At 46.1% G+C, this 141,224-nt stretch overlaps 6 protein-coding genes, 1 long non-coding RNA gene, 1 other non-coding gene and 1 pseudogene across 11 annotated transcripts in view; 2 read left to right on the forward strand and 7 right to left on the reverse strand.

Annotated features, from left to right (window-relative positions):
* The window catches only part of CDSN (corneodesmosin), a 4,237-nt gene extending 980 nt beyond the window's left edge, over positions 1-3,257 (reverse strand). The window contains exons 1-2 of the mRNA XM_090282054.1: positions 3,090-3,257; positions 1-1,218 (exon numbers count right to left, since the gene is read on the reverse strand). The exon at positions 1-1,218 is cut by the window's left edge and continues 980 nt beyond it. Of these exons, the coding sequence (XP_090138180.1) occupies positions 1-1,218; positions 3,090-3,186 (1,315 nt within the window). The 5' untranslated portion in view covers positions 3,187-3,257. The remainder of the gene's footprint in view (positions 1,219-3,089) is intronic.
* Positions 3,258-5,568: 2,311 nt separating this feature from the next.
* On the forward strand, positions 5,569-41,872 carry LOC150006711 (uncharacterized). 2 transcript variants are annotated; one of them, XR_016511993.1, is made up of 4 exons: positions 5,569-5,938; positions 38,091-38,231; positions 38,821-38,926; positions 39,242-41,872. It is a non-coding gene; the product is annotated as an uncharacterized LOC150006711 (long non-coding RNA). The 2 variants fall into 2 exon arrangements; XR_016511992.1 differs by having other exon boundaries at positions 38,821-41,872.
* Positions 34,163-35,566, reverse strand: PSORS1C2 (psoriasis susceptibility 1 candidate 2). The gene is made up of 2 exons (XM_090280383.1): positions 35,485-35,566; positions 34,163-34,877 (listed from the first exon to the last, which is right to left on the reverse strand). The coding sequence occupies exons 1-2, from the start codon at positions 35,534-35,536 to the stop codon at positions 34,534-34,536; spliced, it is 396 nt and encodes a 131-aa protein (XP_090136509.1). The 5' UTR covers positions 35,537-35,566; the 3' UTR covers positions 34,163-34,533.
* On the reverse strand, positions 37,577-47,006 carry CCHCR1 (coiled-coil alpha-helical rod protein 1). Of its 2 annotated transcripts, XM_090282056.1 has the most exons (17): positions 46,940-47,006; positions 46,648-46,861; positions 45,923-46,226; positions 43,983-44,146; positions 43,744-43,879; positions 43,494-43,604; positions 43,068-43,217; positions 42,506-42,616; positions 42,283-42,389; positions 40,264-40,376; positions 40,046-40,091; positions 39,764-39,900; positions 39,447-39,635; positions 39,263-39,364; positions 38,345-38,496; positions 38,073-38,241; positions 37,577-37,837 (listed from the first exon to the last, which is right to left on the reverse strand). In XM_090282056.1, exons 1-17 carry the CDS (start codon positions 46,953-46,955, stop codon positions 37,725-37,727), a joined length of 2,334 nt encoding a protein of 777 aa, XP_090138182.1. In that variant the 5' UTR covers positions 46,956-47,006; the 3' UTR covers positions 37,577-37,724. The 2 variants fall into 2 exon arrangements, with proteins under 2 accessions (XP_090138182.1, XP_090138181.1); XM_090282055.1 differs by lacking the exons at positions 46,648-46,861; positions 46,940-47,006 and having other exon boundaries at positions 38,073-38,199; positions 45,923-46,307.
* A 1,415-nt stretch (positions 47,007-48,421) lies between these two features.
* Positions 48,422-52,182, forward strand: TCF19 (transcription factor 19). The gene is given in 7 exon segments (XM_090282058.1): positions 48,422-48,586; positions 49,514-50,202; positions 51,043-51,564; positions 51,567-51,597; positions 51,855-51,956; positions 51,958-51,997; positions 51,999-52,182. Coding segments are annotated over 6 exon segments (1,029 nt in total). The 5' UTR covers positions 48,422-48,586; positions 49,514-49,964; the 3' UTR covers positions 52,095-52,182.
* Positions 52,183-53,806: 1,624 nt separating this feature from the next.
* On the reverse strand, positions 53,807-58,565 carry POU5F1 (POU class 5 homeobox 1). Of its 2 annotated transcripts, none has more exons than XM_090280385.1 (5): positions 58,158-58,565; positions 55,383-55,497; positions 54,950-55,080; positions 54,456-54,614; positions 53,807-54,278 (listed from the first exon to the last, which is right to left on the reverse strand). In XM_090280385.1, the coding sequence occupies exons 1-5, from the start codon at positions 58,563-58,565 to the stop codon at positions 54,012-54,014; spliced, it is 1,080 nt and encodes a 359-aa protein (XP_090136511.1). In that variant the 3' UTR covers positions 53,807-54,011. The 2 variants fall into 2 exon arrangements, with proteins under 2 accessions (XP_090136511.1, XP_090136510.1); XM_090280384.1 differs by having other exon boundaries at positions 58,149-58,565.
* A 29,500-nt stretch (positions 58,566-88,065) lies between these two features.
* Positions 88,066-88,229, reverse strand: LOC150006716 (U1 spliceosomal RNA). Its single transcript, XR_016512151.1, has one exon. It is a non-coding gene; the product is annotated as a U1 spliceosomal RNA (small nuclear RNA).
* A 32,063-nt stretch (positions 88,230-120,292) lies between these two features.
* On the reverse strand, positions 120,293-123,643 carry LOC150006717 (patr class I histocompatibility antigen, A-126 alpha chain-like). Its single transcript, XM_090282059.1, has 8 exons — positions 123,536-123,643; positions 122,985-123,269; positions 122,475-122,750; positions 121,597-121,872; positions 121,366-121,476; positions 120,896-120,946; positions 120,712-120,759; positions 120,293-120,564 (listed from the first exon to the last, which is right to left on the reverse strand). The coding sequence occupies exons 1-8, from the start codon at positions 123,606-123,608 to the stop codon at positions 120,560-120,562; spliced, it is 1,125 nt and encodes a 374-aa protein (XP_090138185.1). The 5' UTR covers positions 123,609-123,643; the 3' UTR covers positions 120,293-120,559.
* Positions 123,644-130,021: 6,378 nt separating this feature from the next.
* Positions 130,022-130,460, reverse strand: LOC150006718 (TIM double twin CX3C motif protein pseudogene; annotated as a pseudogene).
* Between the last annotated feature and the right edge of the window lie 10,764 nt (positions 130,461-141,224).

Consider the following 141,224-nt stretch of genomic DNA (forward strand, 5'->3'; position numbering starts at 1 on the left):
TGCCGCAGGGGTGGGGGTGTGACCCAGAACCGCCAGAGACACTGGCGCTGCTCTGGACCCCAGAACCAGAGAGGGAGCAGGGCCCCCTCGAGCCTGAGGAGCCAGCTGCACAGGGCTGGACCCCACCCGAGCCCACTGGCTGGAACACAATGGCCGAGGAAGCGATGTTGGCACTGGAGGAGCTGTGGCTGGAGATGATGGGGTTGCTGGAGAAGTATTTGCCCTCAGAGATGGGGGGCCCAGCTGCAAAGGAGGGCACCCCAGGAGAGCCTCTGACAGGGTTCTCTTTGGTGAAGTATCCCACTGGGTAGATTTTGCCCCCACTGTAAGTCATGCCAGGGGCCAGATAACTGTTAGAGGAGCCACCTACCACCTCATAGCTGCCATAGGATCCACCTACAGAGGTAATGGGGGGACAGGGCTTGCTTGGAAGGCCACCATTGCTACATGGGGCACCCTGAACCACTCTGGGGCCACCAGAACCATGCTGCTCCACCACCACCACCACTGGCCTTTGACCCCCTGACACAGAGTGGGAGCTGGAGATGTAGGAGCCAGAGTGGGAAATGACAGGGCCCCCACTGCAGGGAGAGTCCGGGACATCCGAACTACAGGGGCGTAAGTTAGAGTTGACCCTTTGGCCACCACTGCTGGGCATCCAGGAAGTTTGGGAAACAGAGGAGCTTGAGCCTCCTCCAGACTGGGAAGAGCTTATCACGAAGTGAGAAGAACCACCATTGGTTGATAGAGCTTGGCCAGACCCCGACTGGAAGCTGCTGCTTGGCTGGAAGGAGCTAGAGGCACTGTGTAGACTAGAGCCAGATCCAGAGGAGTAGCTGCTCTGGAGATACCCCGTTCCTGGCTTAAACAACAAAGATCCTGAAGAACCACCCTGGGAGACACTGGAGCCACTGGAGCCACCGCTGGAGCCACTGGAACCACTGGAGCCACTGCTGGAGCCACTGGAACCACTGGAGCCACTGCTGGAGCCACTGCTGGAGCCACTGGAGAGACTAGAGTCACCACTGGAGCCACCACTAAAGCCACTGCTGGAGCCGCTGGAGCCAATGGAACCACTGGAGCCACTGGAGCTACCAGAGCTGGAAACGAAGCTGCTGGAGCCATCCTTCCCAATGAGACAGGGATCATTGGGGGAGGTGATACGTGTGGGGTCCGTACAGGGGTCTGAGGAGGTTCCAATGCTCTTAGCTGAGATCCCTGTGAAGGAGAGTCCTGGTGAGTAAGGGCCTGAGAGGCTTGGCTTTCTCCCTCACCTTTCCAGCCCACCTTTGTCACCTGCCACTTTGATTTCTCCTTAGAGGGGCCCAGGGAGAGTCCGGGGCAGAAAAGGGAGGGAGAGGATTTTGTTTCTAAAAGAAAGTGAAATAATAGAATAAGGACTGTTCCATTATTCTAGAAGGGGACAGGGAGGGGCTGAACACCTGCCAGAACAGAGAAGCAGACTGCAAAGTGGAAGGCCTGGAAGGAAGACACAGGGGGAGTGCAGTAGGACAAATGACCTACAGAACCAACCATAGAGATAGCAGGGCAGGGAGGCTGAGACCTGAGGTGGGCATAGATCCCCAGGAAGAAACCCCAGGCAAGACCATGGGACAAGATGGGAGGGGAAGACACAGACAAAACAATAGAGGGCCAAGAGAGGAAAGACAAACAGTAAAAGAGACACTGAGAAAAGAGAAGCAGGGCACTTAGGACTATGGTCAGCAGCTTCTTTGTGAGAGGCCAGGCTTGGGTGAAGGATGGAAATTCTGCTCCCAACTCAGCGCTGCCCCTGCAGGAAAGCTGGGTGGGGGTCAGGATGTAGGGACACCCACTGTTGCTTCAAAATCTATTGGTACAGTCAGACAGGACACCTCACCCTGAGCCACCCTGCTGTCCAGGTCCAGCCCAGAGACACTGGATGGAACCTCCTGCAAGGCTCCTGACTGGCACCAGCTTCTCTCTCTCAGACCTGCCCCACAACCCACACCCATCCCTGCCCAGCCATCACAGGAGCAACTGTCTCCCCAGCAGGCTGCTCCTGCCTTTGTCTCCCTAGTGATGCAGCGCGACCTCTTTCCTCCACGGACTCACCTACCTTCACCTTCCTCCGCTGTCCCTCAACCCCTTCCAGTCCCAAGCAGTGTGCACAGAGCCATACACTGCAAGTCACCAGACCTCACTGAGCTTCAGTTTGTACATTTGAAGAGGCCAGGTCTGCCCTCCCTCGTGGCATCACTATGAGCACTGAATGTGACCGTGGATGTGGAACGGGCTTGAAAACATAAAGCATGACACATTGTGATGTGTTCCTGCCACTGTTCCTCAAGCCCGCCACCAACAACCAGGTCTCACAATCTGTGACGACCTCGTTCCCTCCTCTAAAAGAAGTTCTCTGCACACCTCCACACACCAAACCCCAGCTCTTCCCATAGCCTGGTCGGCTCTTCTCTGCTCCCCCAATGCTATGCAGCCTGCCCCCACCCAGGGACCATGCAAGGTCACCACCAGCATCCAGCTGACAGCCCTGCCAGGAGTTTGCATAAGGCTTTACTTTGTATTTGTGCTCTTGAGGCAGCTTTCTAACCTCTTCAAGCCTCAGTGTCTTTGAATGCAGAGAGAATAACAAATCTTATTTGGTTCTTCTAAAGGTTGAAAGTGGTAGAACAATGTCTGGCATATAAAAGGGCTCTATAAGTGGTAGTTATTGTGACTATTCAATATCCAGTCTTCATCTTCTAGAACTCAAACAACAAACGACTTTTACACAACCCTCTAGAATTTCCAAAGCACTGCCCCATACCTTATTTGAGACTCACAGAGAGATTGAAGCTAGACCTTATCATTAACTGCATTTTAGAGTTTCAGAAACTAAGGCTCAGAAAGTTTAAGTCACTTGCCTAGGTGACAGGGCAGTGAGCAGCAGCCCCCAGGCCCCAGCGTCAGACTGTGGAGTGCACCTTCCCCCAAGGCACGGTTTCCCCCAGGTGCCCCCAACGCAGTCCCCCCAGCCTTTCCTCACCTGGTGTCCACACTCTCCTCTCCCAACCCTCCTCGCTCGCTCCCAAGCCACCCTCCCGGCCTCCTACCTGGCAGGAGGAGGCCAGCCAGCAGCAGGGCCATCACCCCTTGCCCTCCCACAGGCCCTGTCCAGGGTGCCTGCGAGGAGCCCATCCTGGACTTCATGGCCTTCGGACTGCCAGCAGCCAGTGGACACCCAGGCCTTTATGGCAGGGCTGGACATTCTCTGGGCAGGAGTCACTGTGGGGAGGGGAGGAGAGAGGAGGGCAGTGCCCAGGGGAAGTTGGTGTGGCAGGAGGAGCTGAAGTAATCAGTTGGGGTATCTGCCTACTCAGCAGCAGGGGTGGCTGCAGTGCAGAGTACCGGGTCCCCGTGGCCAAGGCCCTGACAGTTCTGCCCCTGGGTCCTCATTGCCTAACCCAGAACTGGGCGTTCTGCCCTGACAGTGGCCTCCCACTCTAGGGCGGCTACTCTCACCACGGATCCAGTCACCTGGATCCCTCAATCTGCTGCCTTCCTTCCTTGTGTTGGTCTATCCAACTGCTCATCCTTTGCACTAGCATTGCAACTTCCCCTCCACACCAGGTTCCTGCTCTGCACCCACCCCCTACTCCCACAACTACCTGGTCAACCAGGTTCCCATCCACAGCCCCTGGGGATCCACCACTCTCCTCCAGATATAAGGGTCTGAACCCCACCCCTGTGCCACCTGCACTCACTGCCCAGGTACTCTGCCTGCCACACACCTATCAAGTGTTCCATCAGTGAGAGAGCCTTTATCTCTCAGAAATGGGGAATCTGCCTTCCGACTCCCTACTGCTTGACCTCTTCCTTCTGGGGTCTCCAGGGACAGCGTGAGGGGTGTTGGATATCAGGGCCTCATCCTGGGGAGAGGCCTGGGCTGGGTACCCTTGTCATAGCTGGGCCTCAGTCACTCACAAACCACTCACAGCCCCTCCCCCACAGCTGGTGACCATAACCGCCATGGGTGAGCCAGAGCCTAATAAGGCTAATTGGGAAGGTGGTGGCCCTGCCTCCCATTAGCTGGCTCCTGGGTCTGGGTGAGCAAACAGGAAGCCGCCAGCCAGCTCAAGTCTTCAGAGAGTGAAGGAAGACTGACAGAGGCCTGGGAACCTGGAGGATGAGGCAGGACTGAAGAACCCCAGGGATCTGCTGAAAGGGGCGGTTCCTCCCCCACGGCAGCCCCTCCCTCCTGCTTTGGCCAGGTCCCACCCCAGCTACTTAATTGCTCACTGGTATTGCGAGAGTATCAGAGCGCCAGTATCGGAGGGAGGCTCCTGGGATTCAGGTCCAGCTGTTCTCTGCTGCTCCCCCACGCCCACCAGACCTCTCCCTGCTCCCCTCACCCAGACCCTGGTTCCATACTCCCCAGTCTCTTCACAAGGCTCCCCGGAGCTCGCCTAGTCTCCCATCCTCGGTCTCCTGCCTGATTCCCCCTCCAGCCCCGCACTGCCCATGGGAGCTTCTACGATGATGGAAATGCTCTCTGTCTCGATAGAAGCCACTAGCTTCCTGTAGCTACTGAGCACTTGGAATGGAGCTAGCATAACTGAATTTTTTATTTCAGCTAATCTGCATTAATTAGACTGTAAATAGCCACATGCAGCTAGTGGCTTCCATCTATTCTAGCCCCTGACTTTCTGCCAGCACTGAAAAATGGGGGGAAGTGGGGAGCACTAAGGGGGCTATAGCCAGAGGGGTCACAGGACAGCCTCCCCTGAAGAGGATTGAACCGGGGGGGGGGGGGGGTCTCTGACTTTACCATACCTGACTCAAGTCCCAGCTGTGGGCAACTCACCAAACTTTTCTGTCAAAATCCTCATCAGTTAAATGAGAATATTTCAGACCATGCCTGCCTCTCAGGTTTTTTGTGAATATCAAATGGAAAATTATCAGAAGGACTAAATGGAACAAGGGGCACGGGCGTTCAGCAATGGGGTCGCAGTGTCCTGTCTTCACCCTTCCCTGTGGGGAAGCTCACCCCACAGCCCTAGGCTCTGTCCACAATCTCTAGCCCAGCTGAGCCCGCCCAGTCTCCTCTGCCCCCTACACCACATACCGGGATGCTGTTGAAAATGACATTGCTCCTTTCTAATCATCTGCTCTGTGCCCCTCCTGGACACGTCTGGGTGTCAGACCCCACTGGGTTTCTCCAGGCAGAGGAATGTGGGGCATGTGAGTAGGAAGGGGAGTGTGCAAGGGAAAAGACAGGCAAGGAGCCCTGTGGATGGGAAGATAGAGAGGAACAGAGGGTCCTGCAAGGTGTTCCTTTCTAGTGCAAACAGGTGTCAGCGTTCATCTTGTTTTCTTCCTCCCATTCCTCCCAGCATGGTCAGACCTCTTGGCCAGGACAGCCAGCACTGGAGGAGGCAGTCTCTGTGGGCTTCTTGCCAGATCTCCAGTCACCCACAAAACCTGGTGTGCAGCCACATTCCTCCTCCCACGCTGTCCTCCCGTGTTCTCGGCCCACCCCTTTCTCCCCCATCAGCCATCTGCTCTGGGCGCTGTACTCTGCTGTGTCCCTTGTGCTCACCATTAGCCCATCTGGATTTCCAGAGGTGGCAGGACTTTCCACGGGGCCTTGAGGAGTGAAGAGAAGCATAAGGAGCAGGCAGCTGAGACTCAGTCTGACGGTGCAAGGCATGTCTGGAAGGAGTGCTGGTTTGGGTTGGTGTGGGAAGCACGTGCGGAGGAATAGTGGGTGGAGGGTGGAAAATCTGCACCCAGCACTATAGGTGTTCTGTGACACCAGGCTGAAGGGGACTGAGGACTCTGAGCAGTGGGCAGCTTGGTCAGAGAAGAGTGGAAGGAGAGAACCACCATGTCTTCATGTCTTCATTGTGACTGTGGGCCAGATGTCTTCCTAGGGGTTTGACCCTCACAACTGCCCTGCAGGGTAAGTGTTTCTCTCCCCCTTTTCATAAATAAGGAAACTGAGTTTAAATTATTTGCCCACACCAGCTGGTAACAAGCAAAAGAGTTTGGAAATGACTCAAAACTAAGCCTGTGAGACTCCAAAGCCCATGTAGCTCCCATCCTTCTGCACATAGACACTATGCTATAAATCAGGGGCAGTGGTCCACAGAAAAACTTCAGAGATTCTTCAAAACCCTGTGAGAATGTGTGCAAAATTCCTTGCATGTTATGAAAACTTCGAAAATTAAGAAGTAAAAAAATCAACAGCATGTGCAATCCCTCCTCAAGGTTTTCTCCTCTGCATTTCGCCCAGGGCTTGGAAGTCAAGATGAAGTTCTAGAATAAGCATTTCATAAAGCAGTCCTTAGCAGACCTAGGGCTTAGGCCTAACACGGAAGAAAAGGGAGTGACAAAAATAAGAAGAGAATAGGCTGAAAGAGGAGCTTATTTTGTGGTGGGGACAGATGGAGAGGCCACGGGAGCCACTCTGGGCCCTAGCACCTGTGGGTCTATCCCCTATTCTCTCTCCTTATCTCTGCTCTGCACCATCAAGGGCAACTTCCCTCTGCATCCCATGACAATCCCACTAGTTGGGGGGGACTCAGCTCTCCTGCAATCACTGTTTCCTCCATCACACGGAAGCTGATGCTCCTGGCCCACTCCCAGCTGTAGTCGGGATGGGTGGCCTGAGTCATCTGCACTCTCCACCCGGTCCCTCTTGTGACCAAGAGCACAGGAGAGGACACCTTCGTATGCAGGATTTCCTACCAGGTCTGTGCTGTGTGGACCGTCCTCAGCCCAGGCATGCCTACGTGACTTGCTAAATTCACCCACTTTGATCTGTACTTCTCTGCCTGCTCTGTGGTTCTTCCCTGTGTAGATGACCAAGGGCAGAATTCACGTCCCATCTGGCTCAACTCCTTTGTCCTCTCTTCTCAAACAGACTCTGTAGCTCATTATCTGTGCAGCCCCCATGTGGCCTCAAAATGTGACAGAAACCATTGGCCCTGGACTGTGGGGTCCGTAACAGTGGGAAAAGCATGTAGCTGTTCACTGAACTCTAAGTACTTAGCCACGGAGGGTACTTCATGATTTTTTTAAAACAAATGAATGAATGGACATGTCTAGGCCACCCTTCCCCTTTCCATCTTATTTTGGAACACCTCTTCTTCCTCTGGTTTCCTTGCCCTAATCCCTCCAACCTCATCATGCAAATCCCACTGTAAGTGCGGAGTGGGATACACCCTTGGCCAATGCCTCCAGGGACAGTCATCCAGGCAGGCGGGACAGCAGACCCAGGAACTTGGCTCTGACATAGAGTCACTCACCCATGCTCTCTTGTGGGCCCTCTGTCCCACCCTCATTGCTCATGAATGTCATCCCCTGAGCCACTCTTTTCTCCATGGAATGCTCCTATCTCTAAGATGGAACACACATCTATTAACAAGTAGCAGAGTTCACGTGGCTCAGATGAAGAAGTCCTGAATTTCCTGTAGTGTTGGGGGTAGGGAGGACAGTGCTGTGTACTTCCAGGATCCTGGGTGTTGTTGTTAGGGAATCCCACCCCAGCATAACATGTTGCCATAGCTGAGAACCACTGCTCTGGTGTGGTCTCTACTCAGGTCTCCTCTCCTCCTCCTCTACGCTGTACCCGGTCCTCTAGGACTGACCTCCTGGAACTTGGCCTGCTCGGCCTCCATTGTCACTCTTCCTGTGCCCTGCCCTAACCCTCTTACAGCCCCACTGGCACCCTCCAAGGGACCTGCGGCACTGTAACTGGTACATGGGAGTGAGGACTGGGGGCAGAGGACTGGGGGCAGAGCTAGTGGCATCTTCAGGCAGTGAATCCTGAAGAGGAAGAATTGGGAGGTGAAGTGAGGGCTTTACCCACCAGGCCACCTGCTTCCCAACACCTCCCCCCAACACACACTTTCTGTGAACAGCAGGGAATCAGCTGAGTGATTACCATGCGCACTGGGCCCAAGACTTCATTGCTTTGTTTAAGTCACATCTGATGTGGCCACCAGTGCTCCTGTCCTGTGAGTTGGTGGATACACAGGCTGTGATTAGCTCTCAGAGTAACAATATTTTTCCTCTTCCCCATTCCATGGACCTAGGAAACCGGCACTCATCATCTGCTCATTATGCTCACCAATTAGTCATTTTTTCCACTGGGCTATTAATGCTTTTGGTTGTTACTGGCCACTCAGAATTAGGGGCTTGGCTCCCTCCCCAGTGCAGAATACTGAGCCGGAGAGGGGATGCCAAAACAAAGTCTGAATGTGTTTTCAGAAGTTGGAAGGACCTATGCTGGGAGGGCATCCTGGCAGGTGTGGCCCTTGGAGCTTCCAGGGAGGGATGGCATGGGCCCAATCTCTCTCCTTCTCTGTCCTGTATAAATCCTCCAGCTGAGAGCCCCTCAAGGGCAAGGAGCTTCTCATGCCCCTGTGTGTCCTGGCACCTGCACAGATGGGACAAGGACACATGGAACCCTTTTGGCAAGGCTAAGTGCCCAGCTCTGTTCTCGTGGACCCAGGACTGGAACCTGAGATCAAGCAACGCTGACTCCTCACTAGGGTGTCTCAGTCAGCTCATCTCAAACATGTGCACAGGTGGCACTCTTTCTCAGTGGCCAGCAGACAGAAGTTATTATCTGTCCTTTGCAAGGAAGACACCAGTTCAGGGGGTTAAGATGGCACCTACTCCCAGTGTGGGGCTTTCCTGGAGTCAGGTTGGTTTCCTCTTCTCCTGAATGGCTCACTCCCTCATTTGGCTCAATGCTCTCTGCCTGTGATCTCCTCAGAGGCTCTCCCCAACTTTCCCATTTAAAATTGCAGCCTTCTCCCACATGGACCATTATCTCCTCCCTCCGCCAGTTTTTCCTCGCAGCACTCCTCAAGACATGGCATCTGGTTACCTGCTGGCCCTGTTCTCTGTGACTTCAGCGCTGTACTGACAGCTCCAGAGCATGGCCTGGCCCCCGGGAGGAACACAGTAGGCAACAGAAAGAATTATGAATCTGCGCCGGGGTCAAGCAGCCCGAGCCAAACTTTTCCTGAGGGCCCTGGATCCTGCCTCACCTCACCTCTAGTGCCTGACTCACCTTAGAGGGGTCACCTTGGCGACTGAAGGGCTCTGCTGGGGCCTGAGGGAGGTGGGGGCTGGTGAGGTTAAAGGCAAAGGAGGGAAATCCCTTAGGAGTCTCTGGACTTCCCTCTGGTGGTAGACCTTGGAACATACGTGAGGAATTTAGGCCCTCAGCATTACATGGGAATTTAGACACGATGAAAGAAATGCCCTGAAGTCACAGAGAACAGATGGCAGAGTAGGGACAAAGACTTAGGTCCCAGTCTGATGCTCTCACCTCTATGCTATCCTGTCTACCTCCATCACAGGAGTTAAGATTATGCTACAAAAGGCAGAACTAAGGGGTGCTATGCTTTGAGGATACTGGGGGAAGAAACAGATGACGAATTCGGTTTACTTAAAGAAGTTTTTGAGCCAGTACCAAGCACCTGGTAGGCACTTCATTAAAGATTAGAAGGAGAAAATGTATAGTAGAAAAGATTTGGTTTATGGCAAAGCAAGTCTTTGGTCAAATGTATTTGAAACAAAGTTGGCACAGTTAGGACTTCCCTCCTTGGCTCCGGCCTCCAGCTGAGCCTCTAATTCAACTTGTTATCACTTTCATTGCCGTGCTTTACATGTTTGCTTCATCCCTAGACACAGAGCTTCTGGAAGGCAGGGAGGACAGAAACTGCTCCCCCAGTGGTTGCCATCACCTAGCACCCCACACAGTATGTGCTTAATGCATGATTGTCAGGTGGGCAGTTGGATGAACACAGCAGTGGTTTGGGGTTCCCCAGCCAGAGAGCTTCAAAGGGCAGACAACCATGTCTTCTGTCTGGTCGTACTTGCCTGCCCAAAGGCCAAAGACCATGCCTCAAGCTTTCTTAACCTAACTCAGCTTCCACAATTAGAATATACCGTGATACTCTGTCTACGCTCTTTTCTTTCATTGGCCAAGCATTTGACTATATGTTCAAGGTCCTGAGCTATTGTTCTCTAAATCTGTGGTCCTGTTCTATCATTTAATTCCATAACTTCATGTTTACATAAGATGCAACAGTATCCCAGCTGCATTCCACCCACAATGAGGTCAGCCACAGCAGATGGAGGGATGAGCACTGTCTAATCTGAATGAATAAATCATAGTGGGTCCCCAATGTTATTTCTCCATACCATCCAGTCCCACTCAGTCTCCTCCCAGCTAATAAACACAGCACATTTGTGTGCCAATCTGAGACCTATAGATAGGTATTAAAATCTCCAGTTACCTCATGCGTCCCCCTTCCCTCTCCCACTCACCCATCTGTTGTGTGAAACTGGGAAGAAATAGTTTAGAACCAAGAAGTCTGGCCCCCTGTCTTGACATTGGCTCTTTTGCTAAGTCTTGGACAGGTGGTCACCTCCCTCAGCAGTAGCTTCCTCATCTGTGAAATGGGGCTAGTAATTTTCTTTTTTTTAAAAAAGATTTTATTTATTTATTTTTAGAGAGGAAGAGAGGGAGACAGAAAGGGAAACATCGCTGTGCCCTTTCACATGCCCCTAACCCAGGACCTGGCCTGCAACCCTGATGTGCACCCTGACTGGGAATCGAACCAGTGACCCCATTTCACAGGTCAGTGCTCAATCCTCTGAGCCACCAGCCACAGCAGAGCTAGTAATTTTCTTTACTGAACAGCTTCTGGGATAGGTACTGTTACAGAGCGAAAGGAGGTTCTTTCACATGGCACCTTGGTGTAAAACCCAACAACTAGTGTTGAGGAAAACAGGTCTTTATTTATAACATTCCAACCTGGGGAGGGCAGTGAGCACTTCAGCTCAGAGCCCTGTTCTCCCAGGAGACTCAGCACTGCCCTTGTTCCCCAAAAGGCTAGAAGCCAAAAGCATGCCCAGAAGTTCTCTATCCCTTATCTGTCAGCTCTCTCCTTCAGGATCTGGGGTACGATGTCACCGGCCTCCTTATAACAGTCCAGCAAAACATGTGCCATGTTGCACTGGATCACACATGGTTCTCTCCCTGCCCCTTCCAAAGCCTCATGGATCTCCTCTTCTACTTTCTTGCAAACTGTGTGGATCTCTATCTTCCCTTTCTACAAACCATGTGGTTCTCCTTTCCAAAATGGCTGCCGCCATGTTTTTAAATCCCTGACCATGGCCTGTGATGAAGTGGGTGTGGTAACTGGTTCTGACCATTCACAGAAACTTGCACAGGCTCTGTATGCTCTTTCCTTACCACTCCATAGTCAAAACCCCTCCCATCTCTTTGGGGCCTTGGAAGAACCAAAGCCATTTGCATAACTAAGACACTAGCTACCAGCCATAGATATGCAAGGCTATCTTGAAAGCTGTCTCCTTCCCCTATCCCCCAACCACAGGTTCTGGGGATTTGGGGGGACCCTGCTCTATAACAATTCCTACCTCTCAGACTTAAGACCCTTTATAATCTTATAAAGGACAATGAGCAAAAGTCTTATGCATCTCTTGTTGCTTTCTTCTGTACATGGCCATCATCCTACCTACCCTAGTGTCCAAAAATCCCTAATAAGAGTGGGAGTGTGACTTCCGGCCAAGATGGAGGCTTAGACAGACACGCTAGGTCTCCCTCTACAACTAAAGAGGAATACAACTACTTCAAAACAAAGGATAACTAGAAATTCCAGAAAATAAAACTACATGGAAGTCCAACATATGAAGTTATAAACCAGCGGTGCCACTTGGGCAGGTAAGAGTTAAAGAGGGCAGTGCTGTTTGCGTCCCGGCGAGGAATCCCGGCTGCGCAGGCCCCTGGCGGTGCGCGACCCCGACGAGGAGTCCCGGCTACGCAAGCCCCTGGCGGTGCGCGACTCCGGCGCTGGGGAGAGCGGCTGCTGCATCGCCTTGAACAGTGAGGCCCAGGGGGACGGGAGGACGGATCCCGCTCTCCTAGCTGAATAACTGTGTGAATCCATCTTGGACCCCCGCCCCCAAAGAAAGCACCACAGGGCTGTGAAATAGGTCGCGGACAGGCAGGCGCCGGTCTCTGATTTGTGACGCCAAATGGCGCCCGCCGGTCGCTGGGTCATTACGAGTACACAGGCACTGCCCCCGACAGCCGGCCCAAGAAAACAAAACGCATCTGTCAAAATGAGGCAGACAACTATAGAGATTCCGGTGACACAACTCACCAGACAGCAGATAGAGAACCTGACAGATGAACAGATAAGAAACCTGTCAGAGGCTCAGTTCTGGGCCATTGTTAACAGATGGCTTACAGAATTCATAAAAGAGCAGGAAAAAGATATGAAAGAAGCGAAAAACTTTCATAACGAAAGGAACAAAACCGCATACGAGACAGAAGGAAAGGAAATAAAATCCAGAGTTCATTTCAACAAACTGGAATATGGAGAAGGAACAAGCAGTCAACCAATGCAGCGAGAGGAAATGGGAAGCAACAATGAGAGGATCAGAAACCTCTGGGACAGCTATAAAAGGCCCAACATAAGAATCATTGGTTTGCCAGAGAATGAGGAAGATGAACTAGAACTTGAAAAATTGAGTGAAAATATAATAAAGGAGAACTTCCCAGACTTGGGGAAGAGAATAGACTTGCAGGTCCAGGAAGCAAGGAGAGTTCCCAAGAGACTGGACCCAGGGAGAACCACTCCAAGACACATTATAATCAAAATGTCAAAAATTAAAGATAAAGAGAGAATCTTAAAAGCAGCAAGAGAGAAGAAAAGAATTATGTACAAAGGGGTCCCAATTAGACTATCAGCTGACTTCTCAAGGGAGACCGTACAGGCAAGAAGGGACTGGCAAGAAATATTCAAAGTAATGAAAATCCAAAACCTACAACCACGAATACTCTATCCAGCGAAATTGTCATTCAGAATAGAAGGACAGAGAAAGTGTTTCCAGGACAAAATAAAACTGAAAGAGTTCATTAGATCCAAACCACTGTTATATGAGATGTTAAAGGGACTGGTTTAAAAAAACAGAAGCTAGGGAGATGAAACAAAGGCAAACTAAATAGGCAACGAGAGTGGAAAAGGAACTGTGGGTACGGGAAGCATATTGGGGGGAGGTCAACAGGGAGGGGAAATGGGGAAAGGGAGGGAGATGATATAGGAATTGGGGATCAAGGTAGGAGGGAATGGAATAGACGGAGAGAGGTTGGGAGGAACTGTATGCACAACTAATGGACATAATCTAAAAGGGGGGGACAACTGGAGGGAGGGGGGCCACCGGGTGGAGGGGAGCAGAGGGAAGGGAAATTGGCACAAATGTAATATTTTAATCAATAAAACACATTAAATCTGAAAAAAAAAAAAACTGTTGAACACTCAAAAAAAAAAAGAATGTCTATAAAAACAAGATACCACCTTTCATATGTTAAAAGCTTATCACATCTGAGTTTTCTTCTTGTTATCTTCACTTAATTTTTAAACAAACATTATCTTACCTTGATTATTTTCTTTGCAGTTTCTGGACTTTTACAAGTATGTGAAGCTGATGTTATTAATAAAAACCATTTTGTTTTGTTAAAAAAAAAAAAAAAAAAAAAAGAGTGGGGGTGTGGAGAGGAGGGTGGCCTTCCCACATCAGGAAGGATCTTGCAGAGTCCAGGTCAGCTGGGAATAATTAAAACCATAATTATTAAATAACACTAGGCAGGGACTAATTTTTCAATGTCCCACATAGGAAAAAAAAATGGCTTATTTGGAGGAAAGTGTGCAGGGCATGTCACACCTATCCAAAGCCCTTTTGCCCACTAAGTTTGGGCTGAGGGGAATATTTTAGGATTTCCCCCCTCTCAGCCCTCTGGGTCTTTTCTGTCCAAGCCATTAGGACAGAAAAGAGGAACCAATTTTAAAGTGAAGCCCACAGACCACTCCATACTTTACTAACCCAACCACTTAATTCAGCCAAACCACTGAGTCTCAGGAGGCGGTGATGCAGACAGGCTTAAGTGAGGCCTATACGTATAGATAGTCGCTCCAGTAATGAGATCATAGGCTTATGCCCTATGAAAACAGAAGAAAGAACACACATGTTAATTCACACAACACAACTCACAAACCATCTCTAAATCTGCAAGTCTGTCTTATTGGGAAGACATTCAGTTGCAAGGCCTTTGTTGGCATGATATGTAACTATGGTAATTTGACAGATCCTTCTCGCCTGTAAATTAAGCATCTTTGTTGATGTCACAGACCTAGTTTAACTTTCAAATGAAAACAAATCTTAAATGAAAATAAACTTTAAAGACAGTTAGCTGCACTAGTTTATAGTCCACCGCTGAGCATTGTGATTTTCCTTGAATCACAATTTTTCTCAAGATTACCCTCCTTGTCATTAAAGGGACTGCATTAAGTCCAGTTTTAATTTAGTCTGTTCATTTGCATAAACACAAAAAGAGCAGCAATTGATCATATATGATCTTTAAGTCTGCTTTGCTGGAACTTACACAAGAAACTTTAAGGTTGACTTTCATTCTGCCCTTCAGGGCAGAGAAGCTGAGCCACACACCTGCCATTCAGCCTTGCCCGTAAACACCTGCTTTTTCCAAGTCCATCAGGTTTTTCATTGTGCCTTAAGGTTCCTTCAAGCCATCTTTCAGGAAAGCAATCTTCGTTCCTTCCCTGGAAAGATTATCATGAACCACACAGCCAACCAAGGTATCAGTCCTTTTTTTTGCCCCCATGGGCTTTTATTACCTTCGAAAGTCAATCTTAGTTCCTTAGGGTTTTTTGGTAACAACCAGAGCCCAGGTACGTCTCCTTTAGGCATGACATTCCAGTCAAAGTCTTCGTTAACAAAACCACCATTAGAAACTGGTCTTATTAATTTTATGCAAAGAACATTACATCATTAGTTACTTCTTCAGAATGCCAAATTCTGGAGGGATCAGGTAAGGAGAAAAATATACAGTGTGAAAGAAAATCCTTCTTTCTAATATTCACTAAAATTGCATTTCCATGCCTTATACTTTCTTTTGTTCACTTTCCTGAATGTGAAGTTTAACTTTCCCTGAGAAACCTCAATTTTCTTTTCAGAGCATAAACAGAGCAATAATTCAAAACACAGAAAGCTAGGCACTTTCTCACCAGTATATCCACTGACCTCCTAAAGAGATGTGCCCTTTTAGTTCTGGTCTCTTGGCAGAGACATGCTCACTTGCCCAGGCTGAAATGCTCATCAGCCCTGTATGACCCTTCCTGGGTCCCAAGTGGCAAAGGCATTCTCCCTGACCAGTTTACAGACAACCTTTCCTAGGTCTTATTGGCCAAAAACAGATACATGCAGAGAATTCCAGAACAGAACAGAAGCACCCTTTTTGCCTACCAGTTCACTGACTGGTTTCTTGGCAGAGTTTACAGATGGCCTTTCCTAGATCTGATTGGCCAAAACTGATCCGAGAATTCCAGAACAAAACAGAACAATATTTGGTACAGTAAAATTCAAAGCACATTATATTTCCATAAAATCAGACCACAAGCAGCTGAGGTTTCCTCTTAGCCAAGTTTAGAAACTTTCACAACCTTTCCACACATTTACCCATTCAGATCTAACCATAACCCATTTTTAATTCTTGTTCCTTTCCACACTGTGAAGGACTATATTTAAACTTGGCAGCTAAAAGTTCCTAGATTTGCAGAGATATCTTGCAGTTTTCTGAAGCTTAGACCTTGCAAATACCCTGTCATGCAGCAATGACCTGAATGTCTAGACATATACCATTTTACTAACAGAGCACATCATCTGAAGAGCATGCCTAACCCACCATTTTGCCCACTTCAAAGATGACGGCAATGTCACATGTGGCATCTTCAAAGATGGTGGCTCCCTTTGTGTGGTGCCATTTTCAAAGGTGACGGCACCCTTATGTACCACCCACAAGATAGTGGAGGACCTACATGACTCATCCACCATGATGGAGCACTCACGTGGTTTACTCAAAATGGCAATATGCCCATGTGGCTCAGTGTCCAATTGGCAACCCGCATATGGGTTCGGCTCAAGGAACCTAGGGGTTCTCTCACTTTCTGAACCTGTTTCCTTACACCGTTGTAGCATTCCTGGTGACCAGCACCTTGAGCTGGGCTGCAGGGCATTTCCCGGATACTGGGAAATCTCCACAGTCATGCTCCAGGCGTCAGTCTGCTCCATGTATCTGGGACCTGGCTACAGTCCATTAGTCCCATTTGGGCTCGCCAAAACTGTTACAGAGCAAAAGGGGGTTCTTTCACGTGGTGCCTAGCTGTAAAACCCAACAATTAATGTTGAGGAAAACAGATCTTTATTTACAATGTTCCAACCTGGGGAGGGCAGTGAGCACTTCAGCTCAGAGTCCTGTTCTCCCATGAGACCCAGCACTGCCCTTGCTCCCCAAAAGGCTAGAAGCCAAAAACATGCCCAGAGGTACCCTATCCCTTATCTGTCACCTGTCTCCTTCAGGATCTGGGGTACAATGTCATCAGCCTCCATATAACAGTCCAGCAACACATGTGCCATGTTGCACTGGATCACACATAGTTCTCTCTCTGCCCTCTCAAAGTCTCATGGTTCTCTCTTTCCTTCTAAAACTGCACGGTGCTCTTTCTATCTCCTTGCAAATTGCATAGCATTCCCTCTCTGCAAATGGTTGCCACCTTATTTTTAAATCCCTGCCTGTGACCTGTGACGCATTGGGGAGGGTAACTGGTTCTGATCATTCACAGAACCTTGTGTGGGCCCATATGCGCTTTCCTTACTATTCTACAGGCAAAACCCCTCCCCTCTCCTTGGGGCCTTGGAAGAACCAAATCCATTTGCATAACTAAGACACTAGCTACAAGCCATAGATATGCAAAGGCATCTTGAAAGCTGTTCCCTTCCCCCACCCCCCAATCACAGGCTCTGGGGAATTTTGGGGACCCCACTCTGTAACAGTACTAGGAGAGAAGTAAGGCATACAAACACAAACAAGGCTGTCCTACCCTCAAGAAGCTCATACTTTACAAGGGGAGAAAGACATGGAAACCAACATATTATTGTGGAAATCAAGTAAAACATTAAGAGCCCTAAATCCTTTTCCGAGCACATCGGGAACTCAATTCCTTTCTTTTACTTTCTCTCTCCTTAAGAAATTATTTTTTCTCTTTTCATTCTCAATGAACTCCATGTCACTAGCTGGGAGTTTGCTGATGGTCAGTTTAAGGGATCCAGACTTCTTCTTTCCTTAGTGGATGAAAAAGTGGTACTGTAATAACTCATTTCCCCTGGCTGGTTTGGCTCAGTGGATTGAGCATCGGCCTGCGAGCTAAGTGTCGCTGGTTCAATCTTCCAGTCAAGGCACATCAGAGAAGGAAAACTCTGACTCCAAAAAACCTCCGCTGCCTTGCGGCATACCTCTTCAGGGGAAAGGCTAAGGGAGTAAACCCCGACAGAAAATCCAGAGCCGGAGTCCCTAAGGCGGTTTGACGTTGTAGTCAACACCGGCAACTCCTGCGGCGCACCTGAAGCCAAGCTGTATTGACTCCGTCTTTCCCTTGGACCCTTCATCTGCGAAGAGAGGGGGGGTCTGCTGCATGGGCAACAGCAGACCCTCCATATCACCCTGCCCAGGCTCTGTAGCTTCAGCTTCACTGGAGAGGACACTCCAGCGTCATCGCAAGATGTCGATTCAACACGGGAGGAGACAGATACCGTGTCACTCCCGAGTCGGACTGCACAGCCATTTTCGGCGGTGCAGATAGACTCTTAAGAAGCTACACCATCGTCTCTCGAGACGGACGGCTGCCGACGAATAACTCATAGATTCCTAACTGGGAAGGGCATGGTGGGTAGTCATGCCATTCCCTTATTTCTGGAGCATATAGGCTAACACACTTTGAAATGCCAGAAATAATACCCCTCAAAGGAGTAATCATCCTCAAGAGAGCACAATCTTAACTATTCTGTAATCCAACCCCTGCCTTGCTCTCTCTCACCCTCATGTAATTTTCCTATGTTCCCTCCTTAATTCCATAAGAAGCTGCAAAGTGTTATTCTTAGGAGCATTTGAGATCTTGTTCTCTCCATATGTTGCCAGTTTGATTCAAATAAACTCGTATAAATTCATATTTCCTTTTTTTTTTTTAAGCTTACAAAGTTGTCTTTATTGTTTTCGTACTGCCTCACAGAGTCAGGGTCAACCCCTCCCAGAAATAGGACATTTGAGGAAATAAATACTTATTTCCCCCACACACACACACACTCATCAGTAGAGGATGCTAATAAAAATAATAATATAAATATAACAATGACTTGGTCAATAATAAAATATCCCTATGATCCTCTAATACATAGCTGGTTAAAGCTTTGAGAAAAAGAACTCCCCCTTTCTGGAAAAGGTCAAAGTATGTGTGGAGACCCTCCAATGGACCTGTCGGATACCCGTCTCAACTAAGGAGCCTTTATAAATATGCTCTGCATTCCATCCCTGTCTAGGAATTTTCCTCAGGATGGATTAGGTAACAACATCAGTTTGTAACAGTGGGAAATTATAACCTACTCACCATTCTTTTGACATTGTTTCTGTAAATGATGACTCTGACTAATATGCGCTTGTAGATAAACAGCATGTTTGTACAGAATCCTAGGAATTAACTTCAAAAGATAGACTCCAACCTTCAGTCAACCCAGCTCTGGGAGATTTGCTGACCTTCAATAGTAAAACCAGGATGATGTAAAACCAGGATGACAAAAACCAGGATGAGGCACACCAGACCATCACTTGACCATTTGCCAGGTCCTTACTGGAATGAACTGTGCTGACCTGCACATAGAAAACTTTTCAACCCCCTCTCCTTGTTCTCATTGTTCTGTTTTCCCTCTGCCTTCCCTTAAAAACCTTTGCCTGCACTGAGATGTTAATATGGACTTTGAGACATGAGTCCCCCATCTTCTCAGGTGACTGGTACTTGAATAAATTAATTTCCTTTTCACCAGCACCTGTCTCACAAGTTTGGCTTTTGTTGCAGCAGAAGCCAGACCTGCATTCAATTACACGTTGGTTCACAGAGCTCCTCCCTGTTCCCAACCCAACCAAATTCTTCCCCAGAGACTAAGAATCCATGGGTGTCTTCCCCCACAGTTCTGTCTCTTCTGCTCTCTCCTCTTCTTCATCACTCCTCCTCTGAATGGTTTTCCTCTCCTTCCAATCACTGTAACCTCCTCCTTCATTTCTTTTCTTCCCACTTGCCTCTCTCATCTCCTACACCTACATCCTTCTCCTTCTTCTCTAGCTTTCTTTCATCTGAATCAGAGCCTGTCCTTCCCACCCTGGTGCTGAGCAGAGACTGGGCATCACTGGTGGGCTAGACAGTGTGCAGCACAGACCCGAGACTGCTTTTGGGACCCAGCCCTTCTCCATCCCTCATCTCACCTCTTGCTTACAAGCCTCCTGAGGCTTGGCAGCGCAAAAGAGAGTTTTGGAAAAATCATCCCTGGACACCAGAACAGAGGTGCCCCCATGGAAGAAGGGGGGGGTCATTCTGCTCCCAATGGCTAAGAGAAGAGAAAGATGTGATGAAGTCTGGGAGTCAGGCTCCCCATGTCATGGGAACCCAGACCAGCCTCAATATAGGTGTTGCAGGTGGAGACAGAGTCCAGGCTCTTGGTAGTTGCAAACAAAGAATTGGACTGACCACACTTTTCAAGACATGGCAGTGGGCCATCTCTAGCCAGGGAATGGTTCCTTTCTATTGAAGGGTCACAAGATTTATATGGTTTTTACTTGAGCTTCTACACAGGTGACTTCCCACAATCCTCCTTGATTGTTCACTTGGGGAGGAAACCATAATGTTAATTATTATCAGGTGTCACAAGGCAATTTTCAGAAATTAGGATGCTGACTGATGACAGCTGCAGTGTCTCAGGGTTTCCTATTCTATCTCCTGCCTCACAGGCTCCCCCTCCTGCACCAGCCAGAGTATGGCATTCCTCAGGTTCTTTGCTCCCTCACTTGTCTGGGTTCTGGGATTCAGATGGGCCCTTCCAAAGGCTGTCAAAGGCAGAGTTATGATTCAGAGGCTAGGCAGAGCCTCTGGAGCCATTCTGAAAGGTGTATCAGGAAGGCTGAAGGGCTCAGAGGTCCCTGGACGTAAGACACAGACTTGCTGAGCAGAGATGTCCAAAGCTTCCTTTTCATGGGATCTGCAGTACTATCACTGCTGATTGAGGATGGGCACCACCAAGCCTCCAAGAAGCTGTGGGGCTGCTACAGGCAGAGATGCAGTCACCTCAGCCTTAATTTATAGGCCTAAGTGACTAACAAATGTGGAAAACTGTCATTCCAAAATTGTGTAGCTTTAGAATAAAGACTCCTTTCCTTTATCACCAAACCTTTGCCTCCAGAATTTTGCCTAGAGCGTGGTGGTGGGCAGCAGGACCCCACCTGCTGTGTGGTAACACTGCCACAGTACACGATGATGCAAGTGTGTTCCTCCCTCCTCTGGGCACAGCTCTATCAGAGAAGTCCTGAACCTGGCACCCAGACCTTCCCTAATTTCCCCCAAGCCACCTGCCCAGCAGTATCTCCATTGTATTCATATTATAAACCCTTCACACTATTTCAATTCACTCTCTCTTGCCCAAACTCACCATTCATTCATTAAAGAATTCAGCCATTCATGACCCATGTGATAGTTAATTTTCTGTCCACTTGGCTGGGCTGTGGGATAGCCAGAGAGCTGGTAAAACACTGTTTCTGGGAGTGTCTGTGAGGGTGTTTCTGGAAGAGATTAACATTGGTAGATAAAGATGTGTGCTCACTAATGTGGGTGGGTGTCACCCAGTCTGAGGCTTGAATAGAACATAATGGTGGGGAAAGGATGAATTTACTCTCCTTGTGCACTGGGACATCTATCTTTACCTACCTCTGGACTTTGGCACTCTGGCCTTTCCTCACAGACTGGGACCTACACTATCTGCTCTGCTGGTTCAGACTCAGACTGTATCACTCTGCACTGGCTTTGCTCAGTGTCCAGCCAACAGATGGCAGGTTGTGACTCCGGAGTCTTGAGCCAATTCCTATGATGAGTCTCCATTGTTCTAGTCTATTGGTTCTGTTTCTCTGGAGAACTGTGACTAATAAAATGTATTAAGTGCCCATGAAGGCCCAGGCCTTGTATTTTAAGTGAGAGGCACATGGATAAGTAAAGAGATGGGAAAATGTAGTGATTAAAACCAGAGACATTGACATAGGACAGACCTGATTTCAAACTAATAGGGGAACTCAAGAGTTAAATATTTTAGCCTTAGTTGTTAGACTTAGGTGACTAATGCATGTGGAAAGCTGTTATTCCAGGAACTAGAATACATGACCACATGACTCTAGGAGGTCTACAAGCAATTCAACCTTTGTACCCCAGGGACTCTGCAAGCAGATGGTAAGCTATCTATGGAGATGGTATCTGAGCCATTGTGTTCCAGAGAGGGAATGCATGTGATGCAGATAAAGAATTGTTGATCAACAGATAAAGAAGTACTAGGAAAATTACCAGGACTGCAATTCTAATTCAATTAATCTTTTTTTCTAAACCCCTTACCTACCCTTCTGAATAAAGTGCCCATGAAGATTCAATCCTTGTCTCAACTTATTGGTTCTGGTAGTGACAGGCAGCACAGACACCAACCCTTCTGGTTTCAAAACTCCAGTTTTGCCATTTGTCCCCTGTGTGACCTTGCATGACTATACCGCTCCATGGTCTCTGTTTCTCTCTTCTCCAAAAGGGTGATAATGTTGTGGTTATTGTGCAAATTTAGTGAGAGCTGAATCTGTAGGGTATTTGACAACAGTGCCATGCAGCACATGTGCAGTAAAAAGTTGTGCAATAGTGCCCCAGCTGGTGTAGCTCTGTGGATTGAGTGCTGGCCTGCAAACCACAGGGTCACCATTTTGATGCCCAGTCTGGGCGCATGCCTGGGTTGCAGCCAGGTCCCCGTTGGGAGTGTGTGAGAGGCAAGCACACATTGATGTTTCTCTCCTTCTCTTTCTCCCTCCCCTCCCCTTCTCTAAAAATAAAAATAAATTAAATATATATATATTTTTAAGTCGTGTAATGGTTGTAGCAAACTTATACGTTGTGTCTTAGCTTGAGTCACCAGAAGCAGATCCTGGGGAAAAAAATCAAGTAAAAGGGATCATTAAAAAGTGACAAAGGGGAGATCCCATTAAGATGGCAGCATAGGCCCTAGCTGGTATGGCTCAATGGGTTGAATGCCGGCCTATGAACCAAAGGGTCGCTGGTTCAATTCCAAGTCAGAGCACATGCTTGGGTTGTGGGCCAGGTCCCCAGTTGGGAGCTTCAAGAGGCAACCACACATTGATGTTTCTCTCCTTCTCTTTCTCCCTCCTTTCCTATCTCTCTAAAAATAAATAAATAAAATCTTTTTCAGAAAAAGATGGTGGTATAGGCAGATGTGGCTTGCCATTTTGTGCAACCACATAAAAACTACAACTAATATATAGAACAACCATCAGCCAGAACCATCAGAAACCAAATTGAATGGAAGTCTGACAACTATAGAATTAAAGAAACCACATTCATTGAGATGGGTAGGAGAGGCACAGACATGGAACAGGTTGGTCTCTCACCCATGTGTGGTGGATAAGAATTCAGGAGGGATATCTCAGGAGTGAGGAGTCCCAGCCCCACACCCAGCCCCCCATTCCAGGGTTTCAGTGCCAGGAAGACAAGTCCCCACAGCTTCTGGCTCCAAAGCCAGCAGGGATTGAGTCAGTGGAAGAAAATTCTGGAGTCCCAAGCAGCTCATCTTAAAGAACTCACACATGGAATCATCTACTCAAACTCACTCCCTCTGAGCTCCAGCACCAGAATAGCAGGTTGAAAGTCATTAGTGGTATAGAGGGACAAACTGAAGTGTCTGTCAAGGCAAGCTGAGGCCATTGTCTCTTTTCTAAGCCTTCCTCCCACAGTGCCAGCAAGCTGATGCCATATCTGAAACTCCATCAACCTGGCTCACACTGGCCTGCCTTGGAGATCCCCAGAGACTCTGCTCTGCCTAACTGACAAGCCTACCCAAGCTGCTTTTCCATATGAGTGGCTGGTCTTGGCTCGTGTTTCACAACTTCTTAAATCCTATTAAATAAGTAACAGCTGGTCACAGTGAGCTCCAGGCCTGGCAATACCAGCAAACAGCTTAGATTCACAGCTTGGCTTCACCTAGAAATCTCCAAGTTGATCCTCCACAGAAGGTGGAGGTTGGTGGTCAGTGGTCATAGCCAGTCTTTGTGTAACAGAACTCAGGGGCTGCTCTGATTGAAATAGAACCCACGGGCTGTTCAGTTATGAGGGGCTCAATTGCCCACCAACAAAAGCGTAACTCTTAATACCAGAGTTTGGTGAAAAGAAAAGAAATTGTTTATTTAAAGGTTATACAGATTTAGATTAATGGTGGATTTCTGCCGTTAGGTCTTATTTCCTTTAAAGCACCTACAAACATATAGTTTTGCCTCCCCCTGCCAAACCAGGCTAGTTTTAGAATAGGAAGGTCAGAGATACTATTTCCCTACTTCCCAGATGCAGTTCAGTTTTACCAGTAGCTCCCAATCATTCAAGCCTGATTGGAGAGGTTTGGCCTGTGTTGCAGTGCTCTCTGGCTCTTAATTCAGAACCAGGTGAAGTTCCCAACCTCCTTAAAAACTGCATGGAGTTCTCCTTTCCCTTTTAAAGCCATATGAATCTCCTCTCCTGCCTCCTTGCAAACCGCGTGGATCTCTCTACCCCCAAAATGGCTGGTGCCTTATTTTTAAATCCCTGACTGTAGCCTGTGACACTGTGGGCAGGGTAATCAGTTCTGACCATTCACAGAATCTTGCACAGGCCCTGTATGCTCTCTCCTCACCATTCTATGGTCAAAACCCTTCCCATCTCCTTGGGGCCTTGGAAGAACTTAAGGTATTTGCATAACTAAGACACTAGCTACCAGCCATAGATATGCAAAGGCATCTTGAAAGCTGTCCCCTTCCTCCATTCCCCAACTGCAGGCTCTGGGGAATGAGGGGTCTCCAAAGTCCCCACAGCTCATGGTTTTGGGAATGGGCAAAGGAGATAATACAGCTTTGAAGGTACTTTGCATATCTATGGCAAGTTGATAACTCGATAATAGCTATGCTGCAGCCCAGGGCAAAGGCGGATGATAGGCTTAAGATACTAGCCTTTCCTGAAGCTAAACTGCCTTAGATAAAAGAGTAACTGATGGGCTTAAGATGCTTTTATGCTGCCCCCAGGTAAAAGGGCAGATGATAGGCTTAAGATACTTCTCATAGCAATGACATTTGGTGCTCTGGGTCAGCATAAAAAATTAGGGAGAGCCATGAGGATAAAAGAAGAGAAGCCACGAAGTCTGAGAAGGGTGTAGACAGGAGTCAGCTAGGAGGTCTGGTGTGTAGGAGAGAGAGCCATGATGCAACAGCTAGGCAGCTTTGTAGGAGAGCTGGTCTGCCATGGGAGAGGGCCATGCAGGTGGAGTGAGTGCAGAAGAGAAGAGGAGTAGCTATGAGGAAGGAGCCATGAGCCAGAAGGGGATTCATCCATTCTGCCTGTAGTGAAATAGTAGCTGTACAGTTGTAGTCAGGATTTGGCCATGCAGCCTGGGCTAATAAGAAAGCAGGTATACTGCTGCTTTGATCATGCCTGCTCCAGCTGACTCCAAAACCACCAAGGACTCTGTCTTGCAGACCCAGACTCTATCTGGACTGTCTGGACTCTTGGAACTCAGGACATATGGAGAGAACACTCTCTTAGGACTTGTGCTTTTCCTGGACTTCACCATGATCCAGTGTAACATGGCACATGCTTTCCTGGACTGTCATATGGAGGCTGATGACATCGTACCCCAGATCCAGAAGGAGAGAGCTAATAGATAAGGAACAGGGAACTATTGGACTTGGCTTTGGTTTATAGCCTTTTGGGGAGCAAGGGAAGTGCTGGGTCTCATGGGAGAACAGGTCTCCAAGCTGAAGTGCTCCCAGCCCCCCCCCCCCCAAGGTTGGAATATTGTAAATAAAGACCTGTTTTTCTCAACACTAATTGTTGGGTCATACACCAAGGTGCCACATGAATGAGCCCTGCTTTGCTCAGTAAAAACAGGGGTGACTGTGCCACTGGACCCTACAGGACACCTACTATAGTAGGTCATATTGTTACAGGTGAATGTGTAACCAGAGGGGAAATAAAGGCAGGACCCTCACCATTGAAGCAAAGGAAGACATGTTTCACCTGCTGACCCAGTAATCCTGAGACTGGTCTGATAAGGTTGTCAGGCATTCTGAACAACACAAGTAAAACTATGATAGTGCAGGAGTGGGGTATTCCTTGAAAGTCATCTCCACCAACTGGGAAAAGGAAAACCTTGAGACTGTGTATTCATCCCAAGGCCTGGAGAGGGAGAGGGACTACAGTGCCCAAAGAACCGCCTGCCTCCCATCACATATGCAAAATGAAAAAATAGTCTAGAACAAGATAAGGATTTGGGGTAACAGACCCCCACACTATATCTACGTTTGGGTAGTCACGTCTCCCCAGGAAAGCTGGCACCAACTTTACCTGCCAATCAATACGTAGCTCCCTCACTCCCATCTCACCAACTATATAAGTCCTCAGAACAAAGGACTGGCTCTCTTCTCTATTGTCTCTTTTGCCATGTGGGAGGCCCCTGGCTTTCCAGCCTCTGGCCAGTCTCTCTCTTCTCTGGCCACATGGGTGCTGGTCACCCTTTGGCCATCCTTGCTTTTGCTCTCCCATTCACTAATAAACTTTGCATGCATGCTAATAGGCTTGCTGATCTGTAACTCTTTACTGTATTGGCGAGAAGAACCAGGGTTTCTTCAGTAACAATACTACCAAGACATGGAGTCAAAGCAGCTCTACCCAATATGTAGAAACAAGCACAGGGAGGCTGCCAAATTGAGAAGGCAAAGAAACATGGCCCAAATGAAAGAACAGAACAAACCCTCAAAAAAAGAACTAAAAGAAACAGAGATAGTGAACATATCAGATGTAGAGTTCAAAACACTGGTGATCATGATGCTCAGAGAAATGATTAAGTATGGCCACAAAATAAAGAAAGAAGTGAAGGTTATACAAAGTGAAATAAAGAAAAATATACATGGAGCCAATGGTGATAGGAAGGAACATGAAATTCAAATCAATGATTTGGAACAAAAGGAAGAAATAAACTTTTACCCAGAACAGAAAGAAGAAACAAGAATTGAAAAAACAAGGAGGAGATTAGGAACTTCTGGGGCAACTTTAAACGTACCAACATCCAAATCATAGGGGTGCCAGAAGGAGAAGAGGAAGAGAAAGAAATTGAGAACTTATTTGAAAAATAATGAAAGAAAAATTTCCTAATTTGGTGAAGGAAATAGACATACAAGTCATGGAAGCACAGAGAGACCCACACAAGCTAGATCCAAAGAGGACCACACCAAGACATATCATCATTAAAATGCCAGGGGTTCAAGATAAAGAGAGAATCTTAAAAGCAGCAAGAGAAAATCAGAGAGTTACCAGGGGTTCCTATAATTTATCAGCTGAGGACTTCCAGCCAAGATGGAGGCCTAGACACACACGCTGCATCTCTCTTCACAACTAAGAAGGAATACAACTATCTCAAAACTAGAGACAACCAGAAGTTCCAGAAAATCAAGCTGCATGGAAGTCCAACAAAGATATAAAGAAGAAATACTCATCCAGACAGGTAGGAGGGATGGAGCCAGGGCAGAGAGGCTGTGATGTGGTGGTGGTGGCAGCACTGGCAGGCTGGTAGAAAGCACAGTTACACTTTTTAAAAAGTTGGGAGGGACACCTGGGGAGTCTACCAAGCTCCTGACCAGACCCCTCAAATCACGGTCCCAGTGCCAGGGAAAATCAAGCCTCATTGCTTCTGACTATGCAAATCTGTGGTGGTTGGGGTGGAGGAAGAAACTGCCAGTCTCTCAGCAGAGTCCACTTGTTTAAAGGGCTCTCAAGGTCCTAGAACATCTGCAGACCCACCCACTCTGGGAATGACAGGCAGTGCAACAGCTTGAGAGGCACCAGTAAAGTGGGAGAAGTGCCTCAAAAAGGGGCAAATGCTGAGGAAATGGCATTGTTCCCTATCTGACCCCTCCCCACATACAGTGCCACAACGTGGTGAAATGGGTCGCCCTGTACTGACGAATACCTAAAGCTCCACCCCCTAAATGTAAGAGGTGCAACAGCCCTTCCCCAAATCACAGAGACAAACACAGAAAGATGAGGAGACAGAGAAGTACGACCCAGAAGCGGGGGCAGATCAAGGTCTCAGTGACACAACTAAGCAATGAGCAGATAGCACGCCTAATGGATGAAGAGATAGATAACTTAACAGAAGCACAGTTTAAGGCATTGGTGATTAGGATGCTTACAACTCTAACAATAAAGATTAAACAGGACGGGGAAAGAATGAAGGCTATCCTGGCTGAAATGAAGGAAAATCCATATAAAACAAGTGGTGAAGGAAAGGAAACTAGGGTTTAAATCAACAAACTGGAACATAATGAAGAAACAAACAGTCAACCAGTACAGGAGGAAATGAGAATTAGAAAAAATGAGGAGAGGCTTAGAAACCTCTGGGATAGCTATAAACGTTCCAACATCAGAATCATAGGATTGCCAGAAGGTGAAGACAGAGAGCAAGAAATTGAACAGTTATGTGAAAAAATAATGAAGAAAAACTTCCCTAATATGGGGAAGGAAATGGACATACAGGTCCAGGAAGCATAGAGAGTCCCAAACAAACAAGATCCAGGGAGAACCACACCAAGACACATCATAATCAAAATGCCAAAGGTTATGGATAAAGAGAGAATCTTAAAAGCAGCAAGAAAGAAGAGGAGAATTACTTACAAAGGAGTACCTATAAGACTGTCAGCTGATTTCTCAAAAGAAACTTTGCAGGCAAGAAAGGACTGGCAGGAAATATTCAAAGTGATGAAAAGCAAGGACCTAAAACCAAGATTATTCTATTCAGCAGAGATATCATTCAGAATAAAAGGGCAGATAAAGTACTTCCCAGACAAAGTAAAGCTGAAGGAGTTCATCATCACCAAGCCATTATTATATGAAATATTACAGGAACTTATTTAAGAAAAATGATATCAAAACTATGAACATTAAAATGAAAACAGTATCACAACTATCAACAACAGAAGCTAGAGAATGGAACAAAGGTGAACTAAGCAGACAACTAGAGTGGGAACAGTATCATAGGTATGGGGAGCATGTGGGGGGAGGGCAGCTGGTAGGGGAATGGGGAGAGGGAGGAAAATGATGCAGGAATTAAGAAGCAAGATAGGAGGATGGGGAATAGACAGGAGGTTGTTGAGAAGAGCTTTATGCACGACCCATGGACATGGACTAAGGGTAGGGGACACTGGAGGGAGGGGTGTTGCTGGGTGGAAGGGAGCAAAGGGAAAAGAAATTGGGACAACTGTAACAGCATAATCAATAAAACATACAAAAAAAAAGACTGTCAGCTGATTTCTCAAAAGAAACTTTGCAGGCAAGAAGGGACTGGCAAGAAGTATTCAATATGATGAAAAGCAAGGACCTAAAACCAAGATTATTCTATCCAGCAAAGCTATCATTTAGAATAAGTGCTTCCCAGACAAAGTAAAGCTGAAGCAGTTCATCACCACCATGCCCTTATATATGAAATGTTAAAGGAACTTATTTAAGAAAAATAAGAAGACCAAAACTATGAACATTAAAATGACAACAAAATCACAGCTATCGACAATTGAACCTAAAAAATAAAAACAAAAACAAACTAAGCAAACAACCAGAGTAGGAACAGAATCATAGGTATGGGGATCATTTGGAGGGTTATCAGCTGGGAGGAGGAAGAGGAAGAACAAGTGAAAATGTACAGGGTTTAGGAAACATAATTGGTAGGAACAAAATAAGGACGATGTTAAGAATAGTATAGGAAAGGGTGAAAACAAAGAACTTATATGCATGATCCATGGACATGAGCTAAGGGGGAAGGGATTGCTGGAGGGAAGGGTGGTATCAGGCAGAGGGGACCAAAGGGAAAGAAAATTGGGGCTACTGTAACAGTGAAACCAGAAAAGCCAGTGTTAGTGCTGCCTGTCATCTACTAGACCCAATAAACAGAGACAGGGAGTGAGTCTTTGTGGGCGCTTTATTTAGATGGTCTGCGATCTGAGAAGACAGTGGGTTTGTACCCTAACAGACTGTCTTACATTCCATTTTAAATGGACCCTTTTTATAAGAAGAAAAGTGTAGGTAAGGGGTTTGCAATTCAGGAAAAATGTTAATCAGATAAAAGCTGCAGCATTCTTTCATATGTGCCCTGGGTGGTGGTCCTTGTGCCCTGGGCAGTGGTCTTTGTGTCCTGGATGGTGGTCTTTGTGTGTCCTGAGTGGTGGTGGTCATCTCACCCTGGAGCACAATGGCTCAGATACCATCTTGATTGTTTGCAGTCCTCCTGGAGTCAAGGTGGGTCATACCTTCAGTTCTTGAAACAATTGCTCTTTACATAATTACTTAAGCTTATTAGCTGTTACCCGAACCTAACATTTTCCAACATTTGAGTCCCCCATCATTAACATAATCAATAAAATATACTTAAAAAGTGACAAGAACTGGGCATGGAGCAGGTTGCCTTGGGCCAGCCAGCAGTGTGTGTGTAATGAGGTACAGAGCATGGGTCCCCTGATAATAGGGGAACACCCCCACAATCCTACCTACAGGCAGGATTGGGGCAGGGAGGGGTGCCCACCTGTCCCCATGCCTGTGCATCTCAGGGAACTCTTGCCCTGACTAAAGATGGCAGCTGAAACAGGGTCAAAGACACTGGGGAACTGACAAAAATTTTGGACACTGATACACCATAGGAAAGGCCAGATATGAGATCACATAGTAAGTTCCAAGCCAAGCATTTAAAATTAGAGCAGGCCAAGTAATAAGGGTCTGCCACGAGGTCTGTGTGCCTGAAGGTCTGCAGAGAGGGAGTCATGAGGTAAGAGGAGGTCTGCAGAGGAAGCTGCCACAAGATCGGGTGGTGTGCCTGGAAGTCTGCCTGGAGAAGGTGGCAGCAGAACAGGCAGTGCTGTGGGGACCTGCCTGGCCACCCAGACTCATGAGAGTTGCTTGGAGCTGTACTGTGGCTGGGAATGTTGAACTGCAGGCTTCCACTTTTCTGAAAGACAGTACCTCAGAGTAGTGTATTCTGAAACTGGCCTGTTTTGGCAGAGGGAGGGAGGACTATTTGTTTTGAGGTGTTTTAAAAGGGAGAAGGACTTAACAGCAGAAATCTGCCATTATTCTAAATCTATATAACCTTTAATAAACAACCCCTTTTCCTTTTTCACCAGACTCTTGCCTTGGGAGTCACACTTCTTGGCAACAGGCAAGCGAGCCCCATGGCTGTTCCAGAACTCCATTGGTGGGGTTCTGAAACATGTGGGTCTTGACTTCACACAGGAAAGATTTCACAAATGTCCAGGTGATTTTGACAATACATTTATTAAAGCAGGGGACAGTGAAACAAGGAAGGACTTAGGAGAGAATTAACAACAGCAGAGCCTAGGTGGGGCTGCTTTCACTATCTAGACATTATGGGAAAGAAGTGAGCCTAGACAGGGCTGTTGTCAGCTCACTGAGAGAGAAGTCAAAGAAAAAGGGGCCTTGGAGACAGGTTCAAGGTGTTAGCCTGGGATGAGCTACTGTTGACCATTTCTCCCCTGGTTGCAAGTCTCATGGGGGCCCTTAGAGTTTAGGAGATGGATGCCTGAGAGGAAAGAAGAGGGAGAACGGAGAGAGGCAAGGGCTTGCTCCTGGGAAGGAGAGCACTCCTAGATCCTTGATTTTGAGGGTTTTAAAGGCTCAGAGTTTAGGAGAGGACTTAGGAAAAGATCTCATTAGAATATACATCAGCTTTATGTTAATATACAAAAATGAGATTTAGTCCCCTGACTTTATTCATCCTTGGGTATGGTTGGCACAATCGGCACTGATTGGACTTCTGCTATCTCCCTGAGTAGGGTGATTTAAGCTATTTACCCTCTGGTTGGGTAGGACAAGTATAAACCATTTAGTCCTAAGTGTGCTTGGTTAGGGAGGACAAGATTTTACTAGACGGCTATAAACTGCTTGGCCATTTAACTCTCTGTCTCAGTTTCTGTATCCTGCTTATCCTGGCTTACTAGCCTGTCTCAGGGATGTGGATCTGGAAGGGCAGAGGTGACAGTGCACAGGGAGTTAGCGGGCACCCAAATGGTGAGAGGTCAGAGAAGAAATGTGCAGAACGGTCTCTGCCCACCACGAGGCTCACAGGGCGGGTGGCCAGGAAATGAATCACTGTTCCAGGCACAGCTACAGGTGTGAGGGCTGGTGGGTGGATGTTCATCACTGAAGAGAAATCTGGCTGGTAGGTGAGAAGAACACCATTCTAGGCAGCTGGGACAGCACATAGGAGAGCAGACTCTATGAAGGCCCAAGCACCTGTGCACACATGAACTGTGCCATGGGGTGGGTCAGGAGGGGACTGTCCCCCACCCCCACCCCACCCCAGCAGCCTGGGTGCCTGAGCCGTCTGTAAGGCTCACCACTGCCCCCACCCCAAACCCCCTCTACCCCTTCTAGGTGGTCCTCTGGGTCTGGCAGCCTGCCCTTCCACTGCTTCCTCCTCTTGGAAGCCTCGTCCGACTGTTCCAGCTCCCTCTCCTTGACTCTCATCAGAACTCACATGTTGGCTGCCAAGACTATTACTTTGGTGTTCCTTCATGCAATTATTTAATTATATATATCCCTACTGTATGTGACCATGTTATTTAACTTGGTATGTAAATCCGGTCTAACCCAATTTAATTTTAAGCTTCCTGACAGTGGGAACTCTATAATTTTATTCTCTATACTCTCCAGGAGCTCCGGGCATTGATGGGCATATTAAGGGTATAAGATATTATAATAGCTGAATAAATGAACGAATGATGAGCCCAGACCACTTTGGGGCCTATTAAATTCTTATGCATTCCAAGATTACTTCTAAACTCTAAACTTATGGTTTTTTATTTTTTTCTTTCAAAGTGGTCACTTACAGGTTTTGATGGGAGTTACCACATAAACAAACTGGGTCCTAAGGGATGAATTTTAAGGTCCCAAACCCTCAACTTCTTTTAGCACCTCTTCAACCACCCTCCCTTGTCAGTCACTCGGTTTACAGACCATTGGGATCTCCAAGCTTCTGCCCTTTGAACTTTTCTGCTCAAATACACCCTTAAAGAATTTCAAAAACCTATATACCCCTCACACATTCTTAAGTCAATAGCTAACATTTTTCATTATAAGTTTAAATATTGCAAAGGATATACCCTACAGAGAATCAAACCTGGATGTCCCAGGAATCAAACCAATCATCTTTCAGTTTGTGGGAGGACACCCAACCCACTGAGCCACACCAGTCCTGGCAAACACATTGATCTTTTCAATGTAGCAGATAGAACATAACACCACAACACTTTTATGTCATTAACATCTTTTTAACAAGTGAAAGAGCCCTTGAACCAGGAAACTTAGATCATTTCTTTTTCTTTTCTAGTTTTTTCCATTCCACTTTCCCTATAGTTTTATCCTAATGAAATTTTTTCATTGTATCTTTTTTTGTATTTTATTGTATTTTTGGAAAGTTCTTACTGTAAATCTCTGTAACAAAAATACATGTGTAAATTGAAATTTATTTCCTGTGACTGTAAGACTCTAAGTGTTAAAAACAGTTATTCTGCAGTGAGTTTATAATTACAATTATAACAAGACAATTGATCAAAATTACAAATATTGACTATGGTTAAATAAAACAAACTTTTATTTAAAATGCATCTCTCAATGAGATGGTAAGAACTGATTCCTATTTCCCATTGATTTCAGTTTGGTGGCTCGAGGGAGAACTCCCTGGTCAGGTTCTGGGTGGGTAAGAGCTCAGACTTTCTCTTGTCTTGTTGGAGAAAGGCGATCTGTTACTGGAGGTGGGTGCAAGGGAGAACATGTTCTCCAGCAGATTCATTTTTGAAAATGGGAACATATATTTATGAAATCTGATCCTCTTAAAACTTGGTCCTGTGCATGTTTCCATGCCTCACCAGTGGTATGGCAAACACTATGAGTTATTGAACAGAAACAGACAAGTTGGCTTCTTATTCTTCAAAATTGGGGGTTCCAGAATTCTGTAAATGTGGGTCTGAATACCCTTGAAACTCTGACAGTCACATTTCTAATTCCCCTGCTGAAACGGAACCCACAGGCTGTTCAGTTATGAGGGGCTTGATTGCTCACTGCCAAAAAGCATAACTCTAAATACCAGAGTTTGGTGAAAAGGAATTGTTTATTTAAAGGTTATACAGATTTAGGTGAATGACAGATTTCTGCCATTAAATCTTACTTTCTTTAAAACACCCACAAACATAGTTCTGCCTCCCCCTGCCAAACCAGGCTGGTTTTAGAATAGAAAAGTCAGAGGTACAGTTTCTCTCTAGAAAAATAGACATCTGTGGATTTCCCAGACACAGCTCCCAATCTCCCAATCATTAGTGCCTGACTGGGGAGGTTTTGCCTGTGTCACGGTGTTTTTCAGCTCTTAATCCAGAACCACGTGGTTCTCTTTCAACCCACATGGCTCTCCCATTCTATCTCCTTGCAAACCGTGGGGAGTCCCCCTCTTTACAAACCGCATGGCGTTCCCCCATTCCCTTTCAAAACCTCATGGGTCTCCCTGTTAATGGCTGCTGCCTTATTTTAAAATCCCTGACCACGGTCTTTGAGGCCGTGGGTGTGGTAACCAGTTCTGACCCTTAGTAGAACCTTGCGCAGGCCCCATAAGCTCTTAGTCACTACCCTATGGTCAAAACCCCTCCCAACTCCTTGGCGTGTGGAATGGCCATAGCTCCACTGAGTCCCATCTCCCACTGCGCAAACCGCGGGCTCTGGGGAATTTTGGGGACCCCACTCTGTAACACTGCAACTGAGCTCCGTAACCTGATGCATACAGGTAAGCCAGGAACTCAGATTACTTCCAGACTTCTGCAGGTGAGTGACTGTGAGGAGGGACCTAATCATTGGCAAAGAAGCAGCCTAGAAAACATGGTTTTTATTTGTCTGTTTTATGGAAGCGCCATCATTGTTGTCTGATGGTTCCCAGTGGCAGGCCACCAGGTGACAGCAGAGAACACAGAGAGGTCAGCAGAAGAGGGAGGGGCCCAGGAGCTGCAGGCTGGGGAAGAGGAGGAAGGGTCAAGTAGATGAGAGGACTGGACCGAGGTAGGGGTGTATGTTTGTGCTGTCAAAGAAAAAGAGGGAAATGTGCAGACTAAATATGGATCTCAGGAGGGGACAGAAAACATTGAGAGTGCACCTTCAGTGTTCAGAATACAATTGGGGGAATGAGGAAGGGGAGAATTCAGGGGAATCAGAAGTCTTGGGTGGCCTCTGGGACAGCTGGTTATCTGTACTCTTCCTGGGGTGGATCAAGGTCTGGCTCCTCCTGAGGCCTGTCCACCTCAGGGGCAGGTGGCCAGGGGTTTTCTGGAGGCTGCGGTCCTGCTGGCCATGGATCGTCAGGCCGGGGAGTTTGAGGGGGATCAGTTCTAGGAGGCTCAGGTGGCCAGACTCCAGATTCAGGCAGGTCTCTCCTGGGGCCTGGAGGTGGAGGGTCCTCAAAGATAGGGGGTACCCCTGGCCAGGGGTCACCAGGGATTGGGGCACCCTGAGGCAATGTTGGAGAGTTCTCCTCCTGTCCAGCCTCTGTGGGTGGGGGAGAAAGGTGGTCTCCACTACCTGAGATGCCTAAAGAGGAGGAAGGAGAAAGGCAAGAGTGGTAAAGGACAGATCCAACCCCCAGCCAGTTACAGACCAGGGGGCACAGCCTGTCTGGGACAGACCACAGCCTGAGCTGAGCCCACAAACAGACCTCAGAAGTAACTCTCAAAGAACTCTCCACACATTTACTTTCCTTAAAATGACATAAAAACTCTGTCCTGAGCTATTAACTTGACCTTTAAACTGAGAGGACCCCCAAATAAGCTCTATCCAACTCTGGTTGGGTCATCCCACTGGCACAGTTCCTATGCTGATCTGTGGCCCCCAAATGGTCTACACTTTGGTCCTATGTGGCACTTCATGACCGCCCCCCTCCTTCACACAGACCTCAGTTACACACATCTGAATTCTCACCTAAATGGCCACATGGAGCTACCTCCCATCCAGTAAGTCATGTACTCTGAGCTCCTTGCACTTACCACATCCCTTTAACTCTTCCCCTCATGCGAATTCCCAGTCTCCTCCATCCCCATGCACCCAATTCACCCTCCTCCTTCTTAGTGGTCACCCTCTTCTTAACTTGACCATCCCCCCATCCCCCCAAATTGCACCCTGGCCTCTGTTCCCAGCCCACCTCTGGTGTACAGGCAAAGGACCAGGATCCCCAATAGCTTCCTGTTGAGCATGATGGCTCTCTCCTGGACCCAAAGTCAGGGGTGGGCTGAGCCTGGGTGCCTGGGAATCCCAACAGGCTTTATAGGGAGGAGGGAGTGGAGGAGGCCAGTCTCTGGGGAGGGGCCAGCCCAGTGACACAAGGAATCCCATCAGAACCTAACTGGTCAGACCCGTTTGGAAGGCCACAGCTGATGTGTAACCTCTGAGGTTAGCGTCCCTTGTTTTAGTCTCCAGCTCAGCGCCCAGCCAATGCAGCTCTATGGATGACCTAGACTTTGGTTGCCCCACCTGTTCTCATATCCTGCTCATACACACCCTGAAGCAATCAATGCCTGCCTATCAACTCCATAATCACAGGGACTTCCACCTTTCATTCCTCAAAGCCATTGGAAGCCAAGGAATGGGAGCAACCAGGTGTGGGGAAGCACTGTAATTACAGGGCTGGGGCAGGACACCAGGGAGCAGGGGAGGCCTCGTTCAACACCTGGTTTGCAACTAAGAGGGTCTCAGTACAGAGCCTTCCCCCACCCCTATACCTCACTTTGAGCCCTCCCTCTGGGACTAGTTCTTTCCTTGAAACTTCCACCCCCACCCCAGGACCCACTGGAGCCTCTCTCCAGTGAGTGCCTTTTCCAGGCATACAAGGGACCTCCGAGGAATTTCATCCAGGAAACACCTGGGGTGGTGCAGGTGAGGAACAAAAGATGAGGACATCCTGATTCCTTTCCCCCACCTCAGAGGTGTTTCCATCAGTCATGGGCCCAGAGGCTCAGGAAGAGGCTGCTGCTTCCTCTCTCCGTCATCCCAGCCTCTTCCCCTTCTGAACCCTCTGCATCTTCCTATTTCTCCAGCCCTTTCCCCCATCCTTGGGTCTAACTCTGCCTACCTCCCCCTAACCCTCATCCTTTAGGTCTCAGTAAAGTCTGGTCTAAGTCTCTCAGGAAGCCTGCTAGACCTGCAGGTCTAATGAACCTCTCAGAAGTAATGTGTCCAAAACAGAACTCACTTCCTCCCCAAGTTGTTCGCCCTCTGGGCTCTCCCCAGCAGTAAGGGATACCACTGTCCCTCTGTGGCTCACCTAGAAGATGCCAAACCAGCCCACCCCCATGCTGGAGCATCTCTACCAGCCTCCCCCACACCCACATAGCTTTCATTCTGCCCACACCCACACACAATCTGTCCCCCCACAGCCAGTCAACAGGCTCTCAAAAAGGTAAATCAAATTGTGTGGCTGCTTCCATGATTAAGAAATCCTGAGGGCCCCGGCCAGGTGGCTCAGCTGATTAGAACATTATCCCAATACACCAAGACGTGGGTTTGATCCCTGGTCAGGGCACAAACCAATGAGTGCATAAATAAGTGGAACAACAAATCAACATTTCTCTCTCTCCCTTCTCTAAAATCAATATATATATTTTTAAAGTCCTGAGGGCTTTCTCCTGACACAGACTAAGTGCTCCCAGCCTGCCTGGCAGTGAGTGTCCTCCTCCCTCTCCTGGCTGGGCCTGTCCCCTGCAGGAACCCCTCCCACTGGCAACCAAGCCAGTTCCTCTATACAGGTCTCAGCACAATTTCCCCACCTCAGAGGCCTTTCCTGTCCCCTCACCTAATGCAGCCCCAGTCCACAGCCAGCTCCTGTCACATCACTGTACTTTATTTTCTCTTCAAACATTTGTTTGAAATGCTCCACTGCTCATTTAGGCACTTGTCCGTCATCTGCCACTCCCACTGAGTGTCAGCAGCTGGAACAGTGACCTGCCCGTCAAGCCCCCACTGGAGTCCCTGAACTAGGACACTGCCTGGTTGAGATTCCCACTGAATGTTTTATCTTCCTCACTCTGGCACTGATCATCTTTCAGAGGTAGTTTTAAAACTAGAAAATAAAGAAAGCCTGGAGCTTCTCAGAAAACTTCCCAAACAACCTAGGAAAGGGGTTTGAAAAAGGTACCACCTAGAGAAGCTGTGCGTGGGAGCACTTCTCATACTTCCCAGAGAGGCAGCTGCACAGAAAAGTCCCTTGTCTTCCCAGAGACAACATGGCCAGGCAATGCTCCTACTGTAGTCATCTTTATTGAAGTACAGAATTCACAGACACCTGGGTGACTGGTGTCTCTGAGGGCAGTCCCCCAAAATGTCACCCCACTTCTCCATGATCCCACTGACCCTCTGGGCTCCCAGGTGCTCCTAGCACCCAACTGCTCAACGGCGGATGGGAGCAGAAGAGTTCTGGTTGTCTCCTTGAGAAATAGCCTCTTCTTTGGAAATGGCCTCACTCAGGTCCTGCAAGTCATCGAGCAGGACACAGAGGGATCCTGGGAAAGAAGACCCCAAGAGATAGGACAAGAGAAGGCCATCACAGTTATGAGGAGAAGAACAGGGCTGCCACAGGGTTGGTTAGGAGGAAGGAGGTTCTCTGGTTCAAGACAGACATGGATAAAGGAGGCTGAGGGGCTCCAGGGGTCACAAAGAACAAGACTCATGCACTCATGTCTGGGGTAGAGATTCCAAAAGTGCCCTCCATCTGTCCCTTACTACTTAGGCCATTACCTTTTATGGTCTTTCTAGGGGAGAGTGCTGCTGCTGGAGATCCAGGTGCTGAGGATGCTGCCAGCCGGGAGCTGGACTGCACAGACTTCCCCTTATCCAGGGAAGGAAGAGCTGCCAATAACCGCTGCTGCTTGTAACGGGAGAGGAGACCCTCCTGCTGCAAGGTGGCCTGGGAAGGAGAGGGTTAAATGCCACCTAGCCAGGGCAGAACCTCCCCATCCTCTTTCCACACCTCTACTCCCCAACCAGCCCCAGGCCTCAGCCTCCCCTACCAGCAGGAGGTTCTTATCCCTCTCCAGCTCTTGCAGGTGCTGGGTCAGCCGCAGTCCCTCCTCCTTCCGGGCCTCTTCCTGTAGGCGCCTGAGCTCCTGGTTCCGCTCCTTTTCCCTGGTGGCTTTGCGCTGGATTTGGCGCAGGAAAACCACTATGGGGAACCAGGGCACAGAGGGGTCAGGTGTGGGGCAGCCCAGAAGCAGTGAGGCACCGTGAAAACAAGACTGGAATGATGGGCAGGACTGCTGGGTCTTGGCTCTGTGACTCAGTCTCTTCTGCATAGTGGAAAAGGCAGCTGCTGCTCTAAGACCCTATGAGTCTGTGAACCCACAGCTCCTTCCGCAGCCCAACCTTACAGAGTCCCTTAGGGGAAATCTGGATAGGGACTGGATATTAGACTTTGTGTAATTTATGTTCATTTTCTTCAAGGGTGACAATGGTACTGAGGTTATATAGAAAATTTTCCTCTTTGCAGGAGATGAAGGCCAACAGTCATGATGTTTGTAATTTACTTTAAGTAATTCCTCAGAAATGTATATATCAACGTGTGTGTACAGAGAAGAGAACAAGTGCAGCAAAAGGTCAGTAAGTGGCATGGGTGTTCATCACACGACTCTTTTCGCTTGCAAGGTGTTTGAAATTTTTCCTAATAAAGAGTTGGGGGTATCAATGGTGGGAGACATCAGATGGCAGTGGCCTTTGTGGAGGGCAGTTACTGGGAGGTCCTCCAGGGCTGGTCACTTGGTCTGGGTGCTGGCTACCTGGGTGTTTGCCACCTGAGAATTCAGCTGTGCCATTCCCTGATAACTCCATCACCTGCATACTTCACAGAAAGCTGTACAGAAAGTTTCTAAAATAACCTATGTCTCCACACTTCCTTCTTCCTGGAAGCCCAGGTCCACCCTGGCAAACCTCACCAGCCTTGGCATGCTCCCTCCGGGCCTCATTGAGTCGCCTTTCTGTTTCTGAGAGCTGTTCCCGCAGCCGGGATTCCACTTCGGCCACCTTCTCCTGCAGAGCTGGGGTGAAGGTGCACATGGGGTACGTCAGGGAGCCACGGCTCATGGTCCTCCCCTCATGTCCATCTCCCATCCTGCACACCTTGCCCGTAGGTTTCCTGCTGCCGGGTCAGTTCCTGCCGCAGGCTGGCAGCCTCCTCCGTGCTCTCCTGCTGGCCCTGGCGAGCTGCTTCGAGCTGCAGCCCCACACTGGCCAGGGACTCCTGGGTCCGCCGCAGCTCCTGTTCCAGCTGTTGGGCCATTGAACTCAGCTGCTGCCGCTCTGCCTCCCCTGGGAAGGAGTGGGCTCACTCAGGCCTCTCCAAACCCTAGACCCTAGCTCTTCCCTCCTCCTTTCCATCCTCAGTGCACTTGACTCTGGCCCCTGCTGGAGCTCAGGGACCCCTGGACCAGGTGTACCTTGCTCCCGGGCTCGGCCCACCTCCTGCTGGATGATGTGGGCGCTCAGCTGCAGTTCTGCATCCAGGCGGTTTCGTTCTTCCCGCAGCTGCTTCAACTCCAGGCTCACATCCTCAGTCGGTGGGGGTGGTAAGCAGCTGAGACAGAGTGGAGGAAATCACCCAGCTGCCTGACCCTTACACCCCCACCCCTCCTCATTCCTATTGCTTTGGGTCCTAGCAACCAACACCTGAAAGCCCCACCACCATCCCCCAATCCACCTCCAAGTGCCCCAAACTTCACCTCTCCTGGCGCAGCTGAGCAAGAGCCAGTTTTCGAGCCATCAGGCCTAGGGGAGAAGAGGCAGACAGCAACAGAAGTGAGTATGCAGAGGGGCAAAGTGGAGATCGGGAGTAAAGGAAAAAAGAGGGGCGCAGACTGATGAGAAGGCAAGAGGATGGACATGGGCAACAGAGAGCTAGTGGGACAGGGCACAGCTGGTCCAGCAGCCGCCTACCTACCCCAAATGGTGTGGACCTTGCGGGCAGCATAGCTGACTCGGCTGCTGAGGCTGGGCAGCCGGGCTGCAGCCCGCTCCACCTCGGCCATGGTGTTCTGGAGCCAGGTCTGAAAGCTGAACAAGGTACAGGCCACTGACCCTTCAACCCCACATCGCTCCCCAAAGGACTTGACCTGCTTCTATTCTATCCTTTGATGAAGGTGGGGGCAGCAGGGAAGGGATATTGGAGCCAGTAAAAGAAAAGCTGCAGCCAAGTTGTGTCCGGCTCCTCAGCCGATAAAACGGGAGAACCTGAGGCTTACGCCCTTTAGTGCTGTCAGATAAAAATGATCCAGTTACACATAAGAAAAGCACAGCTATTCCTGGTCCCCAAGCCCATGGTAAGCTTTTCCTCTGGGTCCCAGCAGTAGAAAGTCATGAGGTTCATAGGGCACACCTTATCTGGACCCAGATGCCACTACAGAGTCAAGGTGGAATAAACTCAGTTCCGTGGGGCTAAAATGCTGGCTAATCTTAAACTGATTTACACTTTCGCACCCACAGGCCCCTGGATGCCTTTGTGGGTCTGGGGGCTCTCCTGATGTGTGTGCCACACTTGGGTGTGTGAACTTATGTGCATTTTTCTAAGGAACTCAGTCCATGGCTTCCATCAGTTTTCTAAGGGCCCCTTGCCCAAAGACAGCATTAAGTGACTGCGTGTCTACACATAAGAGATCAGTGAAGGCCAGGTGCATCACTCTTTCATCTGGCGAAGCACCAGGTGGAACCAACGTGGCCCCCTGGGGTAGGGGGCATGGCATCCAGGGGCAGGGCTGGAACTCCCCAGGGGAGTCAAGTCTTTGCCAACAGAAAAATAAGCAGACAGCAAAGACTGAAGGTTCCATCCCAACAGCAGAGCAGGGACCACTTTTACCTGAAAACTGTTTGGGTGATTCCAATACCTTCTGTGGTTCTTATTAAAGCCATTTTCTGATAAGGTCTCCAAGCCATCTAAAGACTGTCTAGCAAACCTGGCAACCAGCCAAGCTTGGGGTGTTTTACTTCATAGACCTTTTGGCAATTAGTTATTAGCAAGATCCATCTCAGTGACATCCTGCTTCCAAAAGAAAACCCTGCCCACAGCATGTCTTTCTGTTCTCCTACAGGTAGGAGCACATGCGATGAACTGAACCCAGGTGGTGCTTCATTGTAACTAGCTTCTCTAATTCCATGCGTGTTTGAAAACGTTTCTCATTTTTTAAAGTTCAATTAGCCCCCAAGGTACAAATCCAACAGAAGGGGATGGTGGGCAAGGCCCATGCTGCACCACAATTTTATTACGGGATCCATCAAGAAGAGCCAAAGTAACAGTAAACATTTACGGAGCACAGACAAGCCAGCAGAGTGCTAGAGCTCCACACAGACCAGGTCCTGTACTCCTATGTCCAAAGGGAGGAGGGCTGGTACCCAGCACCAAGGAGCTTGTGTTTCTCCTTAGAGGCCTTTCTAAAGCTTATATAAGGAGTCAGGAAGGAAATGCCCAGGAACTTCATATGAGAGACACAGGCTTACAATTGATTAAGAAGGAAACCATCTTATATTTTAGATGGACTATCTGTGAGCCAATAGTGTACAGCTTTAAAATAAATAGATAAGTTTTTTCCAACTAATCAGGGCATGCCTGTAATATTTTAAAGAGAAAGAAAAGACCAAGTACACACACTCCCCATCCTGGAAAACTGAAAGTGGGATCCTACCAGTGCTCTGTTTAGCTCAAGCTGTTACTGGACCAAATGCAGGAGGAAATGTTGCATCACCTCCAGCCAAACACACTGTGGCAGTCACAAGAGACCCTGGTGTGTATATGGAGAGTTACCCCAGAAAAAACAAAAGCAGGAACTTTTACAGGGCTAAATACCTCCAGCCCTGCATCCTCCAATGGCCAGCTTTCCAGCCATTCTTGCCTGAGGCTCTTAAACTCCAAGGTCCCTGGGAGGCTAGGGAAGCAGAAATCCTACCTCACCCACCCCATCCCAGACACCTGCTGACAGTGTTGGCCACAAGCTTCAGCTGCTCCTCAGCCGCGGCTGTCTGCTGCTGCCCCCGGCGCCAGGCCTCCTGGGCACGGCTCAGCTCCATCTGCAGAGCCTGGGAGGGAGGTGATAAAGAAAAGGGTCCCTTCCCTGCGGCCCTGGCCCATGGACCTGGGGTTTCCCAGGTCTCCCTTAGGTCCCATCTGCTGCAGAAACAAACCAGACACTGACCTTAGTGCCCATCCGCTCCACCTCCACCTGTGCAGCTTTGTCCTCCAGGGAGCGCTGCAGGATAGCCTGCTCCTGACTCTGGGCTGAAGCTCTTTCCTGGAGCTCTGCCATCTGGAGGAGAGGAGGAGGCAGGCAGGGCACTGAGAATGAAGGGGCAGGTGCAAAGGTCTCTGAAAAAACACCATGCAGGAAGACAACAAACTTGGGATCCCAAGCATTGAGACTGAGTCTAGGTTTCCTTCCAAAAGTATGTTCCACATGCCCACACCTTGAGGACCTGCCCATGCCACCTCCTCAGAAAAATAGTTCCTCACCATGCTAAGGCTGACCCCTAGTCTCTGCCACATGATCAGTCACCCTTTTCTTCACAGCACACATAAGTACTTGACAGTACCTAATTTTCTCTTGCCTGCTGTGTCTGCTCCAGAACCTAAGCTCTATCTTTGCTCAGGGCTGTTCCTAGCACATGGCAGCCACTCAGTAATACTGGTTGAATAAACGCCACCCCGTATGTAAAGAGCAAGTTGGGAGGAAGAACATGGGAAGGAAGATGCCAAGTGACCTGTCCCTTTAGCTGCTGCACACACGCTCTGTGCTCCAGCTCCTGGGCCTTCAGCTGTACCATGAGGGCAAACACCTTCTCCCGCCAGCGCTTCAACAGGGACTGGCCCTTCCTGAAGAACTCGGACTCTAGGAAATCTGAAGGCTGAACCTGAGGAGCAGAGGAAGCAGGGACACTGTGGGCTCCTAGGGGAGCAAAGGAAGGAGATCACATCTTGGTTTCTCTGTGCTGTCCAGGCAATAGGAGCCACAGCAAGAAGTGTGTGTGCAGGGAGGGAAGCTCTCAGCAAGGTCACACACACACACACACACACTCTCTCTCACTCACTCTCTCTCTCTCTCTCTCTCTCTCTCTCTCTCTCTCTCTCTCTCTCCCCCCCACCCCCCCACCCCCACCCCACAGGGAGGCATCTGGTAAGGAGCCTACCTTCCTGGCCAGCTCCTCCTCCTGCATGGACAAGATGTGAGTGAGGCTTTGCACACGAACCTGCAGCAGCTCTGCTGTTGTGTGTAGGCCATCCCGATCCTCCTGCAAGTGCTGCCAGCGGGACAGAGTGGAGAGCGGCCCTCTGTACCTTCTCTCCTGGGGGCACGCCTTCCAGGCCCTGAGGCCTCACATTCCACCCCCACCTCACCCCAGTCCCTGATCCCTGCACAAATGCACCCTGCACTCTTACCTGCACAGTCTCTAGGAGGTCCTGTCGCTCTGACTCCCATGTCTGGCTGTGGACCTCAGCGGGGACTTGTTCCCCAACATACCTCCTTAGGTTCTCAACCAAGGTCACCTGAACCGCCAAATCTTCTTGGGTCTTGCTAGGATTAGGGTAGGAAATAGGGTGGCCATCAGTTGGGCACCCTGGAGACCAACCCCACCCACCAGCTGCCGGGCCCCCCTTGGGCCAACCCACCTGCTTACCTGAGCTGCTTCCGCAGCAGCTCGGCCTCCCCCTGGGCCACAGCGAGCTCCTTGGCTTCCACTGCCCTCCTGGTTTCCAGACTGTTCAGAGACTTCTCCAAGCCCTCAGCTTTGTTGGTCAAACTGGAAAGAGCCTCCTGGTGAGCCCGTGTCAAGGAGGACAGCTGCAGAGAGACAGGGCTCAGCAGGGGCGAGCTCACCCCCACATCTGGGTTTTCCAAATCTCCCCAGGCTTTGGCCGTGTCCCCTCTCACTTCCTGTGACCTTAGACAACAGCCCAACACATCGCCCAACAGTGCATAGCAAATGGAGACTGTCCCTGGAGCCTTATTCCCCATCACACCCCAATTCATCAGCTGTTCCTGTTAGGTCTTCTTCCAAATCATATCTTCACTTCTTTATGCCTCCTGCCACCAACCTGAGGTAGACCACCCATATCCTGACCAGTCTTTCAAAACCTCCAGTGGCTCACCATGGTATTCAAGCAAAAATCAGCTTCTTCCTTCAGCCTATGAAGCCCTCCATGCCTTAGCTTCAGCCCACTTCTCTGAGCCCATCTGCTGTAATGTTACTGATTCTATACATCACCTCTTTGGGAAGGCCTCCCAGGACCCTCCAATCCCATCCCACCACTGCTCTGTCCTGCCACCTGTTCCTGTCCTTCCAGCACTTACCATCATCTGAGATAAGCTTGCTGTCTGCCACAGCCCAATCGAAAGGAAGCTCTAGGAAGGCATAAGTCTCGCCCTTTTCTTGCTGCATCTCTCAGTGGTGTCAGGGACACTGAGAGTCATGGACCAGACAGAAGAGGGAACATATCTGCCCTCATCTGCAGTCTGTCACCCTTTCCCCTATTTCTGCACCAGAGAGTGATCTTTTTGAACATAAATCACAAATCTGATCATGCCTTTCCCTGTTTTAAACCTTTTAGTGGTTGCTCATTATTCTTACGATAAAGTCCTGAAGGGTGCCCGAGGCCTTGCAGGCTGCACCACCATCCAGAGCCCCTCGGCTGCTATGCTCAAGCCCCTCTGGCCACCTCCTGTCCCATGCGCTGCCTGGTGTCACATTAGCTCCCATTGCCAACCCACATGCCTCAACAGCCAACTTCTATTCAGCACAAATGTGAACTTCTTATCATTAAGCAACTTTCATGAATCTAAAGGCCATTTACATTTTTCTTTGAACTATCTCCTTTGTCCATTTTCTGACTGGATTGCTATCTTCCCTTATCAATTTCTAGGCACACATTATATAGTTGGGATATTAGCCTCTTCCTGTGATATGAACTATATTCTTCCCTAGTTTGTCATTTATCCTTTTTATCACTCCTAAGTTTAGTATTGTAAAGTCAACAAATCAATCTCTTCTTTAGTGGCTCTGCACTTTGATTCATATGTAAAGACCTTCCCCATTTGAAGTTACAAGTTCACCCAGGTTTTCTTCCAGTATCTTTATGGTTTCATTTCTCAACATGTTGATGGTGACCTTCTAACTCCCCAACCAGTTTAAGGGTTCCTTGTCCATCTTGGCACTTCTCCCAATTGCAGGCAATTATTTAGGATTAAATCACATGTTGAATTTGTGTCCCCCACTAGGCTGTCAGCTGCACTCAGTAGAAGCCTGGTTCCTGCCTCAGGGATGGAAGAGTAAGCTTCCCAAGCCACCTTAGGACTGCTTTCCCCAAGCGTCCCCAGATGAATTAGGTACCCAGAGTGAAGTAGGAAGGCTTCGAGTAGCAAGTCCTGGGAGCAAGAGCAGTATGAGTTAAGACCAAAACACCAAAGTCTTCCTCTTTTCAAGTCATGTTTTTTCACCTTCACCATTTTCTCATCGCTCCACTGCTCTTAGAGACCTTTTCTTCAATATGTGTTATCAGCAGGGAAGCCACTGCCCAGTTCCCCACCGTGAGGCTGAGCCCTTTCCACTGTCACATTCACCTGTTCCTGGTGAAGCCTCTGAACCTCCTCCAGTTCCCGCTGGCTCTCCTCTTCCAGATTCTTCCTGACAACCTCAGCCCCAGCCAAGGCAACACGCAGACCCTCAGCCTCAGCTTGCCCAGCCTTCTCTGCCCGTGCCAGAGCCTCCAGCTCCACAGTCTGGGCCTCCAGCCTCATCTTCTGCTGTAGTGAGGTCTCCCGCAAAACCCGGACCTCCTCCTCAAAACGCCGTAGCTCCTGAAGCTGCCGAGAGATCAGCTCAGCCTGCTGGCTCAAGGCCTGTGACCCCTGTAGCTCCATGGACCTTAAAAGACAGGTAGCACAGGTGAGACCTGTCTCTGGGACTGGGAAGGTGGCCACAGGCATGATAGAGATAGGAGATAAGATCCCTCTACTCCCACCTGGGGAGATGGGGGGATAAAGCTGGGCCATGGAGATCTCTGCATTTCCATCACCATTGTCATTCCTCGAGGCCCTGCTAAGCATATTAGGCCTGGTGTCTGGACTCACAAGATGTAAAGACTAGCTGAGATCATGGAACATGGCTCTCTAGAGAGAGCTACATACAAACCAATTTTTTTTTAAGATTGTTTATTTTTAGAGGAGGGAGAGAGGGAGAGAAACATCAATGTGGGACTAAGGTCTGAAATAGGGTAGGGAATCTGTTTCAGTGAAGAAGGGTCACTGGCAAGCAAGCCTGAGAAAACAATGACAGTGGACCCTACCTGCCTCTCCACCCTGGTTCCTGCCCATTGCCAGAAACATCCTGTTCCCACATGATCACTTGAGGTCTTTGATTGTCTGGCCGTCTCTCTGAGACATCTTGATGGACCGGGGGTTGGACCAGAGGAACATCTAAAACCCAGGTGGGGGGCATTCTTGGCAAGGTTGGAAGGGGCCGAGCTTGGAAGTGGGATGGGGGAATGAGCCCAGTGGAACCTGAGGAATCACAAGGAAAAAGATGGTCACTTTCCCAGTAAGAGACAATCACCAGTCCCCTTGCCAGGTCCCACTGACCTGAAGGTCGAAACATCTCCACATTATTTGAAGTCTCTAGATTCTGTGTCCAGCCATCTATGTTCCCCTGGACAATAGGAGAAACAAGGGCACTGCACTTCAATTTTCAGGCTACCTTCCAAAGAGAAAGCCCCTAAAGTAACAAAGTCATAATCCTCAAATAACATTCAGGTCCACCGATTCTAAATTCCTATTTTCCTACTTCCTGAAAGTAGTAAATACCCAAAGGTGACTTGCTCAACCCAACCTGATTCCTGATAGAACCATGGCAATAACCATGAGGTGGGAGGGAATTTACTGAAGACAGGCTGAGAGGGAGCTCCACAGACTTTTAGGGTCTGGGCAATGCCTCTACCTTCCTCCTCAAGTTCCTACAGTCTCTGCCATTCCTAATTGCAGGTGAGAAAGGTGTGCAGTGCAGGGGCTGTGAGTCCAGTCTCCAGAGTCCCCTCCATGTCTTAGGGAAGCCCATCCACACATGGCCAAGCCAGGACCCCTGAGTCACTCCCTACTAAAGCACTGGCCAAAAGCCCAGCCCCAGATGGAGGTGGCCGCATGTCTGGCAGGATGGCTCCCCCAGAACCCCTGGGAATCAAGGAAGCCTAGATCCCTAGGCAGAAAAGCCAGCTTCCTGACATCTCTTCCAAAACCTTCCAGCAACTTCCTGTTTCTGTCTACTATCCATTCAGATTCCATTCCTGTCGGCCACCCGCCTCTCCAGAGAGCTCTTCAAGGTCTTCCACTCTCCCACCAAAATTCACCTATTTTCCCCCAATCTGGGATCCCTCCTCCGGTACAACCTAATCTGCTTTATTCCCCAAGACATTACTCTGCTCCCTCACTCTCACCCTCACCTCGGCTCAACAGCACCCTCTCACCTCGCCGCACTGTGACGGCTCTCAGCCCTCCACTCCCCAGACACCCGAGTTTTCACCTTGCCTGGACCCTGAGCTCTTAGGCTGTTCGGACCACCTCATCTGTCCCTTCTCTTGGCCTCTGTTCCTCTTTTCCCCTGTGAACCCCGGAACCCACTCCCGACCCCTTCTCAGCCCCTTCCCAGCCTAAACCAAAACCTCCCGTATGCCCCCTTACCAAGCACTAGAACCCCCTTGGCCCTTTGGTCACACCCCTTACACTTCGCTCCGGGAGGGCCTCCGCTCCTGACTGCGCCTGCGCAGAGCGGGCCCGATGGCGCGCAGCTCAAAATTCGCGTTTCACCTTGTTGGGGGGAGGTGGGGGGAGGGCACAGAGGTACACGCAGGCGCAGCACTGTCTAAAGCCAGGCATTGGATATCTCCGCGCCCAGCCTACTCCTCCTAACTCCGGGAACCCGGGAAAACTTGCGAACTAATCAGAAAGGGTGGAAGGCGGGACATGCAGGATCCTGACCAATGGAACGGAAGAGGCCACAGGAACTGGTCAATCAGAAAGGGCATAGGGGGCGGGCTCGCCGGTACGATGTTAGCACCCGGGAATTCCGAAGGCGGCGTTGGCGCTGCCAGCCCGCGGACGCCTTGCTGCTTCCTGGCCGGGATTCCTCGCTGTCAAATAGCGGTGGAGCGCCAGCCGGGGCGGGAGCCCGAGGGTCCCTGTCGCCGCACAGGCCGGCACTGCCTGAAAGAGACCACTCCCAGACTGCACCGCGAGGTAGATCCGACACTGGACTGGGGCGAGCAGGGAGAAGTCTAGGTGTTCCTTGCGTGGCCTCAGGGAGCTGTTTTATCCCATTCGGAGAAGCCAGGCAGCTAGGGTTTAGGTCTAGTTTTTTGGAGAGGGTACGGACCCATTTGCACTTTCTTGGGGGGGAAGGGTAACAGTGTAGTCACTTCCCACTGGGGTTCAAACTAACTAGTTAAGAGTGAGGGGTTGGCCCCAAGAGCGAGGCGCCGGCGAGGGCCGGCTACTCTATTTGCATAAGGAGGTCTGACAGGAAGAAGCTTCTTTTCTCCAAATTACACTGAGGTGAGAAGTTAGTCTTGCACAGAAGTAGGAGCTCCCCTAAAGGCGGACTTAACGGCGGGCGCACCGGGCGCGCGCCCTGGGCCCCGATTTCTGAAGGGCCCCGCAAAACCCCAACTTTACAGTTTTTTCTAATAACACCATGTTTGGTTTCATATGTGCAATTTTAATTACGTATAAGTTTACAATCGGCGGTAAAACCTGATAGTATGTTTATATTCACTTATTTTCATTATTTCATTACTACATTGCATACTATATACATACTACGCTGCATAGGCCCCGCACCGCTGGGCTACCTCTCATCGGAGCAATAGAATCATATTTGCTACTTTGTACTTACAAAGGTTCTCCTGCAGTGCAGACTTAGGATATAAGCAAATATGCAGGGATGTAAATTAGTTTGTGGATATGTACTTGTTTCATTTACGGTTTTAAAAAGTTTTCTGTGCATATAAATAAATATTCAGGTAAGTTGAAATTAGTTCAAAACTTTGTGACTATTATTATGCTATTATTAATTATACATATATTCATATTGGAAATAAAACATTAATAGTACATATTTATTTTAAAATATGGTTAACATGTATTTTTTTCCGTCTCTTTTTTAAGGGGCCAGATATTTTCTTCTGCGCCCGGGGCCTCAGCTGACCTTAATCCGTCTCTGAGCTCCCCCCATATACAACTAGTCTGCCGTTCCCCAGAAGCTGCCTAATGGTATGTTGCCTTACACAGACTGAAGGCTCCCAGAATATTTTGTGGCCTGAGAATCCAGTTCATCCAAGGTGCCATAGGACATGTTCATTTTTGCACTGCCTCGGAACCTTCCCTAAATTTTTCAGCTTTGAAGCTTCTTGACAGCCAGTTTTGCATCACCTACCTAGGATCTTTGAACTCTGAATTTGCACTGCTCGGGGACTGTGCTTCAAAGCTGAAATTGGGCAAAGCAGAGCTCAAGTTTGTATCAGACGTAAAGTGAACCTAGGTCACCATGCATGGCTCAGGAGTGGGAAAGGTGATGGATCCCTGAAGTGGAAGAGGTGGTGTGGAGTGGGCACTGCCCATGCTGCCCTGCTTCCAGCTGCTGCGCATAGGGGGCGGCGGGGGCGGCGACCTCTACACTTTCCACCCTCCAGGCGGGGCTCGCTGTACATATCGCTTGGGCCGCAGGGCCGACCTGTGTGATGTGGCCCTGCAGCCCCAACAGGAGCCCGGCCTTATCTCTGGAGTCCATGCAGAGTTGCACGCTGAGCGCAAGGGTGATGACTGGAGAGTCAGCCTGGAGGACCATAGCAGCCAAGGTGAGCAGTGAGCAGTTTGGTGCCAGCTTCTGGAACTCCCTATCAGGTTTGATGTAGAGGGTAGTGTCCCCACCTCAGTCTTTCCACCAGGAGCATGCAGTGTCAGCTCTCTGCAGCTCTGACTTGCCAGTCTCCATTTAGCTCATACAAGGGCTGGGAGATTGTTCCAGAGCCTGGGGCAGCACATAAGAATGTTCTGTGGCTGCTGGGGGAATCTAAGCTCAGACCTGACTCAGTTTCCATACTTGCTGAGGTACCTTGTTCCTGTTAGGATATGTTGAATTATCTTTTAATGGTATGGATATGTGTCTTATTCCCTGATGCAGAGGTGGTCATGGCCAGCCTCAAGACTGTTACTTCACCTCTCTGGGTCTTGGTTTCCTTTTAGGTAAAATGGAAGACTTTATAGGTCTGTTTGGAGAGTGTAGTTACTAACATTCATTTAGTGCTTAGTTTTGAACCAGGCACTGTTCTAAATGCACTGAATATCCCCACTTTACAAACAAAAATGAGGGGCAAAAAGGTTAACTTGTCAGGGATCAGAGCTGGTGTTAGGATTGGAACCTAGAGGCTGAAGTGTGCTGAGTTGGAGCTGAATGAGAATGTCTGAGAACTGGACCTCAGTACATTGGGGAATGGGTCTGTTTCCTTCATTATGTTCTGTGGGAAGGCATGAGCTTAATATCTGTTGTCACCTGCTGAGGGACTTACAATGTGAGGATTTGATGACAGGTATCATGTTATGTTCCCCAGAAAATCAGACGGCCAAATCTCTCCTTGCCTAACTAGTCACTTGCTTTTCTCATTCCCTGTATCTGTCTGGTGCTTCACCATCAACAGGGACTTTAGTCAACAATGTCCGACTCCCAAAGGGTCACAGGCTGGAATTGAGTGATGGTGACCTTCTGACCTTCGGCCCAGAAGGGCCCCCGGGAACCAGCCCCTCAGAGTTCTACTTCATGTTTCAGCAAGTCCGAGTAAAACCTCAAGATTTTGCCGCCATTACCATTCCACAGTCTATGGGAGAAGAGGGAATTGGGGCTGGTTTCCAGCCCATTCTGCCCCCCGAGGGGGCTCCACAGCGCCCCCTCAGCACCCTGTCTCCTGCACCAAAAGCTACTCTGATCCTCAACTCTATAGGCAGCCTCAGCAAGCTCCAGCCCCAGCCCCTCACCTTCTCCAGGAGGGTGGGTGGGCCACAGAGCCTGCCTGTTCTCACTCCTCCTGTGGAAGGGAGGATCACCCCTTCTGCCCCAAACCCAAGAAATCGGAGGAAATCAGCTCACCGAGTGCTGGCAGAATTGGATGATGAGAGAGAGTCTTCTGAGAGCCCCCCACCACTCCTTAGAGAGCCCAGGAAGAAACTGTAGAGAAGACCCCACTGATACCCAGTGGGTAAGTGGAGATGATGTCTCAATATTTCACTGCTTATTTATTCCTTTTTAGAACCTCAGTTTGGGAGGTGGTCCCCTGCTGGTGATAGAGATGGGCAGTAGACAGAACAGATGTTGGAATGACAAGACTTGAGTTAGCTCTAGTAAGTAGGTTCACCATTAAGTCTAGTGAATCTGTCTGGGATCACTCTTATTATCTAAGTAAAAGTTCTAGGCTCTGACAGGTTTTCAGTGACCCTGAATTTTGTCACTCTTTAGAAATCAATGTTTGCATCCTCAGCAGTACCCAGTAAACACCCACATGACTGCCCTTGCAGTTGTGGGCTGGGAGCCCTGTGCAGCCCCTTGTTGCTGCCTACCCAGAGACCGTTGCCTGGGTCCAGTGTGATAGATGTGACATCTGGTTGGTTCCATGTGGCCTGTGCTGGCTGCAGCATCCAGGCTGCCAGGGAGACTGACTTCCAGTGCCTAGGATGTCACATGGGCATCCAGACCTAAGGCCCACCACCAAGGGGCCAGAAGACAGATCTGGTACCTCCAGGCCATGGGTGGGATGCCAACGGGTCCTAATTAGTGCCTCTTTCTTCCCTTGCCTCTCCAGGAGAGAATGACTACAGGGCAAGGGTCCATTGCTATGGATTCAAGGTCTGGAGCAGGCCCTCATGGCCAAGGTGACAAGAGATAGTTTCCTGCCAAAGAAAATGCTGCCTTCAAGAAGCTGCCAGTGAGCTGGAAATTCCCACTATTCCAAGTCATAGATCCTGTCATGGACCCTAGAAGATCTGTGATCAGAACACTCAGCACTGCAGAGACCATCCATGCCTGGGAAGATGTTAGCCCCAGACCTGAAAAAGTTCTCAATTTGGATGGCAACACCTAAGGTGTTCTGGGCAAACCTAAGACACAGCCCCCAAACTCTAATCCTACCATTTGACCATGTTTGCGGCCTGGCTTTTCAGAGATTTGCTTTCATTTCTGAATAAAGAATGGGTCTGATACTCCCTACTTACAAATTCTTGGGAGAACCGATTTGGAAAGGCCTGCTAATTCTTAGGGGAAGGGGGGCAATGAACAGAAAAGATGGAGAAAATACAAACCTGCTCTCTGAAAAGTGCAAGTATGTGGGGAGTTGGAAAAAACGGAATCGAGGTGATTAAGGGTTCTAGTTTAAAAGAAAGGATCCACTGCCCTTAAAATTTGGTGGTTGGGGCATGGTCAGTTTCATGTAGATGGCATAACTTTTACAAGTTTCACCAGTACAGGCCTACCTCAAAGATACTGCAGGTTCAGTTCCAGATCACCACAAAGTGAGGCATAATCTTTTTACTGGTGGAGGGTCTTGCCTTCAATTAGAAAAGACCCATCTGTTAAGTGCAATAAAACAAGATGTGCCTGTGCTGCCAGGGAAGAAAAAACCTGGTAAACCAACTAAAGCAGATAGTGGCCTGGTCCTGTGTGATCAACCCATGTATGGTACATTGATTTTTCTTCTGTGAGCCTCACACCAAGCCAGCACACCATCGAAGCAGCATTTCCAGTTCTTACTGGGAAACCCTCATCTTGATGTAGTCTTATTGCAACCTGTATGTCCACCCCCTCTTTCCACTCCTACCTATGCTTGCCTACACCAAGGGAACAGTTCCAGAGCAAGGACCCTCCACCCCCCATAGAAGAAGTGGAACAGGGACTAAAGTGTAAGGGGTATGCTGAATCACTCATAGACAAAGTAGGCAAAAAAACCTTGAAGGGAAACTAAAGTGACCCTGGCATCAAGAAAGCACAGGATGGAATTTCTTACTGGGTTCTATGCAGAAGAAATAACTATCTAAAGACTTGATTTCTTAGCATAATGCCACTGAGACCTTCCAAAGTAGAATGGGGAAAGGAAAAAGCCAGATCCTTCCTAGTAGGGAATGAACTACATAGTAATCATATCTCTGGGTAAAAATAAGATGTTCTTAACTCAAATTTCCTGGGACCCTGTGTCACAAGTTTTAAAAAACTAGCTCCTGCCTCTAAGGGCCTCTACAAATAAACTTGGTTCTAGTTCCAGCTCTCCCTGACACTGACTTGAGCAGGTTTGGCACTTCGGCTTCAGGGTCATTTGGATCTGATAGCAGTTACTATCCACTATTGGGTATCCCCACACCCTTTCAGTAACTAGGAGGATAAACCAGAGTATCCACCTACTATGTCCCAGGCTTCTTTATTTAAGATCAAAGTGATGTGAGGTGGGGATTAAAATCAAGAGTATGACTGAACTTCATCTTCCCTCCAACCAGTTCCCTAAACTCCCTGCCCCCACACCCTTTGTGTTCCCAATTCCATAGTGAAGAAAGAACTTAATCCCAAAGCCCTGGAACAATTCTCAGGGTTCTTTCCCTAGCTCTCACCTGTCCTGGGAAGGCAGGCACCTCAGTTTGAATGCATGGGAGAGCCCAGAGTGGTGACAGGCACAGAGGGAAAGGCTTCACCCTCAGGGAAAGGGACTGAGGAGTACAGTGTAGTGAAGTGAGGGCCCACATAGCCTGGGGTACCAAAATGGGGCCCTGGTGCCAGAGGAAAGGATACCGGTCCCCCTGAGAAAGGAGGCCCGGAAGCCTCAAAATCTTCTCGTTGAGAATAGTCACTGCTTGATCGTTTGCCCTTCTGGCGACGGTTGCAAAACCACACTCGGACCACCTGGAAGTGGAGGACACAAGGGAGAGTGACTCACTCATAAATTTAGAAGGTGGGTCATTTGGCCCAAACCCAACAAGATCCAGAGAGCTTGGAGGGCAGGAGCCAGAGCTAGCACAGGGGGGTGTGGCCTGGGGAGGACATGGAGCACTCAGGGACTGGACAGGGTCTGGCACTCACGTCCTTCTCCAGACCAAGCTGCTGGGCGATGTGGCTGATCTGCTGCAGGGTGGGCTTTGGGCACTGCAGGAACATGTTCTCCAGGTTGCCCCTCACTCGGTTCTCAATACTCGTTCTCTTTCTCTTTCGGGCCTGCACAAGGGTCTCTGCTTTGCATATCTGGGCAGGTGGAGAGGGTTGACAAGAGAGGAAGTGGGAGGGCAAGCTTCAAATCTGCTGAGCAACAGCAGCACCTGGAGGTCAGTGGCTCAAGAGCAAATTACTAAGGGGCATTGACTATATGTGTCACTAGAGTCAGATGGTATGATAAAGAAGGATGCTGCAAGCACAGGTTTAGATCAGCAGCTCTGCACCTTGTGCCAGCAACACTGAGGAATCACCCTCCACCCATGGAGGACTACTGTCCCCAAGAAGCAGAGTTGCCAGCAAGGGATGGAAGCAATGGACATGGGGCTGAGTCACGGCAGTTCCATGTGCATCCCATTCACCCTCACCTCCTGCAGATTCTCATTGTTGTCAGCTTCCTCCACCCACTTCTGCAGCAGGGGCCGCAGCTTGCACATGTTCTTCAAACTGAGCTGCAGAGCCTCAAAGCGGCAGATGGTCGTTTGGCTGAACACCTTCCCTGGGAAGGTGGGTTGAAAGAACAAGGTGAGGTAGCAGACACAGCCCTCATGACCCCAAGACCCAGGTGTCACCACCTCTTCTTGCCCTCACAAGGTCCCACTTTTTCCCAGAAAGAGATCAAGGCCCAAGTATCTTTCCCCCTCCCTCTCTACCCTCTTCACGGGCGAGGGTAGAGCCTGCCCCTGGAACAATGTCCCCTCACTCCCTTGGTAGAAAAGGCCCAAGTTCAGGAATACTCCCTTCCAGGGGAAGGTGTGATCCCTGTGTTCTATGGGTCAGAACATGCTGAGGGAGACCCACCAAAGAGAACGCCCAGAGTGAGCCCCACATCGGCCTGGGTATATCCCAGGGTGATCCTCTTCTGCTTCAGGAGCTTGGCAAATTGCTCGAGGTCTTTCTGCAGAGCTCTCATGTCCTGAGACAGCATTGAAAAAGGCAGGGCACATATCAGAACACAAACACATCAACTGTTGACCCCCCTTTCCCATCTTTGCCCCAAGGAGTAGTCTTTGGAAGTATCCTACATCCAGGCTGCCCACCAAACACCTGAAACAACCTATCTACAAACTCCATTCACCCCAGAAAGTAACGCATCCATAGCTGCAGAGCACCATGCACAACAGAAAGAACACCTGTCAGGTATGAAGGGCGCTCTTGCTGATCAGCTCATTTAATACAAAAGCTTTTTGACTGGAGTAACAGCCCTAGAGAAATAAAGAGCACCATGTCTGATTCTTATTTCAATATACTCACTCTCCCAGCTTGCTTGCAGAGTCCCAGACTATGGCACGGCATGCACATACACAAACACACTACAAAAAGTTACAGGTGTCATAAGAGATATGAACAAAGTGCTTTGTATATAGTTGGTGCTCGGTTATTGTCTCTTTTTAATCATCTTTTTTGCAATATGGAAGCAACCTCATTGATTAATTCAACAGATTTGTTCTACACCTTTTATTAGCCAGTGGCTACGCAAAGTAGACTATAAGCCCTGGCCTTGGTGGGTGGAGGTAGGAGAGGGTATGGAGGGAATCAATGGTAATGAAATATACAATAAAAAAATTTTTAAATCCTCAAAACAAGCAAAAAAGCCCTGGCCTCGTGGAGCTTCCATTCTAATATGGAGAAAAGTAATTACTATCCATTATGTCAGAAACACTATGGAAAAGTAAAACAGTAGAGGATTACAGAGCACGGCAGGGTAGGACATTACAGGGATGGTGACAATTTAAATAGGAAGGAGGTGGTGAATTTGAGCAAAGGAAAAGAGCCAAGTGGAAATGTCCCAAGGTAGCAGGTAACATGGGCAGGTGCAAGGCCAGCATGGCTGGAGCTGGGTGAGTGGGCTAAGGAAAGGAAAGGGGAAGGAACTATGAAATCAGAATGGCAAGCAGGGCAGACCCTGCAGATGTTGCAGTGAGTGAAATGATCTGACTCTCAGGTATTCATGGTGACAAGAGACTAAGGAGGAAGTGAGGGTATAATCAGGAAGGGAACAGCAGTTATCTGGACACAGATAGTGGTGGCTGGGGCTAGGGTCGTAAGTATTGATTTGGGGTGTATTTCCAAGGTAAAGATAGTGGTGTTTCCAAAGGCGCAGAGGTAGGGAGATCAAGGAATGAGGGTGCCTGTTTTGGGCCTTGAGCTACTAGGTGATGGATAGGTGAGGTATAGTGGCTCAGGGAGCCATCCCTGCAGATGGAAAATGCAGCAGTTTGAGCCTAGAGGATGAATGAGAGGAAAGAAGGTAGAAAGAACACAGATTGAAGGGCTGAGGCCTTTGTGCTATCCTGGAAGCCTTGAGGGAAGTAATCAAGGGTAATCAATCATATCAAGTTCACATAGGCTAACTTTCATTCCCAACTTCTGCTCAGCCAATGTTTCAAACCCATAAAATGTCCGCAGCTACCCCCATCAGGGCTGTTGTCAATTCCATTTTGGGGATTTGAAATAAGGTAAACCCCAGTTCAAATCCTAGCTTTATCCTTTAGCAGTTAAGACCCGTGAAATAGGCTAATAGTACCTCCCTAGGAGATTTTGTGGCAGTCACTGAGGTAATGATATAGAAACCAAGCACACAGCCAGGCACTGAGGAAATGGACTGCAATTGGCAGCCATTATTATTCACGGCTCAGAAGCTGCCTTCCGCAGAGTCTAGGGCTACTAGGTTGACTGAAACCACTCACACCTCCTCCGTAGGACTAAAGGCTTAGTACTTGATCTCTAATTGCTTACACTTGTCTCTTTAGCGGCCTGCAACATATACATCCTTATTAGTCCCAAGCAGGGCTGGACCAGGTGGGTCTTCAGTCCCTCGGCAAACCCTACATTTGGGAAACAGCCTGGAGATGAATTCTTCCACTTTTCTCCCTGTTCACCACTTAAGGATTTCCGCTGCACTCGTTACTTCCAGCTCTACGAGAGGGTGCTGGCTGTGCACTCTGCACAATAGTGACTCACACCCGAGGCAAAGGCCAAGAGGAGACAAGCCTTGAACTTGGAGGAAAACCCACTCCACACATCCACACACAGCCCAAACAGGAGCTTTGATCAGAAACAAGTCACACCCTCGAATTTGAGGAACAATAACCCCGGGATAAGCACTGTTTTTACCCTCAGGTCACGCTTTACTCCGGAGGCCAAGATCTTGGGTCTGATAAGGGTCAAATTATCAAGAAGGGTTCAATGGGGGAGAAGGGGCTCAAACCCCAACCTGGGTCTGCTGCTGGACTGTAATAAATTGAGTGACCGAACCCTGGTCAGGCCTATGAGGTGGAAGGGACATACTTGACAACGATGGTCGGGTGGGAAGAAAGGCCAGCCTGGGCCAGCTCCCAACTCCCCGAGGCCACCCCCATGACCTCCCTTCCCTCTGCCAGAACTCTGGCCTCAGTTCCTACTTTGCCCCTGTTCTCAGGACGGCTCGCGGTTGCTGCACACACCTCCGTGCCCGAGGCCGACCCTGCAGCCCCCTCTCTGGGGTTCCAGGCCTAGGCAGCTGCAGCCACCGCTTCCCCTCCTGGCCGCCCCTGCCCGCTCAGCCACCTCCCTGCCCCACTGCACCTCACTCACCTCCTCCTCGGGGGTTGGTTCCAGCTTCTCCTTGTCCAGCTTCAGGGCCCCAGGTGGGGCAGCGCAGGGCTCGGGGGAGGCCCCTTCGGAGTTGCTCTCCACCCCGGCTCCCGCTTCGACCTCAGGCTGGGGGGTCTCCAGGCCGCCTTGGGGCGCCAGCCCCGCTCCAGCCTGAGGTCCACAGTAAGCCATCCCCCCGCAGAACTCATACGGCGGGGGACACGAGGGAACCCCCCACATCTCCGCCCCAGGGCCAACCCCCGGCCCGATTCCCGACCCGCCAGGAGGTCCCTGGAAGCTCAGCCAGGTCCGAGGGTCAACCCAGCCTGGCTCCGGCCCTCCTGGCCCATCGCCTCCACCACCTGGTGGGGGTGAGAAGGCAAAGTCGGAAGCCAAGTGTCCCGCCATGGTAAGGACGGCGCCCCAAACCGGGGGCCTGATGAAAGGAGGGCTCTCCAAGGCACTGCTCAACACCTCTCCCCCTCCCCAATCCCACCCACTAGCCTTGACCTCTGGCCCCGCCCCCTGGGTGGGGGGAGGAAAGGGCGGTGGAGGTGGAGAAACTGAGGCGAAGGGTGTTTGCCTGCTGGTGGTGGTGCTGTCGGTGGAAGGGGAGTGCCTGGGAGCCCCAGTTAGGTGCCTCTCCTGGCTCAGCCCCCAAGACCCTTGGTTCAGGTCACCCACGCCCATGTTGTCTTCCGACTCTAACCCCGCTTTGCTCCAGCTCTGCACACCTCAAAGCTCTCTGGGATTCCCTCCACATATTCTCCAGGTTCTTCAGGAGCCCTGGTTGCTTGACCCCTCTCCAAAGACCCTGGCACAGTCTCCTCACTGGGGCCCAGCTCCCCAAACGTTTATTGTGTGTGCCAAGTACTGCTGGGGCTACCCCTCAATTCCTCATCAGCCACCCTGCTACCCTTCCCCCACCCCCAATCCAGGAACCCAGGCATTCATCCAGATTACTGGCCAGATTTCGTTACCCCAAAGCTGTGGTGGCCTGGTGCCCATCTGCCCAGTCTACTAAATTCCATCCCATCTCCAGGGCAGTCTGTCAGACAATGCCTCTCTTCCATACCCCCAGGCTTTGGTTCCACAGCCCCTCCTCACCTCCCGGACTCAGGGATTGATACCGACTTACCCTTTTAGGGGCCAGGCTCTGGACGGACTGGACCTGAGTTCCCCAACCTTTGCCCAGCAAAGGGATTAGACATCCCCTCACGGGGCTCACATTGTGGAACCCAGACACCGGGTTTCTTCACCCTCCTTCAAGGACCCAAATATCTAGTACTTAGCTGGCTGTTCTCCCTCCCCCACTGCCCCAGCCCAAGCCTCCAGCCCTAGGCCCTGGGTGGGGATAGCCAAGGAGGGAGGGGGGAGAAAAATATCTGACTTCAGGTTCAAAGAAGCTTGGGAGGGACTGGGGGAAGGGGGCAAGACAATGGCCTTGGCTGGACAATCCAAGTCCCCAGAGGGGGCAACTCTAACCCTAAACAAGTGCTCAAACCTTGAATGGGCCTGGATGGCTCCCCTGGGGACAGCTTCCTGCTCCCCAACCCCCTAGCCCCAGTCCCCTCACACAGAATCCCCCTCGAAGTGGCTAAAAGAGCTCCAGGAACCCACTCCAAATCCCCCTCAAAGGCTGAGCCTCAGACAGGGCCCCTGCTGGGACCTAGGTATCCTGCCTGCTTCCCTCTGGTGGACTCTGCAGTGAAGCCTGACATCTACCCCACCCCCTAGCCCCGCCAGGCCCTGGGATGTGCTTTGTTTAGGGGGGCTTGGGAGGACAGTTGCAGAGGAGGTGGAGAGCCATCTGGGAAAGAGGTGCAGGAAGCCTGCCCCGAGGGCTCCCTTAGGGTCTGTTTTTCTTGGTTTGTCCTGAGTGTTCCGAGGGTTCACACTGCCAGCCTAGTGTGTGATTCTGTTTACAAGAGAATAGCCCTCAGAGTGCCTGTCTGAGAGGGAGGGATGGAGTTTGCTCCCAAAACTTGCCCTAAATGGAGGCCCTGAGGTGAATTAGTGGGGGAGCCCAATATAGCATGGAAGGCCGTAATACTGAGCCTGATACACTGACTTCTGACTTCATTTTGGCCCTGTCTGGAGTTGTTGGCTGGGGTCATTGGCCAGGGTCTGCCTTCTGAGGGGCTGGGTGTCCCAGGGAGCCGTTCTGACTGGCCAGCTGTCTTCACCTTAGAGGTATCCATGAGGTTTTTGAGCCCATTTTTTTCCTCTGAGTCTGTCTATCTGTATGTACTTTTTGGACAACTAATTGTATTCATGCATTTCAACACTTACCAAAGGTCTGTTCGGAGAGCCACAGGGAAGTGGGGGTGGAGTTGTATTCACCTCTAAGCCACTAACTGCTCAAAAGGATAGATCTAGGGGCCTGTTGGAGCAGGAGAGGCCCTTCCCCAGCCATCTCCCCAAATCCCAAGACAGAGCCCTCATAGCACCTTTGTCATGCCTGTATCTGTGCCAAGGAGATGGCCTCCCTGAGGAGGGGGAGGGGAAGGCTTAGGATACACGGAAACTGTCCACATCCAGGCTCATCTGCTTGCCGATCTCTAGGGTCTCAGAAAACCCTCTCCCCAGGCCAGGCCAGGGAGGTCCTGCTGCCACCATCTTCCCAGTGGCTTCCCAAACACCTTCCCCAGTTCCTCCCCTCAACACCACCCTCTTGTTTTTAGATCACAAACTGTAGCTGCTCTACGTGGTGTGTTTCTGGCCTGGAAAACAGGCCCTTTCCAGAGAGCGAGGGGTGGGTCCCTGGTCCCTGGCTGGTTTGTGGCCCAACATCTTAGCTGGATCAGCCCTGTGCTTGCTTGCTTGCCTGCAGTCTGACCCAGAACTGTAATGGCAAGTTAAGGTTTTCTGGAGTCCTAGCTGTCCCTCCAGGCTGAATAAGCCTAGATGTGCTCTGCTCTCCTTCCCACCCTCCAGTGAGGCCTGCAGGGTAATTGGCTTCACTTCTGCTGGTATCCTGCAGGCCCTGCCCAATGTTGCTGGCCTGGAGGAGACTGGAAGTGGGTTGAGGCATCAGACCTGGCTCTCCTGACTCTCCTGCTCTTAAGAGTCACAAAAAAGCCTCAAATCCCTGAAGGCAATGTGGGACTGGGCTCACAGACTTTCCACCTACGCTTGACTGCAGTGCAGGGTCCAGGTCCTCCACAGAGACAAATGTGAGTACATGTGTGGTTCCAGAGCAGCCAGGGAGGGCAGCTGAGGTCATACTCTCAGGCTGCAGAGGTGTGGGGGTGGCCTTGATGCTGTCAGCCAGCTATCCCTTGCTAGGGCATGGGGATGCTGTTTGGTTGGGAAAACCAGCTGAAAGGGCTCAGATGAAGACGAACAGAAATTTGCTCTATACCAGCGTACCAAACCACTTATTCTGCCTTCTGGACTCTATCAAGCTAAAGGCAAAAGAAAGGGTAAGAATGGAGGGCTAAGGAGAGAAGGGCTCAGGCTGTGGACTTCAAGAAGATTAATTTGACATGAACCCCAAGAAGGAATTTATTTTCTGAGATAGATACCCCATGGTTAATGTAGGGCACAAATTTTATAAGTAACAAGAGCCTAGTGGCCATCTGTTGACAGAGGCTCCTCACATACTAGGAAGAACTTCAGACTGAACTCCATACTATGTCCTGCTTGTTCACAGAATCTGAGTCAAGTTCACAGAGTCAGGGTCAATCACTGCTGGGAAACTCTGGTCATCTTCCTACCAACAGACTGGGACTGACCCATCCAATCAGAACTGCATGAATTATATCCTCATTTGCCTATCAGAACAGTCCAATTTGGAAACCTCATTTACATGAAACGAACCAGAATGGGAACTATTAGTAAGAAAATTCTGTATAAAAGGTGGCCTAGGTGGCCTCCCCTTTGTCTTAGTGGAGTGCAGTATAGGTGGTTATCTGAATCTGTTTTTCAGAACTGCAGTTCTTTTTCTCAAATAAATGACTTGATTCCTTATCACACTCTAAAATTAATTTTGGTCAACAAGGGTTTACCCACTTTGGGTGATTATTTCCCTTTATTTCAATTTACATATATTCCACTGCTTCCTGTAAACCAGAGCCCCTGTTCTCAACAGTTGAGCCATGAGGTCTACACGCTAAGTCTTCTTTTCCCAAACCTAGACACTCTACCCCAAATAGCAGAGGCAGCTCTCTGGTTGCAGTCTCTAGGGGAATACAGGTGAAAGGTATGGTGAGAAAGCCAGGGGAAGGGGAGAAGCAGTCAGGAAAAAATCCAGGATCTGTAGAGCTGGGTTCTAGGCCTGCCTCTGACTCCTCAGCTGATGTACCTGCCCCTTCTGCACCTGTTTCCTCAACTAATCAAGAGGAACTGGACTAAATGAACCCTAAATTTCTTTCCAGCCCACACATAAAATCGCTGCCCACTCCCATGCACTGTCCTGCCGGCCCTCAGCACTTACTTGACATGGTTATATTGATTATCTCTGTACACCTATAAAGAGAATTGGGTTTGGATCGGTAGGAAAGGAGGAACTCAGTGACAGTCTGCAAAGGCCTCCCCACACCCCATCCTACCTCCAAGCAGCTTTTCTAGGAAATCTGGCAGGTTTTCCACTCAAGTTTGGTTAAGATGTGTATGAGGAGCTTGGGAGGCCAGTTTTGACTTGGTTTTGACTTGGGAGCTTACAGGAAACACTTCAGAAGGTAAAACTTGTCATGGAAAACAAAAGGGTATATGCTGGGGAGGAGACCACCCAAGCCAAAGGCTAGAGAGGAACAGGAATGCTAACCTACTCCCTCCTCTTTCACATGCCATCTGTTGCTCTCTACATGCCACTCTGGGGCCTCAGCCTCCCAGACAGAGGGACCCCAGGTGGTCCTTAAGGTTGCTTCCAGCTCTACAATTCTGAGCATACCAGCTGTCCTGCCTTTCTCCCACTTGTTCCAGAGTAAGATGCCTGCCTGCAGCTTCCACAGTGACACTAGAACAGCCGGCTCCCCTTCCCCTGCCTTTCCCTGGGCGCTCTGGCTGCTCACCTGAGGTCCTACACAGACCAAGCATTAGCCTGCTGCTGCACCAGACAAGAGAGCCTCTGCACACATTAAAGGGAATCTCAGTGGACTGCTGGCTCTGAGCAGTCCCACCCTCCTGGAGTCAACTGGCTAAGGTCCCAGGGACTAGGATTCAGGAGCAGCCCATCCCTGAACTAGGTGAACTGGACTATGGAGGACAGAAGTCAAAGGCCTCAGGTGCTGGGATGGCTTCCCTCCAGGGACTTTGTAGACAGTGACATGCACTGAAGCGCTGCCAGGACAGGGAGGAGACCTAAACACTTCCTAGACCAGGGGAAGACTTGCAAACTGCATGATCCCCCACATGCAGCAGCTGCCACCCACGCATCATTCACACTGCCTTCCACAATGACTATTGGTCAGACCAAGTACTCTACAATGCTAAACCCTGGGTTAGAACTTAAACACCAAGTGAGAAAGGACTGACCAAATATGTGTGAGAGAAGGCAGCACAATGGTTGGGCTGGTCAGCAACAGACCGGTGCTCACAGGGGACACAGGAAATGCGATGGAGTTTGTGGGGCTGACTGAGAGGCCTGCTGTCCCATTTGTCCCACGGTGTCCTCAGCCCTTCCTCCTTCCCCACTCCTGTCCCCAAGAGGGTCGATGCAGTTCTTGATCAGGAAGGACTGCTCCTCTCCCTTTTCATCTGCAGTTCCCCTGGCTACTCTGGCTCCCCAGCAACTCTGAGAACACCGTGTTGACTCTGAAACACCAAAGCCAAAGAACTCCAAAGTTACAGGAGAGCAAAACACTGACCTTCTCCAGCTCTACTTCCACCAGTTTCCAAAATGCCTGGAATTCCCTCTCCAGCTGATAAACCCTTACTCATTCTCCAGGACATACCCTCTCTGTCATGCACACCCCCATCAGTCCTGCTGTGCCCCACCCTCTATCCCCAGCTCCAGGTGGCAGCCAGCATGCATCGCTCATGCCACAGTTATAGCACTAAGCTAACCAACCACACTGAACCGTCCTGAAGGCAGGGACCCACGCCCTGTGCCCAGTACAGCATCATGTTTAAATCCTAGATGTAAAGGCCACTACTCGATATATGGCCCATAGCAAATACAGTATTCCTTCACTTATCATGGGTGTTACATTCTAGACCCCACGGCGAAGTAGGAACCTTACATTTATTCTACACTCTTAAACCTATGTAACTTTAACCACATACGTATACAGTACCACAAAATCCTGCAATATAGCAAAAAATCTGCGATAATTAAATATAATATTTTTAAAAATCCCACGATACAGTGAGGCTGTGATAAGTGAATCACAATATAGAGAGGGACTACTGTATAACTGAACCTCTCTAAGCCTCACTTTCCTCACCTGGAGATAAAAGATAATAGTCCTTATTTCACAAGTAAAGATCAAAATGAGATAATGCATGTCAGTATTAATACAAAACCTGCCAATAAGAATTCAAAACTAGTAGCTGCTCTGTAATGTTGATTATCAATAATAGCACAATGAACAGCATATACTATACCCTCAGATGTTTGCAAGAAAAGAAGAAAGTGTAGATTAGACATACTCTGTGCTTGGTACTCTTTGCTAGGGACCCTGACCAGGTTTCCAGGATTCCTATAACTACTGGTGCTTGTGGGGAGGTGACTGTGTCAGAAAAAGGCCAGTGATTTCCCAGACCCTGGACTTGAAAAGGCTGGATGTAATTTTTTTCACCCAAAGAGGCTTCGGAGCCTAGAAACAAGACAACAGGGACTCTCGAGTCCTGTTCCCTGACTGAGGAAAGGGTGAGAGTCTTACACTTATGTCCTAGCCTTTCCAATTTCCAATGCCCAATATCTGGTCCTTTTGGCACCACTGGGTACATAATAGCGTCTGGTGACAGGGATGAAATGCACCAGACAGGAAGAGATAATATCAAAATCTCAGTCAACAGTGCTGTATCTAGAGTGCCCAGCTCCATGCTCAGCACCAAGCTTAGTATCATTCACTGAACAATAATGAGTGCATAACTCCGTATCCTGAGGACTGTGCTGAGCCCCTGCCCCAGCCCCCATCACTGTGGCTCTGGCTGTTCTTTTCCATGATGCTCCCTAGGGTGATGATGAGGCTCTGGCTTTCAGTCCAAGGACAGCTTCTCCCAAGCCCCTGGCTGCCTGGGCGGGGACCAGGGAACAGGATGCCCAGGGCTGGTCATTCAGGTAGCCTAAGAATTCAAAAGGGACTATCTAGGGTTGGGCTAGGAAAGGGCAATGAAGTCACAGCACAGAATGAGATGCTGAGGGGAAAAGAAATGGTGGGAAAGGGTTATTGCAAACAGGTGTCAACACTCAGAGATGGCTCCCTCCACAAGGCTCCTGTGAGGTGAGGCTTTAGGGCACCAAAAGAGTGGGTAAGGGAAATGGGAGGTGGACAATAAGAAAACTCTTGCTTCCCTACAGGATCTCATCCAGGTTCATTGTTTTAAATAATAATGACTCCAAGTCTCTAAATCCCTGCCCTTCACGCTAGTGCATCCAAACAGCTGTGGGCCATCTTGACCTAATGTCCTACATCGCCTCACACCCACCACATCAAACCAAGCATATCCTCGTAGCCCCCACCATGGAACAACCTGGACCTCACCCTATAATCCTGTTAAGTTCTATCACCAATCTACCCACTTACTCAAGTTGGTACTGGGTTGTGGTGAGGAAATTGCCTTGGTGCCACAGTAGGCAGTCTTCTGGTACAGCACCCAATATCCCAGAGGCCACAGAACAAAAAGACTCCCAGACCAAATTAAGATGCTCGAATCACATGGTTTATTCCATAAATGTAAAATGCACAGTGAAGAGCAAGTTGGAAGCAATGGGGGAAGCTAACACATTTAGGATCAGGTGCAAATTCTGGGTTATGTAGTGGGCATCTGTCCAGAGTGCCTCAGAAGTCTCCTGGTATTTAGTACCCGCTTGGTTCTTCCTTCCCTTTCTATCACAAAAATATGTTCTACTTACCAATATCTAACGTGTCACACACACTCACTTATCCACATGGAATGCATGTGAGTTTTACCCATCCCACCTGCTTTCTTTTTCTACAGCAGAATTGGCTATTCCCAAACAGTCAGTGAATGTGGTTCACATGGGTGCTTGTCCTTAATGCTGTTTCCCTCAGCCCCTCCCAGTATCAAACAGCTACTAAGTCCTGCCATTTTTACCTCCAGTTTCTCAAATCTGGACATTCCCCTCTATTAGCATAGCATAGCTTCCAGCTGGTTTCCCTCCCTCCAGTCTTAACCACTGACAATCTGTCCTCAGTGTCAGAGCGATCTACCTGGAAACACATATTTGCTTGCATATACTCTGCTGCTTCTTCAAGGATTCCCTTTTGTCATCAGGATGAGTTCCTAGCTCCTTAGCAGGCTAAACAAGCCTCCTCGAAGGCTGACTTCTCCACCTTCATGTCCCCACTCCCTACCTTCACCTCTCTCAGAACAGGACTGCTTGAACATCTCTGTACTGCTGCATGTCCCAGTGTCTTCCTGAGACTGTCCACCCTCAAGGGAAGACTCCTTCCCCTTTCTGCTCCATCCACCAGCTGCTTTAAACCTTTCCTCAGCCTCACACCACCCACCATGCTGCTGCACCCTTTATTTCAGAGATGACCTCTGACTCCCTCAGAATGGTGGACTGATCCACAGCACACTGTTCTCCCATGTGGGCCATTCTTTTCTTGTTCAAAGTTCATTCCTCAGCTCCCCATGGACCTCTTGGTTATTCCCCTCTACCCAGCAGGAAAATCCTTCCCTGAACACCAGCCCCTGAGAGAGGGAGGAGCACAGTGCCACACTCCCCAAGCTTGCCAGACAGAGCCTAAGAATGACCTCGACCTTTCCTCTCCAGAGCCTGAGGTTTGGGTGGGGCCCAAGAATCTATTTCTAAAAAGCACCTCACTGATAATTCTTATGAGATGTACTATCAAATAAGGAAATATGCCTATCTTAGAGGATTAAAGAAAATACCCCCACCCCAAGCACCTGGTAGGTATTTTAAAACATATTTTTCATCAAACATAGCTGCTGTTATCATTGGCTCCTTTTTTCAGAAATGTCTTCCTTTAGACTAACTCACTACTACTCTTTCCAAACAAACTCCTGAAATAAATTGTCCTCTAACTACCTTAGCCCCCATTCACTTTTTAAAAATGTTTTACTTGATTAATTTTTTTCTGATAAAAAAAGTAACCAACTATCTCAGAACAATATTAGGAAAGGCCCTTCTACACCTTTCTTCCCAGGAAAACCACTGCTGTCAGCTTGGTGAACAATCTTCCCAATTACTTTTCATGAATATAGTAACCGGCTTTTTAAACAAAAAATGAGATTATACTGTTATGTAACTTTTTTTTCCACTTAGTAAATACTGTATGTGTCTCATCAAACCTTGCTTTCGCCTTCACCTCACCAGGACACTGATATGGCTGAGGTCCCCACCCACTTCGTAACTGCTAAATCCACCAACACTTCAGCTCTTATCTGATGTGGTCTCAGCATCAGGTTATTCAAGATTTCTCTTTCTCTTGTCACTCTTGCTTATGAGCTGACTCCTCTCCCCAGCCTCCCTGACTGGCTCCAGGGCAGGAGCAGGGACCATCTATGGGGTTTTCTGAGTAACTTCCTCAGCCCACCGTCTGCTCATTTTGCAGTATTGCTTGGAGAAATCCCACTCGTCTCAGGACTTCTCCCCTTACCCTTCAGCTCCCAATGTCTCTCCTCCATGAAGCTGCTAAAGTGACCTTTCCAAATACAAGTCAGGTAATTTTACTGCCCTGCTCGAGATCCTTCACTGAGGCCCTTCACATTGTCTTCAAAAACACAACTTCTGCCCTGGCTGGTGTAGCTCAGTGGATTGAGCACTGGCCTGGAAACCAAGGGGTGTCTGGGTCTATTCCAGTCAGGGGACATCCCTGGGTTGTGAGCCAGGTCCCCCATTTGGGGTATGTGAGAGGCAACCACATATTGATGTTTCTCTCCCTTATTTTCTCCCTCCCTTCCCCTCTCTCTAAAAATAAATAAATAAAATTATTTTTTTAAAAAAACAAACAACAACAACAACAACAAAAAAAAAACCCACATAACTTCCTGGCCTGGCTCCTGTGGGAAATGAGGACCTGTTCAGGATTTGGAATCAGAAAGACTAAAAAAAGTAACATCCCTCACTCACCAACGTACCAGTTGTGTCAATTGAGGGAATTACAGAATTTCTAAGCCTCCCTCTGTCATCTGTAACCTGGAAAAATAAGACCTACCATGGAGGGATATGGTCAAGGTTTAATAATGTTAGTAAATACCCAGAAAGCAATGGCAGAGATGAGTGCTGGGACAATCCATGTCTGATTCAGCCTGTGCCTTCCCACCCCACTTAGGTTTTCACATAGACCTGTTCCCACAAGCCCACTCTGGCTGTCCAGTGGTTGCGAGTACCCTTTTCCTACTCTGGTTTTTCTAAGATTATCTTCCAACATTGAACGTCAGCCACCTCCCCTCAACTCTTTCTGAACCTCCAGAGGTAGAATTCACCCCTCCTCTGGGAAGCCCCAAGACCATCCCCAACGTGCTGATAGCAACTGCGACATTTTATTGCACTAATCCGCTCTATAGTTTCTTACCAGACTGATCAGATAGATCTTACTCATCTTTGCGTCCCTCACACCAAGCAGGAAGTGGTTAATCAGTGACTGGGGGGCGGGTGTGTGTGTGTGTGTGTGCAAGTCAATTTAATATAAAATATTTTCTGTTTCTCTCCTGCGACGCTGGAGGACTAACTGTCAGAGAGAGGACGGGAGGTAACCTACTCGTGAGAGGCGGCCAGTCTCAGAGGAAACCGAGCTCTACGCTCCGTCTTGTCTTCTTTCAGCCTTGGCAACCCTCATCTCCCTAGCCCTCCATGGCGGGGCTCCGCGAAGTGATCACAAAGGGCTCAAAAAGGCCGCCATTTGGGAGAGCGTGAGGTTGGGGTGAAAGGGAGTGGGCTACACAATTGGGCCCTCCCCAAACGCGGCGCCCTTAGGAAGCACCGTCATAACTCCGGAGGTGGGACTGGAGCTTCGGCCTCAGTTTCCCTGGAGGGCTAACCTCTCTCGGCGCCGCTGGGGGTGGGTGAGCAGACCTGAGGGCGGAGCGGGCCCTGCACACGCGGCCTCCGCGCTCACTGGCTGGGTTTCCGGGAAGAAGCGGCCCCAGCAAGCACAGCAGCAGAACGAGGAGCGGCAGTGGGGGTGGAGGGCTTATCTCACAGGGACGCGGTCCAGGACTGCGGCCCTAGTGACGCATCCGGAGAGCCTCCCATCCATTGGGAGTGGCCGCTTGAGAGGCGGGACTTTCCCCTTTCCTTGAATCTCATTTGATTAAATCTATTTCAGCCGGCAATCTGCCCTTCGCTCGCGGAGACCGATCTTGTGTCCACGCAGACGTTGTGGTTCTAGGTTTAAATTGTGCTTCCTCGGTCACCGTGGGATTGATTATGTGTTTTCATGTTCAGACCCATGCTCATAATAAAATGTCGTTTTGGGTTTTTTTTTTTTAATCTGCTTTCATGTCTGATTTCCATGCCTCTGACGGGCCCCAACTTCCTTTTTCTGTCACAGGATGATTTGAGGATGATGCATCAGAAGATTTTTCTTTTGCTATTTTTGTAAATTACTGTAAAATACATATAACACAGAATTTGCCATTTTAACCATTTTAAGTGTACCACCTAGTGCATTAAGTACATTCACATTGTTGTGCAACTATTACCAAGAAGCTTTTTATGTGTATAAAATTTAAATTACAGAAGTAGTACAGTATATGCTGTTCTTACAGACAGGTGAACAATCCAATTTTTTTTTTAAGAAAATTTAACATATGCAATCTTATTTCCACCACTAGGAATACTTTGCAGTGTACCCCTGCACTCATTTATCTGAGGACTATACCAGCAGATATCCACAGGCCTGAGGCTTTTATTTTATGTTTTCACAAAGGTAGTATACTATTTATAATACTCTGCAACTCATAAACATATAACTAAAAATCCCTTTTCGTAACTGCATAACAGTCCATAGTATGCATGAATCAATCTATCCAGTTTTTTCACTCTTGATGGATATTTGTGTTGTTCCCAGTTCAACAATACAAATGAAACTACAGCAAACATTCTTAAGTATTCCTACCCCAAGTTCTTATTTCTATAGGGAATATTTCCCACTGTGGGCTGCTGGGTCAGGGGATGCTGGGTATTTTCCTCAATATTGTCAGATTACATTCACAAACAGTGGACGCAGTTTCCAGTCTCCACAGTTTTTATTCTCATGAATGCCCCTTTCCCTGTGTCTTTACCAGCTATAGATGTTATAGCTAATCAGTTGAGCGATCTTTCATGGGTTTGCAGGCCATTTAGATTTGTAATTAAACTTTTTTTTTCAAAAAAAAAATTTTTTTGATTTTTCAATTACGGTTGTCCCATTTTCCCCCCATTTCTCTCCCCCACCCAGCCCACCCCCCCTCCCGCAACCATATCCCTCCCCGCTGTCCGTATTCATGAGTCATTTATACACGTTGTGATTAAACTTTTTAGAGGCTGAAGTGCCAAGTTTATCTCTGTCTCAAGGAGATTTCAGCTCCCCTATTAATTTAGCCAGGGTCAGTGTTGCTTCATTTCTCCACAGTCTGACTGTGGCCGTGATGTCCATGGGGAACACCATGGAATGCATACAAGGGCTGTGAGAGGTTTGGAAGAAGGCTGGACCTAGATAGAAGTCTGGATGGGCAGTGGTGACCAGCAGGACCTAAGTGTCCTGAGCCAAAATCCTTGGGGTTGGTCTCTCCGCCCTACCTGTCTTCCTTGTTTTAAAATGAGCTTGCCCATTCCTCCAGAAGATTGAAAGGAATTCAGTCAGCAGGACATTACTTTTCAGTGTCCAGACTTGAATTCCAATAAAGTTCTGGAAGCTGCCACGCCCTGTGTGTCAGCTCTGTCTAGGTCTCCTTCTCTGAATTACTCCTGTCTTCCCTCCAGGGGCCATGATACCTCATTTTAACACAGAAGGAGATTATTACCATCTGTTGCAGTGTCTTTGTTGCCAGCTAGACAGTAAAGTTCCTGAGAGCTGGGGCCATCTTACTCATTTTGTTCTCCCCAATGGCACGCACAGCTTTTGGGACACAATAGGCACTCAATTGTGAAGTGACTGGACTGGTGTGGGGAAAGTTTAATGGTGGAAAGGCAGAGACCCCAGGAGAGCGAGGGCCCAAGGAGGGCAAAGGCGACTTCTTCCTCTCCTATTCTTCTAGTCGTTATGGGGAGAGGGAAAGCAGGGGTGCTGGATGGATCACAGGGGAGGTTCCAATTGTTTGATGAGGACGTGGGGGCAGGAGAGGAGGGAGCCTCCCTAGTGTTTGAGTGCAGATCCACTCTCCCTGGAAAGCACTGTCCCCAGTCTCAAGACCCATTCAAAATTTCCCCCCCAGGAGCTGTCATGAGTAAGGGAGCATCTCTGAGAGGAGTCACTCACACACATTTATGTCTTTCCACAGTGCGAGGTTTATTAGAAAAGATCTCCCCAATAACCCATTAAGGTTACATGCAGGTTACACACAGAAAGGGGGAGCTTACACAACAAAGCCAGGAAGCAAGTGTCCAGCACCAAGTCCTGAGGTGGAGTGAGCAGATGTAAAGGTGGGCATCAGTCTCAAGCCAGGCAGCTACAGTGGCAGCCCACATCTAGGGGAGCGTGAGTCCTGTTGGGCTCTGAACGTGACTCATGGTGTTACCAAATCCAACCAGTAGTAGGGGGTCCTACTGCTCACCACCTACCAGGCAAATCTCCAAAGACAGAAGTTGGTGGAGAAGAAAGGAATCTTTTATTTAATGACAAGTTTCTGTCTAAAATATCTGGGTAACAAAAGTAAGGGGACCCCTGGCTGGTGTGGCTCAGTGGATTAAGCACCGGCCTGTTAACCAAAGGGTTGCCGGTTCGATTCCCAGTCAGGGCACATGCCTCGGTTGCAGGCCAGGTCCCCAGTTGGGGGCACATGAGAGGCAACCACACATTGATGTATCTCTCCCTCTCTCTCTCCTTCACCTCTTTCTAAAAATCAATAAATAAAATCTTTAAAAAAAAAAAAGTAAGGGGAAAGAAAAAGTCAGAGTATGACATCAAAAATAGCTATTTAAATATTTGTCATTATTACTACATAGGTTCAAGAACTGAAAATAACACAAGAACAAAAATCTGGTCACAGGGCTAAATCACCAAGGTCTTTGGAAATAACGGCAGGTTTTTGTCTCAAAGCCTGTCTCCTCTAAAACACCCAAAGAAAAATCATCACGTCACCCTCTACCAGCTCAGTACAAGGTTGCACAAGGAACCTCTTCTTCCACCCAAAAGTATCATAAATGTAGGTGACTTAGCTGGTCTCCAGTTGCTGTCTAGCACCAGGCACCTTTTAGAGTCTGTGCCCCCTTGGCCTCTGCTCACAGACTTGCACTGGCCACTGGTAACCATTAACAAGCCCCTCACTAGGGGAGGGGAAAGACTTTTTCTTTCCACGGACACTCTGTTTCAAAAGTCCTCTCCCAGAATCGCATGCGTGGGAAAAGCCAGTGTGAATGTCCAGCTTTCCAACCAATGAGGGCCAGTGTGGGCCATATTTGCCTTTGCCCCTCTTCCAGCCAGCTTCCATGTTTAGCAAGGGGGCAAAGCCTCCAGTCACACATGTGCAGCTCAAACCGTCCCTCCATTTCCAGGGTGTATGTACCCCATTAGAGTGGTACAACTAAGCTCAACATGGGATGGTTGGAGCTCTGAGTTCTTATAGCCCACAGTGTGTGGTGGTCCCACTCATCCCGGTGTCCAGAGGGAGTCCTTATTCAAGTATCCAGGTTTGTGGTTTTAGGCATTCTGGCTCCTCCCAAGGGCGTTTCTGTTACACCTTATTACCTCAGTCTTGGGCATACTGCCACTTGACATAAATGTCATGCCTGACAGTGACGCCATATTGGATTGTCAAAAGGTGTCCAAAAAGCCGGAACATGGCGGCGGCTGGACTGCTTGCCCAGACTTTTGACATATGCAAAAGAACCGTATGCAAATTAACCTGCCGAAAGTGTTAATGGGTAAACGGAACGAATGTTTGGAAAGGTGTGGAGAGAGAGCCTGCAAACGCACAGGCAGGCGATTCCTACAGGCCTGCGTGGGTGACCAGGAGTCTATACTCCCCCTTCCTTCCCCTCTTTCTCCTTTCCCCTTTCTCCTTTCCCCTTTCTCCTTTCTCCTTTCCCCATGCTCCAACGGGCTCCGCAGGGTGGACCGGGAGTTACCTTTCCTCTGCTTCCCTTGCTCCTACCGGTCCTCGGCCCCCCAGTCGGTCCGGGAGTTTCTTCTTTCCTCCACTCTCCTTCCCCCTTTTTTTATCCTCAATAAACCTGTTGTTTAAACCTAGAGTGGTCTCCGGAAATTTCTCAGAGCAAGGCGACCAGACACCCAGGAGTCCTGAGGTGGGATATGAAAACAGGGCAGACTCAGGGGCAGGAGTCCTGGGAATCAATCCGGCTGTGCTCCTGGGTGATTTTGTAGACTGTTACTTAAATTCTGACTCTCAGTCATAGACCTCTGATATAGAAAGTTTCTCCTCAGGAACATTGTGAAGATTAAAGAAGACACTAATATAAAGTTCCTGGCAAGTAGTATATACTACGAATAAGCAAGCTACCTTCCTCACCAATCCCGCCTCTGTCCCCAAACCCTTCATGCCTTCTCCAGCCACACTGATCTCTCTTTTTTTCTGAAATCATTGGGTGACTAATGCTGGCTTGCTGATAGATATGATCTTAATACTAACCCTATGGTTGTTTGACACTTTATTCTTTTCACTAAACAAAATGTGTAGGTGCTGGATACGAGAGTCTTTGAGCTCTCCTCTTCTCTTCCCTCTGGCCTAGCATGGGTCTCAGCAGGTGTTTCAGTCACCGGTTATGAACCACCTACAAAAGCTGTGTGTGCAGCCTCCCCATTCTATCTTTTGAGGCTTCAGCCCCATACAGTTGGTATGTGATAGATTGAAAGGGAGTGGGATGGGGTCCAAAGAGAGGTTCACACCAAAATTTAAAAAGAAATGATGTATGTGCTTATAGAAGCAATTTTCAACTTTTTAAAAATCTCATGGGACATATAAACGAATTAGAATTCTGAGGCACAACAAAAAATATATTTTGCCGATCTGACAATAAAAGAGCTATTATTTTGATTCATTCATACTGGATGGCTATTGTTGTGTTGGCTGTTGACATTTTTTAATTTGAAAATATAAGGGAAAAAAAGTCAGTGCCCCTGACTAAATAGTCAGGTATCGCATGTTTTATTTATTTATTTATTTATTTTATTTTATGTATTTTTAGGAAGAGGGGAAGGGAGGGTGAAAGAGAGGGAGAGAAACATCTATCAGTGTGTGGCTGCCTCTCAAAGGCCCCTGACTGTGGGCCTGGCCTGCAACCCTGGCATGTGCCCTGACCCGGAATTGAACCAGCGACCTTTGGTTGGCAGGCTGGCGCTCAATCCACTGAGCCACACCAGCCAGGACAGGTATTGCATGTTTTAAAAACAAATACACCGGTTGAAAATTACTGGCTTATAGGAATAACAGAGTAGAATATTTGACTTTCAGACTATTAAAACTTGAGATGGTCCCTAACTTCAAAGAGTTTACAGTAGAAGGGAGATAGATGAATGTGTTTTTTTAATTTATTTATTTAAAAAAATTATTGATTGATTTTAGAAGGACAAGAGAGAGAAACATCAATTCATTGTTCCACTTACCTATGTATTCATTGGTTGCTTCTTGTATGTGCCCTGACTGGGGATTGAACTGCAACCTTAGTGTACTGGAACAACTCTCTAACCAACTGAACTCCCCGGCTAGGGTGAGATAGGTAAATGTTTTTAAAAATACACAACAATCCAAAGTTATATTCTAAAAAAGATAAAGAAGCCACGAAAAAATGAGAATTTCATTGTATTCTTATTTGCATAACCAGCTCCTTATTATGGATTTTTGGTTGTTTTGTTTTTTCTTCACAATGCTGTGGTGGATATCTCATACATCTTGCCTCCAATTATTTTATTTTTATTATTAGCATTAAAAATGTTTTATTATAAACATTTTTTAATTGAGGTATAATTTTCATAGAGTGAAATAAATAGATCTTTAGTAACTCCACAGATGTATTTTAATAAATACATACAGCTGTGTCACCCACACTCCCATCAAGATATATCAAGATATAGTCTTTCCTTCACCCTAGAAAGCTTCCTTTGCTCCCTTTCATTCACTCCCACTCTCCCACCAAACAACCCCTGATCTGATGACTATCACTATAGAGTAGTTTTGTCTGTGTTAAAACTTCATAAGTGCACTCATAAGGCCTTCTTTGTGCCTAGATTTTCATGTGACATAATATCTATGTGATCTACCCCTGCTGTTGCATGTATCAGCAGTTCTCCATTATTATTGCTGAGTAGTATTCCATTGCAGATTGCACCACAGTTTTTGGACATTTGGGGGTATATGCAGTTTTTGGTTATCAGAAATAAAGCAGCTATGAAATTTCTTATATATCTTCATATATAAGTTCTAGGAATGTAAATGCTAGTTATAGAGGACTTGTTTATTAGAAGATACAAAACTAATTTCCAAAGTGGTTGTTTTATATTCCTCTAAGTTGTGGATGAGAGTTGAGGTTGCCCCATACCTTTGCTGGTATTTATATTTATTAATCTTTTTACTTTTAGCCATTCTAATGAATGCACAATGGTTTTTCATTGTGGTTTTACATTGCATTGTCCCCCGATGGTTATTGATGTTGGAAACTTTTTCATATATGTATTGGCCGTTCATGTATCTTCCTCTGTAAAGTGCCTATTTAAGTCTTTCACTCATTTTTGTTGTTATTGTTGCTTGTTTTTTTTTTATTACCAAGTCCTAGGAGTTGTTTACATTTTGTGTAGTCTGGACACAACTCCTCTGTCAGATACATGTGTTGCAAACATTTTAATAAAGACCTTTCTTTAAAAATAATAAAGCCTTCTGAAAAGCAAAATATACTGACTTTTTGCACATTATTATGAATGATAGCCCAGCTTGTGAGGTCTAGCCCCCAGAAACTTCACATTATTGTCTTTGTTTTCAGGGCAAGATACTTAAATTCTCTGAGGGCCCTAGGAGCCGTTGAAGGAATTTATTCTTCAGATTATAAAACCTATTTCAGAAGATCTCTCTGAAGATTGTGGAAAGAGTGAATAAATGTTAGTTGCCTTTCTCTAATCTTTGTAAATAAAGAAGAATGCTCAGAATCCAAGCCTACCTCCCAGTTCTGCCCACTCCACTGTACCCACCCGCAGAATTGGACACTTAAGGCCTGTTTGCCCCTGCTGTCCACACTTCTTTACCCTTCTTTCATCATTCAATCCACTTCATTCTGGCTTCTGCTCATATTCCTCCAGGAATTCTGTTCAGGTTGCTGACAGGAGCAGTCTTGTCAATGCTAATGGAGATGTCTGTGTCCTCATCTTTCTTTACCTCGGCAGCTTTCCCCACACTCAAAAAATGTTTCCTTTTGTTAAAAAAATGTATTTTGCTCAATTCTTTTTGGATTTACTTTACAAATTTTATTACAAAGTAGTTGCAGTTGGAATAAAAGAAGAGAGAATTTTAGAAATCTGTATGGAGTCACCACCTAGGTTAGTCAATTTGTAATATTTTCTAGTACACATAGTAAATATCAGAAATATATGCAGAGTCCTCATTTTGCATGGTTCTAATATCCATGGGTTTCAGTAAACACTGTACAGGCAAGTACTGTCTATGGCATTTGTGAGTACACACGCACTCCTTGAGTTTGGGGTATGCTTTATATTTTTACAAAGAATTTTTTTTAATCCCTTTGCTTGAAATGTTTTTACACTTTGTATAAATTCCTTCTTGCTGAATGTATCATTCTGTAGCTTGTTTATTTCAATTAACATTGTATATGAGATACATCAATATTTCTACGAATAGCTCATTTGTTTCCACTGCTGGATAGTGCCCATGGTATAAATGTGCTACAATTTATCTCTTCTGTTCATTGACCTTTAGATTGTTTCTATCACAGATATCATTGAAATGCAGATTCTGGGAAAACTCTCCTTGGACACTATGTGTTACACTGGAATATATATATGTAGGAGTGGAGTTACTGCACAAACTGATGCCAAATTTTTCTCCAAAGCAATTGTGTATATTTATGTCCCCCACCCTCTGGCTGAGTTTCTGTGACAGATACAGTTCTAGTATTTTTTTGTTTTGTTTTTCCTACCACACTGGCTGCTTCTTCTGTCTCCCTTGTCAGCTCCTTTTGCTCTAAACATCAGAGGGCTGGAGAGCTGTACCTGGGCTGCTTGCTCTGCTCTTGCTGTTTTACTAACTATCCTAGTTTTACCTAATCCCAGTATTTCTAATATCATTTATACACAGATGGCTCACAAATATGTATCTCTGTATTTCCATAGTTCAAAATAACAAGCACCAAAACAGGCACTTAAATAAATTGCAGATAGGGAAAAAAATGGTAATGTTTTTAGAGAGGGAAACATGGTGATATCTGTCCAATATTATCTAGCAGCCCCACTTCAAGAAATGTATCCCCAAAATACTTGTATACCTGCAAAATAACTGTATTCAAAATTATATGTTGCAGCACTTATTATAAAAAGAAAAAGAAAATAATGCAAATGTCTCTCAGTAGAGAACTGGTTAAGAAGCATTGTATATCTATACAGAAGAGTACTATAAAAAATTTTTTAAGTGATGTCAGAGTTATGACATAGTGAGAAGACACCATTATTTCTCCCTTAAAATCTATAATCTGACAACTATAACTCAACAAAGGACCCCCTGCTCAACACACCAACACACCTGAAAGACCCATGCATTTTGCCATCTGAAGGTGGGTGCTTTGGAGTGAATAGGGAAAGCAGGATGGGGCTTGCAGTGGGGAGGGGGTGGAAAGACAGGGATGGTGATGCCCACTATAGCTCCAGTAAGAGTGGTAGCCATGGAGAATTTGGGCTTCAGCCCTCACACTATGGCCTAGAGTGTAAGAGGGGCAAAAGCATTTTCTCTTCTGCAAAAAGCATCTCCCTTCTCCCCTTCCCATAGTGGCAGAACCAAGTTGAAGTGGCTGGGAAGCCTTAAACAAAATAGCAAAGCTGTCAGTGGAAGGGGGGCAGAGCCACAAGATCACAAACTTGTAACCCCTACCACACACCCTAGCAGAGCCCAGTAAAAAAAAAAAAAAAAAAAAAAACCACAAAAAACTGAGATGCCTCAAGCAGCATAGTGAAAAGAAAGTACCCTACCTATCAACCTGCTAAATTATAGAGAGCAATCAGTAATTAAACAAGAAAAGAAGTTACTATCTTAAAAGCATAGGCAGAGAAATAATCTATCAAATACCATGAACAATCAAGGTAACTTGGGTACACAGAAAGAAAGTAAAAAGTCTCAAGGTAAACTTAAAATTATGGAAGACAGGGATTTAAGTGGCATAGAATTCAAGATCGCAGTCATGAATAAACTTAACAATATACAAAAAAACTCAGAAAGACAGTTGAATGAGTTCAGGAAGAAAATTAATGAACAAAAGGAGAAATTTACCAAAAAGACTGAAACTATAAACGAACAAAATCTGGAGCTGAAAACCCAATAAATGGGGTGAGGAATGCATCAGAGAGCACTGGAAATAGAGCAGAACAATGGAAGAGAGAATTAGTGAATTCAAAGATGCAAACCTAGATATAACCTAGGAAGAAAAAGGGAGAATTGAGAGTTAAAAGCAGAAGGAGGAGGAGGAGGAGGAGGGGGAGAGGAAGAAGAAGAAACACCTCTACAAAAACTATCTGACTACTTAGGAAGAACAACCTAAGAATAATAGGTATACCACAAGGAGAAGAGAGGGAAAAGGGAACAAAGGCCCTTCTCAAAAAAATAATTAATCAAAACTCCCCAAGCCCATGGAAAAGCCTGGACATTAGAATAGAGGAAACTAAAAGAACACTTAATTATATCAAAGCAAAAAGGCCTTCTCCAAGACAAATTCTTTTAAAAGATTTTATTTATTTATTTTTAGGGCAAGGGAGGGAGAAAGAAAGGGAGGGAAACATTAATGTGTGGTTGCCTCTTGAGTGCCCCCAAATGGGGACCTGGCCTGCAAGCAATGCATGTGCTCTGACTGGGAATCAAACTGGCAATCTTTGGGTTCACAGGCTGGTGCTCAATCCACTGAGCCGCAACAGCCAGGGCTCCAACGCACATTTTATTCAAACTGTCAAAAATTAATGACAAAGAATTCTTAAGGCGGCCAGGAGGAAAAGACTATAACATACAAAGCAAAACCCCTTAGATTATCATCAGGTTTTTCAGTAGAAACATTACAATCCAGGAGAGAATGAAAAAAAATATTCAAAAATTTGAAAGAGAAACTATCAGCCAAGGATAGTATATCCAGCAAAGTTGACCTTTAGATATAAAGGAAAAATAAAGGCTTTTCCAGACAAACAGAAGCTGAGAGAATTCACCACCCAAGACATGCATTAAAAGAATTGTTGTAAAGAGCTCAAAAAAGACAAAAGTAAACAAAATTTTGAGTAACATGACTAACAGAAGCAGGAACTGCAAATTTACTTCAGATTAGGATATTAAACAATTATAACATAAAGTTTAAAGACAAAAATTATGGAACATCAAGAAATAACTATAACTGTCCTGGCTGGGTGTCTGTTGGTTGGAGTGTTGTCCTGTACACAAAAGGTTGAGGGTTCGATTCCTGGTCAGGGAACATGCCTAGGTTGTGGGTTTGGTTCTCAGTCAGGGCACATATAAGATGCAACCAATCAATGTTTCTCTCTCTCTCTCTCTCTCTCTCTCTCTCTCTCTCTCTCTCTCTCTCTCTCTTTCTCTCCCTCCTTGCCATCTGTCTGAAACCAATAAGCATATCCTCAGGCAAGGATAAAAATAATAATAAGATACCACCTCACATCAGTCAGAATGACCATCATTAACAAATGAACAAACAACAAGCACTGGCGAGGATGTGGAGAGATGGGAACCCTAATGCACTCTTGGTGGGAATGCAGACTGGTGCAGCCACTGTGGAAAACAGTATGGAATTTCCTCAAAAAACTAAAAATGGAACTACCTTTTGATCCAGCAATTCCACTGCTAGGATCATACCTGAAGAATCCCAAAATGCCAACTCAAAAGAACCTATGCACCCCTATGTTCATAGAAGTGTTATTTACAATAGCCAGTTCCTGGAAACAGCCTAAGTGCCCATTAATGGATGAGTGGATCAAAAAAGTGTGGTACATTTACACAATGGAATACTACACAAAAGAAAGAAAGAAGGAACTCCTACCTTTTGCGACAGCATGGATGGAACTGGAGAGTATTATGCTTAGTGAAATAAGTCAGGTGGCAAAAGACAAATACCATATGATCTCACTTAATACAAGAATCTAATGAACAAAACAAACAAGTGAGCAAAATAGAACCAGAGGCATGGAAACAAGGAACAGACTGACAGTGACCAGAGGGGAAGGGGAAGGGAAAGAAGTGGGGAAAGAAGGGGAAGGGTCTAGTCAAGGAACTAGTATAAATGACCATGGACATGAACAACAGCATGGGGACTGACTATGGGAGAGTGGCAGGGGTAGGCGGAGCAAGGGAAAGCAATGGGGGGAAAGTGGGACAATTGTAATAGAACAATAATTTTAAAAATTGGGAAAAAAATCTTCTTGGCATATGGCCAAAAAAAATAATAATAACAATAAAATAAAAGGGGGGGGAGGAAAAGGACTAAATGGGTACAAATGAAGAAAGATAGGAGATAATCAGAAGGACTATATATATATGAGACATTTTATACAAACCTAATGGCAACCACAAATAAAAAATCCAGAGTTAAGACACAAAACATAAAAATAAGGGAAATGGGAAAAAAATCATAGAAAATCACCAAACTAAATAAATTCTCATATACATGAATAATCACCCTAAATGTACTAAACTCATCGATCAAAAGGCACAGAGTAGCAAGATGGGTTAACAGACAAGATCCAACCATGTGTTATCTGCAGGAGACTTATCTGAGATCCAAAGACAAACATAGGCTGAAAGTGAAAGGGAGAAAGATGATACTTAAAGTAAATGACATGTAAGAAAAAGGGGTGGGGGAGAGTATAGTAGTACTTGTATTAGAAAATACAGATTTCAAAATGAAAAAAAGGTAACGAGACAAGAATGATAATGATAAAGGGGACAACTCCTCAAGAAGACATAACACTTACCAACATATATGTATCCTATGTGGAAGCACCCAGTACATAAAGCAATTATTAAGAGGCCTAAAGGAAGAAACTGACAAAAAATATAATTATAATAGGAGACCTGAATAAGCCATTGACAGCAATGGATAGATCATCCAGACAGAAAGTCAATACAGAAATATCAGCCTTAAATGACATACTAGATCAAATGTACTTAATTGATACTTTTAGAACTTTCCATCTCAAAATGACAGAATGCACATTCTCAAGAATTGAGCATACGTTAGGTCACAAAACTAGCCACAATAAATTTGAAAAGGCTGAGATCATACTAATCATATTTTCTAAACAAAAAGACATAAAACTGAAAATTAACTACAAGAAGAAAGCTGGAAAAGCCACAAATCTGTGGAGATTAAACAACATGCTACTGAACAGCTATTGTGTGAAAGAAGAAATAAGAGATCAAAAGATACATAGAGACAAATGAAAACAAAAATATGATATACCAAAATATTGAGGAAGCAGCAAAGGTAGTACTAAGAGGGAAGTTTGTAGCATTATAGGTCTACCTGAAGAAACAAACAAACAAAAATCAAAAAAAAATACAACCTAACACTACACCTTTAAGAAATAGAAAAAGATGAACAAATGAAGCTCAAAGTCAGCAGGAAGAAGGAAACAATAAAATTCAGCAGAAATAAATTAGCACTGGCTGGTGTGGCTCATTGGATCGAGTGCCGGCCTATGAACCGAAAGGTTGCCAGTTTGATTCCCAGTCAGGGCACATGCCCGAATTGTGAGCAAGGTCCCCAGTTGGGACATGCAAGAGGCCGCTGATCGACGTATCTCTCACACATCAATGTTTCTCTCCCTCTCTTCCTCCTTTCTGTCCCCTCTCTCTAAAAATAAATAAATAGTTTTTTAAAAGAAAGAAAGAAAGAACAAAAAGACAATACAAAAATTATTGAAACAAAATACTGGTTCTTTGAAAAGATTTAAAAAATTGACAATTTTTTTGGCTAGATTCACTAAGAAGAAAAGAAAGGAGACTCAAATAAATAAAATCAAATGAAAGGAGAGAAGTTAAAATGAACACCACAGAAATACAAAGGACTATACAAGAATACTAGGAAAAGCTGGCTATATACCACCAAATTCAATAACCTAGAAGAAATGAATAAATTCCTAGACATATGTAGCCTTCCTAGACTGAACCAAGAAGAAATAGAAAACCTAAATAGTCCAGTCACTAGTGAGGAAATTGAAACAGTAATAAAAAACATCCCCCAAAACAAAAGTTCAGGACCAGATGGCTTCGCTGGTTAATTCCAACAAAAATTCAAAGATTAAATACTAATACTTCTAAACCTCTTCCAGAAAACTGAGGAATAGGGAATATTTCCTAACTTATTTTATAAGGCCAACATTACCCTGATACCAAACTCAAGCAAGGACAACACACACAAAAAAGGAAATTACAGATTGATATCTCTGATGAACATAGAATTCAGCAGAAGAAACTGCAGGATTCTCAGGCCTCTCCCTTTAAAGGGCCTCACACTATACACAGACTTATGCAGACTCACTCCCTCTGGGCTCCAGCACTGGGACAGCAGCTTGAAGGACACCAATGGTATACAGGGAGGAACTGAAGTGTCTGGCATCAGGGCAAGAGCTGGAGGACAGCTTCCTCCCAGACAGAACTGTAGACAGAGGCCACTGTACTTTTTCTGAGCCCTCCCCCACACAGAGCCACAGTGCTTCAGCACCATATCTGAATCTCCATCAACCTGACTCACACAGTAAGCCCCACCCTGATCATTACCTAAGGGTGTACTTCCATCCAATTTACAAGCCCATCCAAGCAACCTTCCCACCTTGGTAACAGTGGCTTTTTCCATATGAAGGGCTGGGCTAGGTGAAGGCTTCAGACCTTCCTAAATTTGCTCAAACAAGCAACAACAGAGACCAGTACCTCTCGCTGAGTGGCACCAGGCCTGGCACTAGCACCAGCCATCTGCAGATCACTTTAGAGCTTATGCCAAGGGGCCCCAGACAGAACACAGGTGGAGGCTGAGGCTGACCTTGGCCTGCACCACCCAGGAAACCCCAGAACCTGCACAACCAATGGACAGTTACAGACCACATCAGAGCACCATCCAACCACCTTAACAAGCCGCAGAGGGAGGTGGTTGCTGGCCAGGGGTCACATCTAGTCCTACCAACAGTCTAGGCTGGGTAAATCCCTCCCCTTGACCTGCTGACAGCAAGAAGACTCATCTACAAGAAGAGGAAATACTCAGCCCACACAAAGGGCACACCTCAAGTACACAACTTGGGAGAAAAGGGAGGCTGTGTCACTGGACTCTACAGGACACCTACTACATTAGGCCATACTACCAAGACATGGAATCAAAGCAACTTTACCCAATACATAGAAATAAATGGAGGGAGGCTGCAAAATTGAGGAGACAAAGAAATATGGCACAAATGAAAGAACAGAACAAAACTTCAGAAAAAGAACTAAACAAAATAGAGATAGCACTCTATCAGATGCAAAATTGAAAACACTGGTTATAAGGATGCTCAAGAAACTCAGTGGGTACTTCAAGAGCATAAAAAAGACTCAGGCAGAAATGAAGGATGTAATAACTGAAATAAAGAACAATTTACAGGGAATCAACAATGGAGTGGATGAAGCCAAGAATCAAATCAATGATTTGGAACATAAAGAAGAAAAAGATATCCAATCAGTACAGCAAGAAAAAAAAGGATTAAAAAATATTGAGGATAGTGTAAGGAGCCTCTTGGACAACTTCAAATATTCCAACATTTGCATCATGGAGTGCTAGAAGGGGAAGAGAAAGAGCAAGAAATTGGAAACCTATTTGAAAAAATAATAAAAGAAAACTTGCCTAATTTGTTGAAGGAACTACACATACAAGTCCAGGAAGCACAGAGAGTCCCAAACAAGATGGATGTAAAGAAGATCATACCAGCCCTGGCTGCTGTGGCTCCGTGGATTGAACGTCGACCTGCGAGCCAAGTGTCGCTGGTTCGATTCCCAGTCAGGGCACATGACTAGGTTGCACATCAGGTCCCCAGTTGGGGGCGCAAGTGAGAGGCAACCACACAGTAAAAAAAAAAAAAGAAGATCATACCAAGACACATCATAATTAAAATGTCAAAGGCTAAAGATAGAGAATCTTAAAAGCAGCAAGAGAAAAGAAGACAGTTACCTACCAAGGAGTTTCTATAAAACTGTCAGCTGATTTCTCAAAAGAAACTTTGCAGGCTAGAAGAGATTGGCAAGAAGTATTCAAAGTGATGAAAAGCAAGGACCTACAACCAAGATTACTCTATCCAGCAAAGCTATCATTTAGAATGGAAGGGCAGATAAAGTGCTTTCCAGGCAAGGTAAAGCTAAAGGAGTTTATCATCACCAAACCGTTATTATATGAAATGTTAAAGGGACTTTCTTAAGAAAAAGAAGACCAAACCTATGAACATTAAAATTGCAATAAATACATACCTATCAATGACTGAATAAAAAAAAAAAAACTAAGCAAACAATTAGAACAGGAACAGAATCATAGATATAGAGAACATTGAGATGGTAGCCAATGGGGACGGAGTCTGGTGGAATGGGGGACAAGGTGAAGGGATTAAGAAGTACAAATTGGTAGTTAGAAGATAGGCAGGGGGATGTTAAGCGCAAGCATAGAAAATGAAGTTTTCAAAGAACTTATATGCATGACCCATAAACATGAACAAAGGAGGGGGGGATCACCACATTGCGTGAGGGGTGCTGGGTGGAGCAGGGCAAAGGGGGAAAATTGGGACAACTGTAATAGCACAATTTTAAAAAATTATATGATCATGTCAATTAATACAGCAAGAACATTTGGCAATATACAGCATTCATCCATGGAAAAACTCTAGATAATAAGGGTATAGAAGGAAAGTACCTTAACACAATAAAGGCCATTTATGACAAACCATCAACTAGCATCATACTCAATGGTGAAAACCTGGAAGCTCTTCTTCTGAGATCAGGAACAAGACAATGACGCCCATTCTCACCACTGTTATTCAACCTAGTACTGGAAGTTCTAGCCAGAACCATCAGGCAAGAGAAATAAATAAAAGGCATCCAAGTTGGAAATAAAGAAATAAAACTGTCGCTATTTTCAGAATGAAGAAATAAAACTGTCACTATATACAGGACACCCTAAAAATGCCACAAAAGTCGCTTGGGAAAAAAAAAAAATATATATATATATAGTAAATTTACACGATACAATTTCGACTAAAAGGATTAAGTACCTAGAAATAAAATTAACACAGGTTCTGAAAGATGTGTACACTGAAAACTACAAGATATTGTTAACAGAAATTGAAGAAAACACAAAGCAATGGGAGGATATTCCACATTCATGGATTGGAAGACTAAATAGTATTAAAATGGCCATATTACCTTAAACAATATACTGACTTAATGCAATCTGCATTCAAATCCCAATGGCATTTTTCACAGAAATAGAACCAAAAATAGATCTTCAAATTTGTATGAAACCTCAAAAGACCCCAAATAGCCAGAGCAATCCTGAATAAAAAGAATAAAGCCTGAGGCATCACTGTACCTGACTTCAAACTATGATACAAAACGACAATGATCAAAACAGTATAGTATTAACAAAACAGATACACAGACCAGTGGAATAGAATTGAGAGCCCAGAAATAAACCCACACATACATGGGAAGTTAATTTTTCCATCAAGGAGGCAAAATCATATAAGGGAAAGAAAAGTCGTTTTAATAAATGGTGTTGGGAAAACTAGAAAATCAATGCAAAACAATGTAACTGGACTGCTATTTGTCACCATACACAAAAGTTAACTCAAAATACATTAAAGACCTAAATAGAAGACCTGAAACAATAAGATACAGAGAAGAGCCTTGGTTTGTGTGGTTCAGTGGTTTGAACACCAACTTGCAAACCAAAAGATCACTGGTTTGATTACCGGTCAGGGTATGTGCATGGATTGCAGGCCAGGTCCCCAGTTGGGGGCTTGGGAGTGACAACCAATCAATATATCGCTTGCACACTGGTGTTTCCCTCCCTCTCTTTCTCAGAATAAAGAAATAAAATCTTAAAAAAAAAAAAAGATACAGAGGAAAACACATAAGCACTAAATTTATGGACCTTGATCTCAGATGGGTCTTTGTGAACTTGACCCTAAATGCAAGGGAACTAAAAGGAAAAATAAATGAGTGGGACCAAATCAAACTAAAAAGCTTCTGCACAGCAAAAGAAACCAACAAAACAAAGAAGACAACCAACTAAATGGGAGAAGATGCTTGAACAATGCACCTGATAAGGTGTTAATATTCAATATATATAAAGAACTCATACAACTCAACAGTAACAAAAAACAAATAGCCCAATTAAAAAATGAGCAGAGGATCTCTTTGAATAGATACTTCCCAAGGAAGACACACAGATGGCCAGCAGATATATGAAGAGATGCTCAACATCACAAGTTATAAGCGAAATGCAAATCAAAACTACAATGAGATACCATCTCAAGTCTGTAATAATGGTTATTATCAAAAAGGCAAAAAATGTGTTGGAGCACATGTGGAGAAAGGGAACCCTTGTAAACTGAGACAGCCACTGTGGAAAAGAGTATGGAAGTTCCTACAAAAATTATAAAAACAGAGCTACCAGATGGCCCAGCAATCCCTCTTCTGGGTGTTTACTCCCCAAAATTGAAAATACTTATTTGTAAAGATATATTTACCGCTGTATTTGTTGCAGCATTATTCATGGTAGCCAGGACTTGAAACTAACCTAAGCGTCCTTTGACAAAATGACTAGTAAAGATGATGTGATACATATATGTACTGAAACACTACTCAGCCATAAAAAAAGATGAAATATTGCCATTTGTGGCAACATGGATGGATTTTGAGCACATTATGCTGAAGTTATGCTAAGTTAGATGGAAAAGGAGAAGAACCATATGATTTCACTCATATGTAAGACATAAAACAGAAAGTACAAATGAAAAAACAAAACCAACCAACCAACACACAAAAAACCAAACTTGTTAACAGACAACAGTATGGTGGTTACCTGAGGGGAAGGTGTTGGGGAGCACCAAGAAGATAAAAGGGTCAAATATCTAATGATGGAAGGAGACTAGACTTTGGGTGGTAAGCACACAATAGATTATACTGATGCCTTATTATTTAGATGTACACCTGAAATTTATATAGTGTTATTTCAACCAATATCATCCCAATACATTTAATAAAATAAAATGAATGAACAAGAAGGCTATTGTTATACCCTCATGAAAAAGTCTATGGTACTTAGGATAAAAAAGCCAAGTAAAGGAAAGCATGTGTAGTCTGCTAAAATTTGTGTGCAGAGGGAAAAGAATATGTTTGCTGGCATAGGCATAAAATGTGTTCCACCGCCCCCCCTCAGGGGAGAGTGTGAACACAGTCCCCCACTACCACAAATTATGCAGTTGAGTTTTGCACATTTGGGGAAAGTACAAAGGTCCGCACATCCAGAGTGCAATAGATAAGCCTTGCCCTGAGAAAACCACCTTTGTGATCATGGTATCTCCCCTGTCAGGTAAGTATGCATAAAATGTCTTTTGAGGAATAAACAAGAAAGTAATATCAGTGGTTCCCTGTCAGGGATGGGACAGGTGAAGAGAAAGACTTCTTGCCTTCCTGAAGCTTCTGAATTATGAACCAAATATAAACATAAATAAAAAGATGATTCCAAAGGAGACAAAATAAATGAAGCAAAAAAAAACCTTAAATAAAAACTTTTTTAAAAGCATGATAGAAATAATTCTTTTACTTTCATTAAGATAAAAAAATTTTTTCCAAAAATTGTCACTACCATTTTAATTCAGTCTATTGTCTTATTTTTAATTAAATAATCTTTCTTTTACTATGTGCTTTTATTAATTAAAAGGTAAAATAGGGCAGGATTAATTAACAAATGTAATAATCTGGTTAAGAAAATTGGTCAAATCTTGGTTTTAAGTAGGGAAGCCCAATCAACAAGGCAGTTTTGGAGGTCAAGCACAACGCCTGTAGCTTCAGCAAGCTCAGGACACCCTCTAGTGTCCTGGCGGGACTCAGGAGCCTAAGGACTAGAAGATAAATCACACGGGTAGTTCTAATCTAGGATACCAGATTGCAACCATTTGCCAAAGTTTCAGTGTTCTCATTGGTCACCTCAGTGGCCAAAACAGCCAAGTGCAGCCAAGTGAGGCCTGGAGGTCAAGCTACTGAGGGCTGGGGAGGAGCTAAGTGTATAGGCGTCAGTCTGTATGTTGCAGGCAGCCCCAGGTGCTATGTGGAAGTCACTGTTCTCTGGATCAGCCTTTCTGACCTTCACTTCTGGTCCCTACCTGGCTGTCTGCCATTCCTGGCACTCCAAGGAAATAAAATACTGGATTATTGGGGTGGGAGTGGGGTTTGAGGATGGGCCAGGTGTGGTTGGCTTTATCCTATACCTCTGCTTCCTAGCCCTCTTCCAACCCTTTTCTGATATTATTTTTTTAATTTCTTTTTTTTATTGTTGTTCTCTCACAGTTGTCCCAATTTTTCCCCTGTTGCTCTCCACTGCCCCACCGCTGTCCCCTTTTCTGACATTAGAAACCAAACCAGACTGGCTTAGGGCAGTGGTTCTCAAAATGTAGTCCCAAGACAGGCTGTGCTGGCATCACCTGGGAACTTGTTACTGAATCAGTAACTTCAGGGGAGAGGGCCCATCACTGTGCATTTCACAAGGTCTCCAGCAGAATTTTGCTTTTCAAATCAGGCTTCTCTCTGTCAAGTCTCAGTATCTAGCAGCTGTGATTTCTGAACAGTCAAATATCAGGACACGCTTTATTGCCAGGAAGCCCATGGCTCCTTGACCAGCTTAGTCTGAGTCCTGGCCTGACCCAGGGCAAGATTCACATCCTGTTTCTGAGCCATGTTCAGTTGTCCTGGGTGTTGGTTAGGCTCCTACTTACACCTCAATGCACAGCTCACATGTTGTCTCTTTCAATGACGTTCTACAACTCCTTAGTCAGAGCTGATGATCTGCATATATGTCCACAAAGCATGTGTGCATGTCCCACTTGCCATCTGTGTTAAAGTCTCCTCACCAATCTATGCCTGAGCAAGACTGTGCCAACCTTGAGGGCAAGGAGAGTTTTGTTCTGTCAGCCTCAGTTCCTCCTGAAGTCAATGCCCAGCACATAGTAGGTATTTTATACAGGTTTACCAAGTAAACAAATTGTCTCAATGGACACAGGAAGTTGGGACAGGAAATGATAAGCTAAAAATGTCTGAGAGATTTTTCAAATCCTTGTGTTGGACCACAAAACCCACTGAAGTTTGTTTCTGGAATTTTTTCTTCTGCCTGTGTTCTCCTCTGGTCAGGCACTTCCATACCCTCCCCAAGCCCATCTACTAAAACCCTACCCTTCAGGATTATTTTCCAGATCAGTCAGGTCCAAAATGCCAAAATGATTTCTCTCTGGGATCCAAGTACTCAGCAGTGACTGTGAGGTTTGTTTCAGTGGAAGTTAGATTATCCAAAGCAGGTGATTCACTGGCAGGAAAATGATTGGCCTTAACATTAGGGAAGAGATGTTTGCATTTCTTACTTTTTCCTTTTTTTTTTTTTTTTTTTTTTTTACAGTTCATCACCTTTATTCCAGGGTTAGTATAAGGCCGTGCACACTACACACAGAGGAGCACAGGATGGAGCAGCCTCACAGCAGTACAGGGGGTGGGAGAGCAGGTTAATCTTTTTAGATGATTTTGCCTTACAGTGAAATTACAGGACTACGAAAGATAACCCTGTCTTCCTTCTCCCATCTCATCCTCCCCTCTTCAAAAGAAGGGTCCCTATTCATTTTCATTCATCTCATTCATATCCCACCCCGCCTCTCGCCCTGCTCTCACATAACATATCCTGACTGGAAAGAAAGTCATGCTATTCCCCCTTCCTAATTCTCCAAGCACCTCTCTCTTTCTCTCCAAGGGAGAAGCCAGACAGGGCTGGGGAGCTTGGGAAGGTGCTTTAAGGCAAAACCATGGAGTGCACAAGGTGTCTGCGTGAAGGCAGGTGTCCTGCAGCAGTAACCAGAGGGGTCAGGCAGGCTGGGCAGAGCTGGGAGCCAGCCCTTCACTCCCACTAGAGTTTTACTCCCGCATCCTGAAAGCTCCTAATTTAAACTTTCTCTAAGTAGTCTCTTTGAGACTGCATGTGAATTTAAAGTTAAAAGAAAAGTTTTCTTTTTTGTTTTAACTATGTAGCAATTTGACTCTGACATGCTTCACTGTGGCATTCCCACCCCCAACCCCTAACCCCTCTCTGGGGTAGACAATAAGAATGTAAAAAAGGGCAAACATGGCAGGGCGGGTTTCATATACATATTCTCAGAACATGGTGGTCCGGTCAGCACGACCTGCGGGAGGGAGTGCGGTTTCCACCACAACTTCTACTGCAGCTGTGCGAGCTCCGCGTACGTGGCTTGTCTCATCCCAAAGTCTCCTGCCTCCAGCCCAGTTCCTTCGGAGCATCTGTGCTGACTACACTTTCCATCCTTTTTTTTTTTAAGTATATTTTATTGATTATATTGTTACAATAGTTCCAATTTTTTCCCCTTTGCTCCCCTCCGCCCAGCACCCCACCTCCCACAGCAATCCCCGCCCCAAGTCCATGCCCATGGGTCATACATACAAGCTCTCCTGCTTCACTATTTCATATATTCTTCTTCTTTTAAAAAAAATAATTAATTAATTAATTATTTTAACAATAAAAAATAACAATCCCTCCCTCTCAGACTTAAGACCCTTTATAATCTTATAAAGGACAATGGACGAAGGTCTCAAGCTCCTCTAGCTGCTTCAAGCTGGACATGGTCATCGTGCTACCTACCCTTGGGTCCAGAAATCCCTAATAAGAGTGGGGGTGTGGAGGGGAGGGTGGTCTTCCCACATGGGGAAGGATCGTGCAGACTCCAGGTCAGCTGGCTGTCCCCGGACAACGGCGTGCTTGGTTTAACAGGCTGGTATCCTTGTTGTGTTCTGGGGGCAACAGATTTGGCGAAAAGGGTTAAAAGACATCATTCAATCCATAACCACTAGATGACAAAAGGCAGGTATTAATTTTTCAATGTCCCACATTAGGGGAAAAAAAGGCCTTCTTTGGAGGAAGGTGTGCCAGGCACATCTCACCTGTCCAAATCCCTTTTTGCCCATTATATTTGGTTTGGGCTGAGGGAAATATTTTAGGTTTCCCCCTTCTCAGACTTCTGGGCTCTTTCTGTCCAAGTCATTAAGAAAGAAAAGAGAAACCAGTTTTAAAGTGAGGCCCACAGACCACCCCATTCTTCACCAACCCAGCCACTTAGTTCAGCCAAACTGTTGTGTCTCAGGAAGCAGCAATGCAGACAGGATTAAGTGAAGCCTGTATGTACAGACAATCACTCAGGTAATGAGATCATAGGCTTATGCTCTATGAAAACAGAAAACACGTGTTAATTTATGTAACATAACCCACAAACAAGTCTCTAAATCTGTAGGACTATCTTATTGGAAAGACAACCAGTTGCAAGGCATTTGACATTCTTATTGCCTGTAAATTAAACATCTTTGATGATACCACAAACATAGTTTAACTTTCAAATGAAAGCAAATTTTATTTTTTTATTTTTTATTTTTAATAATTTATTTTTATTTATTTATTTGTTTATTTATTTATTTTTAGAGAGAGGGGAAAGGAGAAAGAGAGGGAGAGAAACATCACTGTGTGGTTGCCTCTCACTCATGCCCCCAACTGGGGACCTGACATGCAACCTAGTCATGTGCCCTGACTGGGAATCGAACCAGCGACACTTGGTTCAGAGGCCGACACTCAATCCACTGAGCCACAGCAGCCAGGGGTTTGAAAACAAATTTTAAATGAAAAGAAACTTTAAAGACAGTTAGCTGCACTATTTTATAGTCTACCACTTAACACTGTGATTTTCCTTGAATCACGATTTTTCTCCCTAAGATTACCTTCCTTGTCATTAAAGGGACTGCATTAAGTCAATTTTTAATTTATCCTGTTCATTTGCATAAACACAACAAGAGCAGCAAATGATCACTTATGATCTTTAGTTCTGCTTTGCTGGAACTTACGCAAGGAACATTTAGGGTGACCTTTAGTCTGCCCTTCAGGACACAGAAGCTGAGCCACATACCTGGCATTCAGCCTTGCCTGTACACACCTGTCTTTTCCAAGTCCTTCTGGTTTTCCATTGTGCCTTAAGGTCCCTTCTAGCTATCTTTCAGGAAAACAACCTTCATTCCTTCCCTGGAAAGATTGCTGTGGACCGCACAACCAACCAAGGTACCAGGCCTTTTATCTCATGGGCTTTTATTACCTTTGAAAGTCAATCCCAGTTCCTCAGGGCTTTTTGGTAACTACCAGAGCCCTGTCTCCTTTAGGCATGACATCCCAGTCAAAGTCTTGGTCAAAAAAACCTCTATTAACGACTGGTCTTATTAGTTTTATGCAAAGAAACTTATGTCATTACTTACTTCTTTAGAATGCCAAACTCTGGAGGGATCAGATAGGGAGAAAAATATACAGTGTGAAGGAAAATCCTTGTCCTTCTAATATTCACTGAACTTGCATTTCCATTCTTATATTTTTCCATCCTTTCATTGTCAAAAATAGGTGGCAGCTGGACCGCCTGCCCAGACTTTTGACATATGCAAATGAACTGAATGCAAATTAACCTGGTCCCAGTTTCTCCTATAAGAAATAAAAATGGACTTTGCTTATTCCCAGAAGAAATGTTGATGGACTTAGCACCACATATTGATTGGCCTGGCGGGGGAAAAGTGGAGAGATGTAAATAACCTGTTGAATGTGTTTATGGATATACTCACCCTAACCGAAATGTATGTTTGGAAAGGTGTGGAGACGGTGCCTGCAGCTGCACAGGCAGGTGATTTCTACAGGCCCTTCCTATTCCCCTCTATTCTCCTCTTTTCCCCCCTTTTCTTTTTCCCTTTAGCTTCATGGACCCTGGAGTTGGTCTGAGAGGTTTTTTTTTTCTCGCCAACCCTCTTTCCTCAATAAAGCTGGTGTGAAATCATAAACTGTTCTCTGGGTGATTTCTCAAAGCAAAGGCATCCTGAAATACATATATGTAAAATGTGGTATATGTGCACACAGCATGGTCAGGGTGGGGGGTCCATTTTGGGACAGGCAGGTGGCTGGGGTCGCTGTACTCTAGGGATTTGACTAGGAGGTGTCCACAAGCCCATGATGCCAGGATAACAAGAGAGAGAAGTTACGAAGTCCCTTTCTGGTTGAACTGGGAATCAGTGCAAAGGAAAACACTGTAGCTAACTTCCCTTCTTTTGGGCTTGGGGTGTTCTAGGCCAGGAAGAGAGGGAAAATTGCCTGCAGTAACTACACTGGGTCTCTGTAGGTGGGGGCAGAATTGGAGTCAAAACCTAATGATCTCATCCCAAACCTCCCTAGGTTTGGGGTCAGTATGTGCAACAGTCTGAGTAAGAATAAAGGAATGGAAAAGGGGCCCCTCTCTCTGCCCTTCAGCTCATCTCAGGCTCAGTGGGGCATTCTCCCAGCATTCTCTCTAGAGCACAGGTGTGTGTGTGGGGTCTACTGCTGGGTGCTCCACTGGGTTTGAACTTTGGGGCCAGGAAAGGATGCACTGGTCCTCTGTCCTCAGATTCCTGGCTCACACGCATTCTAGACCCACAAAAGGGGACAAAAGGGGCCCAGGCCCTGCAACCTGAGGAATAGGTGGAAACTGGACTCCGCAGCCAGTCCAGCATAGGGAATGACACTGAACTCTGACTTTTCTCTGCCCTTCCCATGTCGGGGTTGGGAGCCTTTTCACCTTCCTTTCCACTGCTTCTCATTAGATCCACCTTTCTCTTCTTTGCTTCACCCTGACTTCTTCAGCTCCGCAAGGTAGAAAAATGCAGGCCCTTTCTGTTCTCACATGTTAGAGATGTGGAGGTGTTACTGAATAGTCATGTGGGGTTCTGCTGCCTGCCACCTGTAAATTCCAGAAGCAGAGGTTTGGTGAAAAAGGAAAGGAGTCTTTTATTTAAAGGCTATACAATTTTGGAAGAATAACAGGTTTCTTCCTGAGAGCTCATTCCCTTTAAAACCTCCAAAGAAAAATAAACCTGCCACCCTTGCCAGGTCAGACCAGTGTTAGGCTAGGCTCAGATTTCTTTCTCCCATTTAAAAGTACTATCCTCTGGGAAGTACAGGCAGCTTAGCCAGTTCCCAGTCACAGTCTGGCTTCAGACATCTTTTGGAGTCTGTGCATGCTGGCATCCTACTCACTGAACGCTGTCCTTTCCTCTACACACTGCCCGCTAGTTCAGTGCCTGTGCCCTGTCCCTCTGGGCTATTGGTTCGCTAGGCAAGATCACACAGCATAGCGACAGTTGCCAGTGCTGCTGCTGCTTCTTGCACAGGGAGGGGACCTGGGGCTTGTCACCTGGCCATGTGGCTTCCAGTCCCACAGGCTCTGGAACCCTCAAACCCCTGACCAGGAGATGAAGAGGGAACCAGAAGGCAAAGAGACCAGGTCTCCATGTGCCCTCCTCTTAAAAATTGGGCCCAAGATCCTACACACTACAGAAGCCAGTAAGAGGGTCTTTTGTCCTGTCCAAAGATTTCACTAGTCTGGTGCATCCTCTATACAAGTTTCCTCCTACTGTGTCATGAGCCCCTTGAATTTGTTTACCTTTACTCCACTTCAACTCTGGGCTGCCTCCTGGGCTTCCTGACACCTCCCTCTCTGGGAAGGCAAGCTCTTTCATGCTGTCTCAGGCTTTCCTACTTCACTCTAAAAATCTAGCCAGATCCCCCCTGTTACAGGGGGAGAGTGGAGGAAGGCAAAGTAGGAGGGATGTGCCTATTTCTGTATGCATAGAAACAATCCCCACCTCCCTCTAGAGTGGGGAAATGCAGCCCCCACCAAGCCTCTGACCCCTAGTCCCTCACAAGGAAGAGGAGCTAGATACACCAGACATCAGACATGTAGACAGCCAACCAGAGCATGTGCACATGCACACACGTGTGGGGTTAGGACCATGTTAGTAAGTGGGTAGATTTTGGGAGGGGTAGTGTTGCCCTTGTCCCCTTCCCTGGAGGAAAGACAAGGGAGTGGTCTGCTGAAGGTCCAACCTCCCACCTCTTCCTCACTGTTGCTCAGGCTTTCTTTGGTGGAGGAACTGATTTGATTATCTCTTCCTCAGAGGTCTCTGGGGTGTCTTTGTACTCCTTGGCATTGGGGATATGGGTTAGCTTGGCGTCCAGCTCATCCTCCTCAGAGATCTTTGGAACACAGTTCTATAGTCAGACACCATAGAATGGTGAGATATTGCAAAGATGTGGTCAGTATAGGAAAGATTGTCTTTGTCCAGCTTGTGGCTCTCCAGGAAACTAAACCAGGACACCTAGATTGTTCCCATGTGTTGGCTATTTGAATAATGCTGCAATGAATATAGGAGCACAACTATCTTTAAAAATAAATGTTTGCAAATTTTGGGCGTAGATACCCAGATGAGGAATTGCTGGGCAATCTAATAACTATTCTTAATTCTGGTCGCACCAGTTTACATTCCCACTAACAGTGCACAAGGGTTCCTTTTCCTCCATATTCTCTCCAACTTGTTATTACCTGTCTTGTTGATAATAGCCATTCTAACAGGTGTGACGTGGTATTTCATTGTAGTTTTGATTTGTATTTCACTTATAACTAGTGAAATTGAACATCTTTTCATATAACTGTTGGCCATCTGTATGTCTTCCTTAGAAAAGTATCTATTCAAATAGGTCCTCAGCCAATTCTTTTGTTTTTTTAAGTGTATTTTATTGATTATTTTGTTACAGTAGTCCCAGTATTTTTCCCTTTGCTCCCCTCTGTCCAGTACCCCGCTTTCCTCCAGCAATCCCACCCCCACTTATTTCATGTTCATGGGCTGCGCATATAAGTTCTTTGGCTTCACACTTTCCTACATTATTCTTGACTTCCCCCTGTCTATTTTGTACCAAATAATTATGCTTCTTAATCCCTGCACCATTTCCCCATTTCTCCCCCTCCCCCTCCCAGCTGATAACCCTCCAAATGATCCCTATACCTATGATTCTGTTCCTATTCTGGTTTGCTTAGTTGGATTTTGTTTTTACTTTTTAGATTCAGTTGTTGATATTTGTGAGTTTGTTATCATTTTAATGTTCATAATTTTGATCTTTTCCTTAAGTAAGTCCCCCTGACATTTCATATAATAATAGCTTGGTGATGATGAGCTCCTTTAGCTTTACCTTGTCTGGGAAGCACTTTATCTGCCCTTCCATTCTAAATGATAGCTTTACTGGATAGAGTAATCTTAGTTGTAAGTCCTTGCTTTTCATCACCTTGAATACTTCTTGTGAGTCCCTTCTTGCCTGCAAACTTCCTTTTGAGAAACCATCTGATAGTCTTATAGGCACCCCTTTGTAGGAAACTCTCTGCTTTTCTTTTGCTGCTTTTAAGATTCTCTCTTTATTCTTCACCTTTGGCATTTTAATTATGATGTGTCTTGGTGTGGTCCTTTTTGGGTCTAGCTTGTTTGGAACTCTCTGTGCTTCCTGGACTCATATGTCTGTTTCCTTCCCCAAATTTGGAGAGTTTTCCTTCATTATTTTCTCACATAAGTTTTCGATTTCTTGCTCTTCCTCTTCTCCTTCTGGCACCTCTATGATTTGGACGTTGGCACATTTAAAGTTGTCCCAGAGTTTCCTATGCCTCTCCTCATTTTTTTCAGTTCTTGCTTCCTCATTCTGTGCTGGTTGACTGTTTTTTTTTCTTCCTTATGTTCCAAATCATTGATTAGAACCCTAGTTTCAGTCCCTTCACTATTGGTTTTGTGTGGATTTCCCTTCATTTCATTTAGCATAGCCTTCACTTCTTTCCTTATGCACCTGCCATACTTAAGCATATCTGTCAAGCCTGGGAGCATCTTTATCACCAGCATTTTGAATTCCAAATCTGTTAGGTTGGCTATCTTCTCGTAGCTTAATTCTCCCATGGAACCTTGATCCATTCCCTCTTTTGGGCCATACTTCTCTGTCTCTCTGTGTCTTAGGTAGAGCTGTCGCTCCTGTTATGTTGTAAGGGACAGAGCCTTAGGTATTCGTCAGTGGAGGGCGACTCGTTTCACCACATTGTGGCGCTGTTTGTGGGGGAGGGGTCTGAGAGGGAACAATGCCACTTGCTCAGCACTTGCCCCTTTTCCAGGAACTTCTCCTACTTTGTAGGGGACTGGTGCCTCTCTAGCTGTTGCCCTGGCTGTTGTTCCCAGAGTTGGTGGGTCTGCGGATATTCTAGGACTGTGGGGGCCCTTTAAACAAGCGGACTCTGCTGAGAGACAGGCAGTTTCTTCCTCTGCTCCAACCCCCACTGGCTTGCACAATCAAAAGCAATGAGGCTTTATTTTCCCCGGCTCTGGGACCATGAGCTGCGCAATCTGGTCTGGTGCTGGGAGTGCTCCCCAGGTGTCCCTCCCTAGTTTTAAAATGTGTGACTGCACTTTCTGACAGCCTGCCACTGCTGCCTACAGTGCTACCATCACCACACCTCATCCTCTCTGCCCTGGCTCCGCCCCTCCTACCTGTCTGGATGAGTATTTCTTCTTTATATCTTTGTTTGTTGGACTACAATGCAGCTTGGTTTTCTGGAACTTCTGGTTGTCTCTGGTTTTGAGGTACTTGTGTTCATTCTTAGTTGTGGAGGGAGATGCACCATGTCTGTCTAGGTCTCCATCTTGACCGGAAGTCCCTCTGCCAATTCTTTAATTGGACTATTTGTTTTTTGTTGTTGTTGAATTGTACGAGTTTTTAAAATATCTTTTGGCTATTAGCCCTTTATCAGAGGTATTGTTTTAGACATCTCGCATTTGGTTGGTTGCCTTTTTTGTTTTGTTGATGGTTTCTTTTGTTGTGCAGAAGCTTTGTAGTTTGATTTGATTACACTCATTTTTTTTTTTTGCTTTTAGTCCCCTTGCATTTAGTGTCAAGCTCACAAAGACCCCTGAGACCAAGGTCCATAGTTTTAGTGCCTATTTGTTCTTTTCTGTATCTTATTGTTTCAGGTCTTCTATTTAGGTCTTTAATCTCTTTTGAGTTAATTTTTCTGTATGGTGACAAGTAGCAGTCTAGTATCATTCTTTTGCACGTGGCTCTCAGTTTTCCCAACACCATTTATTGAAGTGACATTTCTTTCTCCATTGTATGATTTTTGGCTCCTTAATCAAAAATTAGTTGCCCCAGGCAGCTGATGTGGGTCTGAATTTGTGGCAGAGGGGAGGTATGCTGCTAATCACAATCATTCAAAAAAACAAAACAAACAAACAAACAAACAAACAAAAATACTTGCCATGACCTGCAGTAGGTGAACAAGACTCGGCTGCTTCCCTCAAGAAACTCAAACATCCAGGAGAATAATGCAGCAGAGTTGGTCAGTGAAGAGCCCTTCTTGAGATACTTCACTAGTGACTGAGCAGATGCAGCTGTTACACAGATGGAAGCTAGCCCCTTCAGAATGAGTGAGATGATGTACAACTTGAGGACTAATTATAATCCCCTCAGAGTTGGAAAAGGCATTAAATATTGTCTGGTCCTAGCTCTACAATGTGGCTCCTTTACACCATATCTTCATATTCTCCTTGCCTGGAATTTGATGTGAAATTATAGTTCAAACCTTGTTTTCTGTGGCAGCTGCAGGAGCTGAGAAAGAACATGCAATGACTTCCTCTTGATCTTCCTGCTCCTAGAACATTCCACTGTTATTTCAAAGTTTATATTTTTACAAGTAAAATCATTCACTCAGAAATTTCCCTATCTCATCAAGCTGTGTTCTGAACTGTCACATGACGGGGCTGCCTGCCAGCCAAGTGTTCATTTGCAGCAGCATAGCCATCTGTGTCTGGGTGGTAGTATTGGAGCGATCATTTGGGCAAATAATTGCTTTCATTTATTTAAATGAATATTTATTTTTAAAAATGGAAAATGTAAATATAAATAAGTTGACATCAGTGACAAGAAACATGGATTTACTAAAAATCTACACTAATTGTCATGAAGGATGTGGGCAATCTTTAGCCTCTTGTTAGATGTTCATTGGACTTAAACTAAATGGTCAATGATGAAATAAACGTATAAAATCAAAGAACATACACAAAAAATGAGAGATGTATTGCTGGTGTGGTGCCACAAGGATGAGGATTAAGTCTAGATTGTTCATTTTTTTTGATTTGTGCCCTGCAGGGGGAACCCTTTAATAAGTAATGTTTGCACATTAGAATTGATGACATGTTTTTAGGGTTGCAATATATACAAAGATACAGAGCTGTTTTCATATGCTGATGAATTGCTTTGGGAATCTGATTTAACTCTCTATCCAACCTGAGTATTTTTTTTAAAGATTTGCTTTATTCCTTGGGATGCAGCAAAATATATGAGATAAAGCAAGTTTTTGGATTCAGACTAAGAATAATATCTAACATTTAAAATGTGTTATGTGTTTGGTTCTGAGTGGAGTGCTTTAGTGGATTATTTTAATTTTACAAAAACTCTGTGTCAATCATACTTTATAGAGGAGTGGTTAAAAATGTGAGCTTTGGAGACTAACTGCATGGTTCATATTTATGCTCTGCTTCTTACATAATTAAGCAATTAATTTTGACCTCTTTTTGCCTCACTTGTTTTTTCATATAAAAGTGAAGCTAGTAATAGTACTCATGTCATGGGATTGTTTTGAATAGCGGGTGAGAGAATCCATGTAAAGAGCTTGCCAGTGCCTGCCTGGCATGTGGTAAAAAATTTCAATAAATCCTGGTTATTAATAACAAAAAAAATGGTTGCCCGTATGTGTGTAGGTTTATATCTGGGCTCTTAAATCTGTTTCACTGGTCTCTGTGCCTGTTTTTCTGCCAATACCATACTGTTTTTGATTACTGTAGCTTTGTAGTATAATTTGAAGTCAGGGAGTTTGATAGGTCCAGCTTATTTCACTTATTCATCACTTTGAGTACCTCTTGCCATCCCCTTCTAACCTGCAAAGTTTCTTTTGAGAAGTCAGCTGACAGTCTTATGGGAACTCCTTTGTAGGTAACTCTGCTTTTCTCTTGCTGCTTTTAAGATCCTCTCTTTATCTTTAACCTTTGGCATTTTAATTATGATGTGTCTTGGTGTGGTCCTCTTTGGGTCTAGCTTGTTTGGGACTTTGTGCTTCTGGACTTGTATGTCTATTTCCTTCACCAGATTAGGAAAGTTTTCCTTCATTATTTTTTCAAATAAGTTTTCAATTTCTTGTTCTTCCTCTTCTCCTTCTGGCATCCCTATGATTCAGATGTTGGTACATTTGGAGATGTCCCAGAGGCTCCTTAGACGATCCTCACTTTAAAAAGATTTTTTTCTTCTTGCTGTTCTGACTGAAGCTTTTTTCTTACTTATCTTCCAAATTATTGATTTGATTTTTGGCTTCATCCTCTACACTGTTCCCTATAGATTTTTTTTTTTATTTCACTTAATGTAAACTTCATTTCTTCCTGGGTCTTTTTTATGCTGTTGCCGTACTCAGTGAGTTCTTTGAACATCCTGATCGCCAGTGTTTTGAACTCTGCATCTGATAGGTTGCTTATCTCTGTTTCATTTAGTTATTTTCTGGGCTTTTGTTCTGTTCTTGTATTTGGGACATATTTCTCTGTCTCCTCAACTTGACAGCCTCTCTGTGTTTGTTTCTGTGTATTAGGTAGAGCTTCTTTGACTCTCTGTCTTAGTAGTATGGCTTATTGTAGAAAAGGCACCTCAAATTGTTTGGAGCAGAGCCTTAGGTAATCACCAAGGTGAGGCAACCAGCTTCACCACTTTGTGGCTCTGTGTGGGCAGAGGGCTTGGAGAGAGGACAATGCCACTGCCTGGCTTCTGGAGGTTTTCCCAGGAGGAGGTTGTCTCCCAGCACTTACCCTGTTTCCAGTCACTTCACTTTCTCCACGTATGCAACTTGTGCCCTTCTAGCTGTTGCCCTGGTGTTGAATCCCAGAGAGGGTGGGTCTGCATAAGTTCTAAGTTTGTGCAGGCCCTTTAAGAGGAGTCTCCTGAAAATCCAGTAGTTTTTTCCATCACCCCAATCCCCACTGGTTTTTACAGTTAGATCGGGACTTATCTTCCTGGCATGGGAACCTGGGGCTGTGTGGTCTGGCCTGGGGCTGGAATCACTTGCTCCTGAGGTATCCCTCCGAATTTTTATCTACTGCACATGAATGTGGAACCACCTGTTCCACCACCTCTCTGCACCACACTACATCTCCATGCCCCTCCACTCATTTTGGCATTTCTACCCCCCCTACCCATCTGAATGAATGTGGCGTCTTTAAATCCTTGGTCGTTGCACTTCCATACAGCTAGATTTTCTGATGGGTCTAGGTGATACTTGTTTTGCGGTCTAGTTATAATTTTTTCTGTAGTTGTTCAAGGAAGTAAAGCGTGTTTACCCATGCCTCCATCTTGACCAGAAGTCAGCTGTCTCTTTGTCATTTAAAAGTCGTCCTATTTGTTTCTTATTACCATTTTCTTTTTTGGAATCTATTTTGTCTGATAAAAGTACTGCCACATCAGGTTTTCTTTGGATGCCATTTTCTTAAAGATTCATATTCCTTCTCTTCACTTTGAACCTGTGTTTGCCTTTGGCGCAGAGGTGAGTCTCCTGCAGGTAACATATAACTGGGTCTAATTTTTAAATTCATGAGCTGCTCTGTGCCTTTTCATTGGTGACAATCCATTTACATTTAGGGTGTTTATTAATATTGGAGGACTCACTACAGCCATTTCATTCTTCATTTTCTAGTTGCTCTGTATACCCATTGTTTCTTTCCCCTTGCGATTTTTTCTATTTTAATTTGGTAATTTTTCTTCTTTTTTTCTTAATGTTTTGTGTCAGCTCTGAATTATTCTTTTGTGTTATCGTTAGGTTTGTGTAAAATATCTCATACTTCTGATTTCCTCTTATCTTCATTGACCTATATTGTTCAGTCCTTTTTCTCTTCCCCTTTTATTGTTTTGTTGTAACAAATTATCCCTTTTTATATTTTATTCATTAAAATATTGCTGTAGTTATAGTTATTTTCAATGATCTTTTCCCCCTTTAATATTTCATAAAATAAAGTTTATATATTTGTTTGTTTGTTTCTTTGTTTTTAGAGCAAGGGGGAGGGGGCAGAGAAAGAAAGGGAGAGAAACACTGATGTAAAAGAGAAACATCAGTTGGTAGCCTCTCAAACACAACCCAGCCATGGAGTGAACCTGTAACCCAGGCATGTGCCTAGACTGGGAATCAAACCAGCGATCTTTCACTTTCCAGGATGATGCCCACCTAACTGAGCCACACAGATCAGGGCTCCCCTGTTTAATCTTTATGATATTATTAAGTGTTTAATATCCTGTTCTCAAATAGAGTTGTAAATTCCTGCTTCTGTCTGTCAGTCATCTTAATCACAGCTTTTTTTTGGTTTTGTCTTTTTGTTTTTGGTACAAGAGCTCCTTTCTACATTTCTTGTAATGCAGGTCTTGTGGTGGTAAATTCTCTCAGCTTCTCTTTGTCTGGAAAGACTTTATTTCTCCTTTATATCTAAAGATCAACTTTGTTGGATATATTATCCTTAGCTGATGATTCCTCTCGTTCAATAGTTTGAATATTTTCTTCCATTTTCTCCTGGCTCGTAATGGTTCTACTGAGAAATGTGATGGTAATCTAAGGAGGTTTCCTTTGTATGCTATACTCTTTTCCCCATGGCTGCCTTGAGAATTCTTTCTTTGTCATCAATTTTTGACACTTTGAATAAAATGTGTCCTGGAGAAGGTCTTTTTACCTTGATATAATTAGGTATTTTGTTAGTCTTCTCTATTCTAAGGTGCAGTTCATTCCATTAGCTTGGGAAATTCTTATCAATAACTTCTCTGAGTAAGCTCTCTGTGTCCCTCTCCCTCTCTTCTCCTGGTATAACTATCATCCTTAGGTTGCTCTTTCGAATGGAGTCAGATGGTTCCCACAGAGTACTCCCCCATCCCCAACATTTGTAAAAAATAACTCTTAGTTCTCTTTCTTCTTACTGCTGGGTTATTTCTAGGTTGCTATCTTTAAGTTAATTCTCTCTTCCACTTGGTCTGCTCTGTTTCCCATGCTCTCTGATGCATTCCTCATCTCATTTATTGGATTTACAGCTTCAGAATTTCCGTTTGGCTCTATTTTACAGTTTCAGTTCTTTTGTTAAAGCACTCTTTTTTGTTCATTAATTTTCTTCCTGAGATCACTGACCCATCTTTCTGAGTTCTCTTGTATCTCAATGAGCTTCTTTATAACTGCTATCTTAAATTCTCCTCCATTTATGTCACAGTTTTCATGACTTTGAGTTTGGTTTCTGGAGACTTCTCATTTTCTTTCTGTGCTTCCATGTTACCTTGGTTATTCATGGTATTTGATGGATTGTTTCTCTGCTAGTACAATTGAGGCAGTGAGCTCTTTTCTCATTTAGGTACTGTTTTTTACCATCAAGAATTAAGCAGTTGGTAAATAGGGTACTTCCTTTTGTTTTCCAGTGAGTGGTGTTATAGCACAAGTTTTTGTTATCTCTTAACTGCACTACTTACACCTCTGGATTAGGGTGAAGTGGTCTCCCTTTGGTTATAGAAAATGCTACGTACCCCCAGGATGCTGGGTGTCCCCTCTGTGACCAGCTCACCTTGGTTACAGGGCTCTGCTGCTGTGGTGAGAGAATGTGGCAGGTGGTAGAGAACCAGTCTTGTGAATTCCCAGAACTACCTCATTTTTACTAATGGCCATGGGCCCCGCTGTGTTTTCGGAGGTATTTCCACTGCCTCTACTGGGCTCTGCCAGGATGGGTGGGGCAAGGGAGACAATTAACTCTCCTGCAGTTCTGCCCCCTCTAGTAAAGGCTGTGGGCAGTGCTGTGTTGTGTTAAACTTCGCAGCCATCTCTACTGGGATCTGCCATGATGGGGAGGGGGAAAGGAGAGGCCTTTGCTCTGGGACCTCTGCTTCTGCCCCTCATTATAATCCAGGGTGTAGTGTGAGGACTGCAACCTGATTTCTCCACTGCTCCCATGCTCACAGGAGCTATGGTAGGCACTGAACTGCATCTGTGACAACCCTGTTCTCTCCCACCTCCCCAACTCGTTCCAGTCTGTCCTCCTTCAGAAGTTCCAATGCATGGAACTTTCAGTTATGTTTATGCATTGAGCAGGAGATCCTTTGTTGAGTTATAGTTGTCTAACATGTAAATTTAAAGGGAGGAAATATGGGGTCTTCTCTGCCATCATACTGGAGCTTTTCCCCCCCTATATTTGCATTTCTAAACAGAAGTTTTGGTATGTGCAGGGGTCTTAGGAAAAAAAACTACACATAGCTCTAGGAATGCTAGAATTCATACTAGGTGGATGACTGACCCATCCATATGCCACTCACAGCTGACGGAAGGGGCTAGGTTCTGACCGTGACCCGTTGTATGCATGCCACTTGATGTAGACCATCTGTAAGTGGGAATGTCCCTGGGGTCTGGCCCTACATGGCTCTTTCTCCAGTTGAGGATCTCTGTTGGTGGACTTCCCAGGAGATAAAGTGTCCTTCAAGGACAACATTTTTTGAAAGTCTAGCCCCAGCATTCAGGATCTCAGGGACTCAGATTCTCAAGCTGTGAAAATGAAAGAATCCATCCTACTCTCTCACTATGGTGGAATTGAAATTACATGACAACTTGTAATCTATACATTGATGGTACTCTTATTGTTGCCTTTATCGCTCAGCTACAGGGCTCCTGGGGCTGTGTTTGGCCACCTCCCAGAGTTACACCAGGTATTTTCTGTGTACCTGCATGTTTATACAGGACTGTGCAGTTGTAGTTATACATTATGGATTATTTTGAATCTTGCTTTTGAAAACTTTATTATTATCAACAATCCTACCGTATGATATTCAAATTCTTTTTAAATTTCTCTTTATTTTTAAAAAGATTTTATTTATTTATTTTTTTAGAGAGAGGGGAGGGGAGGGAGAAAGAGAGGGAAAGAAACATCAACGTGTGGTTTCCTCTCACATGCCCCCAGCTGGGGACATGGCCCACAACCCAGTCATGTACCCTGACTGGGAACCAAACTGGGGACCCCTCAGTTTGCAGGCCAGCACTCAATCCAGAGCCACATCAAACAGGGCCAAATTCTTCTTAAGCACTGCTGTTACCAGCTGTATACTATTTCCAAAAAAAGGATATAACCATTCTTATTCTTATCTTTTTATCATTATAAATAATATTTCATTAATATCCTTATACCTAAGTATATTTCTATATTTAGTTGAAGATTATAGATTTCTTTAATAGAAATCACTGGGTCAAAGAGTATAAACATTTTTAAGGCTTGTCATACATGTAATCAAATTGCTTCTCAAAACCACTATACTGAGATGTATTTTATTCATTCAACCCATATTTATTAAGTCCCTACTCTGTATTGAGAGTTTTTAGATGTTGGGAATACAAGTGGTGACAACTAGATAAGATCCCTGCTTTAAAGAACATATAGTTCAATGAGACAGACAACAAATAAAAACAATTATTCTGATATCAGTGATAATTGCTGTGGAGAAAAATATGCCTGGGCTAAAAGATTGGTGGCAGGAGGTGGGGGTGGGGGCGGAAATGGCAGAGCACATACCTCAGTCTGTTGGGCAGGACGTCTCTGGGGACTTGACGTTGAATACTTGAGCAGAGACCTGCATGTTGTGAGGAGCAGCCATGTGGGTCCCTGGAGAGGAGGTGCCCATGGGGAGTCACAGCAGGGCAGGCGAGTAGAGACCAGTGAGCCGGGCTGAGAGTGGTGAGAAGAGGCCAGGGTGGTCAGAGGGGCCCTGTCCTGAGGGGCTGGGAGGCAGAGGTGAGGGACAGGAGATCATTCTGCCCAAGGAGGGAAACACTGGAGTATTATATGGAAGGTGGTGGTGAGGACATCCTAATTCACAATGAAAAGATCCCTGTGACTGTCATGTGGGTAATGGGCATGAGGGTCAGCTGGAGCCCAGCTGGAAAGCCTCCTGTTTACTGTTGTAAGAGGATGGTTCCTGGATGGAGTGTGAGAAGGGACTGGACTCAGGGTTGGTACAATCAAAGGTGATGTTAGCAGTAATTCAAGGGAGAACCACACCTATACAAGATAAATCTACATTTTAAAATGTTAGACTGGGGTAAAGCTAGGACATTGCTAGGTAAGCGGGAATATCTGAAACATTTGCAGAAATGGAGAGTTTAATGTTTACCAAGCCATGAATTTTCTTGGCTCAAAATCTCTTATAATTATTACCTGAGTCATGAGGTGGGTGACAGCGCAAAGTCAGTCCTTGTCTGCTGCTTCAGGATCACTTCTCAGTCCCACAGTTAGAGTGAAAGCAAGTTAATTTCAATGTATTCAAAGATGAACTCAACATCTACAAAGTCAGCAAGTAAGTGTAAAACCTCAGGAACCCACGTCAATTCTACATTTCTCCCCAGAAATGATCTTACTGTGTGGGCAACCACTCCTCATGGTTTAAGGAACTGTAGCCCTGGCCTGAACATGACGAGCCGCCAGCTTTCTGGCCGCGCTTGCCTCTAAGTCTCAACATAAGGCTGTGTGTGGAACATGACTGACAACCACTCAGAGGGTTGCCATGGGAATTAGATTAAAGGGTGCTCATTATGCTCATTATATTTTAGAACTTGCTCTGTTTTCCTTATCAGTAATGTAACATAAACAGTCTCAAGCAAGGAGTGTATGAAACCTTGCACCTGGTCAAGATGTTTTATAGACCCTGACACAGACTGGTCACTGCGACCCCTATACTGGTATGTGTAATCTGTTACTGTCAAACGCCTAATGACTACTGACAATTTATGAATTTTAGCCTTGTATCTCTCGTATGTATCCTCCTCAATAAAAGGCATAAGGGATGAAGATTTGGCTGCTGGTCTCCACTAGAGAGGCAGTCACCTTCCTTCCCTGAGACATAACAAAGTGTCCTAGGTAAAAAGTTTGTTCCACCGTGGTCACGAAGCCTCTGCTAGACAGAGCAACCTCCAGCCGAGACTAGGGTGTGTGTGGCACCTCCGCCATATTACTGTGCCCTGCAGAAGAGAAAAGGTCCTTCCTGGGGCTACGAGGAAGAGGGGCTATTGGGCTGCAGCACTATACCGAGTTGCCCTTTCTACCTACAGGTCTCACAGAGCCTCTCAGACAACTTCAGTGATCTCACGTGAGCTAGGATTTTGGCTTTCTGATGTTGTTCTATTGGAGATTTGTGGGTTTAACAGTGTGACACAGAGGTTTCCAGGTAATGGCATTTTTTCAATGGAATTGCACACACGTCCTAAGTGGCTCTGACTTCCCTGCCTGGTCTCTGCAGGAAACGGACGGTCCTGCACTGCTTTTCAGTATGCCTTCATGTAGAAGTGATCAGTGGGCTCAGAGTTCAGGGCTTCCCCAATCTCAGTCTCCTCCCTAATAGAGTCCTTTCAGCTTCTAGTGGGTGGGGTTTTTGCACTCTGCTGATCTGATGATTGCATGACCAATCTCCTGAAATAAAGGAACATGTGCAGATAACATCAATGCATGCAGTGCCCAGGTAGGAGGTTACTAGATGCCAGGTTAGGATCTTGAATCTCCATTTACACACTGACCTCCTGCAAACTGTTCTTGGTTCAATGCTTCTTTGGCCTCCCCTCCCTGCCTCACCAATTGGTTCCTTGACCCAATGGCCTCTCACTCCCTACACCAAGTATCCAAAATCCTTGTTTATGCCACTTGGTCAGCTCTGGCTTTTTCTTACAGCGGGCTTGCTCCCAGCACCACCCATACTGTGCTGGTGTCCAACCCCAACCCTCTCTAGGGGTATGACCTGCCTCCATCCCACCCTGAACCACTCTCACCCATGTAGGTCTTTTTCTAGGCTATGCACCTTGCCCACCCACCTTGGGCATTTAAATTCTATTTTCTCTTGCCATCCCCTCTCCTAATTCTAAACTATCCTTGGGTGCACTGCACTGACTCCTTGAGAACCCTGTCACCTGCCTCTCCCCAGGGACACGTGCATATTCATCCACCTCTTCATCTGGAGCTTCACCATGCATCCTCCACTCTGGGCCCATGCCCGTACCTCCACCTCCCCAGGGGCATCTGCTTACCCTAAACTCCCTTGGAGCCACAACCTAGCCCCTCATGCCCTTTGCCTCACTGCCACACCCTCCCTGTCCCCACTTCGTCCATGATGAGCCTTTACCATAGGCAGCAGCCCCTCACACCCTCTTCAGCTTAACCTTCCTTTGCACCACAGCCACTCTGACCATGAATCCCTTCCACCTTGGACCTTTCACATCCCCTCCATCCCCTCAGGCAAGACTCCCTTCACCATTACCGTCTTGCCCCTGCTGGCCAGCCTCTCCCTTGATCTCCTACCTGTGCCTTCAGGGAGCCAGGGCTCCCTCCAATGGCACCTCTTCTGCATGTGGTCATCTCCCCCATCTCCCGTTCCTCAATCCCCTCCTCCCTTCCCCTCTCCTCCTTTCCTGCATTGGAAATCCTCATACTTGTTCTTTGTACACATGCATTTTCTGCATCTGCAAGAGAAACAAGACAGCAGACTCTGCCTGTTAAATGGTAACATGTAGTTATTTCCAGGAAGCAGTTTTATCTGTGATTTCCTCCTTGCCCGATACCACTGTCTTCATTACAACCTCGGTGGGTCCCCAGATGGATCTGTGCAATTGAGATTCTGGGGTGAGGGACACTTGGATGGCTGGCCCTTCCTGCACTTAGGCCATGAGAAAGGCAGGGCAGAGCCCCGGGAGCAGTGGGTAGACATAGTCCTGGGAGCTGAGATGCAGAACACAGGGACCGAGGAGTAGAGAGAGAATGGGAGGACCTTGGGATGACTCAGACAGGAATTATGGCCCTGCAGCACCAGAGAGGATGCAAGAGTGGGGATGGGGCAAGAGGGACATGAGGCTGTTCCAGTGTTACTGACTAAAGTGGGGCTCGTTCACATGGCACGTTGGTGTATGACCCAACAATTAGTGTTGAGAAAAACAGGTCTTTATTTACAATATTCCAACCTTGCAGCAGGGTGGGGGTGTGGGGAGCTGGGAGCACTTCAGCTCAGAGCCCTGTTCTCCCATGAGACCTAGCACTTCTCTTGCTCCCAAAAGGCCATAAACCAAAATCAAGTCCAATAGTTCTCTGTTCCTTATCTGTCAGCCCTGTCCTTCAGGATCTGGGGTATGTTGTCTTTAGCCTCCATATAATAGTGCAAGAAGGCATGTGCCATGTTACACTGGGTCATGGTGAATTCCAGGAAAAGCACAAGTCCTAAGAGAGTGTCCTCTTCATATGTCCTGAGTTCTAAGAGTCCAGATAGAGTCCAAGTCTATTAGGTGGAGTCCTTGGTGGCTTCAGAGTCAGCTAGAGCTGGCATGGTCAAAATGAAACCAGAAAATCTGGTGTTCATGCTGCCTGTCATCTACCAGACCCAATAAGCAGAGATAGGGAGTGAATCTTTGTGGGCGCTTTATTCTGATGGTCAGCGATCTGAGAAGACAGCGGGTTTGTTTCCTAATAGACTGTCTAAAATTCCAGTATAAGTGGGACCTTTTTATAAAAAGAAGAGTAGGTAAGGGTTTTGGAATTTGGGGAAAAATTAATGGGATAATCAGATAAAAGCTGCAGCATTCTTTCATCTGTGTCCTGGGCGGTGGTCATCTCACCCTGGAGAACAATGGCTCTGATAACCATCTTGATTGCTTGTAGTCCTCCTGAGGCACAGAGGTGGGACCCTTATGGTTTCCTGGAGTCAAGGTGAGTAATACCTCCAGTTCCTGAAACAACAGCCTTTTACAGGCATTGATTACTAAGCTTATTAGCTGTTACCTGAAACTAAAATTTTCCAGCATTTGAGTCCCCCATCAAAACACCAGCCTGCCTGCTTTCTCACTAGCCTAGGCCACATGGTTGAATTGTGACTACAAACTACATAGCTGCTTGCTCCTTCTCACATGGCTGCTACAACGGGCTCCTCCTCATGTTGTGGCACCCCTCCATCATGCTTCTACAACATATTCCTCTATTCAAGGCTGCCTGCCCTTCCTCTTAAATCCTGAAAGTCTTGGATACATTTTGCCCGGGCACAGTAGCACAGCTATTATCTAGCTATCAGCTTGCCATAGATATGCAAAGTACCTTAAAAGCCCTATTATCTCCTGCCCCTACCCCCAAAACAATGGGCTGTGGGGACTTTGGGGATTCCTCCCCCACTCTGTTTCACCAGAAGAGTTTGGGGCATAGAGCAGAGCCTGTCCTGGGGTCGGGGTGAGATGCCGGCGTCTGTGAATTTCGGCACAGAGGTGACTCACACAGCCAGCACAGGAAGACATGAGGAGAGCAGAGACGGCCCTCTGGCTAGAGTTCTTCACTTTGGTGGGGACAGCAGAGGGACACAGGGAATTGAGAAATCACTGCTGGGTAGGGTAAGCACTCCATCCATGAGATTCAAACCTGGGAGACCAGGGAAGACAGCAGTGCAGGGGCCTCAGCCATTTCCACTGCAATGGCAGCCCTTCCTCTCCTGTCACTGAAGATGTGGATGGACTGTACCACAGGAGCTCAGCTCCAAGAAGGTTAATTCTGGGTTTGGTGAGACTGAAAAACAACAGTGGAGCATTGGAGAGAGAACTCCTGCCAACTTTATTCTTGCAGCAGCAGGCAAGACAGGAACAATAGATATGCCTTTATTCTATTCTCATGGTGACATATGAGACAAAACGTTTTTATTTCTTATTCTCATGGCAGCAGGTGAGACAGGAACAAAGGATCTGTACCACCTGAACAACAGGGCTCATATACATAGAATATTAAACAAAAGTGTCACAGGGCCAGCAAGAACTGTGAGATAGCGTAGCACCTGCACACTAAGGCACTCTCTTACATAAAGATGATCTGGGAAAATACAAATAAATGATTTGAGGCAGGGATCCTGGCTACAATCATCGTAACACAATAGCAGACAGTCTCCGGTCCTCAGCTCAGACCTTGGCTGTGGAACCCGAGATGTCCCGGGACGCAGATGGTTCTCACAGCAGGAGTGCCTGGGCCATGTGCAGGGAGGGCTTTGTGAAAGAGTGTGCAGCTATCTGGGATCCTGGGTGGGTTTCACAGAGAGAACAGGTGTGATCCTGGGCAGAGGCCCTTCTCTCCTGCAGACCCCTGAGGGGCCCCCACTCTGCCCCCAGGAGACACTCTTTGTGCTGAGGGATGCATATATGTTCTGTTGGCATGTTGTATTGTGATTAGCCTGTCCCTTAATGCCACTGGATAAATACAGGTGGGTGGGGAGGAAACTGAACTATCCCAGTGACAATAATCCAGTGATGCAGTGGGCCCTCTGACAGAGCACTGCCCCAGGGAAGGAGGGTGTCAAGCAGGAAAGGAAGCCCTTAGACTGGGGATTGGGGGTCCCCCAGGCTCTCAGCCTGCTTGTCACACTAGGCCACCCCAGGAGTCCACCTCTCATATCCCCTCATCATCATCAACATGAGAATCAAAGAGAGTGAGGCCCTGTCCCTGCCCATCCTCCTGTCAGTCTACAGAAACTGGGCTCCAGGTTGCAGAACAGACTCTTGAGAAGGCAGGGATCAGTGAGGGGTCAGCCAGAACTTGGATGGGGAGAAGCACCCTGTTTTCCCGTCTCCTTAGAGGAAGCAGGGCTTGGACCCAAGCTATACTGGCCCTGCCATTTCCTCCTCAGGACCCCGAGCCATGAACAGGACCCTCAGCCAGGCCTTGGAAGGCACAGTCACCCTGACATGCTGGGCTTTTTGTTTCTCTCCCCAGATCATGTCACTGGCCTGAAGAACCCCTGAGCCAGGACCCCAGCATTCTGGGGAGAATCCTGCCTGATGAGAGTGGGACCTACCAGACCTGGGTGTCCATAGGGTTCCCTAAGGAGAGGAGCAGAGGGTCCCATGCTACTGTGACAGGGTGCAGAGTGAGGGTCCGCTGAAAATAGGAGAAAACTCCCACAACCCTTGGTCTGGGGAAGGGGGCAAGTGGATGATACGGTGTTTAAGATACTTTGCGTAACAATGGGATATTAATAGCCATGCCTTTCGAAGGAAGAAGTCTGCTGCCCAGGGCAAAAGGTGCATCTGACTCTGAGAGCATTCAGGGACTCCTGATGTAGCTGGGAGAGCTTATACAGTGCCTACACCAGAAGCAGAGGGCAGAGGCCCACCCCAAATGTCCAACATCACTGGGAACTCTTGCCCTGACTAAAGATGGCAACCAAAAGAAGGTAAAAGATACAGGGGAACTGGAAAAAAATGACACATCATAGGAGGGGCCAGATATGACATCACATAGGAAGTTTCAGGCCAAGCATTTAAATGAGGGTGGGTTGAAAGAGAAGAAGCCACATGATCTGAAAGGGTGTAGGAGGGGGCTTACCATGAGGTCTAGTGTGTAAAGGGTAAGCCACACAGTTTGGAGTAAGAACACATCACAAAGTATGTGACAGCCTCTGCTCCCATCCCCTCCCCCTCCCCCCACCCACCTGCAGCTGTCTGGGAGTTTCCTGTGATAGCGGGGAGTATCAAGCCTAGTCCCGTTTGGCCTTGATTGGCCCCTCGTGCTTACAGCTGCAAGATAAATGACTGAATTCAATAATTTCTTTTTTCTTCCCCCTATAAAACAGCCCCCTCCTTCCCTAGGAGGCTGGAGTTGGAGCCATTCATGGCACGGCTTCCTCCCCGCTTGCTAATTCCTTCAATAAACTTCTTTTCTGCTCGCTGCGTCTTGATGGTTTTCTGAGCAACTCTGTTCTTATAGTGTGGAGCAAGAAGACTGCGGCAGAGCTGATGGAGCTGTGCGGGGACCTGGCTAACCAAGCACAGATTCATGGGAGATGCTTTGAGCTGAACTGTGACTGGGAATGCTGAGCTGCAGACTTCTGCTTTTCTGAAAGATGGTATCTCTGACTGTTGTATTTTGAAACCAACCTGGTTTGGCAAAGGGAGGCAGGATTATGTGTTTTAAAGGGAGTGGGACTTAATGGCAGAAATCTGCCATTACTCTAAATCTGTATAACCTATAAACAACCCTTTTCCCTTTTCACCAAACCCTTGCATTGGGAGTCATGCTTCTTGGCAGCAGGCAATTGAACCTACAACTATTCCAGAACAGCATCAGCAGGGTTCTGCAACACTACGTGGACCATAGTGTGAATCACAGTGCACACCCTGTGCCCTCTGGTGATCCTGGGTGAGCCTGGAGGTCAGGGGCCAGGGCTGGGGAGGGGAGAGCAGGCCTGCTGCCCTGGGGTGCCCAGGTCATCATAAGGCCCTTTTTAAGGAAAGCCCTGGTGCATTCAGTGGATGCCAACCATTCTGGTGTTGCTGTTTTTGTATTACTATTGCCATTATTGCTTGTACCCTTGGGTGTGCAAGGAGAGCCCAGGTGAGATTCCTTGACAGTGGGAGGAGTTGGGAGGTGGTGTGCTGAGGTGTGAGGGACGACTCTCTCCTCCTTCTGCACAGGTATAGGCCTTCCCCGTGCTCCCTGTAGTGTGACAGGACATGTGATTTGGAGCACATATGAGAGGATTTGGGAGCAATAACTCTACAAATGTCACTTATCTGTGCACATGACTAAAGCCTGAGCCAAGGATCTTGGATTTCCACTCTACGCCTCCTAGCTAAGGGGAAGAGAGCTCAGCTGACAGCAAGAAGGGCTTGTGGCTCCCACCTATGCTCTGATCTCAATGCTTTCTTCCCAAGCTGAGCAGGGCTTGTCTTGATGGACTGTGTTGTGGATCATGTATTTATCAGCAAGGCCCGAAGTGAACTTAGGGTCTAGGGAATCAAATAGTGGAAGGGTCTGGGATTTCCTAGGACAAATTAGGATGTAGAGACAGGAGTATGGAGTGTGGTGAAATGTACCTGGGCTGCTTCTGTCTGCCTCTCTTTCTCCTTTCCCTCTAATTTCTCTTGCCACCATAAGTAAGCATGACAATGCCCCATTGCCACAACCCACACAGCTCAATATCAAAACCTAACTAAGGTACCTGAGAGGGGGGCAACGTGGAGATTAAAAGAAAAACACAGACACAAGATTAATGCAAAGCAGGGGTAAGGTGATCCATTGTCCTCTAATGGAGAGAAAATGACACCAGCCTGAGTCCACCAAGTTTATTTGTAATGTTCCATTACATCAGCTGCTGACATCAACAGTCAGGAAGTACAGTAGTCCCTCTCTATATCGTGGTTCACTTATCGCAGCATCACTGTATCGCAGGACTTTTTAAAAATAATATAATTATTTATCATGGATTTTTTGCTATATCACAGGATTTTGCGGCACTGTATACGTATGTTGTTAAAGTTACGTAGGTTTAAGAGTGTAGAATATGTTTAAGAACATAAGTAGTGTTTATAAAAGTGTGGAAAAGGTTAATAAGGGAGTGGGAAAGGTTAATAAGGGACTGGGAATGGTTTATAAGTGTGTGGGAAGGGTTTATAAAGCCTTAAAATATATATAAATACTAAAATAAATGTAAGGTTCCTACTTCGTGGATTTTCACCTATTGCAGGGGTGTCTAGAATGTAATACCTGTGATAAGTGAGGGAATACTGTAACTCCCTTTGACATTTCAAATAATAATAGCTTGGTGATGATGAACTCCTTTAGCTTTACCTTGTCTGGGAAGCACTTCATCTGCCCTTCCATTCTAAATGATAGCTTTGCGGAATAGAGTAATCTTGATTGTAAGTTCTTGCTTTTCATCACCTTGAATAATTCTTGCCAGTCCCTTCTTGCCTGCAAAGTTTCTTTTGAGAAACCAGTTGATAGTCTTACAGGTACTCCTTTGTAGGCAACGCTCTGCTTTTCTCTTGCTATTTTTAAGATTCTCTATCTTTCACCTTTGGCACTTTAATGATGTTGTGTCTTGGTGTGGTACTTTTTGGGTCTATCTTCTTTGGGACTCTCTGTGCTTCCTGGACTTGTATATCTATTTCCTTCACCAAATATGGGGAGTTTTCCTTCATTATTTTCTCATAGAAGTTTTCAATTTCTTGCTCTTCCTCTTCTCCTTCTGGCACCCCTGTGGTTTGGATGTTGGCATGTTTAAAGTTGTCCCAAGGTTTCCTAAGCCTCTCCTCAGTTTTTTAATTCTTGTTTCCTCATTCTGTACTGGTTGACTGTTGTTTTCTTCCTTATGTTCCAAATCATTTATTCGAACCCCAGTTTCCTTCCCTTCACCATAAGTTTTGTGTGGGTTTTCCTTCATTTCATTTCGCATAGCCTTCACTTCTTCCCTTATGCATTTGCCATACTTATCTGTCAAGCCTGTGATCATCTTTATCACCAGTGTTTTGAACTCTGTGTGTTAGGTTGACTATCCCCTCGTCGCTTAGTTCTCCCACTGGAACCTTGATCTGTTCCCTCTTTTGGGCCATACTTCTGTGTCTCCTCATCTTGACAGGCTCCTGTGTTTGTTTGCCTCTGTGTCTTAGGTAGGGTTGTCACTCCTCTTACGTTGTAAGGGGTGGAGCCTTAGGTTTTCTCCTCAGTAGAGGATGACCTGTTTCACCACGTTGTGATGCTATATGTAGGGGAAGGGTCTGAGAGGGAATAATGTCGCTTGCTCAGCACTTGCCCCTTTTCCAGGAACTTCTCCCACTTTGTATGGGACTGGCGCCTCTCCAGTTGTTGCCCTGACCAGTTTCCAGAGTAGGTGGGTCTGTGGACATTCTAGGACCATGGGAACTCTTTAAACATGCAGACTCTGCTGAGAGACAGGTAGTTTCTTCCTCTGCCCCATCCCCCACTGGTTTGCACAGTCAGAAGCAATGAGGGTTAATTTTCTCTGGCACCGGGACCATGAGCTTCGAGGTCTGGTCAGGAGCTGGGAATGGTCCCCAGGTGTCCCTCCCCACTTTTTAAACCATGTGACTGCGTTTCCCCCCGGCTTGCCACTGCTGGAGCTGCCGCCACCACCATACTACATTCTTTCCACCCTGGCTCCGCCCTTCCTACCTGTCTGGATGAATATTCCTTTATATCTTTCTTTGTTGGACTCCCATGCAGCTCAATTTCCTGGAACTTCTGGTTGTCTCTAGTTTTGAGGTAGTTGTGTTTCTTCTTAACACATTGCGTATGGGTGGTGGGAATTCTCGTCATTTCTAAGAGGCATTTAAATTCCCCGGTACTCAACGTTGTGGAGGGAGACACAACGTGTCTGTCTAGGACTCCACCTTGGCTGGAAGTGGTGGTTATGGTTTTAATGATGCCTTTTAACCCTGTTGCCAAATCTGTTGCCCCCTAGAATACAAGGACGCCAGCTTGTTAAACTGAGCATGCCATTGCCTGGGGACAGGCAAGTGACCTGGAGTCTGCAAGATCCTTCCCCATGTGGGAGGGCCACCCCCTCCTCCATACCCGCAAACATATTAGGGATTTCTATACCGAACAGTAGGTAGGACGATGACCATGTCCAGCTTGAAGCAGCTAGAGGCCCATTGTCCTTTATAAGATTATAAAGGGTCTTAAGTCTGAGAGGGGAGAATTGTTACAAAGTGGGGGTCCCCCCATAGTAAGTAATTTTAAAAAACACCCCCCAAAAGAAATAAGATGAAAATAAAAGTTTTTCAATTCTTAAAAAAAAACCAAAAAACACCAGAATCTAAAAACAAAACAAAAACAAAGCATACGACCAGAGTGGGAACAGAATCATAGGTATGACGAGCATGTGGAGGGGTGTCAGCTGGGCAGAGGAAGGGTGAAGGAGGAGGGAAGTGGTGCAGGAGTTAAGAAGCATAGTAAGAGGGTGCAGAATAGAAAAGGGAATATTGAGAATAGTACAGGAAAGGGTAAAGTCAAAGAGCTTATGTGCATGACCCATGGACATGGACTAAGTGGGGGGCTGCTGGAGGGAGGGGGGTGTTAGGTGGAGGGGAGCTAAGGGAAAAGAGATTGGGATAACTGTAAGAGCATAATCAATAAAACATACAAAAAAATTAAAAACCCACAGTGTGGTTCAGAGCTTCTGAAGCAGTGAACACATGCACATGCTGGAAGGGAAGGAGGGGTGACACTTTCCAACTCCATAGTGACAGGGCTCCTGCACTACCACCTTTCCCCATCTCACCCATGTCCCTGCTCATTTGGCTGCTCACTTGTATCATTTATAATAAACTATAATAGTAAACACACCATTTTCCTGAGTTCTGTGAGTTGTCCTAGCAAATTATTGAACTACTGTGGTGGGCTGGGCGGAGATCCCCAACTTAGAAACTTAGAACCCAAGAAGTACAGATAACATGTAGACCTGAAACTGTGACTTGCATGTTATGTGGGGACAGTCTTTGTCAGATAGAGCCCTGACCCCTGTGGGTTGTGATGCTAACTCCAAGTAATGGGAGAATTCTCTGATTGCAGGATACCCATCAAGTGTCAGAGGATCAGAGAACTGATTGGGTGAAGGGAAACATCCCTCACCATCCCACAAAATAAAACTCAAGAGTAAGTGAGAAACCCTCTACTTCATCATATGCCAGAGCACAAGATGAGCAAATGTAAGCATTGATACTCTGTCCTCAGGTCTACTACCAGCTAATCTCAGTCCAGACTTTGAGTGGAACTATGTCGAAACTAGGAAACGAAGGCGTTTTGGTTGTTGGTTTTTAGTCCTTTGCAACAGTCCAATAAAAACTGATCAATATTAAGAGATTTTCTCCCCAGAAATATTTCCATGTACAAGGAAATATAAACATGAATATAAGACATCAGTGCACACACAGATCTGCTGAAGTCTTCCAGACGTGGGTGTTCTGATTCAGTAAGAGACAAAGGCAGGGAGAAGATATTTTGAATAATCACTTCACCATCCCACATGCCACCCACTTATCTGACAGTATAAACTGGAGTAAACGCTGGATCCTAGTAACACAAAATTAAGGACATGAGCAGAAAGGTGGCATTTATCAGTTCCTGTTCTTCCAGCCAAACCTGAGTGCCTGCAAAGTACCAGCAAGTTTGTCTGACCTTTTCTCCAAGAACTGAAATTTGTCATTCTTTTCCATTCCTTACCCAAGTATCTGAACTGTTCCTACATGAGAATTTCACACATAAAAGTCTTGATCAAAGCCAGAGACTGACATCACTCCATAAAAGAAGGAAACCCATGTCCCCCTATATTCATGCATCTAGACAAGGCATGAGGCTTCACCACTCAGGTGACCATGTCAGACTCTTTTCCCCAAAATAACATTAGACCCCAATATCATATATACTACTTTACATGTAAATTAGAAAAAAATCGAGATTCCATTGTTTGCTCCAAGAAATATATCTTGGTAACAGTTTCTGAGAGCAAGCATTCAGATTTTATTATGCTGACCTGGGGCCCACTTCCTAAATCTTCCACCTGACTCCATCCACCCCATGGTAACTCCCAAAATATATTTCTTTCTAAGAAGAATGCAATACACCTTTTTTTTTACATTCTTAGAAAATAAACTATTCTATTTTTTTAATGTGTTTTATTGATTATAATGTTACATTTGTCCCAATTTCCCTTCCCTCTTCTCCCCTCCACCCGGTGGCCCCCCTCCCTCCAATTGTCCCCCCCTTTTAGACCATGTCCATTAGTTGTGCATATAGTTCTTCTCAACCTCTGTCTATTCCATTCCCTCCTACCATGATCCTTAATTCCTATATCATCTCCCTCCCTCTCCCCCTTCCCCCTCCCTGCTGACCTCCCCCCAATATGTTCCCCATACCTATAGTTCTTTTTCCACTCTCGTTGCCTATTTAGTTTGCCTTTGTTTCAATTCCCTAGCTTCTGTTGTTGTTTCTTGTGATGCAGTTTTCATTTTAGATTTCATAGTTTTGATCCTCCTTTTTCTAAACCAGTCCCTTTAACATCTCATATAACAGTGGTTTGGATCTAATGAACTCTCTCAGTTTTGTTTTGTCCTGGAAACACTTTCTCTGCCCTTCTATTCTGAATGACATTTTTGCTGGATAGAGTATTCGTGGTTGTAGGTTTTTGCTTTTCATTACTTTGAATATTTCTTGCCAGTCACTTCTTGCCTGCAGAGTTTCTTTTGAGAAATCAGCTGACAGTCTTATTGGGACCCCTTTGTACATAATTCTTTTCTTCTCTCTTGCTGCTTTTAAGATTCTCTCTTTATCTTTAACTTTTGACATTTTGATTATAATGTGTCTTGGAGTGGTTCTCCGTGGGTCCAAGTATTCTATTTTTTAAATATCTTTTATTATTGTTGTTCTAGTATAGTTGTCCCAATTTTTCACTCATCACTCTCCACTGCCCCCACCCCCAGTCAATCCCTACCCTATTGTCCACTCCATGAGTCATTTATACTAGTTCCTTGAGCAAAATACCTTTAAATGTGGATGTAAAAGCATTTCCCACCTTGAGCTGTATCACTCACCATAGTGATTTCTAGTCTGGCTGAGCCCCATCAGTCCTTAATGGCAAGAAGTGAAAAAACAAATTCATACTCAGAGTCTTATTTCAACAAGGGAGTAAGAAGTTGTAGCCCAGCCGCACCGCTGTTGGAACAGGAAAGTGTGGGGAGTGGCCATGGTGGGCAGGGATGGGCCAGCCTCCCACCTCCTCATATTATACTGGTAGGAAAGCAGACACATTCAGATGGCCTTTGCAGATAGAGAAGCGAGATGTTCCTGAAGTCACTAAGAGCAGTAGGCAGGTGTGTGTGTGAAGAATTTTTCATCACTTATTCTCTAGCAAGGCAGCTGTCTCATGCTGTAGAAAAAAATAATCATGAACAAATTCAGGTCAGTTGCTGCAGACATTTTCAAAAGTCTACTTCACGCTCAAAATATCCCAGAGAATCCCCATTACCCTGTCCCTTCCCCTCTGCCCCAACCCCTCTCCACATCAGGGTCTTACCTTTAGAAGCCATGAGACACACATCAGAGCACTGGGCACTGTCACTCCCTAGAGTAGCACAAAACAGGACATGGTCAGAGCCCCAAAACAGGAGGCTAAAGGAGGACGATGGGGGGGTGAGGTCCCCCATGGGCTCCCGTCTGCACTAACAGAAGGTCTCAGGGGTCACCTCCTCCATACTCACCGGCAGCCTGAGCGTAGCTCCCTCCTTTTTCACCAGCAGGAAGAAAACATCCTGTGAGAGACCAGGGAGGAGGCAGGGACATGAGGTCCTAAATGAAGCCCTAGTACTGGACCCCAAGGAAGTTTCTAGAATTGTGACCACAGACCCAGGGCAGGATCAGGAAACCTGAGAAAAGTACGTGTGGGGACTAGACCAACCTTCCTCCTGGAGGTCGGTCCTCAGAAAGGACCCTCTCCTCTGACTTGTGACTGCTGGGAACCAGGTCCCCATCACCAGATTCATTAAGGTGATATAATTGTCCTTCATCTTCACACGTGCCTTACTAAACAGTAAGTATTAGCTAATAGGGCCCCAGTTTGGGCAAGCACACGTGTGTGAATCGTGCTTCCCATTAATGAAGCAGGACACACTTCTACCTGGGCTTGATACCCCCAGTAGGACAAGAAACTCAGACCCCTCCCCTCCCCTACCTGAGTGCTTCCTCCCCCACATCACAGCTCCAGCTGCCACAGCTTCAAGGAGGACCAGGCCAACAAGGACACCTATGATGATGATGGTGGTGGTGGTCTGAGGTGGCGGCTCTGGAAAGGGACAGGAGGGTGAGGGCCCTGACCCCCAGGCCCCAGCCCCGACCCTGATGAAGTCCTCCAGAGGCCCCCGCTTCCCTGGGAAAAGGCCCTGTACCCACGTGCCCCCCTCACCCCATCTCAGGGTCCTGGGCGCAGCCAGCCCCTCGTGCTGCACACGGCATGTGTATCTCTGCTCCTCTCCAGGGGGCACGACCACCGCTGCCCACTTCTGGAAGGTCCCGTCCCCTGCAGGCCTGGTCTCCACAAGCTCCATGTCCTGAGTCTGGTCCTCCCCGTCACGCTGCCAGGTCAGGGTGATCTCGGCAGGGTAGAAGCCCCGGGCCCAGCACCTCAGGGTGACCTCACGCTCAGAGATAGGGTGGTGGGTCACATGTGTCTTCGGAGGGTCTGAGGAGAAGGTTCAAAAAATTGAGGAACTTTCCATCACCATTGGACACTCCAGCAGCACTATGTGACCATCCTGAGAATGGACAGGACAATGGGGTAGGGGAAGGGAACACAAAACCCAGATATCAGCCTGGACAACGGCACCTGAGATGATCTCCTAGTCTTTGGCAAGTTCTATAATCAGCATGACATAGCCCAGGGTAGGAGACAGGTTTCTGAGGGGAGATATAGGATTTCTGGTTCAGACCTTGGTGAAGGCCAAATAACAGAAAAGCCGGGGTCAGACCTCAGACACAGTGGGAGTGGTGCGGCAAACAAGGTCTGCGAGAGAAAGTCCCCATGGGTCCCAGAGCCACTGCCAGTATCTAAGGTAAGCGCTGATCAGTTATTTCAGGGTTGGTCTCCCCTTTCACCCCCCCCCCCGAAACTGCACTCCTAACTGTCCCTGAGAAGAGAGTGGGGGAGTCACTCTCTGGTATGGTATCTTCAGTCTTCCCACTCACAGTAGGGCTTTATTTTGGTGTGGTCCCATTTCCTCTCTCCTCTTAGTAGACAGATCCCCATCCCGAGGGGAGATGAGGGTGGCACTCCGCCCCAGGTACCTGAGTGCTGAAGAGTCTCCTTTCCTTTTTCTAGGTATCTGCTGAGCCACTTTATGCACTCCCTCTCCAGGTAGTTTCTCTGGACCTCCGCCTCATCCCCAATCTCATATATGCGCAGGGAGGTCTGAGCCACAGGGTTGGCAGCGGTCCAGGTGCGCAGGTCCTCGTTCAGGGTGATATAGTCGTCGCCATCGTACGCGAACTGGTCATAACCGCGGAGGAAGCTGCCGTCCGACCCCATTTTGCAGCCGTACATCCACTGGAAGGTGTGAGACCCTGGCCCCGCCCCCTTAGGTCAGCCTCACCCGTTTAGCCCCGCCCTCCAGACCAGAGGGCAATCAAACCTAAACTGAAAATGAAACCCGGTCCAATTTCCCGCAAGCTCCTCCTGGGTGGGGGTGCTGGTTGGTCCCGCAGCCTCGGGATGAAGCTCGGACCCGAAAACTAGGCGCGACCCTAGCCTGTCGTGTGGATGGGGGTTGTGACCAGACCAGGACCCGTGTGGCTCACCGTCCTCACTCTGGTTGTACTGACTGCGCAGTCTGTTCAGGTTCACTCGGAAATTCTGTGCGGTTTCCTTAATGTTTCGCGTCTCTACGTCCCAGTACTGCGGGTCCTCCTGTAACATCCACGGTTGCTTCATCCACGACACCCGCGGTTCCATCCTCGGACTCGGGGAGTCGCTGTCGAACCGCACGAACTGGGTGTCGTCCACGTAGCCGACGGCGACGAAGCGGGGCTCCCCGCCGCCGGGCCGGGACACGGCGGTGTAGAAATATCTCAGCGAGTGGGGACCTGGGGGCGGGGAGGGGCTGAGACCGGTGACCCTCCTCCTCGCGCAGTCCCAGGTCGCAGTGGACGAGACCACAGAAAGGGGCGAGGGGGTCCCAGGAAACCGAAGAGGGCTATCGTAAAGGGGGCGGGGTCACGACAGGGCGTGGCCGAGGACAGAGTGGTGTCCGGGGTCTGGTGTCTACGCCGGGGGTGATAGAGACGCTTCTTGCCCCGGGTCCCCTCGCTCCTCCCCGGCAGAGGCCGTTCCCTCCCGACTCCGCACTTACCAGCCCAGGTCTCCGTCAGGACCAAGGCCCCCAAGAGCAACAGAAGGACAGCTGGAGACCTCAGGACCAGCATCTTCAAGCGCTGGGGGTTCTCTGAGTTCTGGAGGCGTGGCAGCCCGAACAGCGGCGACGCTGATTGGCTTCTCTGTAAACCCGACACCATTCAGAGTGACAACTGCCGCACCGTCAGGAGTATCCAGGAAGGAGGACCCGGCACAAGTTGTGAGAAAGAGAAGTGAAACTCCTGAGAGGCGGGGACTCCCCAACACTGAGCTTTGCCGCCCCAGGCTTGTCCTGGGGGCTGAGACCCTGAAAGCCAGACTTGGGAACCTGGGTCTTTGCCCTGACATCTCCCAAGCTCTTAACCGCTCTGTGTTCCGAAGTTGTGCCCCAGGGTCTGGCTGAGGAAACCAGCCAGAGAAACCCCAGGAAGGGCTCAGCCCTTTCTTCTTCTCTTCCGGGTGGTCGTTGGTGCCATTTCAATGCTAACAGAAATCCCCTGTTTGGGGTGCTGGTGAAGGAAACTTGATTCAGTGCAAAACAGCTCAGCAGTGACCAGTCTGCTCTGGCCTGCGCTGGTTTGCTGGTTTCTGCTCTAGTAAAATTCAGCCAGGAAGACTGTCCTTTTTTTTTTAATTTTTAAAATCTTCACTGGAGGATTTGTGTGTGTGTGTGTGTGTGTGTGTGTGTGTGTGTGCAGAGAGGGAGGGAGGGAGACGAACGTAGATTGGTTGCCTTCTCTTACCCATCCCAAATGGGGATCCAACGGGCAGCCTGAGTAGGTGCCCCGACAGGGATCAAACTGGCAACCTTTCAGAGGACTGTGAGAACGCTCTGAACAACTGAACCACACTGACCAAAGCAAGACTCTGAGTCCAGGAGAGTTGGCTTATTTAGACAGAAGTCCCCACCCCTGGTCCCTGATGGCTCTTTCCTCATGCAAATGAGGGCTCCAAACCTCTTAAGTTTATTCGTCCAAAGTCACTGTCCTGATTGGTCTGAATAAAGCCACTGTGGTTGGTCAGAGATCAGTGCAGAGGCAGGCCATTCAAGCAGGCCCCTCCCTGAAGTACAGTTTATTTAAGAGGCCCTTGGGTAGAAAGATCGCTAGGCTCTGTTTTGGAGTTTTGTTTTATTTGTTTTAAATTTTAGCATAGTTAGCCACCAGGAAACCATCTTAGTATGTGTCTTCTTTCTCAGGGTGCACAATACCAAATGCAAAGAACACCCTGCTAGGCTGTAGATACATTTATTAAAGATGTATAAACCAACATTTAAATCTGAGAGTTCCACTGCTTTAGAATCTCTACTTCCACTTGCTTTCCTCACTTTCTGCTTCTCCAGACATTTTCCGTCTCACCCTTCAGGCCTCCTCTCCGCTTTGTCTCCATCACCCTCTCGCTCCTGATTGTGATATTAGCGCCACCCCCGCATCTGCCACCTATGGAGATTCTCCCCACAGGGGTCGGTAATCCTGCTGATTAGTCAGGCTGTGTCATTTCTTCACTTATAAAACTCCAGTATCTTCCATGTCACTCATATATAGCCTCTAGAATGTAAGACGTGTGAGTACAGGGGCTTTGGGTTCTTTGGTTGAAGTTGTAGCCTAGCACATGAAGCTGTTCCTAGTATATTCTAGGTATTAAATTAATTATTGTTGAATGAATGAAAGATGATTGTATTAAAATTTAATGAGATTACATAAAAGCCATAAAATAAAACAGAAGTTAGGAAATATTGTATTACATGTAACTACTGTATATGTAGTTATGTCACTTAATAAATTCGTTCCACTGGAAAAAAATGCTGTGCGCTTGTTGCACAGTTGCACCTGGGTATTAGTTTTCTATTTACTGTATAAAAATCACCACAACTTAGTGGCTAAAAAACAACCCCCATTTATTTGCTCACAGTTCTTTAGTAAGAAACCCACGTATGATGTGGATGGGTTCTTTGATCAGGGTATCACAAAGCTATGTCCTCACACTGAGCTTAAGATCCTCCTTTAAGCTTATGTAGAGATTGTTAGCAGAATTCAGTTTTTCCAGCTGTAGGTCTGAGGTCCTGTTTCAGGGAGGGCTTCTCCCAAGACCTAGTGCCCACCAGCAGTCTTTACCATATGACCCTCTGTTTTCAAAGCCCCCAGTGGACAAAATACCTCACACTGAATTACTCTCACCCTGGAATCTCTTTGTTCAGGAGGAACTCCAATCAAGACTCACCTGCTTAGGTGAGTCACATCCAGGGTGGTCCCTTGTCTTAAGGTCAACTGATTTGAGATCTTAGTTGTAGCTGCAAAATCCCTTCCCATCAGCACCTACATGAGTATTTGATTGAATAGATGGATAAGTTGAATAACCAGGGTGATTATTATGGGCCATCACAGAATCAGCCTTGCACAACCTGTTCTTCCTTTAGTGTTTATTTGGGTCATGGTTAAAAATTGAAGTTCAAAAAAATAGATTGTTATGAATGGTAATAAAATGGATCCTGCCTATTAACCATGGAAATTCTAAAATCCTAAAACCAAATAACATGTTTACTATCATAATTAATTTAAAGCAAATGAAAATTAAAGTGCAATAATTCATTCTCCCTTTGGATACTGTATTAGTTATGTATTGCAGCATAACAAATTACCAAAACTTAGCAGGTCACAAAACAAACATCTGTTATCTCTCACAGTTTCCCAAGGTCAGGAATCTGGGAGAGGTTTAACTGAGTTCTTCTGGCTTAGGACCTCTATCAAGGTTGCAGTCAAGATGTTAGCCAGGCCTGTATCATTAGAAGGCTGATTGGGCTGGAGGACTCACATGAAACATGGCTTACCCGTGTGCCTGTTGGAAGAGGCCTGATTTCCCTCCTGGATGGTTCCAGGAAGCCTCAGTTCCTAACCATGTGGACATTTCCAGAAGGCAGTAAATAACTAGGTAGCTTCTTCCGCAGAGCAAGTGATCAGAGAGAGAGCAACCAAGACAGAAGCTGCAATGAATCTTGTGTCCTAGACTGAGTGTCATACACCATTACATCAGCCTTACTTATCAGTTAGAAGTGAGGCAGTAAGTCCAGCCCACACTCAAGAGGAGAAAATTACTCCATCTCTGAAAGGTAGGAGTATCAAAGGACTTGCATACATATAAAAAACAAAAATTACAATTAAATATTACAGTATTCCCTCACTGTATTACGCTCTAGACCCACTGCCCCCCACGAAGTAGGAACCTTACATTTATTCTACACTCTTAAACCTATGTAACTTTAACAACATATGTATACAGCACTGCAAAATCCCGCGATATAGCAAAAAATCCGCGATAAATAATTAAATATAATATTTTTTAAAATCCCGTGATACAGTGAGGCCACGATAAGTGAACCATGATATAGAGAAGGACTACTGTATTCCTGGAATGCTTCTTTTATCTGATTATTTTTCTTTAATGCTTTAAATTTCACTTTTGTAAATAATACTTAGAAGTTTGAGATAGAACAAGAGATCTACCTTAGAACTAAAGACACACACCAGCTGAAAGTAAAGGGATGTAAAAAGATATCACAGGGGAACAATTTTTAACATAATTCCTGTTGAGTTTGATTTTTCAGCTGTTTTAGACTTAAATAGGCATGCTGATTTCAAAACTGCAGTTAGTTTTCTTCTATCGTGTCAGTTTTTTTTCTGTATGGATTATCTTAATGTGACCACTCTAGGCTGGATGGAGCCTTAATCAAGGGAAGCACTAGTGCTCTCCTATTGGCTGAGAGCAAACCTCCTTTGAGTGGGGAGGGGCAGGGGACGACCTTGGAGACCAGCGACATGTTCATATTTGTCTAGGCTATTCAGTTACACATGGGACAGTGTGGTGAGAGGTAGTGTGCTGCTCTATATAGTGAATTGTATTTCGAAGTGTAGTCTGAGTTCATGTCTGTATACAAGGAGTTAGCAGAATTTACTTTTGTATTTACATACATACTTATTTCCTTTCCTTCACATCATGTCTGCCTCTGCTATTTCTCGTCATAAGTGCCTAAACAACCCTGATTCATTTTTTTCTATCTGTGGCACTTTCACCATTCCCAGTCAAATGACAAACACCGGTGCATTTGTCAGGCAAGCCTTTTTTGCATATTTTAAAGTAAAATTTAGTGATCAAGATTAGCCTTGGGCCCCTCACAAGGTGCGCAAGCAGTGTGTCCAGAATTTACAGATGTGGATGAAGGGAACAGATGATAATTTGCCATTTGGTATACCTATGGTTTGGTGAGAGCCCAGAGATCATTCAAGCAACTGTTACTTTTGTATAGTGAAAACATCAGGATATAACAAGAAAAATAAATGTAAAATAGAGTATCCTAGTCTACCATCAGCTATACACCCAGTGCCTCACCCAGCTGAAGTCCCAGTGCCAGTTTTCATTGAACTACCCTCTTTCAAAAAACAGGAGTATGGTGAAGAACTAAGTGACAGCAATGATGAAGATTTTGAATTTAAGATGACTTAGTTCAGAAGGGATTGGATCAGCATGAGTTGAATGATTTGGCATGAGATTTGGGACTATCCAAAAAGGCTTCCAAACTCCTAGCATCAAGACTGCATGAGAAAAACTTGCTTGAAAAAGGAGCAAAGGTATCTTACTTTTGATCAAGAGAAAGTGCATTTCTGCAGCACTTTGGAAGTAATGGTGGCTTTGTGTATTGCCATAACATACATGGTTTAATGGAGAATGAATGACGACTGTTCATTGATAGCTCAAAGTGGAGCTTGAAGTGTGTCCTCCTCCACAATGGCAATTTATCTGGTGCAGTCACAATTAGCCATTCAGTTTATTTTTGTGAAGAATATGAAGACATAAAGAGAGTCCTTGATCTGTTGCAATATTACAAGCACATTTGGATCATCTGTGTTGACCTAAAAATAGTCTGCTGCCAGAGAGGTCTGGCCCCACACAGACACCTTCATAATCTCTAGCCCATTTCCCCACTTGAGAGCTGGGCTACTGCTCACCTTGGGGAAGGAAATCTCATGCCTCAAAATGACTTTTTGTGAATGCAAAGGCTGGGAGGGTCTTTGGTGGGGGCAAGGAGCCAGTTGGGGCTTTTCTCCCTTCATTCAGCTCCCAAGATGCCCCTCCAATGTCTTGAGACAAGGCCCAGGCCAATAAATGATTCAATTTCTCTTTCAAAGAAAAAAAAATTCACTCATTACCTGAGTGATTGTCTAATACAACAAGGTTGCCAGCCTGTTAAACCAAGCACGCCATTGTCCGAGGACAGCCAACTGACCTGGAGTCTGCAAGATCCTTCCCCATGTGGGAAGGCTACCCTCCCCTCTACAACCCCACACTTATTAGGGATGTCTGGATCCAAGGGTAGGTAGGACGACGACCATGTCCAGCTTGAAGCAGCAAGAGGAGCACAAGAAAAAAAAAAAAGAGCACAAGACCTTCTCCTACTGTCCTTTATAAGATTATAAAGGATCTTAAGTCTGAGAGGGGGGAATTCTTATTTTTTATTGTTATAATTAATTAATTAATTAATTTTAAAAGAATAATATAGGAAAGGGTGAAGACAAGGAACTTATATGCACGACCCATGGACATGAACTAAGGGGGCTGGGATTGCTGGGGGGAACGGGGTATTGGACAGAGGGGAGCAAAGGGGAAAAATTGGAACTATTGTAACAACATAATCAATAAAATATAATTTAAAAAAAAAAAAACTCCCTTTCCCTTCAAGGGACAGTTCCACAGCAAGGTAGTCACTCTGCTGCAAACAGCCTCAGGGCCCGACACAATAGCCAATGAGAGGAAAGATTGGCTTCCCCTACCAGTGTGACATATCGCCTGTCATGTTTTCGGTGGGTCTTCAGGATGAAAGATAAAATGCATGAGTTTTAAGAAATGCACATCCACATCTTGATGAACGGAAATGAATATCCAAAGGAACCTTTCAAAGTTTTTACTCAAACTACCTCTCCAAACTCTGAGCCTTAAATCAATTTCATACCCTTGTATATAAAACAAAACCAAACAAAACAAATACTCAGAAACCTTTTGTTCTTTTTCTAAATTAGTGACCTCGTGGACTTCGTTTTACAGGTTCTAGAAAGTGATGTGGCAATGCTTCTGGTAAGCAGGAGGGTGGCAACAAGCAGAAAAATCTTTCCTCACGGTCCACCAGGTCATTGGCAGGATAGAGAAACTTGTCCGCCTGTTGGTACCTCAGAGGGCTCTGGCTTGGTTTGAGGGAGATGCCTGCTGCCAAGCTAAGCACTTGCCACATAAAATTTAGGGTCTCTAAAGAACTCTGACCAAAATTTTAGCACCGGGTTTTTTCAATTTCTCTTTCTAGAATTAAAACATAAAGGAACTAGGTGATCAGAGGTAAGTGACACAAGCCCTAAACTGGCTGCCATCCTCAATGTCTTCATTTATAAACTTTGTTTACAAGACAAAATTCTCATTTTTCTTTTTAAATAGATTCCTGCCCTCAGTCCCAATGGCCAATCACAAAGACTTCTATTTCTGGATGAAAGAGAGACTCCTTCTTCTTCTTGGTCATGGTTGGAATGAGGTTCATGTGGTGATTCACACACTTGGTCACACAACTCTCCAGCTGCCACTTCACCTGAACCTCTTTACTCCCCACATCTATTGATTCTTTGGCTTTGTCATTGCAATGCATGGTGCATCGGGGCAGATGGTCCTGGAACTTCTCCAACTCACTGGTCACCAGGGACCAGGCTTGAGCCAAAGGTCGGTGGTGTTGCTCAATGCACTGGTGCACCTGCTACACAGACATCTTTCCTCACAACAGTTGGTGCTGCATGGGAACATGAGGACCTGAATCTTGCCAATGTTCTCTCTCTCCAGACCCTTCACCAGGGAGTCCACAGCCTTCTGCAACAGAGCTGTTGCAGGTCTACCATGGTGACTCCATGCCACACCATACCCCATCACTGACTACCTGTTGAAAGTTTCTTGATTGTTGCTTTAATTTCATTAATTGTAATCAGTCTGTTCAGATTTTCTGTTTCTTCTTGATTCAGTTTTGGAAAATTGTATTTTTAGGAATTTCTCCATTTCTTCCAGATTGTCCAATTTGTTGGCATATAGTTGTTCATAATACGTATATTGTTTTATCCTCACCAAAGATATTTTTTTCATTGTTTTTATAGAGAGAGGAAAAGAAGGGAGAGAGAGAATCGTCAATGTGAAAGAAGCATCAATCAGTTGCCTCCTGTACATGCCTGGACCACAGATCAAATCTGCAACCTAGGTAACGTGTGGGGAATTGAACCCGCAAACTTTAGGTTACAGGATAACGCTCCAACTGAACCGCAATGGCCAGAGCCATAATATTTTCTTATAATGCTTTGTGTTTCTGTGGTTCAGTTGTTAGTTCTCCTCTATTTCTTTCATTCATTTGGGTTTTTTTCTTTCTATTTCTTGATGTGTATAGTTAAATGTTTATCAATCTTGTTTATATTTATAAAGAACCAGCTCTTGGTTTCTTAATCTTCTTTTTAAGACTGTTTATTTTTGCTGTAATATTTCTTATTTTCTTTCTTCTGCTCACTGTGGGTTTTGTTTGTTGTTCTATTTCTAGTTTCTTTAGGTATAAAATTATATTATTTGAGATTTTTCTTGTTTCTTGGGGTAAGCCTGTAATGTTATAAATGTCCCTCTTAAGACTGCTTTCACTGTGACCCATAGAATTTGTGTTCTTGTGTTTTCATTTTTTAAAATTTGTGTTGTTTTCCTATTACAATTGTCCCACTTTTTCCCTCATTGCTATCCCCCCACCCAGCCCACTTCTTCTCCCACAGTCAATCCCCACCCCATTGTCCATGTCCATGGGTTATTTATACTAGTTCCTTTACTAAACCCTTCCCCTACTTAACCCCCTTCTCTTCTTCCCAACTCCCCCCTGATAACTGTTACTCTGTTGCTTTTTCAATTTTGTTCATTTATTTGTGTTGTTCATTAGTTTCCTGTATCAGGTGATATCATATGGTACTTTTCTTTCATTGCCTGGCTTATTTTGCTAAGAATAATTCTCTCTAGTTCCATCCATGCTGCTGCAAATGGTAGAAGTTCCTTCTTTCTTTCTGCTACATAGTACTCCATTGTGTAAATGTACCACAGTTTTTTGATTCACTCATCTACAGATGGGCACTTAGGTTGTTTCCAGCATTTGGCTATTGTAAATAGTGCTGCTATGAATGTAGGAGTGCATAGGTTCTTTTGAATTGGTGTTTCAGGATTTTTCAGATATAATCCTAGCAATGGAATTGCTGGTTCAAAAGGCAGTTCCATTTTTAGTTTTTTGAGGAAATTCCAAACTGTTTTCCATAGTGGCTGCACCAGTCTGCATTCCCACCAGCAATGCACTTGGGTTCCCTTTTCTCCACATCTTGCCAGCACTTGTTGTTTGTTGATTTGTTGATGATGGCCATTCTGACTGGTGTGAGCTGGTATCGCATTGTGGTTTTAATTTGCATCTCTCAGGTGGCTAGTGATGTTGTATGGGAAGCTGGGGTGCTTGGTGGTGGCAAATGTAGCTCAGCCCCAGAGTGGAAAACCACTGGGAGCGTAGTGGCACAAAGGACCCACTCCACACACCAGTTTTCTTGCAGGGAACAAGGCCTGCATTTATATAATAGTTAAAAAGCTTGCTTTCTGCTAAAAGACCCCCTCACCCTGGGCTGAGAACAGCAGATGTTCAGCATGTAACCTTGAAGCAGTTTCTTAGGGCATATTCTCGGCCAATTTCTAAGAACAGAATGTGGCTAGACAAGTTATTCTTATCATCCATGCACGTGTAACATTCTTTTCTCTAGTATGTGAAAGTAATAATCATATAAGGCAATGATTAGCATAATGATTCACAATTTTTTTGGATGTAATCCACCTAAGAAATCAATAAAGGCCTGCTAAGGCAGGGGCAAATTGCGCTTTCTCCTCTAGAAAGCGGCCAGTTCTGTCCCCCTTCTCCACATGATTCTAGCAGTTGCTGTGCATTTATTCCCTCATCCACAACGCCGTGGACTCTGCTGGTCAGAGGTCTGCGACAATGTTGAGCATTCTTTCATATGCCTTTGGACCCTCTGTATGTCCTCTTTGGAGAAGTGTTTGTTCAGGTCCTTTGTCCATTTTTTAATTGGGCTGTCTGTCTTCTTGGTGTTGAGTTGTATAAGTTCTTTTTATATTTTGGAGATCAATCCCTTGTCTGAGGTATCACTGGCAAATATATTCTCCCGTATGATTTGTTCCTTTTCATCTTGCTGATGTTTTCTTTTGCTGAGCAGACACTCTTCAGTTTGAAGTAGTCCCATTTGTTTATTCTTTTCTTTATTTCCCTTGCCTTAGGAGATATATCAGTGAAAATATTGCCACATGGGATATCTGAAGTTTTCCTGCCCGTTTTCCTCTAGGACTTTTATGCTGTCATGGCTTACATTTAAGTCTTTAATCCATCTTGAGTTTATTCTGGTGTAAGTTGGTGGTCTAGTTTATTTTTTTGCATGCCCCTGTCCAGTTCTCCCTACACCATTTGTTAAAGAGGCTCTTTTCACTTCATTTTATGTTCCTTCCCCCTTTGTCAAATATTAGTTGACCATATAGACCTGCGTTTATTTCTGGGCTCTCTATTCTGTTCTATTGATCTATATGTCTGTTCTTATGCCAATACCAGACTGTTTTGATTACTGTGGCCTTATAGTATAGTTTGGTATGAGGTATTGTGATTCCTCCTACTGTGTTCTTCTTACTCAAGATTGCTGTGGCTACTTGGGGTCTTTTTTTGGTTCCATATAAACTTTTGAAGTATTTGTTTTAGGTCTGTGACATACGTCATTGGTATTTTAATAGGGATTGTGTTGAATCTATAAATTGCTTTGGGTAGTATGGACATTTTAATGATGTTGATTCTTCCCATCCATGAACATGGTATATGCTTCCATCTATTTGTATCTTTCTTAATTTCTTTCTTCAGTATTATGTAGTTTTCTGAGTACAGGTATTTTACCTCCTTGGTTAAGTTTTTTCCTAGGTACTTTATATTTCTTGTTGCTATAGTAAATGGATTTTTTTTCTTGTTTCTGTCTCTGATATTTTATTGTTGGTGTACATAAATGCCTTTGATTTCTGAATATTGACTTCATATCCTGCTATTTTGCCAAATTCACTTATTAGGTCAGGTAGTTTTTTCTTGGAGTCTGTAGGGTTTTCTATGTACACTATCATGTCATCTGCAAACAGTGACAGTTTTACTTCCTCTTTTCCAATTTGGATGCCTTTTATTTCTCTTTCTTGTCTGATTGCTGTGGCTAGAAATTCCAAGACTATGTTGAATAGGAGTGGGGAGAGTGGACATCTTGTCTTGTTCCTGACTTCAGGAGGAATGCTTTCAGTTTTTGCTCATTGAGTATGATGTCGGCTTCAGGTTTCTCATATATGGCCTTTATTATGTTGAGGTGTGCTCCCTCTATTCCCATTTTCCTGAGTGTTTTCATAATAAATGGGTATTGTACTTTATCAAATGCTTTATCAGCATCTATTGATATGATCATGTGGTTTTGGTCTTTCATTTTGTTTATGTGGTGTATTACATTTACTGTTTTGTGAATATTAAACCATCCTTGCATCCCTGGGATGAATCCTACTTGATCATGGTGTATGATCTTTCTAATGTGTTGCTGGATCCGTTTTGTTGAGGATTTTAGCATCTTTGTTCATCAGCGATATTGGCCTGTAGTTTTCTTTCTTTGTTGTGTCTTGACCTGGTTTTGAAATTAGAGTAATACTGGTTTTATAGAAAGAGTTTGGGAATCTTCCCACTTCTTGGATTTTTTGGAATAGTCTGAGGAGGATAGGAGTTAGTTCTTTCCTAAACGTTTTGTAAAATACACCTGTGAAGCCATCCGGTCCAGGGCTTTTGTGTGCCAGGAGTTTTTTTTTATTACTGCTTCAATTTCATTTATTGTTATTGGTCTGTTCAGGCTTTCTGCTTCTTCTTGATTCAGTTTTGGAAGATTATATGTTTCCAGAAATTTGTCCATTTCATCTAGGTTGTCAGATTTCTTGTGATACAGTTGTTCATAGTAATTTCTTACAATCCTTTGTATTTCTGTGGTATCGGTTGTGATTTCTCCTTTTTCATTTCTGATTTTACTTATTTGGGTCCTCTCTCTTTTTTTCTTGATGAGCCTGGTTAAAGGCTTGTCAATTTTGGTTATCTTTTCAAAGAGCCAGCTTTTGCTTTTATTGATCTTTTGAATTGTTTCCTTAGTCTCTATGTCATTTAGTTCTGCTCTGATCTTGATGATTTCCTTTCTTCTACTCACACTGTGCTTGTTGTTGTTCCTCTAGTTCTTGTAGCTGTAGGGTTAGATTTTTTATTAGAGATTGTTCTATCCTTTTTAGGTAGGCCTGTATTGCTATGAACTTTCCTCTCAGGACTGCTTTCACTGTATCCTATAGGTTTTGGGTTGTTGTGTGTTCATTATCATTTGTTTCCGGAAACTTTTTGACTTCTTCCTTGATGTCATTGTTAACCCATTCATTATTTAATAGCATATTATTAATTCTCCATGAGTTTGAATGCTTTTGAGTTTTTTTTCCTTGAGGTTGATTTCCAGTTTCAAGCTATTATGATCTGAGAAGATACTTGATATAATTTCAATATTCTTGAATTTGTTTAGGCTGTTGTGTGTCCTACCATGTGGTCTACTTTGAAAATTTTCCATGTGCACTTGAAAAAAATGTATATTTTGCTTCTTTGGGGTGAAAGGTTCTATATATATCAACTAAGTCCATTTGATCTAGAGTGTTGTTCAATGCCTCAATATGCTTGGTGTTTCTTTGCTTCGAAGAACTGTCCATTGTTGACAATGGGGTGTTAAGGTTCCCTACTATGAGTGTGCTGCTGTCTATATCCTTCCTGAGGTCTTTCAAAATTTTCCTTACATATTTGGGTGCTCCTATGTTGGGTGCATATATGTTTACAAGGGTTATATCTTCTTGATGGATTTTTTCCTTAAGTATTATGAAATCACCTTCTTTGTCCCTTTTTATGGCCTTTGCTGTGAAATATGTTTTGTCTGATGTAAGTATTGCTACTCCAGCATTTTTTTCATGTCCATTTGCTTGAATTTTTTTTTTTTATCCTTTCACTCTCAGTCTGTGAAGCTCTTGTTCTAAGGTGGGTCTCTTGTAGACAGCATATATGTGGCTCATGCTTTCTAATCCATTCAGCTACTCTATGTCTTTTGATTGGTGCATTGAATCCAGTTACATTTAAGGCTATTATCCATAGATATTTATTCGTTGTCATTTTCCCCATTTGTACTTGTGTTCCCCTCTCTCTCTCTCTCTCTCTCTCCCTCTCTCTCTCTCTTCATCTTCTTAAAGCAGACCATTTAGCATCTCTTGCAATGCTGGTTTGGTGGAGATGCATTCTTTTAGCCTTCTTTTGTCTGGGAAGCTCCTTATTTCACTTTCCATTTTGAATGAGAGCCTTGCTGGGTAGAGTAGTCTTGGTTGTAGGCCTTTGTTTTTCACTGCTTGGAATATTTTTTGCCACCCCCTTCTGGCTTGTAGTGTTTCTATTGAGAAATATGATGATAGCCTTATTGGAGTTCCCTTGTATGTTATTAGCTGTTTCTCTCTTGCTGCTTTTAGGATTCTCTCTTTGTCTTTTAATGTTGCCATTTTAATTATGATGTGTCTTGAAGTGGGCTTGTTTGGATTTATCTTCATTGGGACCCTCTGTGCTTCCTGGACTTGCGTGACTTTTTCTCTCATCAAGTGAAGGAAGTTTTTTGTCATTACTTTTTCAAACAGGTTTTCTATCCCTTGCTCCTCTTCTTCTCCTTCTGGTATTTCTATAATATGAATATTATGTTTCATGTTGTCCTGGAGCTCTCTTAAAGCCTCTTCATTCTTTTTCAGTCTTTTTTCATTTTGTTGCACTGTCTGGGAGTTTTTTTCTACATTGTCTTCCAGCTCACTGATCCGATCTTCTGCTTCCTTTAGCCTGATTTTAATTCCTTCTACTGTGTTCTTCAATTCAGAGATCGTATTCTTCATTTCCTCCTGGTTCTTATTGATAGCTTCTATGTCCTTTTTCATGCTGGTGTAATTCTCAGTAAGTTCCTTGTATTTTCCCTAGAGTTTCTTGTAGTTTCCCTGGAGTTCCGTGTAGTTTTCTTTGAGCTCACTGATCTCATTGAGCTTCTCTATAATCCATGTTTTGAATTCCACGTCTGATAGTTTGCTTTCCTCTATTTCATTTAGCACTCTTTCTGGGGATTCCCTCCTTTCCTTTCAGTGGGGGTTGCTTCATCGTCTCCCCATTTTCGTGACTCTTCTTGTTTGTTGCTGCTTCTTAGATTGATCTGCATTTCCTGAATCTGCCTCTGGTGGTTCCAGATCATGTACCAGTCTGGGCCTAGGCAACCTGTTGGAGACTACCAGAAATCTACTGCCTTTGTTTGTCTCCTTTAGTTGTTAATCTATTCAATCTGTGATCAGCCATCAGGCTTAAGCACCCAGGGTGGTACAGATTATTTCCTGCGGGCAGGGCTTTTGCTTCCCCTCAGGCTGATGCCACTTGAAGGGAAATGGTCTGCCTGCAGTATGCGGAATGAGTCATCACTGGGACCCAGCCAGCTGCTCCCTCAGTTCTCTCCTCAAAGCCACCCCTCCCAAATTCTCCCCGAGCATCTCTAGTCCTCTCTGCCCTCCCTCTGCTTGAGCTCGGGGTAAATGGGTGCCAAAATATTTTTGTATGTGATCCACTTAAGAGCCCTTTTTCTCTAGCTGTTTCTTTCAGGTCAGCAGAAAACCCTGTGGCTTTTCACTTTTTCACAGCTAGATGCGATTTTACTTTCTGTTCTGTTACTGTGGGCTGGGAAGACCAGCTGGAGGTATTTAGATCGTGCCCTTCTCAGGGGGAACCCCTGACTGCTGAGCTGTTTCTCAGTCCCTTCAGCTGCCACCCATGGGAACCCGGCCAGCCTTTTCACATCTCCACACTTCCTACTGGTCACGTTGTGTCGAATCAGCCTTTTCTGTCTCTCTGTGGTTAAAAGACTTCTCTCCAGCTAGTGCTCAGTTGGTTATTCCAGATGATTTCTCCAAAATTAAGTTGTAAGTACAGATTGGTCCTGGACGAGGTTAGTGTACCTTCCACTTACTCCTCCGCTATCTTGGATCCACCCATATCAAAAGAAAAGGGATTTTTGATTGTGCTATTTATCAATATCCAGGAATGAACAGTGAAAGAGGAACTGTTATGCTGTATAATTGAGAGAATTGTGAAGTACTGGATTTGTAAAAATTGGTTTTTACAAATGGTTTACAGGAATTAAACCTAAACCCAGTGTTGCTTACTTAGCCCTCTGAAATAACAGAGTCCTATGAGACAACTCCTTGACAACAGGATGGTCAAGGGAGAAAAAGTAAGCAACTCAGGTAAGCCGTGATCCTTTAGAGAAAAGAGGAGCAGCCCCCCATTACCAAACACCAGTTTTCCAGGAGCCTTGGCAACATGCAGTGTTCTTGTCCCAGCTCTGGCTCTTACAGTTCAGAGAATAATATTGTTTTCCTTTTACCAACTTATTATTTGAAATGATAATATAACCTGTCTGTTTTCTGTTTCATATATTTTCTTTTTTTTTTTTAAATGATTTAATGTGTTTTATTGATTAAATTATTACATTTGTGCCAATTTCCCTTCCCTCTGCTCCCCTCCACCCGGTGGCCCCCCTCCCTCCAGTTGTCCCCCCCTTTTAGATTATGTCCATTAGTTGTGCATACAGTTCCTCCCAACCTCTCTCCGTCTATTCCATTCCCTCCTACCTTGATCCCCAATTCCTATATCATCTCCCTCCCTTTCCCCATTCCCCCTCCCTGTTGACCTCCCCCCAATATGCTTCCCGTACCCACAGTTCCTCTTTCCCTCTCGTTGCCTATTTAGTTTGCCTTTGTTTCATCTCCCTAGCTTCTGTTTTTTTTTTTTAAACCAGTCCCTTTAACATCTCATATAACAGTGGTTTGGATCTAATGAACTCTTTCAGTTTTATTTTGTCCTGGAAACACTTTCTCTGTCCTTCTATTCTGAATGACAATTTCGCTGGATAGAGTATTCGTGGTTGTAGGTTTTGGATTTTCATTACTTTGAATATTTCTTGCCAGTTTCTTCTTGCCTGTAGGGTTTCCCTTGAGAAGTCAGCTGATAGTCTAATTGGGACCCCTTTGTACATAATTCTTTTCTTCTCTCTTGCTGCTTTTAAGATTCTCTCTTTATCTTTAATTTTTGACATTTTGATTATAATGTGTCTTGGAGTGGTTCTCCCTGGGTCCAGTCTCTTGGGAACTCTCCTTGCTTCCTGGACCTGCAGGTCTATTCCCTTTCCCAAGTCTGGGAAGTTCTCCTTTATTATATTTTCACTCAATTTTTCAAGTTCTAGTTCATCTTCCTCATTCTCTGGCAAACCAATGATTCTTATGTTGGGCCTTTTATAGCTGTCCCAGAGGTTTCTGATCCTTTCGTTGTTGCTTCCCATTTCCTCTCTCTGCATTGGTTGACTGCTTGTTCCTTCTCCAAATTCCAGTTTGTTGAAATGAACTCTGGATTTTATTTCCTTTCCTTCTATCTCGTATGCGGTTTTGTTCCTTTCGTTATGAAAGTTTTTCGCTTCTTTCATATCTTTTTCCTGCTCTTTTGTGAATTCTGTAAGCCACCTGATAACAATGGCCCAGAACTGAGCCTCTGACAGGTTTCTTATCTGTTCATCTGTCAGGTTCTCTATCTGCTGCCTGGTGAGTTGTGTTACCGGTATTTCTAAAGTTGCCTGCCTCATTTTGACAGATGCTTTTTGTTTTCTTGGGCTGGCTGTGGGGGCAGTGCCTGCGTACGCGTCACAAATTAGCGACCGGCGCCTGCTTGTCCGCGACCTATTTCGCAGCCCTGTGGTGCTTTCTGTGGGGGCGGGGGTCCAAGATGGATTCACACAGTTATTCAGCTAGGAGACCGGGATCCGTCCTCCCGCCCCCCTGGGCCTCACTGTTCAAGGCGATGCGGCGGCCGCTCTCCCCAGCTCCGGAGTCGCGCACCGCCAGGGACTTGGCCACCGGGACTCCTCGCCGGGGTCGCGCACCGCCAGGGACTTGGCCACCGGGACTCCTCGCCGGGGTCGCGCACCGCCAGGGACTTGGCCACCGGGACTCCTCGCCGGGGTCGCGCACCGCCAGGGGCTTGCGTAGCCGCTCTCCCCAGCTCCGGAGTTGCGCACCGCCAGGGACTTGGCCACCGGGACTCCTCGCCGGGGTCGCGCACCGCCAGGGACTTGGCCACCGGGACTCCTCGCCGGGGTCGCGCACCGCCAGGGGCTTGGCCACCGGGACTCCTCGCCGGGGTCGCGCACCGCCAGGGGCTTGGCCACCGGGACTCCTCGCCGCCCGCCGCTCCGGGTGCGACCGCAAACAGCACTGCCCTCTTTAACTCTTACCTGCCCAAATGGCACCGTTGGTTTATAACTTCATATGTTGGACTTCCGTGTAGTTTTATTTTCTGGAATTTCTAGTTATCCTTTGTTTTGAAGTAGTTGTATTCCTGTATAGTTGTAGAGGGAGACCTAGCGTGTCCGTCTAAGCCTCCATCTTGGCCGGAAGTCCCATATATTTTCTTAAAGGTTAGGTTTTTAAAATAAATTTGGTTTAATTTTTTTCTAAAAAAAAAAATCCTGAGACTTCTGGCCAAGATGGAGGTGTAGACAGACATGCTGCGCCTCCTTCCACAACTAAGAAGGAATACAACTACCTCAAAACTAGAAACAACCAGAATTTCCAGAAAATCAAACTGCATGGAAGTCCAACAAACAAAGATATAGAGAAAAAATACTCATCCAGACAGGTAGAAGGAAAGAGCAGGAGCAGAGAGGATGAGGTGTGGTGCTGGCAGCAGCCAGCGGCAGGTAGTGGAAAGCAGTTACACATTTTAAAAAGTCAGGAGTGACAACTGGGGGGCACTCCCAGCTCCTCCCCGGACCGCTCAGCTCACAGTCCCAGCACCAGGAAAAATCAAGCCTCATTGCTTTTGACTGTGCAAATCAGTGGAGGTTGGCGCGGAGGCAGAAACTACCGATCTCTCAGCAGAGTCCACTTGTTTAAAGGGCCCCCACAGTCCTATAACATCCACAGACCCATCCACTCTGGGAACAACAGCCAGGGCAACAGCTAGAGAGATGCCAGTTCCATACGGAAGTGGGCGAAGTGCCTGGAAAAGGGGTGAGAGCTGGGCAAACGGCCCTGTTCCCTCTAAGACCCCTCTCCCACACACAGCGCCACAATGTGGTGAAACAGGTTGCCCTCTACTGATGAATCCCTAAGGCTCCACCCCTTACAATGTAACAGGAGTGACAGCTCTGCCTAAGACACAGGTAAACAAACACAAGAGCTGTCAGAATGAGGAGAAAGAGAAGTATGGCCCAAAAGAGGGAACGGATCAAGGTTCCAGTGGGAGAACTAAGCGACGAGGAGATAGCCAACCTAAGTAGATAGCCAACCCAACAGAAGCAAAATTCCAAACACTGGTGATAGATAAAGATGCTCACTGACTTGACAGATATGCTTGAGTACGGCAAATGCATAAGAGAAGAAGTGAAGGCTATGTTAAGTGAAATGAA

This window comes from Furipterus horrens, unplaced genomic scaffold (assembly GCF_987537825.1).
Source record: "Furipterus horrens unplaced genomic scaffold, mFurHor1.1.pri manual_scaffold_6, whole genome shotgun sequence".
Lineage (NCBI taxonomy): Eukaryota > Metazoa > Chordata > Mammalia > Chiroptera > Furipteridae > Furipterus > Furipterus horrens.

Excerpts from the sequence above, each read along its gene's own strand:
- POU5F1 (XM_090280384.1), bottom strand. The coding sequence starts at position 58,565 with ATGGCGGGACACTTGGCTTCCGACTTTGCCTTCTCACCCCCACCAGGT. Across the intron at positions 55,498-58,148 it reads CCGAGGAGGAGGTGAGTGAG|GACATGAGAGCTCTGCAGAA; the intron begins GTGCAGTGGGGC and ends ATGCTGTCTCAG. Across the intron at positions 54,279-54,455 it reads AGCTTGGTCTGGAGAAGGAC|GTGGTCCGAGTGTGGTTTTG; the intron begins GTGAGTGCCAGA and ends CTCCACTTCCAG.
- PSORS1C2 (XM_090280383.1), bottom strand. The coding sequence starts at position 35,536 with ATGCTCAACAGGAAGCTATTGGGGATCCTGGTCCTTTGCCTGTACACC. Across the intron at positions 34,878-35,484 it reads CCTTTGCCTGTACACCAGAG|GCATCTCAGGTAGTGGAGAC; the intron begins GTGGGCTGGGAA and ends CCTCCTCTTTAG.
- CCHCR1 (XM_090282056.1), bottom strand. Across the intron at positions 43,218-43,493 it reads AGGAGGAGCTGGCCAGGAAG|GTTCAGCCTTCAGATTTCCT; the intron begins GTAGGCTCCTTA and ends TCTGCTCCTCAG. Across the intron at positions 39,901-40,045 it reads GCTCAGCTGCGCCAGGAGAG|CTGCTTACCACCCCCACCGA; the intron begins GTGAAGTTTGGG and ends ACTCTGTCTCAG.
- LOC150006717 (XM_090282059.1), bottom strand. The coding sequence starts at position 123,608 with ATGCTGGTCCTGAGGTCTCCAGCTGTCCTTCTGTTGCTCTTGGGGGCC. Across the intron at positions 120,947-121,365 it reads GTGGGGGAGGAAGCACTCAG|GATGTTTTCTTCCTGCTGGT; the intron begins GTAGGGGAGGGG and ends GGTCTCTCACAG. Across the intron at positions 120,760-120,895 it reads GAGCTACGCTCAGGCTGCCG|GGAGTGACAGTGCCCAGTGC; the intron begins GTGAGTATGGAG and ends GTGCTACTCTAG.